General features: G+C 35.5%; 4 protein-coding genes and 1 long non-coding RNA gene across 13 annotated transcripts; 2 read left to right on the forward strand and 3 right to left on the reverse strand.

Annotated features, from left to right (window-relative positions):
• Positions 1 to 12,747: 12,747 nt before the first annotated feature.
• On the forward strand, positions 12,748 to 26,510 carry LOC120081372 (P-loop containing nucleoside triphosphate hydrolases superfamily protein). 5 transcript variants are annotated; one of them, XM_090311424.1, is made up of 5 exons: positions 12,752 to 12,935; positions 14,046 to 14,166; positions 17,372 to 17,689; positions 23,843 to 25,570; positions 25,883 to 26,510. In XM_090311424.1, the coding sequence occupies exon 4, from the start codon at positions 23,965 to 23,967 to the stop codon at positions 25,363 to 25,365; it is 1,401 nt and encodes a 466-aa protein (XP_090167550.1). In that variant the 5' UTR covers positions 12,752 to 12,935; positions 14,046 to 14,166; positions 17,372 to 17,689; positions 23,843 to 23,964; the 3' UTR covers positions 25,366 to 25,570; positions 25,883 to 26,510. The 5 variants fall into 5 exon arrangements, with proteins under 5 accessions (XP_038892120.1, XP_090167550.1, XP_038892129.1 ...); XM_039036192.2 differs by lacking the exon at positions 17,372 to 17,689 and having other exon boundaries at positions 12,748 to 12,935; XM_039036201.2 differs by lacking the exon at positions 17,372 to 17,689 and having other exon boundaries at positions 23,852 to 25,570.
• On the reverse strand, positions 16,613 to 17,428 carry LOC150038463 (uncharacterized). The gene is made up of 2 exons (XR_016528112.1): positions 17,296 to 17,428; positions 16,613 to 16,879 (listed from the first exon to the last, which is right to left on the reverse strand). It is a non-coding gene; the product is annotated as an uncharacterized LOC150038463 (long non-coding RNA).
• A 14,894-nt stretch (positions 26,511 to 41,404) lies between the features above and the next one.
• Positions 41,405 to 48,450, forward strand: LOC120081793 (Cysteine proteinases superfamily protein). Of its 4 annotated transcripts, none has more exons than XM_039036965.2 (10): positions 41,405 to 41,674; positions 42,207 to 42,372; positions 42,810 to 42,883; positions 43,917 to 43,971; positions 44,050 to 44,124; positions 44,527 to 44,600; positions 44,757 to 44,805; positions 45,188 to 45,272; positions 47,473 to 47,529; positions 47,650 to 48,450. In XM_039036965.2, the coding sequence occupies exons 2-10, from the start codon at positions 42,208 to 42,210 to the stop codon at positions 47,694 to 47,696; spliced, it is 681 nt and encodes a 226-aa protein (XP_038892893.1). In that variant the 5' UTR covers positions 41,405 to 41,674; position 42,207; the 3' UTR covers positions 47,697 to 48,450. The 4 variants fall into 4 exon arrangements, with proteins under 4 accessions (XP_038892893.1, XP_038892915.1, XP_038892908.1 ...); XM_039036987.2 differs by having other exon boundaries at positions 41,446 to 41,717; positions 42,201 to 42,372; XM_039036980.2 differs by having other exon boundaries at positions 41,446 to 41,717.
• Positions 47,981 to 50,585, reverse strand: LOC120081786 (glyceraldehyde-3-phosphate dehydrogenase A, chloroplastic). The gene is made up of 5 exons (XM_039036952.2): positions 50,227 to 50,585; positions 50,021 to 50,137; positions 49,159 to 49,463; positions 48,835 to 49,079; positions 47,981 to 48,729 (listed from the first exon to the last, which is right to left on the reverse strand). Exons 1-5 carry the CDS (start codon positions 50,266 to 50,268, stop codon positions 48,227 to 48,229), a joined length of 1,212 nt encoding a protein of 403 aa, XP_038892880.1. The 5' UTR covers positions 50,269 to 50,585; the 3' UTR covers positions 47,981 to 48,226.
• A 22,891-nt stretch (positions 50,586 to 73,476) lies between these two features.
• ATAN11 (Transducin/WD40 repeat-like superfamily protein) lies at positions 73,477 to 75,202 on the reverse strand. Of its 2 annotated transcripts, none has more exons than XM_039045394.2 (2): positions 73,958 to 75,202; positions 73,477 to 73,729 (listed from the first exon to the last, which is right to left on the reverse strand). In XM_039045394.2, exons 1-2 carry the CDS (start codon positions 74,990 to 74,992, stop codon positions 73,694 to 73,696), a joined length of 1,071 nt encoding a protein of 356 aa, XP_038901322.1. In that variant the 5' UTR covers positions 74,993 to 75,202; the 3' UTR covers positions 73,477 to 73,693. The 2 variants fall into 2 exon arrangements, with proteins under 2 accessions (XP_038901322.1, XP_038901329.1); XM_039045401.2 differs by having other exon boundaries at positions 73,947 to 75,193.
• Between the last annotated feature and the right edge of the window lie 68,977 nt (positions 75,203 to 144,179).

A 144,179-nucleotide genomic window follows, 5' to 3' on the forward strand; every position in this document is an offset into this window, starting at 1 on the left:
AGGTAGACATGACGTATAATGAATTCCTGACCGAAGTTTATAGGATAAGTGGTATAATGTCAGATGAATATAATCTTGTTATAAGATGTATACTTCAATTAAGATCCAAAGCCCCTGCATTTGTAATTCAAAATGATGAAGATCTATACACATTCCTCACAGGGGAAGAGGTCTCAGTAATACCTCTTCATGTATCCACACTTCCAAAGTGTTCAAGGATTTCATTCAAACAATTCATATATCTGACGAACAGAAGAAATCCCTTCAACATTTAGGTTAGTACATTACAAGATGATAACTTACTTCGTCTGATATTTTAACCCATCACTTACTTCGTCGCCTAGTAATTTGGCGACTCATAACTTAGGAGATGATGTAGACCAAGGTCAATATTTCAATGATTAGTCTTGGAGGGAGAAGGATGATGGAGAGGAACCCAATATTAATACTCACCATACACTTCATGTAGAAGAACGAACAATCAAAGACTATGGAGGCTCATCACATGCAACGAGTCATGGTTTGTCACATCCATCTAGTAGCACAATCGTCATGTCAGGTCAGTCTTATTCTTCTGAAGATGTGCAAGTTGGTGACATATTTATATCTAAGAAGGATTTAAAGATGTGGTTATCTATGTTAGCAATTAAAGGTAACTTTCAGTTTAGGGTGAAGAAGTCGACCACAACATTATACAAAGTTATATGCTTAGTTGAAGAATGCAAATGGAGACTTTGAGCCGTTAAATTGAAAATTTGTGAAATACTTAAGATCTCTAAGTATAAAAATGTCCACACATGTAGAAATGAAATATTGACTAAAGATTATAGACAAGCTTCTAGTTGGGTTCTCGGACATTTAATAAAGTTGAAGTTTGAAGACGTTAGTCGTTCATATAGATCAAAGGACATTGTGAAGGATATAAAATAAGAGTATGGTGTGAGTTTAAGTTACAATAAGGCATGGAGGACAAGGGAAGAAACGTTAGTGCTTGTTTGGGGGTCACCAGAAGAATCCTACAAGAAGTTACCTAAATTTGGCGAAGCCTTACAAATTGAAAATTCTGGTTCAACATTTGAATATGATCTGCAGGAAGATAAATATTTCAAGCACGTCTTCATGGCTTTTGGTACTTCCATTAGGGGGTCTCTGAACTGCATTTGCCCTGTTTTAATTATAGATGAGACAAATTTAAGGGATAAGTATAGTGGTAAACTCCAGCTTACGACTAGAGTCGATGGAAAATAATCAAATATACCCAGTCGCGTTCAGTATATCTGATGGAGAAACTGATGAATCTTGGGTGTGGTTTTTTTAACCAACATAATTAATAAAGTCTTGTGAACTTATGGATGATAGCTACATTTCTATGTCAGTTATAGTATTATTCGATCAAAGAAATAATAAAATTTCAATTATTATTCAAAATTACAACAATAAATTTACCTACATACTAAATAGGAAGACAACGACGATAAGAACAGACAACAAGGATCATGACGATATATTCTAACTTCTCAACAAAAATATTACATCAATAGTTTTTATCGTTAACTTCTCAACGAGGTCATACCTCGTCCTTCCGTCCATCAATGTTTGACCCTTCATCTATAAAATCGTCACCTGGAATCACACGTACCATATCACCACCTACAACACCTAGAGCTCCATGAGAATGACCATCCCTATCACCATCGTTTGTCACAGCATGATCACTCCATGGTCCCCACCTCTAGTGCAATCAACGTCTTTTCCCTGTATGCATAGGTATCATGTATAGGTATTAGATAGGATAAATTAAGTATGAAGAGAACAAACAACAAGGATCACAATGATATATCCTTACCTTCGATAATCTTCTTAAGTACTTCTTAATGCTCTTTAGGTCACATTCCAAACTTTCCATGTGACGATCAAGACCTTTGATTAACTTAATCAATTTGCAATACTTCTTTCGCATCTTTTTAGTCTTCCCATGATGCCTTTGTTCACTATCACTGTGATCAACCTCCTTAGTGTTCGAAGGTCCAGCAACATCGCCATCATTTGTGTGTAGAGGTAGTTCTAGTTATGCAGGTAGTGCAGATGGTGTAAGTGGAAGGATGGGTGGCTCCATAACACGATTTATAAACTGAATCTCTTCCTCAGATGAAACGAGCTGCAATGTGATCCTTACCTACAAAAAATTGTAATCATGAATAAATAAACTAAGAAACTATAATCATGAAAAAAAATTCTAACTCAAAAAACTTAAAAAGGAACATATTGCATCTGACCCAAAGACTTCATCTCTCATCACTCCATATGGAGGAGAATGTGAGCACAACCATCTTAAAATGTGTGGTATTGCCTTGTCATTCAACCTGTTTGCGACGCAACCGGATAATGTTGAAATCGTTTTGTATGCCCATACTTATATGAAATGTAAGTGTGTATTAGTGGTGTACTTCAATGAATATTCATTAAATCGAATTAACTAAATTACCTGAAAAGCATGGTAAACCCCGTAAAGACTGTACATCTGTTGTTTTTCATCTGCATTGCCCTTATACGCCGGTGCTTTATCTTTCAATCCTTGTTTGAATCGTTCAATTGTATTTGCAAAAATTTTCTTGCTCCAGTCCTCATTACAGAATCTATTCCAATCATCTATGATCGCTAAATTTTCAAAATCCATTTATTTTTTCCTCTCTCTACCCATCATAGCAAACTCAATAAAATAAAATTTAAAAAAAATGCAATTTTCACTGCATGAACATCGTTTTCGAACTCAAGTTTTGGAAAAATGGAGTCCAACTCATATGCCTTCATACCCTCATTGTCATTTAGATACTTAGCTTTGAGTCTAACAAAATAATTTTCTCCCCTCACAGTTCTAGTTTGATATTTTAGTCCGGTAATAAGGCTAAACTCTATTTGGCTAAATGATACCTTATTCCCCATAAGATTAAAATTAATAATATCTCTCCTAGGTTCCTCTACCTCTCGAAAAAAAAATATAATGAATCAGTGGTCCATTGAAGATGATGTTTGTGTTAAGGAGAGGATCAGAACATATTTTTCTAAACATGGCTAATTGTGTCAGAGTTAATTTTTTCTTAATTTTAGGGATAACCTTTCCTATATGGGAACAACAAGAAAGGGTTGCAGGAAAATGATCATTAAGATGAACCTTCATTTCTAGTTCCATTATAATCTACATTTTTCATCAAATATATAAGTTAAAAGTCAACACAACACAACAATGCATCAGAATATTTAAAATAAATAAATAAATAAATATAAGCTACTAGTTTTTTACTCGACCCCATACCTGACCAGGCTCAGGACTGGGCCAAAAACCAATAGTTAGCTTCAAAGATTGCCTAGTCTGGCCCCTTTCCAGTCTCAAGTCACCCAATCCCACCTTTATAGCTACTGGTTTTGGCTTGACCCCATACCTGACCAGGCTCGAGACTGGACCCAAAACTAGTAGCTAGCTTTGAAGATGACTCGGTTCTATCTGCCCCTTCCCAGTCCCAAGTCCTCGGTCCACCCGCTCCTGTTTTTTGGCCCGACCTCACAACCAGTCGGGCCTGGGATCATACCAAAAAATAGTAATAACCTCTCCTCTTCTCGCTCGATCTTGCCCTGTTTCCCAAGTTGCCTGATCCACCCGTTCCTATTTTTTTGGCCCGACCCTATACCCGACTTGAGACCGGGCCAAAAAAAGTAACATCCCTTCCCCTTCTCGCCCAGTCCCCTCCCCTTCTCGCTCGAGCCCGCCACATCTCACCCGCTTCAGGCCATCTTCTCGGGTTTCGCCTCATTTCCCCCTTCTCCCCCCTTTCCCAATCCCAATTCCCCACAAGTCCCGCCTAATCAAGATATAAAGAAGCCCGACCAGATTTCATTGAATTGAGGACATCTCAAAATTAGAAAATCAAAGTTTAAAGAAAAAAATAGTTTCTAATGTACAAATCAACTCATATACTATCTATAGGCCTCAAAATCATTCTAAAATGCAACGTTTTTCACAAAAAATCTAAAAAATTTTGAAACCCCATGAAAATCCATAAACTTGTACAAAAAAAAAATCAATTTATTTTTTAATCAAATGAGCTCACACAAGATAAAAACTCACTGTTATAACATAATAAAGGATAAAGATACACAAAAGCATGAAATCAATAATAATGCCAAAAATCCAAAACCAAAACCTTCCTAGAATGTGCATAGATGAACTTAAAGATGATGAACCGAAATGTTGAAAAAAAAAAACTGAAAGAATGTGAGGAGTTTTGAAAGGAATTTGAAGGGTTGAACAAGAAAACGGTCATGGAGGGAGGGATTGTTAGGTTTCTAAAGTTTTGAATCTTTTTCCTAAAAAAGGGTATAATGGTCTTTTCCTACCTATGATAAATTTTGAGGGGTCAAAAATACATTCTTTTTAAAAGGGGTCCTTTTTTCCAAAGAAAAACTTTCAGTGGGTCATTTTTATCAATAGCCCTTATAATTGATCCAATCGTAATGAATTTCCATTCATGTGTCAATTGTAACATACCTCAATTGCAAAAGAAATTGGATTGTTTTTTAGCCTAATCCACATAAGCAGTTTGTAATGGTAATTTGATTTCCATTGAGGTCGTTTACATTCATACTAGTAGTGGAATGGAACATACATGATTACTTTAATGCCCTCGAGATTTAGAGAAAAAATATTAAACTAATCGAACAATTGTCTTTCATTATTTTGATTACCTCTACCGTTTTTTTTTTCACTAATTCGTCTTCCTCCTACTATTCTGATCAAACTTTCGTTCCTTTACTAGCTGTTCAATATTCAGTAAGTCTAACGTAATATTTCAATTTCTGAATTCCATTTCAATCGTTCATTTTTTATTTAAAAAAAAAAATCAAAGCATCTCTGATACCAAATGATAAATGAAATTATAAGAATTGGATCTAACAACCTTGTTGAGGAACAAGACCTTTAGATCTAATACTAAAAAAAACTCAAATCAAGATGATCTCAATCCCTAAGATAGGTTAGATTACATATTACTTAGACGATCAACAAAAAGAAAAAAGATCTAACAAAGCTTGTGACTACTATTAACCCTTAATCTTCGAATCACTCCACAAGCAAGATTGATCGAATCAAGCTTGAATGATTTCGAATAGGAATCTAAATTTCATAGAATTGTGATGAAACATAGCTTTAGACTAAAAGAAAACTCAAAGGTTCTTTTACTATGTATTTTCAAATTCTCTCCCTTCTCGATACAAATTGCATAACTCTATATAGCCTCAAACTAGAACTTAGACATTCTATAAGACATTTCAAGAGTTGTAACATTTCATCTTTATTACCATAACCAACCATTGTGTAAATGTAACTTAAAAAATACATAAAAGAACTTAAAATTGAAAATATGTACATTTACTAGACACCATAAATAAAAATTTATTTGTTTTTCATCCACATTCCAAGCATTTGCAACCATCCAAGAGGAAATAAACTCCATTTGAACTAGCTTGAAGTCTTTGTTAATTAAATGTAGTCTGATTTCACTTCATTACACTTAATGGTTCTTTCTTAGTTTGTAAATTTGGACAACATGCATGATTCTTTCTTGTCATCTTTCTTCAAGTTCATATGGTGTGATTGAGATTCATCAATTCATATCATTTTCTCCTTCTTCAAGAAGATTCATCCTCGAATCTACAATATTGCATACAAGAAACATACAAGGGCTAGTGCACAAATTGACAGTTCAAAGAGAATGAGAATAACTATATATGTTTAACTCAAACATGAAGAAGCTCAAGAATCCTCATTGATGAGATGAAGAAATAATATAAGAATACGAAAGGTAACTCTTAAGAATTAATCGATTGGATGGAATTTGAAACATTGGAGCTTTAACACAATCAAATGACAAGACGCATTCAAAAACTAAATTGAATAAATATGCAAAAGGAGTATATATATTTGATCTTGAGCCTAAGCTCAGATACCAAAATGATAAGTAAATACCTAAGCTCAGATACCAAAATGATAAGTAAATAAAAGCACCTCTATACCAAAATGATAAGTAAATTAAAGCATCTCTGATACCAAATGATAAGTAAACTCACAAGAATTAGATCTAACAACCTTGTTGAGGAACACAACTTTGAGATTGAATACTAACAAAATCTAAAATCAAGATAATCTCAACCCCTTAGATAGGCTAGATTATAGATTACTTAAAAGATCAACACAACCAAAGATTGGACATGAAGCTTGTAGCTCCTATCAACCTTTGACCTTCAAATCCCTCTATAAGCAAGATTGATCAAGTCAAGCTTGAATGATTCTAAATATGCAATCTAAACTTCATATAATTACAAAGAAACTTAGCTCTAGACTACGAAGGGATCGAATCCCGGGCGGAAGCATGTGAACACCTTAGATTTTGATTTCTCGATTTATATAAAACAAAATCAGAACTAGAGATATCCAATGTCCCCATGGGCCCCGTCCCCAATTAGACGAGGAATAGGGGAGAAAAATTCTCCATGAACTAAACGGGGACGGGGATGAGGAATGCATTCTCCGTCCCCGGCCCCGTCCCCGCTCCGATTAGCTTTTACATATTTATTTAGTATAGTTATTTAATGTTATGTTATTATTATTATATAAATATTACATTTAAATTTTAAATTTAATTATTTATTGAGAAAAATAATGAATATGTTTAAATTGAATGTTTAAATTTAGATTATATATGTGAATAATTTGATTTATATTTATTTCTTTTTACTAAAAAAATTAATTGGTTTTTAGGTCAAAATTTGAGTAATTTATCTTTAAATTCAAATTGTCATATAAAACTAACAATAATAAACAATTTAGTGATAAAGTTAATTATTTAATTAAAATTTCCTCACATTAATGATTTAAATTAATTGGATTTTTACAAAAAAAAAAAAAGGTAACGGGGATCATGTCTTGAGTGATAACCAAAATGGCCCGTAGTATAAGGATATAGGAGGGAAACCTTATCCTGGTAACGCTACAGATGCGGCCCGCTTTGTAGAATAGTCACAAGTGTTGTGACTTGTTACAGATGGTCTGGTCTTGATCATTCGTGTTGGGGATATGTGGGCGGGGGCGTCTTATACAAAGAGTTTGTATAAGACCTGACCACGAAGTGTTAATGTCTCGTTATATAACACCGTTCATGACAGAGACTTCACTTCACTAGGATGACCATACGTAACATGACCTTAATTCTGAGTGAATTAGGAACTCCTGCCATTGAGGGCGGTTCTTTGATTTGTATGGGTGCGAATGGCCAAGTCGCCGATTCAAACCTATCATTTTGGGGATTCGTCTAATTTGGGAGCTGGGAACTCAGCTACACAAGATGAAATTCACTTCTTCCTCGAGGTAGGGGTAAGTAGATAGATAGCTCCCTTAAGGGCTGATTCCAGGTCTTGAACGATGTGGCGCCACACACCTTTTGGCCCAAGAGGTGTTCACACATAGTAGGACTATGTTGTATTGTTCATTAGAGGAATCATTGGTACTTAAGGAGTGAGATGTAACTACAGGGGCAAAACGGTACTTTGGTCCAACTGTACTTACGAGCATCTGTGAAGGGTCATCGTATTTATGATTGGTTATATCTGATGAACACAAAAATATATCTGTGGTAAGAAGAGTTCAGCTATTGGTCTTTAGTGGAATGCCTGACAATTAACGGATGGTGGATCTCGTAGCTAAAGAGTTTAGTCATCTATTCATGTACCGTTAGAGCTTCAAGCCACATGTCCATTAGGTTCCCTGAGTAGCTTGGATAAAGTCGAGAATCAGTGTTTGGGTTAATTTGAAATGTTCAAATTGACCAAAGGAAGTTCGCTTATATATAATGTAATTGGACTGGTTAATTATATATGATATAATTGGCTAAATGTATGAGATACATTATTTTAGAGAAAATTAGATATAAATATGATTTATATCAAGTAGAGAAGAAATTACTATAGTAGATATATGATATCAAACTATAGGGTAAAAATATAATATGATTATATTTATTAATTATTTAATTGGTTAATTATATGATAATTAACCTAAAATCTCTCTTGGACGTGTGTTAGTGGGAAACAGCGTTGCTTATTATAACCGATAAATAAAAGTGAAATTTGTTTCATTTTGAATGGTTCGAAAAAAGATCAGAAAGTTTGCATTGGTGTGAAAACGTAATCAATCACTTAAACTCGAGAGCCTATACGATAGTTGCTCAGCGCCTAAACGATCACATACCTCGCACCTAAACGATCGCCTACCTAGCACCTAAACAATCGGTTATCTTTCCTAAACGATCATATAGTGTGTCTTGTTTGCTAAACGATCACCTACTGTTTTCTAAACGATCGTTCAGTAAAATCTACACGATTGTGTAGTTTCTTCTAAGCGATAAGCATTTTGCTATGCGATAGCTTCATATTCTCTCCCACTTATTTATTGCCTACACGATCAGTTCTTCCTTCTATCTCTACCAAATTCACCAAAGACCACGCTTTGGGTTCTTACTCTGAGAATACCTAAGGCTCCTTTCTGGTGGTGTCATCCCTGCTGCGTTTATTGGTTTGTGTTTATTCGTGCTGCTGTAGTCGATGCATCTGCTGAGCGTTGGTTGATCGGGTAGAGGTCTTCCGCAGAGTTGAGTTCTATAGTTAAAAGAGCATCTTCAACTGGTATGAGAACTCTCTCCCTTGTTATTTTTTTTATTCAAAGCATGCTGCTAATTACTATTTGTTTGCATAATTGTGCATTTGAATGTATATGGTGTATTTCGGTCACTGTGAAATTGGAGCGATCCAAACATGCTCATGGAACTCTTCGTTAAGAGATCTTTCACTATCATGACGACCATCTTAGTTTCCCCAAGTTTCCCTTTCAATTTCATCATGCCTGGTCCCGAAAACCTCAAAACCAAGTGCAAAGCTAGCTCTACTTTCTCGGTATCTTCCTTTTTTATGATTTCTTTCGGATCTTCCTCAATTTCTTTGATATCTTTTCCTTCTCCAATGATGAGTAGTCGTAATTCCTGGGATTCTCTTGCCTTGTGACAGTGATCGGGAGAATATTTATCATCGCATTTGAAACATAAACCCTAATTTTGTTTTCCCTTGATTTCAGCATTCGAAAAGTGACGGGTCGAATCCTCCCTTCGTTGGGCCCTCGATTTCTTGGGTACCTAAACTCGCATCATATTGGGCTTGTTACACTACCCTTGGCCCATTTTTCCCAGCCCACTAGACTTCACCTCTTTTCCCAATTGAATACTATCGGCATTACCCTCGATCTCTTTTAGTGCCTAGACCTTCTCTCATCTTGAGTTTGAGCCATCTTTATTACCTCTTCTAATCCCTGTGGCTGGGCACTCTCAACTTCAGCTTTTAATTTTGGTTCCAAACCATTGATGAATGTTCCAATCAACACCTTTTCTGATAATGACGACAATGGAGCAAAATATTTCTCAAATTTTTTCCGATATTCACCATATGATCCTTCTTGTTTGATTGCAAGAAATCGTTGGGTCAGGCTTCCTTCTCGGGTCATTCTATACTGTTCAAACATTCTCTTCTTCAACTCCCCCCATGTTTGAATAGGGTTCCGAATATGTGTCCATCGATAATGACCTTAAGACTAAAGCTCGCCACCACTACCACCACGATCTTTTTTTTTTCCTTTGTTAGCTCGTGGATCTCAAAGTAATGTTCTGCTCGGTATAACCACGAACCCAGATGATCACCCTTGAAAATGGACATCTCCAACCGCTTCTACTTGCTTTTATCTCCTTTGTATCTCCTTTGCAAAGATTCCTCATCCTCTGCTTCTGTCAATTTTCCCTTCCTCTAAAATCCTTCTACCATCAGTGACCCTTCATTATCCCTACTTAGATTTATCTCCCTCATTTCCTCCATTAGTCGATCAACATTTTGACACATTGCGAAGACCATCTCCTTCAATCCTGTAATGTCCTTGTTATGGGATTCCAGCTTGTCTTTGGTCTCCTTTACCACCATACTTTTAGTTTTTCCTAGGATGGTAGAGGGCTCTAATACCAATTTGTTAGGTATGTGGTCAGACCTGCACTTAGAAATATACCTAACAAGTGGTAAAACAGGGATAAACCTCCCTGGTTATATTATTTTCTAAAATGCACCAATAAGTATAAGAAATAAAAAATTAAATCTAAAAAGAAAGTTAGTTGGGATGAACACAGAGATTCTATATAATTTTTCCTAAATCTTTCCACATTTTAAAAAGTACATTATATGAAGGAACTCTAAAACTAGAGGACCTTTGAGCGGAAGCATATCGTTCCAAATTCCATTGTGAAAGAACTCAAACATTTACAATCATACTAAAACAAATTATGCATTAAAGATAAATTACAGCATGTTACTTAAGTAAATACAAGGGATCGAGTGACAATATCTTTGAAGAACTCTTTCTTCACGTATTTCCCTCAATCGTTCAATAATGCAACAAACAAGAACTCAAACTCGATCTCCATCAAGCACCAACGAGTATGACTTGATCCTCGATCAATCGAACACAACCACAAGATTACCTTGGTATTCTCGGTGTGAGAATCCAAGAGTTGTGGACTCTAGATGATTTTGGATAGAGGGAAATATTGGAGTAAACGATCGAGTATGCGATCACACAATCATGTAGTAGATGAAGTCTATCGTATAGACTCGATGCTCGATCATTTAGTAAACGAGTACTATCGTATAGTACACTCGACGCTTGATCGTTTAGGCTCTGTAAAATTATCGTGTAGTAAAACTCCTTTTACTCGATAGTGAATTATGTGAGATGTTCGATTGAATGATTTGAAAACTACTTTCCCTTTTATCTCACAGTTACCATAAAACCGTGTATAATCACCCACTAAGGTCGGTTATTTAGAAAAAGAAATATTAGTTATCATATAATCAATAAATTATAAATAAATATAATAACTAACTTATCATATTATATTTATAACCTATAGTTTTAATATTGCAACATATGCAACATATAAACCATAGTTATTTTTCTATTTTATGTCATTTAATATAAATCATATTTATATTAACTCCTCCAATCAAATAATAATGTATCAAATACATCATATCAATTATATCACATATAATTTAATTATATCATATATAATCAAATTTCCTCTTGTTAATTTGAACATTTCAAGCTAACCCACAAACTGATTCTCAACTTGAATCCATTGAGCTACCAAGGGGACCTTATGAAACTATAGCTTGAAACTCCAACGATACGTGAATGACTGACTATACTCTTTAATCACGATATCCACCATTCGTTAACTGTCGGACACTCCACTAAAGACCACAGTTGCACTCTTCACAAATTGCTCGTAAGTACAACGGAATCAAATTACCGTTTTGCCCTTATAGTTACATCTAACTCCTTAAGTACCATTGATTCCTCTAATGAACAATAAGTCATAGTCTCACTATGACCGGGTCCTCTCTTCCCAATGGAGGGTGTGACCACTATGTTCAAGACCCGGAATCAACCCTTAAGGAAGCAATTTCTACTTACCCCTGCATCGGGGAAGGAGTGAATTCCGTCTTGTGAAGTTGAGTTCCCAGCTCCTCAATCAGAAAAATCCCCAAAATGATAGGTTTGTTAAGTTGGCAATCTGGCCACTCTCACCCATACAAATCAAATGACCGCCTTCATGAGCAAAAGTTCACAACTCACATAGGATTCAGGTCATGTCATCTATGGTCATCCTAGTGAAATGTAAATCTCTATTATTAACGGTATTATATAAAGAAACAAATCATTTCGTGGTCCGGTCTTATACAAACTCTTTGTATAGGATACCCTGCTTGCATGTCTCTACATGAATGATCAGGATCAGATCATTTGTAGCACTTTACAATATTTGTAACATCTACAAAGCGGGTCGTATCCATAGTGTTACCAGGATAAGGTACCAAACCCTATCCATCTACACCACTTAGGTTATTATTTAAACAAGATCCACCTGTATGTCTTTACGTACTTGTTTAAATTTACATAAAATAACCTCGGATCTTAGTTTATTGGATTGAGTAAATGCTTATAAAATAACACTTATTTTATTAATAACAATATGTTTACACAGAGTTTACAAACTACGAGATTACAAGGAGATTTAGGACACCATTCCCAACACTATAATCACCACGATTCATTTGGATAATTGGTAAATCTATTTGTAAATTCAAATAATTTTACAAACAAAATTGGACATAAGATTTTAAATACTTATAGGATTTTGGAAAGATTACAGAATTTGAAGAAAATTTAAAAAGATGTAAGATTTAGTATGAGATTTGTAAAGATTACATACTATTTTGGAAAATTATGTAGAATCTCGGTTGTGCGATATTTCAAAAGCATAAAAGAACCGATAGGTTGAATATAAGATGAAAATATTAGTTTTTTTTTATTCAAATTTAGATGAGAATCACAAGAAAAAACTATTTGAATGCTTTTTCATAAAAGTTACTAGTTGTGAAAGATAAAATATTTTATGTTATTTCTAACAATTTTTTCTATTTTGTTCCTTCCGTTTTAATACAAATTGGAGATAGAAGATCTATTTTATTCGTTCTTTTTTAATACAAATTGGAGGTGATAGATTTCAACCACGAACCTATAGATACTAGTTGAGGTTAGTCCTTATTGGCCAACTTTGTTCCTTCTTCATGAGAACTTAACCATAGTTGAGCTTAAGCGCTAGCAAACGCAACACCCTAACGCTAAGTTTCGGGCCGGGTTACAACGGAAAAAAAAGGAGCGAAATTTTCCGGTGGGAAATTGAGCGAATTCGTTCATTCTCCTGCTAGAAAAAGGCGATCGGCATATATTTCAGGTGATCTTCCTCAACTTCTTCTGTTCTATTCTGTCCTGTTTGTTGCAGATCATTCCACCGAAATCTTCCATTCTCATATTATTACTAAGCACTCGAGATTTCATATATATTTATACGCAACTTGAAAAAATCTGTTGGGGATATATATTATATCCAAATTGATACAATTTCTTGCTCAAAAAATCATGTCGTAGTATATAATAATTAGGATAGAGGAAGATGCACTTTGGCCATTCCAATTTTCTTGTGGCGGTTCCCACTGAAAATGTGAAAATTTGTTAGTTTCTGTTTAAACAATTCCGCAAGTGATTCAAGTGAGCCTAGGCTTAGACGCGAGGATGTTATTTACTGACCCCTGATGTATTTGGTGATCCCAAACTAGCAGCTTGACTCTTTAAATTGTTGGGAGTAATGATATATATAAACTGAATACTCTAGGAAGCTGATCAAACCTCAACTAGATATAATACATACTGTATATAATAATAATGTTCAAACCAAAAGTAAGTCAAATAATACAACAAGGCTTATGAATTGAAATAACTAAGAATCTCAATATGGTTGCAAGCAGACTATAGCAATCGTCTTAGTAGGATACAATGACTAACTTCGGTAAAAATGCAATCTCGAACTACTTGAATCTGATAGAACTTTTGGATACTTGCTCTCAACTTAACTCAAGATCAAAATAAAAAAAGAAAGGAGAGAACACTTCAATTTGGAATGAGATGCTACAAATGAAGAAACAAGTTGCTATTTATAAGCTAGCGACTTAGTAACTCTCCAAAATATAAAATAAAATCAAATAAATACAAAAATTGAAACATTTGTCAAATTTAACTTATTTGAGTTGTTACTTGACCACAATCAAATAAAACTCATTCAAATTGAAGGAAATACAAATCTAATTTTCATATATGTTAAATTTGTAAATGAAACATTATCTAATTTGAAGTTTCAATCCAATTTAAAAGTTTCTAACCATGAATTTAATCTATATAATTAAATTAATTTGTTTATGTTTCAATATTCAATTGTTTCACTTTCTTTCACAATAAAAATATTCAACATAAATTTGTAGTGGAGGTTGTTTATTTATTTATTTTGCAGGAATTAATGTGAATGCTTGACTCCGAGCATAACAATTCTGAATTCTTAATCATGGAAAATGGAAACAAGGACGGTGTGCCTGAAGCATTGACAAAATTGACAGATACCGATGATTCTAGAGGTAAGAGGGCCTTTTTTCTTTGAGACACATGAACATGTATGTCCATACTTCTTCGTTACTTCCATACGTACTATTTGATGGTTTTTATGCTTGTTTGGTTGGTTTTGGCTAGGTTCCTTGTGTTTGTATTCCTTTCTTCAAGCCCCCGAAATATTTCGATTTCGTTATTCGTGTTTTTGAATACTCATCAATATTGTTGCTGACCTGATGCTTGCGTGGTTAATTATTGATATTCTCTTCAAATTTGGATTTAGTCTTCTCAATGCATTGATGTTGGCGGAACTTAGAATGGCACCTGTTTAACTGTCATGGTAGTCAGGCTAATTGACTATGATGCTAACTGAAATAACTGGGATAGGAGTAGGGAAGTGACAATGTACTGGGAATTGCACTGCATAGTTTACCGCTCTAGTATTACATTTTCTTTGATTTTAGGCTGAAAGGAAAATGGTCGAAGTATATAATTATTGTACAGTTCATAATTAAATGGTTCATTTGTCTGTAAATTTGAAGTAAAATATTCTTTGGCATCTGATGGGGGGAATTTGCTTCTGCTTTAGTTTTTAATATAAGTCCCAATTAGGATTTTGATGTGTCCACCACAACTAAATTACCTGCCTTGAATTCATAGACTTCGGAGTTCCTGTCAGCAATTGTTTCATAATCTGAATCTGCAGATTATTATTTCTCTTGGAACTTAATTATTCTTCTGCAATATCTTCAGCTTCTATGTTCCAGGTAGTGGAGTTGGTTTTAGAAACTGGTTCAACAGCTTGTCTATGAAGTATTGTATGGTAGCTTCCCTATAGTTTAGTTTTTTTAAAATGATTGAAAGGAAGCTCTTGAGATGAGCATAAGTCCACTGCATCGTCTTTGTCCACTTAGAACAAAATAGATTTCCAAATGTATGATTGAGCGCATCTATGCTAGCTTACCATGGCCTTGAAGAACTCGAAGGATTTTGAACCATCATCACAAAGAATTTTGAAATGAATCCTTTCTTACCAAAAGAAGAAAAAAACATGAATACTCTCCAGTATACAGCAATATAATTTTCCCAGGGAAGTTTCTTATATTGGTTGGATCCTATTTCAAAATCAGCTTTGGCTTAGGACGGTGGGGAGTGGCTTTTCAAAGCTCTTTCAGGTTGGTGTTTGAAGGGAAAGGCAAAAATTACTTTGGAGTTGTGCGGCTTGAACCCCCTTTTGGCTTCTTTGGAAGTGGTGCTCTAGTCATTTTCTTCAATTGGTCATTTAATTGTTATTCATGGTTATTACAGATTTGAAATCAGCAAAGTTTCAACGTGTAATAATGTGCTTATTCCTGTTGAATATGAAGTTATAGATGTGCCTACCCTGCCTCCCAACTGCAGAATAAGTTCGCGTGGATTCAAGAGAAGAGTTACTTCTGGTTGGTCTGAGATGATTGACTTGACTAAGTCTCCTACCTTTATCCAATTGTAGAACGATGGATGGATTTGGATTCTGCATATAATATAGGCATAGGTTGGTTTTGATACTTTTCAAGTGTGAAAGAAACGTGCATTTTGCCAATGAGGAAGTAGTTTCTGTGTACTGCTACAGATAGCATTTTCAATCCTTTCAGAGGCAACGTGGGTCAAGTTTGGCTGACCAAATAGAGAGGGAAACAGCATGTTGTCAAGTGTACAGATCGGAAGGGCATTCTTTTTGTAGCTGTATCGGGAGGGGATTCTCTCTACTCCTAGGTAGCCTTTTAGTCTTTCGTTTTGAATCTATATCAGTTTCTTATTTTAAAACGATTAATTTTCCCAGTAATGGTCATCAATATTCAAGACAAAGAGGGGTGTAAGGCTGGATCATAGAGGAGCACTTTCAATTTTTTTAACATCAGCAAGGGAAGCCTTAACTTTAATGCCGGTACCCTTTTTTCCCGTCTTTAAGGCCTGCCACGTACTTCTCTTTAGAAGAAAGGGGGATTTTTGTATGTAGAAGAGCCTATAAAGGGGTAGTCCTCTATCGACAAGAGAAAAGAAGACCGTCCTTTCCTATTTTCTCCAGGGGGAACCAGAATTTTGTTTTCTCTTACCATTTGAGTCCAGCTTTGCTATTTCAGAAATACATTCTTTCTTTGTTTGAGCTTTTTTTCCATCTAATAGACATAATCAACATTTTTTCTTTAATTTTTTAATTCATTTTTACAAAGTGTCAAAGACATAATCAACACCTCTTGGAACTCCTTCAAAATTTATGGGCGAGAGGGAAGTCAGTTTGGTTGCTAAAGTGACTAGCTAACCAAGAAAGGGAGCCTGGAGAGATGGAGTGTGGTTAATATTTTCCATGTTTGAAAATCGTAGCTCTGCTACCTCTAAATTTTCTGTTGACTTCAATTGAGAAAGATGAGAAAGATTTCTTTTCCACTACCTTTGGACTCCATTTGTTTGGATAAGAAACTAAACGAATCATTATTGACAAGAAACTAACTTTTTATTGATAATATGAAAAGTACAAGAAGAAACTAGAGGGGAAAGGCTCTCTGACTTATGTTATTGTTAATAACAGGAGTTTTAATTACATAGTGGAAAGAATTGGGTACACGTCTTGAGGTGTTAAAAGTGAGCTATCTCCCACGTTTCCTCCCATTTTTCTTCCACGGGTCAAATCTGGAATTCCACTTTTTGTATTGTCTAAAGCAAGTTTTTTCTCCCGTCACTCCTAGAGCACAATTTGAGAGGCTGTCAAAATGATGAAGTAATTAATCTTTGATTTTTGGATTTGTACTTTTGAGCTCTGTCTCTTTAGAAAAAGTTTAAATATTTTATTTTATTGAAATTTGCTGTCTTATTTTCAGATTGGAAGAATGAGAACATGTGTAAGGCAGCTACTATCCTATTGAAGCATATTGATAAATTCTCTCTTTTGCAGCAATGAATAAATTTTAATTTTCTTGGAAGATGAGATATTTGTGTTCAATAAAAAAGTAATTGTTTCATTGTGGAGGCCAAGTAATGTTAAGTTCGTTTGAAAAACAGATTAAACACTTTTGGCTGTACCTGCAGTCCAAAAAGATTTTTCACAAAGATTGCATATGATAGGTTTGGAAGTAGACATAGGGAGTTTCTTTTCTTGACAACTTAAGCTATAATGATACCTCCAAGATCCCCTTCGATTTTCCACAAAGATTGTTTTGGATATTCTGATCATGAAAGCTCCTTGGATTGTTTCAGCTCCTGGTCGGTGTGTCAATTGCCACAACGACAGCAAATCCCTCATACACATTTTGATCTATTGCAACCATGCTCAATCCTTCTGAACAAAGATTTTGGCTGCTTTCAACTACTTCATGGTCTTCCCAAATGATCCACATACTCTTCTCCAATTGCTCTTCATTAGCCACCCCTGCAAGAAGGAAAAGGAAGTAATATGGTCCTTCATCAATCATCACTAAACTCTTCCTATACCACATATGGCTCGCGTGCAACCACTACACTTTTGAGGACAAAGTGACCGAGTTCTCTATTTTCTTTGAACATCTCTCTCTTGGTGTAAATTCACCCAAATTCTTTTGTGATCACAACCTTACTACTTTTACTGCACAGTGGAATTGCTTTTTGTGATCTTCATGGCTATCTTAACCTTTTTGTAATTTCATACCATTAATGAAATTTAGTTTGATCGTTTCTCATAAAATAATAATAATAATAATAACAATGCCTCCAAGAGCCGAACTCTAGTCAAACATTGACCTTCTTTAGGAATTTAAAACTTCTGAATAGTAATCTGATAGAGTCTCAATTATATATTTACTATTTTGGCTCAAATAGCCTAGGAAGCTGAGACCCCCTCCCTGTTACAAGCTCAACAAGCTCAGTTTCTAAATAAAAAGATTCATACCCCCCTGTGCTTCTACCCTCCTATCTTTATAACAAACAGTCACTCCCTCTACTAACAGAATTCCCCCTTTACTACCGAATTTGTTACAGATTTGGTGGCCCCCATTCTAACTAATTTTATTCTCTCCCATATTTACATTTGTGCCCTTTTCCCCAATCTTCTTATTGGCCTTTCTTTCATACTTCCTAAATATGGGGGGTCTATCATTACCCTCCCCCCAAAGCACCACCTTGTCCTCAAGGTGAAAGTCAGGGAATTGCTCAACTATTTGTGCTCCTCCTTCCCATGTTGCATCTTCTACTGGTAAATCTTCCCACCGTATGAGTACTTCAAAGTCATTAGGTGATGATATCGTCGAACCAATCTTTCTAACTCCTAAAACTGACAATGGTTTTAGCTGCTTTCCGAATGGCCCCACCGTTGGTGAAGAGAATCGTGGTAGTATGGTCCCCTCGGCTTTCCTTAATTGTGAAACGTGTAATACTGGATGTATGGTGACATTGGGAGGTAGATCAAGCTTATATGCCACTGGTCCGACCTTTTGGGTTATCTGAAAAGGTCAAATGTAGCGTGGTGCCAGTTTTGGGTGCTTGTGCATCAATAGTGATCCTTGACGGTATGGCTTGAGCTTGATGTACCCGCAGTCCGAGACTTCAAAGTTCACTTCTCTTCGTTTTGAATCTGCTAGAGCCTTCATTCTTTGTTGTGTTGCTTCCAATGTTTTCTTCAACTGCTTGAGCATCTCATCTCTGTTTTTGAGTAGCACGTCTACGTCTCCTACTATGGCATTCCCTTATGTGTAATGGATGAGTGTAGGTGCTGGTCTGCCGTACAATACCTCGTAAGGTGTACATTTGATGGCTGTGTGGTAAGATGTGTTATAATTATATTCAGCCCATGCTAGCCACTTGTGCCATTGCGAAGGAGTTTCCATGGTAAAGTAGTGGAGGTATGCCTCTAAGCCTCGGTTGACCACTTACGTTTGTCCATCCGTTTGTGGATGGTAGGATGAGCTCCTCTTGAGTTACGTTCCCATCAGCTTAAACAGTTCTTCCCAAAATAGGCTAGTAAACACCTTATCTCTGTCAGATATGATGCTTCTTGGTACTCCATGCAGTTGTAAAACTTCCTTCATGAACCAAGTAGCCACGGTTGCTGCGGTATAGGGGTGGCGAAGAGCGATGAAGTGTGCATATTTGGATAACCTATCAACCATCACCAAGATTGAGTTGTATCCCTCGGATTTTGACAGTCCCTCTACAAAATCCATGCTGATGTCTTGCCAAGTGAGCTCAGGTATTGGCAGAGGTTGGAGTAGTCCAGCAGGGGCTAAGGCCAAGTACTTGGCTTGTTGACAGATAGAGCAATCCCCTACAAATGCCTTTACCCTTGCTTTCATCCCTGTCCAGAAGAACTCCTTCTTTAACCGTTGATACATTTTCACTATCCCATTGTGCCTTCCAATTGGATTGTTGTGGAATTCTTGTAGGAGTAATGGGATGGTAGGTGACTGTGATGGAAGCACAATATGCTGCTTATATAGTAGGAGCTCTCCCTGAAGTTCATATCCTCGAGGGTGTGGTTGCTCCGCTCGGATGTTATCCCTGATTGCTCTTAGTTCCGGATCTTGCTCAATTTGACTAGTGAACACTTCCTGGTTGAGGGCACGCATTACACTGATCATGGTCATTTCCATCGTGGTAGGCAGCCTAGACAATGCATCTGCGGCCGAGTTTTCCATTCCTTTCTTATATTCTATCTCGAACTCATATCCTATTAATTTAGCCACCCATTTCTGGTATTCCCCTGCTATAATACGTTGTTCTAATAAGAATTTGAGACTTTTCTGGTCTGTTCGCACAATGAACCTTCTTCCCAATAGATAGGGGCGCCATTTCTGTATAGCCATGACTATAGCAATCAGTTCTCGTTCGTAAGCAGCCTTGAGTCGGTGCGTGGGTGGGAGGGCCTTACTGAAGTATGCCACCGGTCTTCCTTCTTGCATTAATACTACTCCAACTCCTACCCCGGAGGCATCTGTTTCGATTATGAATGTTTGATTGAAATCAGGGAGCTTGAGGGTAGGTAGTTGGGCCATCCGTTGCTTCAAGACCTTGAAGGCCTCCTGAGTATCCTTGTTCCACTGTAGTTTATCCTTCTTGAGTTGCTGTGTTAGAGGGAAAGCCAGCGACCCATAATGAGATACAAACATGCGGTAGTAACCTGTTAACCCAAGGAATCCTCTGAGTTGTTTAACCGTTGTTGGTGTTGGCCATTAGAGCATAGCTTCCACTTTTGAAGGGTCTGCTGCCACTCCCTGTTCTGATATGATATGCCCCAAATAATCTATTTGCTTTGCCCCAAACGTACACTTCTTAAGATTGGCCATAAATTGGTTATCCTCCAATGCTTGCAACACCACGGATAGATGACGCATATGATCACATAAAGAAGAACTGTAGATTAGGATATCATCGAAAAATACTAACACAAATTTTCTTAAGTATGGGTGCAAGAGATCATTCATTACCGATTGGAATGTAGATGAGGGGTTTCTCAATCTGAATGGCATGACTAGAAACTCATAATGGCCTTCATGAGTGCAGAATGCAATCTTGTGTATGTCTGAAGGCTACCCGAATTTGATGGTATCCTGACTTCAAGTTAATCTTGGAGAAGACTCGTGCACCGGCCAATTAATCAAGGAGTTCTTCAACCATTGGGACAGGGAAATTGTCTGGCACTGTGACTTGGTTTAATGCCCTATAGTCAACACAAAATCGCCAGCTTCTGTCCTTCTTCTTTACTAATAACACAGGGCTTGAGAAAGGACTTACACTGGGCTAAATGATCCCGACAGTGAGCATCTCTTCAACCAGCTTCTCAATCTCGTCCTTCTGGAATTGTGGGTATCTATATGGCCTGACATTCACTGGTCCTGCCCCTGGCTTGAGTTCAATGTGATGTTCATGATGCCGCACTAGAGGTAGCCCCTCCACTGATCTGAAAACGGATTGGTATTTTCTTAGAATCTCTTGTATTTCCGGTTGTGGTTCTACTATTGATCACGCCTCTCCATCCTTTTCAGAGGTCATGAGTGAGTTCAGCTCAAGAAGGATGCCCTGGCCCCCTCCTTTTACCAATTTCATCATCGACTTTAATGAGATTTGAGCTTTCATCAGGTTGCGGTTTCCTTGCAAGTGTATCCACCAATCACCTACCTGAAATTCCATCTCTGACGTTCCCTAATCGCATTTGACCTGTCCCAAAGTCATCAGCCATTGCACTCCCAATACCACATCAGCACTGCCCAGGGGCAAGGGAAAGAAGTCATTGATAATAGTTAAGTTAGGGAGATTAAGAATTACCCCTTTGCCCGTTGTCCTCACTGATGTCCCTGTTCCCAGCATTATCCCATAACTTTTCGTTGGCGTCTGTGGCAGTTTTAGGGTCGATACTAGTTCGTTGTCGATGAAGTTGTGTGATGCACCACTGTCGATGAGAACAATCACGTCCTTGTCTCCTATAGCCCCCCGACTTTAATCGTTCGGGGTGAATCGATCCCTGCCAGAGAATTTAGGGACAGCTCCGTTGCCTTTTGCTCGCTAGCCTCCACCACCATTGATTCCAATGTAGTCGTCATCGGCATCTCGGCCTCCCCTGGTTCGTCCTCTGTTTCCTTAATCTCAGCTCCTTCCTCCTCATCGTGGTATAACAAGATACTCAACTCCCTCTTTTTACAATGGTGCCCCGGTGTATACTTCTCTTCACATCGGTAACAAAGTCCCTTATCCCTCCGGTTTTGCATCTCACTGTCGGACAGCCGCTTGAAAGCTCCGGCCATGAACGATTTTCCATTGATGTCTTTTAAAGTAACAGAGTTTGAAGATGTACCTGACGTGCGGGTCGGGTTGAGAGAGATTGTTCGGGCAGCTGATTGCGTGTTCTGACTTGAGTTGGAGGTGGGTTGACCTGTGGTCGAGTTGAGCCCTGAGTTTGAAGATGCGCTTGTCGACTTTGTTGGGTTCGGGTTGCCCCATTTTTTTCTTCGAGCCTCCTCCGTATCTTCTATTATTTGGGCCATCCTCATTTTTTCCTTCAGCCCAATTAATTTGAACATTCTCATTTCGATTTGAATATCTTCTTTCAGCCCACTAACAAACTTACTTTCTAATGTCTCATCTGAGAGGTCTTTCAACGGCCCTGAGAGTTGCTCGAATCGCCGCCGGTATGCTCGCACACTGCCGTCCTGCTTCAAGGTCAGAAATTGTGCTCTCCGATCTTCCTCTTTGACTGGTAGGAAACGCAGTAGGAGTTGTTCTTTAAATTTGGCCCAGGTGTCCATCGGCGTTCTCTCTTCCTCCCATTGACGCCACTTTAGTGCCTCCCCTTCCAAACACAAAATCGCAGCCTCGATTTTGTCCTTCTCCGATAACCGGTTCACAACAAAATACCTTTCAACTCTGTGAAACCATCCCATCGGGTCTTCACCTGGCTCTCCTTTGAATATTGGTATTTCCAGCTTTCTCAGTTGCTTATCGAACAACAACAGTTCCTTTCTTTCGCCGCCTTCCTCTCTCGTTGGTTGTTTTCCTCTGTCAGTCACTGTCCTCTATGATGACCCCGATTCCCTTTCCTTGGCTGTTTCTGATTTCCTCGACCAGACCTCCAATGCCCGCATCATCTTCTGCTCCATAGTCTCCCCTAATGCTTCGATTTTTGCAGTCATCATGTTCTCAGTAATCTGCTGCATCTCTCCAAACCTCTGATCCATTCTGTTTTCCATCCCAACTTGAAGTAAGGTGAGTTGTTCCTCCATAGCTGATAGTCTTGCCTCCATCTTCTTCACCATACCCTTTCCCACGAATCGAATGGCTCTGATACCAGATTGATAGAGTCTCAATTATATATTTACTATTTTGGCTCAAATAGCCTAGGAAGCCGAGACCCCCTCCCTGTTACAAGCTCAGCAAGCTCATGTTTCTAAATAAAAAGATTCATACCCCCCGTGCTTCTATCCTCCTATCTTTATAACAAACAGTCACTCCCTTCTACTAACAGAATTTCCCCTCTACTAACCGAATTTGTTATAGATTTGGTGGCCCCCATTCTAACTAATTTTATTCTCTCCCACATTTACATTTGTGCCCTTCTCCCCAACCTTCTTATGGGCCCTTCTTTCATACTTCCTAAATATGGGAGGTCTATCATAATCCAGCTCATTTGTATGATGGGTTATTGATCTTTTATCTCTAATAAATATGAAAGAAACGATTGTGCTGAAAAGATTCCAAAGATTTCCTTTCCAATCGATAGGGTGACAATCTTACAGGATGGATATGGAAAATCATTTACTTAGACAAGTTCTCCATAAAGGTCACATATTCTGATAACATTCCGAATGAAGCCACCTACCTGGGGATTATACTCAGCAGCAGAGCACTTCTTTTGAGCATGATCTGTGCATTTGCTGTGATGAACCTCTCGATTTCCAGTCATTTGCACACAAGTACCTTCTTTGCTAATATTGCAATGATTCTAATTGAGGTCTGCTCAATCCATTAAGGTTGGCAGCATTTATTACAGCCTCCATAACTGTCATGTTTTGCCTGTAACATTAACTAATTGAAATAAGAGATCATATAAAATGAAAGGACATAAAAAAACTATTAAATATCTTTTGGGATTTTACTACATCGGTTGTACCAGTGATTTATTTGTTCTTTCTGAAAACTGTCAAATGCTTGATAAAGGATCTGGATTTTTTTTAATAATCGTCCGTTAAACTTTTGTTTCTAATGTAGAATCTGCAGTTAAAGTGAAATGTAAGGATCAGCGAGACGCTTTGCCTGGAGAACCTAAATGTGTTGTATGTGGTCGCTATGGGGAATACATATGTGATGAGACAGATGATGATATTTGCAGCATGGAATGTAAACAATCACTTCTACGCAAAGTGGCAAATAGATTGTCTCCAGATATGCCACCTCTTAAAAGACTTCCTGCAGCCGATGAATGTGTATATGTTAAGTCGGGTTCTTCTTCTTTGACTTGTGACCAAACTGAGTTGCTTAGGAGAAAACTTGGAATCAGTATAAAGGGAGACCTAGATTGTGCTCCTATATTGTCATTTTCTTACGGCAACCTTCCTCAGAAGCTCCTCCAGAATCTTGAGACTGCAGGCTATGAGATGCCTACACCTGTCCAGATGCAAGCTATACCAGCTGCTTGTTTGGGTAAAAATCTGCTGGTTTCAGCTGAGACCGGCTCTGGAAAGACCGTGTCCTATCTAGTCCCAATAGTTTCCTACTGTGCGCGTGTTCGTCTTGAGTGTTTCCATTGCGAAAAGAAGCCACTAGCTATGGTTCTTACACCTACTAGAGAGCTTTGCATTCAAGTTGAAGAACAAGCGAAGTTGCTTGGAAAAGGCTTGCCATTTAAAACTGCCCTTGTTGTTGGTGGTGATGCTCTAGCTGGACAGCTCCATCGTATCCAGCAAGGAGTTGAGCTGATTGTTGCTACTCCTGGCAGGTTGGTTGATCTTTTGACAAAGCACGACATTGAACTTGATGAAGTGAGGACTTTTGTTCTGGATGAAGTGGATTGCTTGCTCCAGAAAGGCTTTCGTGATCAGGTATTACAAATTTTCAGGGCTCTTTCAAGACCACAAATCTTGATGTATACTGCAACTACCTCTCCCGAAGTAGAGAAGATGGCAAGATCTATGGGAGATGGCACTGTTACTATATCTGCGGGCATGTCAAATAAACCAACCAAGGCTTTGAAGCAGCTTGTTATCTGGGTAGAATCAAAGAATAAGAAACAAAAGCTCTTTGACATATTAACTAGTAAACAACATTTTATGCCACCTCTCGTAGTATATGTTGGCTCAAGGCTTGGAGCCGATCTCCTTTCCAATGCAATTACTGTTACCACTGGGATAAAGGCATTGTCAATTCACGGGCACAAGTCAATGAAGGAGAGACGAGAAGCCATGAAGTCATTTCTGGTGGGAGAAGTTCAAGTGATGGTGGCTACTGGGATTTTGGGTCGAGGGATGGATCTTCTGTGTGTGAGGCAAGTGATTATATTTGATATGCCAAATTCCATTAAGGAGTATGTTCACCAGATTGGCCGGGCATCTAGACTTGGAGAGGAGGGCAAAGCCATAGTGTTTGTGAATGGGGAAAATAAGAATTTATTTCAAGATTTAGTGGAGACTTTAAAGTCTTCTGGAGCACCTATTCCTCGAGAACTTTTGAATTCACATTATACAGCAAAATCTTCGTACACTGCCAAACACCAGAAGAAACGAAAGCATTCTTAGATGTAAATCTGTGGAAGATTTTCTATCCCAGTATTGGCATTAAGTAGGTCTCTATCTACTTTGACGAATTTACTCAGGCTTATTAAACCTGTGAAGGCACTGGAGTTTTGTAATTACACGTGGCAGAGTAAATTCCTTGCAGTCTGCTGGCAGAATGACTGAGGGGCATGGTATTTGAAGCTTCCCAAGGGTCTAGCTTTGGAAGGTAAGCAATGCACTAGTAGTATGTTTAGGAGTGATTCTGAAATTGTTGGAATTATTTTTGTCATTTTTAAAATAACTATGAAAATCTTTGATCACTCAAAATTAATTTAATATTTAATTTACGCTTTGAAATGCAATGTTCGAATCATATTTGATTTTGAATGATTGAAACTTAAATGCATATTTCAAAGTAATTTTTAAAATGACAAATTTTAAAATCACTTTCAAACCTACCTTAAGTTTGGAACTTCGGCTAGAAGAAATGCATACCCGAGTATTATTCAAAAAATAATTAACAATTTTTTTCTTCCAGAACAAAGAAGGCCTGCACCAACGCTACTATGCTTCAAGAATGTCATGATGAGACGGACGTGCATTTCAACTTGGAGAGGTAATTAAAGTGGGTGGCTATGAATATATCTAAATTTTGGAGTGATGAAACCCATAACACTAGAGAATTTCTAGGATGGCAGTAGTACTACCTTCATTCTTTGTCATAAGAGAGGCATTCTGAAGTCCATGAAAATGACGTGTCAAGTGTTGAATGGAAGGAGTATATAAAGTAATTTTCGGACCACCTGAGCTTACCATCTCATCAACATTTACAATGGAAGTTCATGGAATTCGAAATTTGGAGGATCGGTCAAATCTCTTTTATTATTGTTGGAAGTTGAAAGGAGGGAATTCTCCAAATGATAGATACAGAGGCAATGGATGAAAAAACGACGACTTGAATCAAAATTATGATCCACAAGTTTGCATGTGGTGGATTGTGGAAGAGATGCCTCTATGTATAAATAAATGTAGTTAAATTTTTCCGTTGGATGTAAACGGGTAGTGCTCATCTTCAATTGTTTGCCCAAAAAGAGGGACGTTCTCAATTAAATTTATAAATATTGTATTTTTTTCCTAAAATAAAAGAAAAAAAGATTATATGGGCATTGTGATAGTGGGTTCATTTTGCTGTAATGCTGCGGAGACTTGAATCACATTTTTTTTTTGGAGCTAGAGTAGAGATGTCGAAAAAAAAATCCGTTAGAGGTTCATGAGAACGGAGTGGGGAATCCCTAAATACACGAGAAATGAGGGAGGGAGTGGAAAATCTTTTTCCCCATTTACAATTCGGGGTTGGGGATAGGGATTATATTCCCCGTCCTTGGCTTCGTCCCATGCCCCACCTCGACTTTTGTAATATTTAAGATAAGATGTTCTAATAATTGTTAAATTTTAATTTTTACAAGTTATGAGAATTTAATCTTTTAATTATTTTTTTTCAAATTGTATTTGATTATTGTTTTTATTAGTAAAATTGATAATATTTTATTTAATTGAAAATTATATTAGAAATATTTAAGGAATTGTTAAAAAAAAAAAATACACATTTAATTGAAATTTTAAAAAAATTGTTAAAAAATAAAGGCGGGAAACTTGATCTGTCGAAATCTTTGTGAAGAATCTCTATCCATTTCCAGTAGGGAAATTCATTGGGACAAGGACGAAATGCTCTATCCCTGTCCTGTGAACATCTCTAGATAAGAGATCTAAAAAAGTTATAGAAAGAGATTTAGTTACATTTCTTAAGATTAACGGCTACTAGTTTTAATAGGGAAGAAAAACACAACAAAAATTTATCCTAATTTTGTAATTCGTTATATATCATTTTTTTTTTTGTCTCTTTCAAAATGATGCTCCATAGTTGGCTGTTCATTACAAATTTTCTCCTTTTTTTTTTCTTCTTTTCTTTTTAAACTATTCTATAGGTTCTATCTTGCTTGATTGGTCCTTTTATTATTTCACTCTTTCAATGAAATGGGTCAGTTTATTAAAAAAAAAAAAAAAATGAAACTTGAGATAGTGACATGAAATTGTGTAATGAAGAGAATATGTCATTAAATGGGGTGTAATATGACCAGCATTATTGGTAATTAGAAAAGAAAATTCCACAAGTAAATTATGAGTTAAGTTGGCGAAGGAGACCGGTTGTTTACTAATTTTAAGTTTACTCGCTCTAAAACACGTGTGATGCAAATGAAATTTGTTGATAAAATTTTAATAATAGATTAATATAAATTTTATTAAATTTAAATAAATAAATATATGACACGAGAATTGAAATTAATAAAATAGTCAATAGCCAAAATTATATATATCTTATTTTGTGTTAATTCACAACAAATATAAAATGAGTTATACTTGTTTGATAATCTTTGGAAGACTAGGAACATATATTTTGATGGTGAGATACAAATTTTGAATCAATATAGTTTTCATGGGAATTAAAATGTAAATTTTGTATATGAAATTAAAAAGTGATGAAATAACAATATAAATTATCAACAAACTCATGAATAATATATTTGATGATTACTGGTTTTGCTGACATGTTTGTGTAATTCAAAAAGATTTATTTTCAAATAAAAATTTAGAGATATATATGATACTAATACCTTTATTTTAGATCTTTTGAATCTATCAAATTTGATTTTGTTGCTCATTACTATAGTTATCATGGGTAGTTCTACTATCACAATAAATAAAAAATGTTAAATTTAAACATATGAAAAAGAAAAACAAACAAAAATTTTGGTTCAAACAAAGATTTTGATAAAGTTGAAACTATAGGAATCTAATCAAATATCTAACTGAAAATAATAAAATAATAATAAAAAAAAATTTCACAAACTAACAAAACTTGCATGCTCAACATTTAAATTTTAAAATATATAAATTGATAAATCTTTGTTATGATTGAAAAGTAATATGCTCCATATAATTATGTTGCTACCAAAAGGAACAAAACTAAAATATACTAAATAATTTTTCAATTGGGGGAAGATCCATTTGACAAATTGAAAATTAAAAAGTTTCTTATAATTTCCTATAAAGAATCATGAAGTGGAAGCATTGATTAAAAACATATAATAATGAATTAAATTGTGGCACCATTTACATTCCAAGTCTTCTAGGGGGTCTTTGGTGCGCAGGTTTGAAATCTTAAGCTTGAGAATGTTAAACCTAGGGGCTAGGCTGCGAGGTTTAGGTAGCCTGGGTTTTAGAAAATTGTGTTTCGAGTGCAGATTTTAGAAGTCTGGGTTTAAGAAATCTATGCTTGAAGTGCAAGCTTAGGAAGTCTGGAAATGAAGTGCATATTTATAAATCTTGAGTTTGTGAAATATTTTCTTATATTTAATCAATTCCTTTGATTTGCATGGGTGAGAGTGTCCAGTTTCGCCGATTCAATATGCCTACCATTTTGGGGATTCGTTTGATTGAGAAGCTGGGAACACGGCTTCACAAGAGGGAATTCACTCATTCCCTATTGGTAGGGTAAGTAGATAAATTGTTTCCTTAAGGGCTGATTCCGGGGCTTGAACAATGAGGCACCTCATCCTCTCCTGATCAAAGAGGGATTCGATTATAGCTGGACTACAACTAGTTGTTCATTAAAGGGATCAATGGTACTTAAGAAGTTAGATGTAACTATAGTGGCAAAATGGTAATTTTGAACCAGCTGTACTTACGAGCAATTTGTGAAGGGTCAACGCATTGTTGATTGGATATATCCAATGGACAGAGAAATATATCTATAGTGCGAAGAGTGCAACTATCGATCTTTAGTGGAGTGATCAAAAGTTAATGTAGGTTGATTAATTTAATTAAAAGAATTTAGTTAATTAATCAAGTATCATTGGAGCTTCAATCTATAGGTCCATAAGGTCCCCTCGTTAGCTCAATTAGGTTTGAGATTAATTTGAATTGTCCAAATTAATTAAAGAGATTTAATTATATAAAAAATTAATATAATGTATATGATACATTATAATATAAAGTTTTTGTGAGAGAAACAAATATTTGAATATGATTCAAATATTAATTATATGAATATAATTCATATAAAAATTATAGGTTAAAATTAATGTGAATTAAATTCATATTAATTCTATAGGTTATATGAGAGATTAAATAAACTTTAGGTTATATTATATGTGATATAACATATGGTTTGAATATGTATGTATACACCACCACTTTCCTACTAGGCTTAGGCCATGCTCGTCGCCTCTGTACCCGAAACCGCTACCCAAGCGAGTCACTGTTCAAGGTTTGGCTTCTGATTATGCCATTACTCGCACCTCTGACCTCAAATCAAACAAAATAGATAGAATGATTCTTTTTGTGTTTCTAATAATAATACAATTGAGACTTAGGGGACTTGTTTGACAAATATTGATTCTCTTCTTTTGACTGCTAATTGAGTCGGGGTATTCAACACATTCAACACATGGAACAGGTTCATCATAGCTAACCGTCCTGATCAGTAGAATAAGGACTCTTATGTATATATATATAATAAAGTTAGTAATTATATATTTATATATTTATTTAAAAATTTAAAATATTATTTTATTTAAAATTTGATTTTAAATAAAAGGGACGTAGTTTTTTATTCAACCAACCTCCCCTTCAATCTCTCATAACTCTTCATTCTACGTGGGGAGATGGGGTTCACGTTTCAAAGCATTTTTTTGGTTTTCTTCTTCCTTGCGTTTTCTCTGTAAAAAAAAAAAAAAAAAAAGAAGAAAAAAAGAAAAAAAGAAGAAGGAGAATAAAAACGTTATCTATGAAAAAACTCATCAAGCAAATCTCTCTCAAAATCCCTCATCCCTTCCCTAAATTAATCGATTGCGAGCCCACAACTCTGCATTGATTCTCAACCTTGAGGTTAATGGGGAAGCCCTCGTGGTCGTGCCGATAGAAGATCCAAATCACTTGGGATCCGTTGTTGCATTGGTGAAGGTGAGACCGAGATTGCATTTGTTTGGTAGATCGAAGAGGAAAAACGTGAAGAATTTGGTTCTTCAAGGGTAAGTCCATTTTTTCCTTTCTTTTCTTCTCTTTAAAGCATGCTGTGATTTTTTTTATTATTTATTTTGTGAATTAAATTTCATACGTTTATCTGAGTTTTCTATTTATAATCGAATTGAAAATTAAAACGTATGTCGTTCACACTCTTCCGCCTGGGATTCAATCCCTTCAAAACTAACAATTACACTCTTCACACTACAATTTTTTCTGTGTCCATGACTCCATTAGGTATAACCAATCAACGGTGTGTTGACCCTTCATAAACTGCTCGTAAGTATAGTTAGGGCAAAATTACCGTTTTGCCCCTATAGTTACATCTAGCTCCTTAAGTACCACTAATTTCTCTAATGAATAACAAGTTATAGTCTTACTATAACCGAACCCTTCTTGGTCCAGGAGAGGGTGTGGTGCCACATTGTTCAAGCTCCGGAATCAGCCCTTAAGGGAGCAATTTCTCTACTTACTCTAACTATAGAGGAGGAGTGGATTTCTTCTTGTGTAGATGCATTTTCAACTCCCCCAATCAGACGAATCCCAAAAATGGTAGGCATATTGAGTCGGCGAATCTGGCCACTCTCACCCATGCAGATCAAAGGACTACCTTCATAGGCAAGAGTTCACAACTCATTCAGGATTCAGGTCAAGTCACCTATGGTCATCCTAGTAAAATCTAAGTCTCTACTAGCAACGGTGTTATATAGAGAGACTATTCATTTCATGGTCTGATCTTATACAAACTCTTTGTATAGAATACTCCCGCTCACATGTCTCCACATGAATGATTATGATTAGATCATTTATAGCAGTTTACAACAATTGTAACAACTACAAAGTGGGTCGTATTCGTAGTATCACCAGGATAAGGTACCTAGTCTTATCCATCTATTATAGACCATTTAGGTTATCGCTTAAACATGATCCACCTGTATGTCTCCACATACATGTTTAAGTTACAGTAGAAAACCTTAGATCTTAGTTTATTAGTTTTGTGGGTTAATGTAACTAAATATTGAATAAAATACCTCTTATTTTATTAGATAAATAAATTATTTATACAATACAATTACAAACTACAAGACCACAAAACCACAAGATCACAAGACCACAAGACCACAAGACCACAAGATTTAGGGCATCAAACCCAACAGTGGGCCTATTGGCTGATGTAAAATAGTGGTTAGCGGTGCAATTTCAAATGAAAGACTTGAGAGAGGTGCAGTTTGTTCTTAGGATCCAGATCTTCAGGGATCGAAAGAACAAATCGTGGGCCTTACCTTATGCATCGTACATTAACAAGATGCTTGTCAAATATTTAATGTAGAATTCCAAGAGAGATGTATTACCTTTTAGGTATGGAATTATCTTGTCTAAGGAATAGTGTCCTTAAGACACCTCAAGAAGATAAGAAAATGAGATGAATTCCCTATGCATCAGTTATTAGCAGCCTGAACCATGCAATGTTATGTATTAGACTTGAAAATTGCTATGGAGTAGGGATAGTTAGTAGATGTCAGTCTAATACAGGATTAGATCATGGGACAATAGTCAAAACCATCATTAAGTATCTTAGGAGAACGAGGGAATACATGCTTGTGTATAGGTCTAAAGATTTGATCCTTACAGGAGACTCTGATTTTTAAATTGATAGGAATTCTAAAAAGTCCACTTCAGGATCATTTTTCACTCTGAACGGAGGAGTTGTAGTCTAAAGGAGCACTAAGCAAGGTTGTATAGCTAACTCTACCATGGAGGCAGAATATGTAGCAACTTGTGAAGCTACCAAGGAGGCTGTATGGCTTAGGAAATTTTTTACCAATCTGGAAGTTGTTCCAGACATGTTAAAGTCCATCACCATTTTCTGTGATAATAGTAATGTTGTGGCGAATTCCAGGGAGCCTAAAAACCACAAATGTGGAAAACACATAGCGTAAGTATCATCTTATATGAAAAATTGTGCATTGAGAAGATATGATTGTCACGAAGATCGCTTCGGAGATCAATGTTGCTCATTCATTTATAAAGGCTCTCAGGGCTAAAGTGTTATAGGGTCACCTGGAGGGTCTAGGTCTACGAGACATGCTTCATCTAGTCTAGGACAAGTGAGGGATTTTTACTAGGCGCATAATGTATGCCCTAGTTTCTTATTTTTATGTACTGTACCTTCTAACTTTATTTTGTATTTGTATACCCCACTATCTTTAAGACAAATGAAAGATTATTGGAGTTGATGCCTTAAATCTTGTGATCTTGTAGTTTGTAATTGTATTTGTACAAACATATTATTTATCTAATAAAATAAGTTGTATTTTATTTGACATTTAGTTGCATTAATCCAAATCCAATAAACTAAGATCCAAGGTTATTAAATGTAACTTAAACATGTACGTGGAGACATACAAGTGGATCATGTTTAAGTAATAACCTGAACGGTCTGTAGTAGATGGATAAGACTAGGTACCTGATCCTGGTGACACTATGGATACGACTTGCTTTGTAGTTGTTACAAGTGTTGTACAGTGCTATAAATTATCTTATCCTAATCATTCATGTGGAGACATGTGAGCAGAGATATCCTATACAAAAAGTTTGTATAAGACCAGACCACAAAATGAATAGTCTCTCTTTATAACACCGTTGCTAGAAGAGACTTACATTTTACCAGAATGACCATAGGTGACTTAACCTGAATCTTGATTGAGTTGTGAACTCCTGCCTATGAGAGCAGTCCTTTGATTTGTATGGGTGAGAGTGACCAAATTTGCTGACTCAATAAGCCTACCATTTTTATGATTCATATTAATGTTATCAAATACAAAGTTTTAATGAGTGACCAAATTTGCCGACTCAATAAGCCTACCATTAGAATTAATATAAATATGATTCATATTAATGTTATAGATTATATGAGAGATTATAAACTATAGATTATATTATGTGTGATATAATATAAACTATACGTTGTATGTTAAATGTGATATAACATATAGTTTAATATATATATATATATATATATATATATATATATATATATCATAGTAGTGAATATATATATTAGATTCAAATTAATAACTCCCAAGGGAGTTATTGAGGGAGTTATGGAGAATCGTGGTTGGTTTTAGAAACCAACGTGATATCTCATTTGAAAAATACAGAAGTGTTCTGTGAAAAAAAAAAAGATCATCTTCATCCTTTCTCAACTCTCTGTGTAATCTCTGTTGAAATTCTTCTCTAAAAAACAAAATCCTCCTTTTACCAAAATTGATACATATAGAAGCCCATATACTATCTATTGATTCTCATTCTTGAGAATGATAAGGAAGAAATTGTGGTGGTGTCATTTTGGTTCACTATACGTTGTCTTCAAGTTGCTGTGAATGAGAATTCAAGAGGAGATCGGCTTGTGATGGTGTTGTTGAGAGGATACACGAAGAAAGATTCTTCAAGGGTGAGCTTCTCTCTTTTCCCTTTTTTCTTCTCTGTTTTCACTGTAGAAAATGCATGCTTAATTAAATTTATTTTATCTTGGTTTCCATCATTCTAAATATTGTGTTCGGTTAAACGAAATCAAGACACAACAACAGTCAATTGCCTCTGCTTCGGGGTATTCCAAACTCTTCATAAGGGAGTTGGGTTAGAGAGTTATCATATAATAGCATTGCATTAGTAGGTAGCACATAATAGCATTGCATTGGTAGGAATGAGCATCTGTTAGGATTGCATGAGTAAGATAAAGTTGTCTTTTACTAAGCGAGTGTGTCATATAATTATATTATAGGAACCGTGCCTCATCGTAGCAGGTAGAAAAGATAGCCAGTAGAAGGATCTGAAAACTCTACCGGTGGTGTGGAACATGGGGAAACTGGAAGAGACAATAGAACCAGACGTCTTTAGGTAGAGAAAGATCTTGATGGACAGAAGATGTGCCAATTAGCCATGGTTAATAAGAGACCTTTATGTTGATTATGTAACAAATATCATGTGTATTAGTGCCTTAAGAGAACCAATATTTGTTATAATTTTGGTCAGCCCAGTCATTTGAGAAAAAAGTGTTCTCATATAACCCAAGGGAATGATACTATGAAAGGAACCTCCCAACAACCAAAACCTATGGTGGCCAGTGACGAGAACAAAAGATTTATACCTATGTACTAGCCGAAAGAATTTTAAGTTCATTAAGGGAGCTCGGAGATTGAGTAGTGTCAGTCACCCTGTTGATTTCACAAGGGCTTCATAGATGGAATCATTGGATAAGATTTAAAATTCTTATATGATGGGACGAAGTTAAAGATGTTTGGTTTTATGTCCTAAAACTCGTAGATAGTAAATGTTATTAATTGAATGTCATCAATAAAGAGTTATAGATGTTAATTCAATAAATGTCATTGTTTGTGTTGTCTATCTATTTTGTCTTAATAATCCTAGATTCAATAAACTAATATCCAAAGTTACCCTATGAGTCTTGAACTGTATGTGGAGACATACAGGGATCAATGTTCAAGATACAACCTGAAGGGTCTATAGTATAGGGATAAGGTTGGGTACTTTATCTTGGTAACACTATGGATACGATCCACTTTGTATTTGATACAAACGCAATGATCCAACGCATTCGTGTAGTTGACATGTGAGTGGGGGTATCCTATGCAATGAGTTTTCATGAGACTGGATCGTAAAATAATAACCACTAGATGTAACATTGTTAACTAGTAAGGTTTCTATTTCAATAGGATGGCCTAGACAACCTAGTCTTAATCATGAATATATTATAAACTCCTGTTCACGAGGGTTTGTCCTTTGATTTTTATGGGTGAGGGTTTCCAGTTTGTCGACCCAATATGCCTACCATTTTAGGGACAAGACTGAGTAGGGAGCTAGGAACATAATAATACAAGATGGAATTCACTCCTTCCCGCCTTAGAGGTAAGTAGATGAGTGTTCCCTTATGTGGTGTCTCCGAGAATTGAACAAAGGGTCCTACCCTCTCATTGGTCCAAGATGGGTTTTTGTTTATTGGTTGAACCATAAACAGGTTATTCATTAGAGGAGCATTGGTACTTAAGGAATCAGAGGTAACCTAAGGGTAAAACTATAATTTGATCTAGTTGGAGTTACGAACACTCGTGAAGGACTAACTTGCTATTATTGGTCTATATCCGTAGACACAGAAATATATTTGTAATGAGAAGAGTGCAACTGTGGATTTTTAGTGGAGTGTACCTACAATTAACGAATATTGATTAACTTGGTTAATGAGTTTAGCCAATTAATCTCATATCGTTGGAGCTTCTAATCTACAGGTCTACCAAGTCTCCTTGTTAGCTCATTAGTGAATATTTAAGAGGGATGATTTGAATTATTCAAATTAATTTGAGGAAGCCATATATTAATGTGATTAATATATAATTGATTACGGATATGACCTATAATTCAAATTGAATTGGAAATTAATATTTGAATAAAGATTCAATTAATTAGCTCAAGTGAATTAGATTAACAAAGAATTAATTAATAGAGAGGTATTGCACATATACATACGATGTTTATGATAATTAAATATATATACATTAAATTAAATTTATTGTATAAATAGCTATTTAATTAATGTGCAAATTAAATAAAATAAATGTTATTTAATTGTGCTAATTAATTAAATAAGTGGATACCCACTGGAAACGCAATTGCTCCAAGTACCTTGCTGAGAAGAAGAAAGAGAAATAAAGTAAATATGATTTACTTGTTCTAGAAACTTGTTTAGTGGAAAATAACCATGATGCCTGGATACTTGATTTAGGAGCCACTAATCACACTTGAAATGGGAGATGCCATTTCAGCTTATGCAATGAGAGTTGCTAAGTTATTCTTTGGAAGTAGATTTTTGTTTTTATAAAACTTATACATTGTTACCAAAATGAGGAGGAACCTTGTTTCAATTTTGTGTTTAATTGAACAATCACACTCTGTTTCTTTTAATTCAAATGAGGCGTTCATTATGAAAATGGTGTGACTATTTGTTCAGCTAAACTAGAAGACAACTTATATTTGTTAAGGCCAACTGAATCAAAAGCACTTTTAAATCATGAGATGTTTATAACTGCTAATACTCAAACAAAAAGTGAAGAATTTCTCCAAGTACCATACGTATCTTTGGCATTTAATATTAGGCCACATAAATCTCGATAGGATCAGGAGATTGATAAAGAATGGACTTCTAAGAAAGTTAGAAGATGATTCATTGCTTCCATATGAATCCAGTTTCGAAGGAAAAATGACTAAAATACCTTTCAATGGAAAAGGTTATAAAGCCAAAAAACCCTTAGAGTTCATACATTCAGTTCATTGTGGCCCAATAAATGTAAAGGCAAGAGGAGGGTACGAATACTTCATCTCTTTCATAGATGATTATTCAAGGTATGGTTACTTATATCTAGTGGAACATAAGTTTGAAGCCTTTGAAAAGTTCAAAGAGTATAAGACTGAAGTTGAAAACTTATTAGGTAAAACAATTAAAACACTTCGATCTGATCGAGGTGGAGAGTACATGGATTTAGAATTCCAAGATTATATGATAGAACATGAAATTCAATCCCAACTTTCAGCACCTGGTACACCTCAATAGAACAGTATATCAGAAAGGAGAAATAGAACCTTGTTAGATATGGTTCGTTCTATGATGAGCTATGCTCAATTGCTTAACTTGTTTAGGGGGTATGCAGTAGAGACTGCAATTCACATCTTGAACGATGCTCCCTCGAAGAGTGTTTCTGAAACATCTTTCGAGTTATGGGGGGGTGTAAATCGAGTTTACGTTACTTCAGAATTTGGGGTTGTCCTGGACATTTGTTAGTGACAAATCCTAAGAAGTTGGAATCTCGTTCAAGATTATGCCAATCTTTTGTTTCCCTAAGGAAACAAGAGGTGGTCTGTTCTATGACCCTCAAGAAAATAAAATATTTGTATCGACAAATACTACATTTTTAGAGGAAGACCACATGAGAGATCATAAACCACGAAGCAAAATAGTATTAGATGAAGCTACTGAAGAATCAACAAGGGTTATTGATGCAAATGGCCCTTCATCAAGAATGAAGAAGCCAACACTTTAGGTCAGCCTCGTCCTTCTCAATCATTGAGAGCGTCTTGATGCAGTGGGAGGGTTGTGATACAACCTGACCGCTACTTGGGTTTAACCGAAACTTAGGTTGTCATGCTATAAACAGGCAATGAATGACATAGACAATGACCAATGGGTCAAAGCCATGGACCTTGAAATGGAGTCTATGTACTCCAATTCACTATGGGATCTTGTAGATCCACCTGAAAGTGTAAAACCCATAGGGTGTAAATGGATCTATAAAAGAGAGAGAGACGTAGATAGAAAGGTACATATCTTTAAAGCTAGACTTATAGCAAAAGGTTATACCCGAAGGAAAATGATTGACTATGAGAAAACTTTTTCGTGTGTTGCTATGCTTAAGTCTACAAGAATTCTCTTGTTCATAGCCATATATTAATACTATGAGATATGGCAAATGGATGTCAAGACTGCTTTTCTGAATGACAATCTTGAAGAGAACATCTTTATGTCTCAGCTCGAGGGATTCAAACCCCAGGTCAGGAGAAAAACGTTTGCAAGTTGAATCGATCCATTTATGAGTTGAAACAGCATCCAAATCTTAGAACATTAGATTTGATACAACGATCAAATCTTTTGGTTTTGATCAAAACGTTGATGAACCTTGTATCTACAAGAAAATCATCAACGATAAAATAGTTTTTCTAGTACTTTATGTGGACGATATCCTACCTATTGGGAATGATGTAGGGTACCTCACTGACATTAAGAAATGGCTGACAGCCCAATTTCAAATGAAAAATTTGGGAGAAGCGTGGTATATATTTTAGATCCAAATCATTACGAATCGCAAGAACAGAATGTTGACTTTGTCTAAAGAAACTTATATCAAAAAAATGTTGACTCGATATTCGATGCAGAACTCTAAGAAGGGTTTATTTCCTTTCAGGCACAGGGTTCACTTAAGCTATGACTAAGATTCTTCTATCTTCTATGTACTCTTTTTAAACAAGCACCAAAGAATGAATTTCAACTCTTATATTTTTAATTCCTTAGGTCTCGTTTGGTAACCATTTTATTTTTTGTATTTGGTTTTTGAAAATTAAGTTTATTTCCTTCGGATAACGGGCAGAAATTCACGTTATTACAATGCGAAGATATAAAACAATGTGGGAATGCGACAATAAAAACATGCAAAATTGTGTCTAAAAGCATTAAGCTAAGAATATTGCGATCGCATGCGTCCATCGCATTAAAGTAGCTAATTTACTTCTTTTGTGTAGGAAAATATGTTGGCACAAAGCAAGTTGCGATCAAAGAAATCCGACACCCAAGCGCATTAGAAGATTGCGACCGCAAAGCTATGCGATCGTATACGCTCGCGAAGATCTGCTCAAGAAGGTGGCCGCATAAAGATGGCGCATTAAGGTGAAAGCTTAATAAATCATGATGGGCCAGAAAGCTGATGATGGTCGAATCCGAATTTAGTTGACAAGCCGTTAACGACACACTGTAGTAAGTACATTCAACTTTTTGGTGACCATTAATCGGCGCATCAGACAGAGATTTAATGACTTGCCATCATTGCAATCATTTGAAAGAAAAGCTCTTCACCCTGAAGCTCTATAAATACCGAAGGCCACCTTCATTAAGGGAGTTTAGAATTTTAGGATTTCCCATTCGCCATATACTTAGAAGATAGATCATATATAGCCATTAGTTTGTAATTCATATACTTAAAAGGCGAAGGCGAGCGAATAGAGAAGACGCCGGAAGACCGTTCCTGATTAGCTCGAGAGACTGCCGAGAAGCGCTTCAAACGGAGAGAGAGCCGACTCTTGCAGAAGCAAGAACATTCTTTTGGGCAGAGTAAAGTAAAACACAGTGTAAAAGCCTCGGGAAGGAAGACATTGCTACCAGGCTCCCTATCCTTACTTCCATTGTCATTCTGTATTTTGATTTTATCTATAAAATGGAAGTTGCATCTCTACATCTGTTCAATCTCTTTACAATGCACATGAGTAACTAGACTTTTGAATGGGTTGAGAAGCACTTAGCTAGCATGACCTAAGATCTTTCATTTTATGCGATCATCTTGTCTTATGTATGCATCCATCACCCTTTAGAGATACTTGAGAGAGTAGTCTAAAGAAAGAACCTAGACTTGAGAGAGTTAGGTTAGAATCTAGGCTTGAGAAAGTCAGATTAGAACCGTATAAGCAAGAGATAAAAACTTAGAGATAAGTTCTGTTTGCTATCATGCATCACATGCACCCTAGAAATAGGATATGATAGTATGCAGTCGCCTTGTGTATGTGTGTGTTATTCATCACCGCATAGACAAGAATAAAGGCTTAGACATAAGTCCTATAGACATTATCGTATACATCGCATGCGTCCTAAAAGTTAAGAACTATAGCATTTGCATTGAGAGACGACATGCTGTTGTATGTGTGTAGCATGATCACATAATTTGAACGCTAGGACGTGTTAGCTAAATCCCTTCTCAACTTGTTCCCCACATACTCATTGTAACTTTCGCTGTTATTAACTTTTTTCTCAATTCCGCCGCATAGGATTTATATTTAAAATAAACATACCAACCAACTTATTGTTTTGTTTTTGTCACAGAAAAGGAATCGAAATTTACCAACGCATAATATCTCAATAGTCCCTGTGTTCGACCTTGGACTTACCAGGTAACCTGGTAGGATTTATACTTGGATTTTACTAGGAAAACTTGCATGTGCAATGCATACACCACCATCGCAATATACCCCATTATTTCATCATATTCACAACCCATCACCTTCTCATATCTTACAATGATTTGCATCTTTTTAAATATAATGGTTGAATTCTTAGCCAAATTCCAAAAATAAAAACAAATTTTTAAAAGCTACTTGTTTTAGTTTTCAAAATTTGGCTTGATTTTTTTAAAGTATTGGTAAAATAGATAACAAAGGAAGAAATTAAGAGGTGGAATTAGTGTCTATAGACTTAATTTTCAAAAACAAAAAACAAAAAACAAAATGGTTATCAAACGAGGTCTTAATAATCTTATTTTACATTATTAATAGTTGAATTCAAGTAACAATGCAATTGAGTTAAATCAAACAAATGTTTCAATGAGCTATGTTTGATTTAATATTTATCTGATTTGATTTTTAATTTTTTTTTTTTTTTTTTTTTTTTTTTTTTTTTTGTTGGAGAGTTACTAAGTTGCTAGCCTATAAATAGTAACTTATATATTGATTTGAGTATCTCATTCCAATTTGAGGAAATCTTCTCTCCTCTTTTTCTTTTTGATCTCAAGTCGAGTTGAGAGTAAACATCCAAGAGCCTATAAGAGTAGTTTAAGGTTCCAATTTTATTGAAATTATTCGGTTATTTCCTACTGAGACGATTGTTGTAGCCTGTTTACAACCCGTGCAAAAGTAAATAATTGTTTTCCGGACAAAGTTTATTAGAAGCTTTCCTCGACATTCCACAAATTCTTGAGATTTTTGTTATTATTTAATTCATAAACCTTATTATATCTTCTAATTTACTCGTGAAATTCAACATTATTACAATTGAGGTGTAATTAGTTGGTCAGTTTTATTCAATTCTTTGATAATAAATGCTTTTGAAATATAGTATACTAAAATTGAGAAAAAAAAAAATAGAAAAGTAAAAAAAAAAAAAAAACACATATTCCTCAAATTTGGGACTAAAAATATAATTTTTCTATTAATAAAATTGCACTTCCCCCAAATTAGAAAAAAATAATAAAAGTAGAATAAAATTGGAACGCTTGATATCGAAAACGTACGGTCCAGATGGCGCCAAATGGTAAAGATTTGATTAGCTACTGAAAGCTTAAGCCGTAGAAGTGTGGGACCCACACCCATCTCCGCTGCGGGTATTGACTGTTACTTCCTCACAAGGACAAACCCGCGAAAGCAACAGCCTGAATCTGGTAGCCGTTCCATTGAAGCTTCTTCCATTTTTTTCCTTTTGCTTCCAATTTCTCAACCCTTTTCCCCAAATATCCTAATCCCGTCCCACCTCAAGCAATCCCCACACCACCGCTGAAGTCAAACCGGAACGTTTTTTTCAACCCCCACATTTCCCTTTTTCCTAATTTCATTCATCTTCATCACCCCCTTCTAATTGCAATTGCAGGTATTAATTGATCTAATCCTTACTTTTTACCTGCAAATTTCAGGTATCAATCCATCATCGGTTTCTTTTAGTTTACTTGTTGTTGCAATCTGTCCAACGTTTGAATGATTGAACATTGACCAAACCCTTTTCCGTTTTACCTTATTACCGATTGGTTTAGTTGGGTAGTTTTAGTTAGATCAATGTCTGTCTGTTTATGCGTGTTTGATGGTGTTTTCGTGTGATTAGTATCCCTTCTTTTGATTTTGAACTCTGTTCTTGTTGCGTTCCTTCTTTATCAATTTGATATATTATCCAGTTATGATGGTTGCACGCACATTTTCAGGATTTCCCATATTATGCTTTTGTCTTCTCCTATCAATATAGAACTTTCATTGTTAAGTAATGTTTGCTCTCTATTTACTATGTTTCTTTCTCGCTCTTTGAATAGATTGAGCTCCAACTTCACATTTGTTTAAGTATCTGCATCATGAAAGCATGAATTTTTCTTACATTCTTTTATAAATGATGGTGAGTCATTACTAAGTGGCAGCATGAGGCCGGGAGCTCAGAGCATGGGAGAATGTTCAAGTTCTACTTCATTGAGCTCTCACCTGGACACTGACGATGATCGCATGATTGCTGTTGCATTATCGGAAGAGTATGCTAAGTTAGATGGTGCCGTTGCCAGACGCCTCTCCAACCTTGCCCCTATTGCTGTATGATTTTTTGCTCTTTTCTTTTTGTTATAGCTTAGGCTTTTTTTTCCTTGGAATAATTTCCAAGCCACCGCTTTTCCATTCAGCATGGAGATAAAACTACCAATCACTTTATATCTGGTTCGGATTTTAAGGAACTAACTGTGAAATTCTCAATTTATAGTTGGGGAATTTGATAAGACAAGCTTATTAGTTATCACTTCTCATATGAAATTCCAAAAGTTTTTTTCTCTTCTTAGATCGTTGTCCTGAAATTAACCATCGTTGGTCTGAAATTGTGTTCTAATAGAATGTTCTGAAGTGTTTGATTTATTGGTCTTCTGATTATTCTCCTCATCTCTTGGCTTATGAACAATTTTGCTCCGTCTTTTGAGAAAAAGATATTACCTAAACTCATACGTTAAACTTGAGTTTAACTTCACTCTTTGGTATTCCAGCATACTCCAAGGATAAATTTGTATATCCCCAACCAAAGTGATGCCAGTTTGGAATATCAAAGGCTTCTTCAGAGGTATGTAACCCACACTTTCTGAAAGTAAAAGATAGATTGCCCGCTTGGTCAACAGATGGCGCTCTCTCTCTCTCTCTCTAGTCTCTCTCGATATATATATATATATATGATACCACCTTTTCTCTCTGTAGAATAACGATGAAATCTAACATAAATAACAACTGCGAAAGAATTTTGACAAGCAACACATGCATATTCCCTACCAAAAAAACAAAACAAAAACAAAAGACACGTGCACATTCATGAACAAGCATCAGTAGAATGAAAATTACTTCCAGGGAGTTGAGACGGTGCATTAAGCTCTTAAATTTACTTGGTGGGCGATTTTGTAATCATGATCCTGTTTAAGGTCACACAACCACTGTCCAATTGCTCAAATTATTGTTATTACTATTTTGGTATTCTCTTGGTAGTGATTTAGGCTTAATCTTAAATGGAAGTCATCTTCTGTGCCATAGCTAGTTCCCTGATTGAGGAATAGTTCAAACAAGTCTAAAAAATTGCATTAAAAAACTAACAAGCATAATGAAGAATATCAGGGCATCATGATCACCGACTTTGCCTACACAACGCCATTTGAGATAGCTTATTAGCCTACATTCCAGTTTAAGCCATTCAAATTCTAGTCTACATTTTTTTTCTTTCAAGGTGCAGTTCAATTCTGTATCTCCGTAACGACATGAACCAAGTTAATAATGGGCTTTCTTTCTTTCTTAATTTCAGCCTTTCTTATTATGTTGCTTCTGCATCTTCAATTTAATCCTTGCTCCTAATTTATTTTAAAACTATACATTGGATAAGAGCTTAGCTTTACAAGATGAATATAGCATCATAGAACTAATCCAATGAGGATCGCCTGGTAATTGCATCCATGTGTTGTCAAGAGGGAATTGCTGAAAGTTACTCAGATAAAAACTGATGGTCGTATAATTCAAGTGTATGTTTAATGCCATTAAAATTTACCATCTCCCTAGGCTTCTCTTCTTGCCCCTACCACTTTTGATGAAGTAGTTTTCATCTCATTGTGTTTCAGGCTAAATGTCTATGGTTTGCATGAAGTGAAGGTCTCTGGTGACGGAAATTGTCAGGTATACGGATTTTTAAAGTAAGAGGTAGAAGCTTCTGGTTTATCTACAATCTACCTATAGTTTCTTCTTATATGGCAGTTTCGAGCACTTTCAGATCAGATGTACAAATCACCTGAATATCACAAGCACGTGCGGAAAGACATTGTAAAGCAGGTAGATTGTCATATCTCAAGGTGCTTGAACTAGGGAAAGTAGTGGCTCCTTTTCTTTTGGGATGAAAAGCTCAGAATTGGTTAAGACAATTGAAAGAGAAAGTAGGGAAGGTTTATGTATAATGTGGTCTGAATAGTTGTGAATGGGAGAAAAAGTGGCAAATTTTCACTTTTACTTGATTTTAGAATCTGAAACTTTGATTTGTATTTTGTCATATCAGAGGTGCTCTTATACGAATTTTAATCAATATGTATAAGTTAAATCTGATCTGTTAGACTTGTCAGTTGTGACTGGTAATGTCTTACCCATGTTTTGGTGCCAAATTGAAGTGAACATAGTTTTCAAGTAAGGGTGAATATCCTACGTGTGTATTACTCACCTGGGTTTATTATTATGTTCCAGCTAAAGGACCACCGTTCTCTGTACGAAGGTTATGTTCCAATGAAGTTCAGTCGTTATTACAAGAAAATGGCAAAGTATGTGAAATTGTTCAGGATCGTATCCTCTCTTTCTCTCTTATTGAATCGATGGTCATGTGTTTATTGAGTCGATGGTCATCTGTGGATTAACTGATATTAAACATTTTCTTGAGGAAAAAGGTTTCCTTTTTGATTTCTTAGTATATGATGCAGATCTGGCGAATGGGGGGACCATGTAACCCTACAAGCAGCAGCTGATAAGGTATAATATATAGCTAAAATTAGAAGGCGATTTTTATTTGTTATCTTGATAATTAAGATTTTGTATAATATATGCAAGTTCTCATATCCTTGGAAATGTAGACAATGGATGAAAATTACTGAGACACTGGATTACTGTATTTGCTACCTCACTGAAGTCAGACTCTTGGATTGGGTGTTCTAGACGAGAGAGGGAGAGAGAGAGAGAGAGAATGGAGGAGATGGGTGATAATACGTCAATGAATGGCCAACTACTTCAAAGAATTTGTTTATCCAGTTCCATGAGTGAATTATATTCCAAAAATTCTGGAAGATTTTCCATTAGAACATTCAGTCCCACCTTCTCTGTTAGTTTCTTGATCCAGCTACTTGATTGTGTGCAGTTTGCAGCAAAGATTTGCCTCCTGACGTCATTCAGAGATACTTGTTTCATTGAAATTGTTCCACAATGTCAAACTCCAAAGCGTGGTAAGTTAAGAAATATGGATATGGATACGAGGCATAAATATGATATGGATGTAGGTTTGTTATTTTAAGGCTGAATTATACAAAATACCTCTAAAATTTGTACTTTGTGTCAAAAATACATTTGAACTTTCAAAAGTTTCAAAAATACCCTTAAATTTTCAAAATGAGTTCAAATATATCCTTACCGTTAGTTTTGGATGGAAATTATTAATGTTTTGTATCAAAAGTACCCATGAACATTCAAAAGTTATTTTAAAAAAAAGTTTAAAAGTACTCTTACAGTTACGTCTTACATATCTATTTCCCATCCTTTTTCTCCCCTCTCTTCTTCAATAGCCTCTCACTCCCCTTTTTTGTTAACTGTTTGACATTTGTTTTTCTAAAAAAATAATAATAAAAAATAAAACTATCACTTTAGTTAAGGTACATGGACTATAACAAGAAGAAAAAGAATAATGAAAGTGCCCAGGAATTTTAAGACTTAAATAATTTAACAAAGTTATACATTAGTACTTGAGTGGGTATTAATAGCCAAATACATTTTCTTGATTTGACTATTTTCGGCTTGGTATTTTTAAGGGGAGATGTTGATTTTGGATTTTTTTGAGATTTTGTGGGATTTTATGTTTTAACTTAAAGTTTTAGTTTTTATTTTGGTTGTTGAGAAAATTGGTGTAAGAATTGAAAAAATTAAAGAAAAATGAGAGTATCTATATTGAAAAAAAAAATGAGAATATCTATATAATTTATTTTAGAATTAATTCTTTTGAACTCAAGAAAACTTCAAATAAATTGATCATAATCCTAATGGTAGAAACATTTTAAATTTTTTTAAAAAAAAATTTATAGTTATTTCTACGACGAGATATTAACACTTTCTGTTTATACATGAACATTCCGGGTGGTTTTGAATTTTTTTCAAGTTTCTTTTTTTTTTTTTTTCAAATGAAACAAAACTTTTCATTGATATAATGAAAAGAGACTAATGCTCAAAGTACAAAAAGACATAATAGTCTATACAAACTAGAAGACGAGGGGATCAGTAGGTGTATCCAGATATCTCAACTAGGTTGACACATCTTTAGCATCCTCATCATATCCCAATATTGAAGTAATTTAACGAGACAATTCTTAACTCAAGAAGATACATAGTGAAGTACAAACTGAATTCATGATTCAAAACATTAACAGTTTCCATTTAAAACTAACGGTAAGGGCATTTTTGAACTCTTTTTGAAAGTTTGAGGGAATTTTTGAAACTTGTAAAATTTCAGGGGTATTTTTGATACAGTACGAAGTTCAAGAGCATTTTTTATAATTTAGCCAAAATGCAGTACGTTTATTAAAGTGTTACCTTTTTCAACAATATATATCATTTTTATATTTGAAGAAATTTAAAGTCAATAAGTTTTTGCATCTATCTACTTAAAAAATGAGTTTGATGTGTTAAGACACAAGTGTTTAGTACATGTCTAATAAGTACAAGGCTTGTTTTAACTTTATACAACTATGTCTCACACGTGTGCTAACAAGTTTTGGAGTGTCTCGCATGTGTCAAATATGGAAACATGGACATGCTTTCCAAACTAAAGTTGTGCTTTTAGGTGGTAAGATGATGTATATTTCTTGAAATTCTCATTCATTGATTTCTGATATGGAAATAAATTTTTTTATTGGCCATATGAAATGGTACGAAAAGAGATGGAAGCCAAATCCCTAGTATTGAAAAATAATTACAAGAAACTGAATTGGCAGTTGAGTATAGTTTTATATTTTAAAATACACTAAGTTGTCTTTCCAAAAACCTTCATAAATCCAACTTTTATTACATATCTTTCCTTTAGTCTTTTTCCTCCAAGAGTCTCGGCTATGAATATGGAAGAATTGATACTTTTTGCTGCTTAGGTTAAAATCTATTTGACCGCAAGGTTAAGTTGGAACCTGTAATTATAAAACATTTTGCAAGATATTTGATGTTGATGAAATTCAATATATAATAACTACACAGGACGGGACTTGGTATCATTCCTGTCTCCAAACTAACATGCAATTGTGATGTATATTTCCTCGGTACCTCAGTTTCTTAATGTGTAGGGCTGAGACGTTTGAATATCAACACTGTTGCATTTATACACAATGCTTTGCTGTAGTTTTGGAACACTAGGGTTCTTACAGCTCCTTTACCTTTGCAATAATGCAGAGCTCTGGTTAAGTTTCTGGTCTGAGGTTCACTACAATTCACTTTATGAAATCCAAGGTTTGGTTATACTGGAAAATCCATTTTCTGGTTCTCAGAGTAGCAAGATTTTTTTAGAGTGAATGCGCTTACTTGGGAATTGTGTTTTTTATTTTAATAATGTGTTTGTCTTTCTTGCAGACGCTCCAGTTCAACAAAAGCCAAGAAGAAAACATTGGTTGTTCTAGGAAAACGGATTGTTGTGAGTATAGATAGCATCCTAGATATTTGAGTATACTACATTGCAAAATTCTTATTTTTTTAAAAGAAAAGAAAAAGAAATTATATGATTGTTATATATATATTTCTTTTAAGTGTATGTAAATAGTTCATTATACATATATTGGCTTGTATTACTGCACTTATGGATCCAGTGAACTCTATAATAGAATTATAGTCTCATGATGAACTCAAAGAGTAGACTCTGGTGCAACTGTTCAAGTAGCATAACTGAATTCAGTTTAGCATATCCTACAGAGCAAGAAATATTTTATTTGTATTCATGAAATCTCAAACTTGACTCAATTTTTGGTACTTTATCACTCTCATAGTTTTGTGGCATATATATTTATTGGGTGATGGGTAATGGGTAATGGGTAATGGGTAAAGGAAAATGGTTTTGGTGTTCTCATTACAAATTAATAAGGGAAAAATTAAGCAGAAATGCAGAAAACAACCTAGAAATGAGGTAAGCTCAGAGAGAGCAAACCAATCCTGCTCATTTCCAGTTGTTGGCAACAATGTCAGCCAAATCAACAACCCGTTGAGAGTAACCCCATTCGTTGTCATACCAAGCAATGACCTTCACCAAGTCATCCCCCATAACCATAGTCAAGGAAGAGTCGACAGTTGAGGAGACATCAGAGCACCTAAAGTCGACTGAAACAAGGGGCTCGTCACAAACAGAGAGGATACCGTTGAGCTCCTTCTCAGCACTTTCCCGGAATGCAGCATTCACCTCTTCAGCAAATGTCTTCTTAGAAACCTGGACAACGAGATCGACAACAGAAACATTTGGAGTGGGCACACGAAGTGCGATCCCATTGAGCTTTCCTTTAAGGGAAGGAAGGACCAAGGCAACAGCTTTGGCTGCTCCTGTGGATGTAGGAACAATGTTAAGTGCAGCAGCTCTTGCTCTCCTGAGGTCACGGTGGCTGGCATCGAGTAGCCTCTGGTCACCAGTGTAGGAGTGAGTTGTAGTCATCGTTCCCTTGATGATACCTGCCATATATTTTATATCAACTCTATCAAAAACCTGAACTTTACTAACTTTTCCGCAATAGCCTATCTAATGAAGAATTTGTGATAGGATTCAGTATGCATTACCAAACTTCTGGTCGAGGACCTTGACAAAAGGAGCTAGGCAGTTGGTAGTGCAAGAAGCATTGCTGATGATAGGCTCATCAGGGCTGTACGCATCAGCATTAACCCCAACGACGTAGGTCGGAATGTCACCCTTCCCAGGTGCTGTAATTAGGACCTTCTTTGCTCCAGCCTCAATGTGCTTCCCTGCACCCTCTCTATCAACAAACACCCCAGTTCCTTCAATCACCAAGTCTATTTCCAATTCCCTGCATTGATCTAGTCATTTATTTCTGGTCTCATCAAGATGATGAACAAAAATTTGAAGCATAGAATTAGAACACCCACTTCCAGGGAAGGTTGAGAGGATTGCGGCTGGAAACCACCTTGATGATCTTTCCATCGACTGAAATCGCTTCATCTCCAGCAGGTTTCACATCGGCTTCAAAGATGCCGAGGGTGGAGTCGTATTTGAGGAGGTGAGAAGCTTGTTTGACGCCTCCGGTATCGTTGATGGCAATGACATCAAGTGGGGAATCCTTGCGACCATGCCAGCACCTCAAGAAATTCCTGCCAATCCTTCCAAACCCATTGATAGCTACCTTAAGCTTTGCTTCCACAATCCCTTTCTTGTATCCTCCGCTGCTTCCCACCTTCAAGAATTCAATGGATGTAGGTAAGGCACATGAACAATCATTAGTGTAGTATGAATATTCACTTCAAAATAACCCCATATGATGTTTCTTGGATAGGTAGGCCAATCTCAAGAGTTTATAGATATGAAACAGGAACCCATAGTATGTGCTTGATGAAGATTGGAGGAGAAATAAAATGAAGTGGTATACGTTCTCGGGTATATAAGCTTTCAGAAATCTAAATACATACCCTTTTTATGATAATCAAATTAAAGCAAGAAATAAACTTCGTTGTTGATCAATCAAATGCCTTCGAAACTTAATGACCATGTAACTGCTTTCATTGTACGCCATGGATGTTTATATGTTCACTCATATAATCATAGTACACTTTTGGTTGTATGTCATGACTCAATGTAGATTACTGAAAGCTTTAGATAAATGGTTGAACATTATTAACACATTAATGTCACGATCCAATGGAATACCTCCTCATGCACATTTGACTTTTTACCGAAGTAATGAAAAGAGATCAATGCTCAAACATGAGATACTCTTAAGAAAAGAGAACTCACGGCAGAGGTTTGAAAGGCAATGACGGAAAGGAAGTCCTCAGAGGTTCTCCTTGCAAAGGGAAGGCAGGTCGACGAGTTGCGGAGGCCAGAGAATTCTCCAAATCCCTTTCCATTAACCTGCTATGCAAGAGGATGCAGTAATGTTACTAGACATAAAAGAGAGAGATTACAGAAGGGTGGATGGGAAAAGAGAATGCTGTATTAACCTGAATAGATGGTTTGGCTACTGACAGAGTAGCCGTAGCCATGGCAGAGGGCGTCGAGAAAGAAGCAGCAGCAAAAGAAGAAAGAAGAAGAAGAATCAAGCAGTAGAGAGATGGGAAATTGAGAAGGATGTATATATATTTTGTTGGTAAGTAAGAGTGGGATGTTGAGTTGAATGGCTTTGAATGAAGGATGAAGGGTAAGGGGATGAGATTATGGATAGCCTCTCACTCAATGAATGGCTGTGGTTACTTCTGCTCTGTGTATCTTCTACTGTGTGATTTGTGATAGTCTTTCAGCCTTCTTCCTTCACCCTCCACTCCCTATGCTCATTTTCTTCCAATTATAATTTACACATCCTACTGTGGGGCCAATGCCAAACTCATTATGGGCCTCTAAGTCCTCACCTTTTCTTTTTTCTTTTTCTTTTCATTTTTATTTTTCTGAATCCAAGCACCAGAAGATTGTCGTCCCAACAATTGCCAACTCAAAGATTACAATATATATTTCTAGTCCTTGTTAATTGCTAATACAATTTTTGTTCTTTTCAAAAAATTAAATAAATACGATTTTGATTAAATTAAGTAAAAAGAAAAAGTATGAACTATTTTAGGATTGGTTTCGGTTAAGAGTTGTCTAAGGCAAGGCTCAAAACTCATGGGTAGGCCCAACCCAAAGGGTATCGGGAAAGGGCATAGGGAAGTGCCCGTCCCAATAGGAAAATGTTAGCGTCTTGGGATTTGGAGAAAATTTCTTGTATGAAAAATTCTTCATACTACCTCCATTCACTGATTGCCACAATAATAGCATTTAAGAATGATGTGAGGTTCACGAAATAAATAAATGATGAATTAATTAAATCATGTAATCACGTGTCAAATAATGAATGGAAGGAGTTGTTACTATAGTACTAGATTTTTTTCCTAGGGTTTGAACTGGCTAAGCCAGTAAATATATAACAATTGAGAAATAATCAAGCCAGGTCCAGCTAACATTCTGTAACATCGAGCGCTATAAACATCCCTAACTTCACTTCTAATCACAGGTCATCGTAGATGTGTATCAAAGGACTGACTTATAAATGGTCGCATTCAACCACCCCAAAGGAGAATGTAAGTGATCTCAAAGGGAGAGACCTGGACCTTACTTTTTTTTATGCTTAGTTGAATTAGTTACTCCTCGTACTGACTTAAGCATTGGAGTGCAATAAGCTCAGCACTACACTGATGCAAAGATCTCTTACACAAGTCAGCTTGGAGGATATTGAGACCAGACCAGAGGGTAGCAGATTGAAGGTCAAGGACATTGGGTACCTGTAGCTATGCCTAATGCGAACGAGATCCGAATGCCAACAGTTTCAATTGTACCGCTAGACTTTGAAAAGTTTTGTTTTTTATCCATAAACTTAAAAAAAAAATTTAAGAAAAAAATATCGGTTAAAGAGTTTTTTTTCCATTAAAATAAGATGGATATTGATGTAACGGCTAATATGTAAAATTTGGAAAGCTTGCATGACAATGTTTGTAACCTTTTCCATCTAAATTGGTGTGACACTTGATAAGTAAAGAATGATTATATTGAAGATTTTAACGATAACTTTTGAGATTAAATTTATAGTAATAATGATCTTAATCTTTTGTATAGTTTGTAAAAAATATGGCGCATTTCTTCTAAATTTACCCATCAACTGCTTTATCAAATTCCAAGGTAATTTTTTGGAACAAATTATAAAATTTAAAAGGTAAAAAAGAAACTTTTCAAAGGATATATTGTATGATTTAAAATACAATTTAAAACCCATTTTTACATTTAAAATGTGGGTCTGCCAAAATCCACATAATTATGGATTTTCATGGGCGTGGCGAGGATCAGGTTTCCCTAAGAGTTAATCCTCATCTTGTTTATATATATATATAAATGAATTAAATATATTCATCAATATATTGATATGTCAAAAGTTTTATAGAGATATCTTTGATATCTCGTATAATACTCATAAAATATGAAAAAACAATATTAGTACTTAGTCATAAATATAAATATATATTAGTTTAAATCCTATTTTAGTTCTTGAACTTTGAATTTTGTTTTACTTTGGTCCCTAAACTTTGAAAAACATTCGTTTTAGTCCTTAAACTTTTAAAAGTGTTTATTTTAGTCCCTATTATTAAAATTATATTAACTCTTCAATACCAACAACTAACATGCCAAAATATTATTAACTATAAAAAAAAAGAATTAAATAGTTTAAATAGATAATTTCACATAGAGAATTAAAGAGAACCCTTAAACCTCCTCATATAAACTAGGCTAAATTATACAAAATACCCCAAAACTTTGTATTTTGTATCAAAAATATCTTTGAACTTTCAATTGTTTTAAAAATACTCTTAAATTTAGAAGGAAAAAACTATTATACTCTCGCCCTTAGTTTTGGATGGAAACTATTAGTATTTTATTTGAAAAATACCCTTAAACTTAAAAAAAAAACACTTATTGTTAGTATATAAACACAAATCATTAATACTCATTTAAAAAATATCCTTGAACTTTTAAAAGTTACTTTAATACTCTTTCTAAAAAAAAAAAAAAAGTTGAAATGTTTTTACCAAATACAAAATCAACGTATATGGCTATTAACACACTCAACTACTAATATATAACTTTGTTAAACCATTTAGTCCTAAGGTCTCCTCAGTGCTTCCATTATTTTTTTTTTCTTTTTGTTATAATTTATATATCTTCACAGTTTGTTTTTAATAAGATGAACAAAGGTCAAATAGTTAGCAAGAAAGGAGAATAAGAGAAAAAAAAATAAGAAAAATAGAGAAGTGTTTGGTCATATACTGAAGTAGGGGAGAGAGAGGAAATGGAAGAGGGAGGTAGTACATCTTCCTTTTCTTAAAAAACACATCTAAACTTCTAAAAGTCGCATTAGTAGACTTACTTTGAAAAAAAGGGTGAAAAATGGAAGAGGGTATTTTTTAAACTTTTGAAAGTTGAAGAATAATTTAGAAACAAAACACTAATAGTTTTCATCCAAAACTAATGGTAAGGATATTTTTTAACCCATTTTTTTAAGTTTGAAGATATTTTTTGAAACTTTTGAAAGTTTAGGGATATTTTTTATACAAATTACAATGGTCGAGAAGATTTTTCATAATTTAGCATATAAACAAAATAATTAACCTATCAATTTATCTTAATGTATGTAGTCCAAATGTTCAATTTTATGGTTGAGAGATATATAATTATCTAAGTCATTAAACAATAAAATTTCAAATTTAAATATTATGCATATATAATCATAATAGGGACAGTTGCAAGTATAAAAACTAGTCACAAAGTATTAACAAATATAACACAATGTCAAAAAATTGTAAATATAACAAAATTTAGATTCAGCTTTTAAAGTCTATCAGTGATAGACCATATTGCTAATAGAAGTCTATTAGTAATAGACCATATCGCTTATAAGAGTCCATCACTGATAGATTTTACTATTTTTGTAATTCTATAAAATATTGCATACACTTGATTATTAAATGTACTACACATTGCAATTATCCGAATAATAATACATCGAGAAAGTAAAAGGGGTAGGAATTAGGAACAGGGTAAATGCAGAGACGAGGATTCTCATTTAGTTCAGGAAAAGAAAATTCCTCCCCATTTCCTCCATTTTCAACCTAAACAAGGATGGGGATTTTGGTGCCTTATATTTCTCGATTACAGCATGAATAATGGAAATGGAAAGGTTATTCCAATCTAGTGTTGAACAAAGACGTCCAAAACCTTAGTTACTCACCCGCTGCAACTTAAGAGTGATTTTGAAATAGTTTGAAATAGTTAAAAATATTTTTACCATGCTAAAACATTTTTACCATGCTGAAAAGCACTCCTTATCATTAAAAAACAATTTTAGTGGTGTATAAATAGAATTAAAAAATATAAAATCAAGCATAAACGTGATTTTGAATTATTAAAGACTTTGAATGATTTTAACTATTTTAAAATCACTCCTAAACATGCCTAAATCGAGTATTGGACAATTTAGGATATTTCCCATGAGATGCATACTATGTTGATACCTTTAGATATAGAGAAGATAATTTCCCCTATTCAAATGATCGATCCGATCCACATTCTAGAAACCTAAGTTTTGTAACTTTTTATTTGCATCATCACAAAGTGAAATTACATAATCAACCTTGTTGTGTACACATATTGATGCCTAGTGTCACGATCGTACTTCTTCAAATGTTCAACACCATGATTCACATGCAATCTTGGTCAGCTTTAAGAGAAACCCAAGTCCCAATAAATTTTTTGCTGACTCTTTAAAGCTTCTTTAGACCTTAGGCAAGGTTCCTTCATCCTCAACCAAATTGAATTCATGCGAAACTGAACTTCATCCGACCATACACGTCGTCCGTATGTGTATTTTCCCTCACCAGCTTGCCTCTACTCTAGGCCAAGTTCTGAGGCTCATCCTTGCCCAAATATGAGGTTAATCATCACCACAATGCAACGTCGCTTCTCTTTTTGTCATCTTGGTTCTCAATAACACGTCTCGATAATTCTACATCGCTTCAGAACTTCACAGGATGAGTTCGGATCCTTCCTTGGGTTAAAAAAGATTTAAAACACTCTACTCAGGCTTACCAGGTGGTTCAGACATTTATCATGGCTTTCTGGAACATAATAATGCTTATCAGACTCTACCGACCTACTTCGGCACCTATTAGGCTTCTACCGATCTTATGGTCGCCTATGGGGCTTCACTAGGCCATTATAATGCTTATTGGGACAACTCGGGCAAGTATCGAGCCAATCGAGAACTATCGAGTCTCATTGATGCTTCAAGATGCCATCTCCAGTGTCAGGATGTCATCAGCTTTCTCTCTTCTATTCGGACACGCTTATCAAGAACCATATCAACCAATCCATGGGAAACTTTCCAACTCGGGAGTTTTCAAACATCCATCTATCTGGACATATCAAGACTTGAACCCTTTGAAGTCCTTATCGAATCAAAATAATATACCAGGTGCTAAATCGAACCTCTGGCCGATGGGTAGGGACACAATGCCGACACACTTGTGTCGTCCAACATTGTTCATGAGATCCCATTCTCAATGGAAGACGTCCAAGACACTTGTCTTGTAACGTTCGCCCACACCATGACAAACGCATGTTTCATGGGGTAGCACACTTAGGCCACAAGGCTCACGAGAAGTGGAGAGTTGACACCATGTCTCCCCCTATAGTACATTCTGAATATTTTCCTCTTTGTCTCTCATGCATATGAAATGTGACGAACGATCACTCGCCAAGGTAGAGCGCCCGCCTGAACTCCGATTGACATGAAATTCAACATGCTTGCATATTTTAGCAATATGCATCTAACTCCAGAGTCGCTCGTCCAAACTCACGATGGAACCCTGACTTCCGAGGTCATGGCCCAGTGCCCTTTGGCCCCCACTGAGTTTATCACTGACACCACTGATCACACGATTGTTTGTCGTTTTGCTTAATGTTCAATATGGCATACTTGCCCACTTATGTTGGTGTGTTGGATGATACACTATCCTCCTTGATCGCATCAAAATACTTCTCGTGGCCCTTTGTCTTTGTCAGATATGTAAATACTTGTGTGTCGTCACTACATTATCTGCACTAATGGGGTCATAATCTACGTACTTCAAGTATGATTATGACACCTTCCGCACTTAAACTGTCAACATCCTCAATGATACACTTAGGGGATGCAATCCACTTTGATTCTTATGGGATTGCAACACTCTCCCCCACTTATGAAGGAAATCTGACATGAGGATTTCCATGAGCAGCGGAATGATTATTCCAAATTCTATTCGAAATTGACTATAAATAATTATAGTCACAAAACGGAAACTAACAGATCATGCATAATACGAAATTACAGCATGCTTTAGATAATCAAGGGATAACAAATAAATACCTTTAAAGACTCATTCTTCATCTCCCTCGATCATGAACGCTCATTCAGTCTCCGAGACAGCAATACACGAACATTCGAACACAACGACCACAACACAGCACGATCAACAACAAACACGAACCAATGATCTCCAAGATCACGAACCCAACGAACAACCTCCAAAACCTCGAACTCTATTGAGTTGAGTGAGGACACCACCACAATGGCTACCTTGGTATTCTCAGTATGAGAATCCAGAAGTGTGGGCTCTGTGTGGACTTGGTTAGATAAAAAGACCGGAGGAATAACAATCATGTAGACGATTGAGCAAGCGGGAGATGAGAAAAAGTCTATCGTATAGACGAATGCTCAATCATTTAGACGAATGCAACCTATCGTATATCAAATTCCCTGAGATCATTTAACTACGGCCAGCTGAGTGAACTATCGTATAGTAACACTCCATGATTGTTTAGTCTATCTTTCAGCTATCGTTTAGTGAATCCAATTCATTTGACAGCAAACTGTGAGTTCTTATCCGAATTAAGCAACTCTAATAAATTTAGGAAAACATTTTTCCTTTTATCTCACGGTTACCATAAAACCACAAATAACCTCCCACTTAATTGGTTATTAGAGAAAAAGATATAATTATCTAATAATTAATATTATTATAAGTAGATATGATAACCAACTTACAATATTATATTTATAACCTATAGTTTTAATATTTCATCTAATGAAACATATAAACCATATTTCTTTTTCTATTTTATGGTACTTAATGTATCTTATAAATCAGACCGATCATATCATATATAATCGAATTTCCTCTTGTCAATTTGAACATTTCAAATCAACAACAAGAACTGATTCTCAACTTGAATCCATTGAGCTACCAAAGGGACCTTATAAACCTGTAGCTCGAAGCTCCAACGGTACGTGAATAACTGACTAAACTCTTTAGTCACGAGATCCACCATCCGTTAACTGTCAGGCACTCCACTAAAGACCAACAACTGCACTCTCCTTACTACAGATATATTTTATGTCCATATCAACCAATTAATAGTGCGATAACCCTTCACAAATCGCTCATAAGTACAACTGGGCCAATAGCCGTTATGCTCATGTAGTTACATCTAACTCCTTAAGTACCACTGATCCCTCTAATGAACATAAGTCATAGTCTTACTATGACTGAGTCCTCTCTTCCAAAGAGAAGTTGTGGCCACTATGTTCAAGACCCGAAATTAGTCCTTAAAGAAGCCATCTGTCTGCTTACCCCTGCTTCGGGGAAGGAGCGAATTTCATCTTGTGTAACTGAGTTCCCAACTCTCAAATCAGAACAATCCCAAAAAATATAGGAATGTTAAGTTGGCAATCTGGCCACTCTCACCCATACTAATCAAAGGACCGCTCTCAAAGACAGGATTTTCCAAAATACTCAAGATTAAGGTCATGTCACCTATGGTCGTTTAGGTGAGATGTAAGTCTCAAGTATCAACGGCGTTATATAAAGAGACTAGTCATCTCGTGGTCCGATCTTATACAAACTCTTTGTATAGGACACTCCCGGTCGCATGTCTCCACATGAATGGTCAGGATCTACCATATGTAGTAGTTCACAACACTTACAAACCTCTACAAAGCGGGCCATATCCATAGTTCACAAGGATCAGGTATCCCTCTTTAATCCTTATACTACAGATCTTTTTAGGTTATCACTTAAGGCATGATCCACTTGTATATCTCATATACATGCTTAAGTTTACATACAATAACCATAGAGCTTTGTTTATTGGATATGAGTAAATGCCAAATAAATTAACTCTTATTTTATTTATAACAATGTGTACAGTTTACAAACTACAAGACTTTGGGAGAATTAGGACACCAATCCCAACAATCTCCCATTTATCCTAATGCCTCGGAAGACTTATGTACAATACATGAAAAATTACAAGTATAATATACAATAAACTACGGCATACACTATACCCCAGTATCATCTCCCACTTACCCTAGACAAGATGTCGCATGTCTCGTAGACCCAGACTCTCCAGATGACCCTCAAACACTTTAGTCGTGAGAGCTTTTTTAAACGGATTAGCAACGTTGTGCTCCAACGCGATCTTCGTGACTATCACATCACCGCAATGCACAATCTCCCTGATCAAGTGGTATTTCTGTTCGATATGCTTGCCTCTACGATGACTGTGAGGTTCCTTCGAATTTGCCACAGCCCCGCTGTTATCACAATAGAGAGTGATCAAAAAATCCATATTTGGAACAACTTCCAAATCTGTAAGAAATTTCCTCAGCCAAACAACTTCCTTAGTTGCTTCACAAGCATCTATGTATTCGACTTCCATAGTGGAGTCCGCGATGCATCCCTACTTGATGCTTTACCACACTACAGCTCCTCCATTCAGAGTGAACACTGACCTTGGTGTCGATTTACGAGAATCTTTATCAGTTTGAAAGTCAGAGTCTATGTATCCTGTAAGGATCAAATCCTTATCTCCATACACGAGCATGTAGTCCCTTGTTCTCCGAAGATACTTGAGGATCGTCTTGACTTCCGTCTAATGATCTAATCCTGGATTGGATTGATAAAGATTGACAATCCCTACTACATAGCAAATGTCGGGTCTGGTACACAACATTGCATACATTAAGCTTCCAACAGCTGAAGCATAGAGAATCTGTCTCATCTTCTCAACCTCTTGAGGTGTCTTAAGACACTGATCCTTAGACAATACGATTCCGTGCCTGAAGGGTAACAAATCCCTCTTAGAATCCTGCATCATATACCTAATCAACATTTGATCAATGTACGATGCCTGAGACAAGGCTAGCCTCTTGCACTTACGATCCCGAATGATCTAGATCCCTAGAACATACTGTCTCACCTAAATATTTCATTTGGAACTAGGCAGCTAGCCACTTCTTAATGTCAGTCAGAAACCCTACATCATTCCCAATGAGTAGGATATCATCCACATACAGTACCAGGAAAGCTACTGAGTTGTTGATGATCTTCTTGTAAACACAAGTCTCATCAACGTTTTGATCAAAGCCAAACGATTTTGACCGCACTGTCAAATCTAATGTTCCACGGTCTAGACGCTTGTTTCAACACATAAATGGACCTATTAAACTTACAAACTCTTTGCTCTTGATCTGGAACTATGAACCCCTCTGGTTGAGCCATGTAGATGGTCTCTTCAAGATTACCACTAAGAAAGGAAGTCTTGACGTCCATTTGTCATATCTCATAATCATAAAATGTGGCTATGGACAGGAGTATCCTGATAGACTTTAACATGACAACAGGTGAGAAAGTTTCCTCGTAATCCACTCCCTCAATCTGAGTATAACCATTTGCCACAAGTCGAGCCTTAAAGGTTTGCACCTTTCCATCTACACCTCGTTTTCGCTTGTAGATCCACTTACACCCTATAGGTTTTACCCCGTCAGACTGATCCACAAGCTCCCAGACTTGATTGAAGTACATAGACTTCATTTCCTTGTTCATGGCTTTAATCCACTTATCCTTGTCAACATCCTCCATTGCTTGATTAAAAGACAATGGATCCCCGATCCCATCATTAGAAATGACGTTTTGGGCTTCAGTCAAACCCATGTAGCAATCCGGTGGGTTCATAACCCTCCCATTACATCGAGACGGTCTCAACTCTTGAGCTGGTTGATTAGATGTACCAACCTCAACAACTCTTGTTGATTTGTCAGTCTATTCAACAACTCTTGTTGAACTCTCAGTAGTCTCAGTCTCACTAGAAATCTCACGTAAAATAATTTAATTCGTGGTTTATAATCCCTAATGTAGTCTTATTCCAAGAAGATAGCATTTGTGGAGACAAACACTTTGTTCTCACTCGAATCATAGAAGTATCCACCCCTTGTTTCCCTGGGGTAGCCTACAAAGAGGCAAACTTTCAAATGCGGTTCTAACTTCTTTGGGTTAGTCACAAGCACGTGGGCTGGATACCCCTAAATCGTGAAGTGGTGTAAACTACCTTTACAACCTCTCTACAACTCAAAAGGTGTTTCAAAAACACTTTTTGAAGGAACATTGTTCGGAATATATAACAGGTAGTCTCCACTGCAAAACCCCAAAACGAGTCTAGAAGATGAGCATAACTCATCATAGACCGAACTATGTCCAACAAGGTTCTCTTTCTCATTTCTGATACACTATTTTGCTGAGGTGTACCTGGGGCCGAGAGTTGGGATGTAATTCCATGTTCTATCATATAGTTTTGAAATTGGAGGTCCATATACTCTTTACCACGATCAGACCGTAGTGTTTTTATCTTCTTACTTAACAAGTTTTCAACTTCAGCCTTATACTCCTTGAACTTGTCAAGGGCTTTAAACTTACATTGTATTAGGTAGAGATACTCATACCTTAAATAATCATCTATAAAATAGATGAAATATTCATACCCACCTCGAGTTCTAAAACTCATCGGACCACAGAGGTCTAAATGTACAAGCTCCAAGGCTTCCTTGGCTCTATAACCCTTTCCAGTAAAAGGTCACTTGATCATCTTGCCTTTAAGACATGATTCACACACCGACAAGGAGTTTTCTTCTAAACTCTTTAGAAGTCCACATTTCACCAACTGCTCAATCCTATTGAGGTTGATATGACCTAACCTTAGATGCCAAAGATGGGCGTTTTCCTTAGGAGAAATCTTTGGTCTTTTAGATGTTGTCGTTGTACTGAACATTTCAGTATTAAACAAGGCTTTTATGACTAACGGCCTTAGTACATACAAGTTACTTTCCATTGAACCAAAACCAATCTCCATCCCATTCTTGAAAATAAATATTTACTCTCAGAAAAGGAGACGGTATAACCTTGTTCAATGAGACAAGAAACCGAGATTAAGTTCCTCTTGATATGAGAAACTACAAAAACATTATCCAGTAACAGATAATATTTCTTGTCAAAAAATAACTTCAACCTGCCTATAGCAACAACTAAAACAACCTCACCAGTACTGACTCGAAGAGTCATCTCTCCTTGTGGCAATATTTGCCAAGAACTGAATCCTTGGTAAGAGGAACTGTCGTGATTAGTAGCACCCAAATCAAGGATCCAGGCAGAATCATCATTCTCTACCAAACACGTCTTCAAGACCAATAAATCATATTTACTGTCTTTAGACATCCTTTTCTTTTGAAGAGTAATGGGATTAATATCAGAACCTAAATAAGTTCAAAGTTCCATGTCAGATAACACTTATCGTCGATGAACTTTAAAAGAGTTAACAACACTTGCTTTCTCTTCCTGGAGTTTAAGTTAGGAACTAACACTACTGGTATTTTCATCCATCCCTTTGTGCTCAAAAAGTAAGAACTGACATTCAAAAAATTCTTGCAACGAGTCCATGATCTCACGTGTATTGACCATGTTCTCAACCCTTTTGGTCAAAGCATCAGGTATGCTAGCCAATATGTGAATTTGGGCCAATGAATTAGCCTTCATCCACACCTCGTATGCATTACGAACACTTCCCGGTGCATCAAAGGTCGGGAATTGAGGACACTCCTCAACCATCACAAACTCAAGGTCGTTCGATGAAATGCGTTTTACAAGACTCTTTCCATGTAATCGGTCAAACTAGAAGCATTTAATGGAAAATCAAACATGTTGCTAAAAATAAAAACACATTGACCTATGTTAGGTTTTAAGCAAATACTCGTTGAAAAAACATACAACATCCAATATAGTTTAGCAGAACTAACATGAATCCCATGTGACATCTAGTTTCGCAATGACGCTTCAAAGGTTAGGAAAAAAGCCACCGAAGGGTGGTCAATTCATCCCTCCTCTAAATTTAGACATTCTCAATCAGCCATCAATACCATAACAACTCTTGCTCCTATAACGACTAGCCATCATTGATTTGGTCAAGAAATCATTAACTTACTTAACAATTTCTTGTAAGTATGACTCGTCATTTTAGGCCTTAGAGTTCCACCCTAAGCAGCCAATCCAAAGGGAAAAATATATGATTGGGGTAAAAACTAAAGTGACCCTATCAAATTCTGGAATTCACATTGATATTGACCAATTGCACAAAACTCATCCGAAGGGGGACGCTGCCAGGGCGCCACAAGGGAGTGCAAGAATGATCTCACAATGCGAACCAATGAAGAAGACCGTAGGACGTGTTGACACACACCCTTCACCCACTTACTATAAACACTCTCTTCGTCCACCTTGATATTGACTCATGCAAACACCATCCGAAGGGGATGCTCTCAGGGCACCACGAGACCAAGTATGAATCTCACGACATGAACATTCAGGGAGAAACGTGAGTGGAATCATTGACATATCATATATATCTCTTCCTCCCACTGAGTATTTTATAACCTATGGTTTAGTTTACTTAGAAAAAACACGACTAAGAATTTTAACTAGATGACTTTTTAGGTTTGCCCAAGAGTAACATTTACCTTGTATAGTTGAACAACTTTTGATCATCATCCATTAAACTCTTTAACGGAATCTTTGACCAACTGTCACATGCTTGCAGAAAATCTATCTAATTCACCTTTCCAGGTAGGTTCCCAAGTAAGGGTGTTCCGTTTCTGTCAGTTTAAATACCCCAACCCAGACAGAACCCGCCTTAGACAAAAGGTCCCTTATAGATAGATTTAATACAATTTTAATCTTTTATGTCAATCAATTTAATCCTATTAAATCGATTTAAAAAGATTAAACTTAGGTTGCTAATCCCATTAGAACCTTGAACTTAGGTCTATCTCAATCCAATTTTAAAACCCTTTTAAAACATTGAGTTCGCCTAAGTCCGCATGCAACTCTTTCTTATTGATTTTAGTTCTAATTTCTATTATAACTCTTATAACATAAACAACCAAAACTATCCACAATGCGAAGCAAACACATAAAAGGCATTCATAACGCTTATAAATTAGCCTAAGTGTCATGCTCCATGCATTGTTCATTCATTGTTACGTTTATATAACACTTATACAAATAAGCAACAAACCAAGCAAACATGCTTCCATTCACCCTTATACTATAACGCTTATAATATAAAGATGATGCATGAATATGCTTACTGCATGCATAAATATAACTCTTATATTTCATGATGCTTGTGCATGCTCTATTGTAATTTCATCATGCCACTTATAATACATGATGCATGAATAATTGCACAACCTAAGATGGGTTTCAAATCTGTATGTCATACACTATGTCATATAAACCACATACATCTCATGTATATTAAACAAAAATAGCCTCAAATCCTCAAGAAACAAAAGCTAACTATTACAAAAGCAAAGAGTCACTGGTTCAAACAGGCGAACCGGGTCTTGAACCATCCGGTCGAAGTCCGCGTCTCCACTGATCGTGTACCAAACTCGAGTGATCGCCTACACAAAAGAGTAAATACTTTACTCTATCGTTTACCAACGCTTCCAGAGCTAAACGATCGTGTACCTTTTACTATGCGATGAAGCATGAGGTACACGATCGTGCAGCATGCAATGCATAAAGCAAACCTTAAACGATCGTCTAAACGACAATGATGCGATGAAGCACAATCGTCTAAATGATCACTGAGCGAGCGCCAAAGTATTGTATACCGCGTGATCGTGTAGTCAGTGACTATGCGATGAGGCATGCTAACTACATGATCGTTTAGTGTGCGCATCTTTTATTAAATGATGAGCATCATATGCTCCCACTCGATCGTTTACTTCTAGCGTCTACACGATAGAGCAAACACATTACCCCATCGTTTAGTGATCGTTTAGTAAATAGTACACGATCGCGTAGAAAAATCTACACAATCGTTTAGCCAAATCCCAACAATCATTTACCTGAGGCTACACAACACAACCAACTCTTGGTCTTCTTCTTCAATGAGAATCACATCTCCATGCTTGGAAACTTCATCATGAACGACTCGATAAACTCAAACACTTTGAATTACAGACTCGATTGTTTGTTAATTATGCCTAAAAACACATGGGCCCTTACAAATTAACACTTTGTAATTTTAAAGAAAGCTTTAAACAGAGGCAATTAAACCCGTAAACATTCATCAACGCCATCCACCAACGCATTTAACATTTAAACACAAATGTAGAAAACCCACCACGACTGTAAAAGAAGTTCAAATCAGAAATGAAATTTGGAATATCAGAATAACCTGGCTTTGATACCAATTGAAAGAAATCTGATATGATGATTTTCATGAGCAGCGGAATAATCATTCCAAATTCCATTCGAAATTGAACATAAACAATTACAGTCACAAAACGGAAACTAACAGGTCATGCATAAAACGAAATTACAGCATGCTTTAGAAAATTAAAGGATAACAAATACATACCTTTGAAGACTCATTCTTCAATCTCCCTCGATCACGAATGCTCGTTCAGTCTCCGAGACAGCAATACATGAATGCTCGAACACAACGACTGCAACACAACATGATCAACAACAAACACGAACCCAACGAACGACCTCCGAAACCTCAAACTCAATTGAGTTGAGTGAGGACACCACCACAATGGTTACCTTGGTATTCTCGGTGTGAAAATCCAGAAGTGTGGCTTTGTGTGAACTTGGTTAGAGGAAGAGACCGGAGGAATAAAAATCGTGTAGACGATTAAGCAAATGGGAGATGAGAAGAAGTTTGTCGTATAAACGAATGCTCAATAGTTTAGACGAAGGCAACCCATCGTATAAAAAATACCTCGCGATCGTTTAGCTACGACCAGCTGAGTGAACTATCGTATAGTAACACTCCATGATCGTTTAGTCTCTCTTTTAGCTATCATTTAGTGAATCCAATTCACTTGACAGCAAACCGTGAGTTCTTTTACGAATTAAGCAACTCTAGTAAATTTAGGAAAATATTTTTCCTTTTATCTCACTGTTACCATAAAACCACCAATAACCCCCCACTCAATTGGTTATTAGAGAAAAATATACATTTTTCTAATAATTAATATTATTATAAATATATATGATAACCAACTTACCATATTATATTTATAACCTACAGTTTTAATATTTCATCTCATGAAACATATAAACCATAGTTCTTTTTCTATTTTATGATACTTAATATAAATCTCATTTATATTAATCCTCCACTTGATGTATCTCATACATCACACTGATCATATCATATATAATTGAATTTTCTATTGTCAATTTAAACATTTCAAATCAACACCAATAACTAATTCTCAACTTGAATCCATTGAGTTACCAAGGGGACCTTATGGACCTGTAGCTCGAAGCTCCAACGGTACGCGAATAACTGACTAAACTATTTAGTCATGGGATCCACCATCCGTTAACTGTCAAACACTCCACTAAAGACCGACAGGTGCACTCTCCTTACTACATATATATTTTGTGTCCATATCAACCAATCAACAGTGCGATAACCCTTCACAGATTGCTCATAAGTACAGTTGGGCCAATAACTGTTATGCCCCTGTAGTTACATCTAACTCCTCAAGTACAACCGATCCCTCTAATGAACATAAGTCATAGTCCTATTATGATTGAGTCATCTCTTCTAAAGAGAAGTTGTGGCCACTATGTTCAAGACCCGGAATCAGCCCTTAAAGGAGCAATCTATCTACTTACCTCTACTTCGGGGAAGGAGTGAATTCCATTTTATGTAACTGAGTTCCCAGCTCCCAAATCAGACAAATCCCCAAAAAGCTAGGCACGTTGAGTTGACAATCTGGCTACTCTCACCCATACTAATCAAAGAACCGCCCTCAAAGGCAGAAGTTCCCAAAACACTCAAAATTAAGGTCATGTCATCTATGCTCGTAAGTCTCAAGTATCAATGACGTTATATAAAGAGACTAGTCATCTCGTGGTCCAGTCTTATACAAACTCTTTGTATAGGACAACTCCACTCGCATGTCTCTACATGAATGGTTAGGATCTACAATCTATAGTAGTTTACAACACTTGCAAACCTCTACAAAGCGGGTTGTATCCGTAGTGTCACCAGGATCAGGTATCCCTCCTTAATCCTTATCTACAGACCTTTTTAGGTTATCACTTAAGACATGATCCACTTATATATCTCATATACATGCTTAAGTTTACATGCAATAACCATGAAGCTTTGTTTATTGGATATGAGTAAATGCCAAATAAAATAACTCTTATTTTATTTATAACAATTTGTACAGTTTACAAACTACGAAACTCCGGGAGAATTAGGACACCAATCCCAACAACTTAAACCCAACATCATCTCAATGATTATCCGAACTTGAGTTGGCTTGCTAATGGACTCGCTATAATGACGTACGTCAGAACAAATATGGAAACTACACACTACTTATTAGCTTTCCCACCAACGGACCTACCTCGCCCAACTTAAGGACTTTGCCTCGAGACTCACAACATACACACGACAAGAAGGCCAATGGTTATGGGCTCGCCCCCTCAGGGACCTTCTCGTGCCCAACATTAGGACTTAGCCTAGGACTCACCAAAAAAATCATGGCAATGCTTTGTCACACTCCTGCCTCCGCAACAGGGTTTAATCCCACCCCATAGGACTTCAGCCTATTCAACTGCCACAACACACATTCTATAAGCAACACATAATGATGCACCCCTCGAGGTGAGGCTCATAAGCCTACCACAAAATAGTCTCATTGTGGCACCTGCTCACACGGTGCAAAGTTGGAAAAAAAAAAAACACAACCCTTCTTTCGCCGACACTACCCTTCACTCGGCTATCTGGCCACCTCGTATGGCAACGTTGCGAAGATGCTTCTCTTGCTCTTGATGTAGCTTCTTTTCTCTTTCTTTGAACTGCCAGATTGTTTGTCACCTTCAACGCACTTAGGTATGTGGAATGACTTAAGGGACACACTGGCTCCACACAAAGGGAGCATTCCCACGGGACAACAACCTATTTTTGCGAGTTACTTCCCCAATCACTTGGCTCTTAACAGCCATGATGTCCACCCATACAGACTCTTGATGCACCAATGCACTTGACCGACAGATGTCTCCCTGACCCCCAATTCTTCTGCTTGTAACCAATAGCATTATCCCTCTGGTGGTAATAGTTCTTTTGAAGGCACCCTACCTGAAACACTTTTATTCATCTCTTGTCAACGAAACACCTAAACTCTTGGTAAATGAGTTTGGTTCTTGCTTACTAACGGGTAAGGCTCCCCTTAACGACATGTCGACATAGGACACTCTTAAGTACTAAGAAGTCTAGCTTCAACCTATTCATTGCCTCCGATACTGACTCACATTTGCCCTACCAAACTGGCACTTTTGACGCAACTGTGAAGTCTTCAATTCAATCTTTGGGTTTCTTTCTGTCCGACTTTATTAAAAAAATTGTGGCTCTAATTCTAAATATCATGGTTGTACTTCTTCAACCGTGCGACACCATGTTTCACACGCAATCATGGTCAGCCTTAAAGGAAGCCTAAGTCCCAATCAACTTTTGGCTCGACTCTTTGAAGTTTTGTCAAACCTTACGCGACATTACTTCATCCTCAACCGAACTGAACTCGTGCAAAACTGAACTTCATTTGACCATACACATTGCCAATAAGCGTATTTTCTCTCATGTGCAACTCTAGCCAACTTGCCTATACTCTAGGCCAAGTCCCGAGGCTCAACCTTGCTCAAATATGAGGCTAAGGTCATTGCAACACAATGTCGCATCTCTCTTCGTCATCTTGGTTCCCAATAACGCGTCCCCCATACTTCTACATCTCTTCAGAACTTTACCGGGATGTGTTCAGACCATTCGTTGGGTCAAAACAAATTTAAAACACTCCACGGAGCTTATCGAGGCTTTTCGGGACATAATAATGCTTACTGGGTTCTACCAGCCTACTTCGACACCTATCGGGCTTCTACTGGCCTAATAGTTGCCTACCGAACTTCACCAGGCCATTCAATACTTATTACGACAACTCGGCCAACTATCGAGCCAACTGGGAACTATTGGGTCCCACTGATGCTTCAAGATGCCATCACGAGTGTTAGAATGTTATCAACTTTCTCTCTCCTATTCAAGCACGCTTATCGAGAATCATTGTCAAGAACCTATGGACAACTTTCCAACTCGGAACTTCCCGGACATCCATCCATCTGAACATATCAAGACTTGAACCCTTCGAAGTCCATGTCGAGTCAAAATGACATACCAGGTACTACATCGAACCTCTAGCCCATGGGAAGGGGCGCAATGCCGACACACCCGTGTCGTCCGACATTGTCCATGAGATTTCATTCTCGATGGAACACACCTAATACACTTGTCTTGCAACGCTCGTCCACACCATGACACACGCATGTGCCATGGATTAACTCACTTAGGCCACAGGGTCCAAGGGTGGTGGAGAGCTGACATCATGCCTCCCCCTATAGTACTTCTGAACATTTTCCTCATTGCTTCCCATGCATATGGAATGTGTCACTCACCAACGTAGAGCGCTTGTCTGAACTCCAATTGATATGAAATTTAACGTGCTTGCATATCTTAGCAACATACATCTAACTCTAGAGCCGCTCGTTTCCCAACTTCCGAGGTTACGGCCTGAGGCCCCATCTGGTGACACCATCGATGACACGATTGTTTGTCTTTTTGCTAAATGTTCAACATGGCATACTTGCCCACTTTTGTTCATGATGCATCATCCTCTTTGGTGGCATCACAACACTTCTCTTGACCCTCTGTCTATGTCAACACGTGCATGCCGCCACTGCACTATCTACACTAGTGGGGTCACAATCTACTTACTTCAAGTATGATTGTGACACCTAACTTTTGCTCTCAATTCTTAATACTCGCTATTTTTTTAGTTTTTTTCTCTTTTCGTGATTCATCAACGTAATTCCCATTCCTCCTTTCTTTTTCTTTTTAGTTTTCCTAATCACTACTCGATACATTCAAAAGGGCAACATAAAAATAAAATAAAACAATTAACGTGTAGCAGGAGCGATCATCAAGAATCAAGGGTTGATTCCATAATTTCATTTTGACCTTGTCAAATAGACCATCGGTACAATTTTCTCAAGATCTGGCTAAAACCAATCTCACGATGAAATAAGAACACCTGAGAATCACATGCTTCCATGGAACTACTTTCCAGTAAAATAGAATTCAAGAAATGCCAGAACAAAGTGGTTGTTTCCTTTGCAAAAATCTAGTTGGTCTTCAACATTCCAATCCAAGCTAAACAAAATTGATCGAGCAATCTTGTCTTTGTTATGAAAGCATTATTCAACATTCAACTTTTAATTTCTGATAGAGTCGGAGGTATCTATCAGAAATCTGGCATATACATAATATCAAGTTAGTGATCCACCACTAAGGAACTGAAAGTCACAGATAACTAATGTGATTTCAACTGCAAACTGAGAAACCAAATTAGAAAATCATTACACACAAATAGCTTTTCCTCGGCCTTTTGGCTAAGATCAAGTACAGTATTTTCTCTTATCAGTTTCAAAACATTAGACATGAAAATTAAACAAAGTCTAAACGAACAGTCAATAGAATTCTTGCAGAATTTACACAATTGAGGAATTCTTCCTCCACCAACTTGCTTTTGCCTTTCCACATTCATGGTTGAATGTTATACCCGAGGGAAGAAAAAGCCATCTATTGATTCTTATTTCTTCAACTCAAGTTAGCACAACATATTTTACAGAAACACAGTTCCAACCCCTTCCCATGTGTTGTAGCAAATTACGCATCAATGGAACCAACTTTCAAAGGGAAACTCTACTTAAAGTTTCAATCTGCTAAGCCTACATTTTTATCACCAAGAGGAAAATGTAAAGGATGTGCAACAATGATTGAACTACAGAACATGGGAAGGGGTTGGAACTGTGTTTGGGTTGTACTGTGATTCTTATTTCTTGAACATGAGGACGTGGTTTGGGTTGGCACCATCAATGGATTGAACTACAGAACAAAGTTCATGATGACAATGTCACAAATGGCATGGTATCGCCACTTGCTGTTGCAGAGATATGTTATAAGACTGGATTGATTGATTGAAGTACTGAAACTAATGCTAAAATTAGCAACTGTAGAGATCAGGTTTAGTAAAATCGACCTAAAAACCATCAATTTGTGCATAAAGGGGTAATACGAACAACAGGCTCAGTAGTTTTAGCTATAAATGTACATGGCACAGGCCAACAACTGTTTAAGTCGATTCAGGTTCTAACTTATCATGCTGCTACAGGGTTGTATTCGTATTAATCCCTCTTCTTACAACTATGAGCTTAGATATCAGGAACTACGACAGTTTAATTCACAGGTATGTTACACGTCCTGCAATTGCATTAATGTAATTCCAAGAAAACTTGAAAAGCATCTGTTATTTCTTTTGGCATGACCCAAGGCTAAACAAGCAAGACTGATGAATTTGGCTGGCGCATTATGTAGAAGACACTTATCACGCAAGATGTCTCATTAGATCTCATAGCTTCTAGAGAAACTCATCCAAGGTTGTTCTTCTCCAAGGGTGGGGGACGGAAGAAGAATGAGATTGGAAAGATGTCCAGTTGGATGACAATCAGATTAAGCTTTATAGTTTCCTTCATAGACTTTGGGCCTTCCAGGATTTCACTTCTAAAACCACCATCCAAGAAGTTCAGAATAAGAAGAGCAGTTGTTGGGAGCTTTGCTTCATAGACAACTTTGAGAAGTGGGATCTTTTATTTAATTGGTGTATGCTTCAGACTAAATCATGAGCTTCGGCTTATAGCTTGGAACCTAAACAATCCAAGTTTCTAGCTTCTAAACCCGTTTTTGCCATGTCCTTGATGGTCATTTGATTCAATGAATCATGGTCACTCCTGTATGGTGAGGGAAACTAGAACCCCCACAAAGATAAAAAGTTCAGCAAACTCAACCCTTGATCCAACCCAAATAATTTGTAGACAACTACATCAACGTATCCGAAGGCATCCTTTGGATAGGAAAGCCAGAGGCCCAGACCTGATAAGGTATCAGGATGAAAGGTATATGTTCAGAAGTCTCATGCCAGTGGGCCTGAAAATCTCTGTGAATATCCATTTAGAAGCTGGCAAACCGTTCCCCTCCCCCGTAGTCACTTTAATTGGAGTGGTATAATTTTCCACAGGTTTAAAAAACCAATGGCAATGTCATCACAAGATTTAAGGAAAGATTTGTCAATCTGTGTGAACCATCAACCAGCAGCCCCATTGTGAATCCTAAGAAAGATGATGGAAATCTGCTTGAGTGAGCCTCCTTCAACACAGAATTCAGAGGAATGAGAGGTAGAGATGTAAATGAATGTTGGACTTTTGTTTTTCCTTCACTCTTGACATTAGGTTATGAACAGATCCGCTCGACTCCATTAGGTGCACAAACTGACCCAGACCTCCACACCAATATGACGAAAAGAAAATTCAAAATGACCAACATACTGAACCCAGCCAACTAAAAATAGAACAAAAGAAAGGATGAAGGAAAAACCAAAGATATCAACTTCCAACAAATTTATCCAGTTGTTCACACCATAATTGAGATGTGAATGAAATGCTAGAATCTTTTATCTTGACTCTAGATGGTACGGCTATGAACAGGTCAGCTTGACTCCATTTGGAGCAAAAATTAATCCTGGACCATCCACACCAGTATGACAAAGAAAAGTCAAATTAACTAATATAATGAAGCCAATCAACAGAAAATAGAAAGGAAAAATCAAGCATACCAACTTCAATCAAAATGTATTCAGTTTTTTTTCCATTCCACAAAAAAATCCTTTGATTGATTTTATTCCTAAACCAACCTACCCCTCCCAGCTTATCTATGGAACAATTATATGCAATTTTCTTAAAGGTGCAACATGTACTAAGGTGCAGAAGATCTAAAGACAAGGCTAAACCTAGGTTAGGAATGACGTGATGTTGCAAAATACCAAATACCTTATAAAATAATATCAGCAAACATGACAATTTAAATATAAAGTTAAAATATTCAATATCAAACAAAATTCACGTGTTTTGACTTCAAAGATAGAGAAAAGTCATAAGCAATAAAGAATCATTGTTATTTCATCATAATAAAATATTAATTTTACAAAGCTAAGTAATTAAAGTGAAGGAAAGGGCTAACCTACTGGGATTCTAATTCCTGATTCAATTTTCAGAGTAGGATCTGGGAACTATGAGCAAGAGAACACAAAGAGCACACACGACCCTTTTTCTTAAGGAATATTAAGTAGGAAAGAAAAATGTGAGATGCAGACACTACCAACGGGGAGTTGAAGAGAATGTTTAGGCTAGATACTGCTAAAAGATTCTGGGTGGGGTGGTGGAAGAATGGGAAAGTGAATTAGACTAGTACAGACGTTGTGATAACTGATAGGTTGGTGCACAAAAGACTCAAGAGTGATGATGCCCACAGAACCAATCCTTCCTTTTCATTTTCGTTTTTCAATTATAAGTCCTTCTATATTAAATCATATCAAGTAAGTTCTGTTGAAGTAAATGCTTGGGAACACCTGATGCAGAGGCAAGAGACAAGCTTCATGTCTGGGTGGTCATCTCGCTTGAGGCAAACAAAGTGAACAATGCCATATCTCACGCCTGCATGCTTTTTTTCCTCAACATTCTTGATAAACTTACATGGCATATTACTCAATGAATTTGTTGCTAGCATTTAGATGAGAAAAAAATATTACCAAACAGAATGATAACTTGAAATTTCAACCGTTTTCTTAGAATTTTGAGGAAAAATTAGAAACTTTACTCTTTTAGATAACTTTTTTCCTCTAACTTTCTGCCAATTTACTAAGTACTGAGTCATGTAAGTTAATTATCAGCCAATTTTAACATGCACCAAAGATGAGGCCATGTGGCACAATCATGGACTTAATTCTCATCAAATTCCTCTCCATTCCAGAAAAGAAAGTTAGCACACTTCAAATCCAGCAGAAAACCCTTTTAGTTTCCATCATTGAGAAATGAGAATAAAGGATTCTCCAAGTTGAGAGGAATGCACACAATTTTCATACTCCATAATTGTTGGATAATATTTATAATTTATCAGAACAACATCAATTGAGAGCTGTACACTACCAACTGTTATCTCACTCAATTCAACCAAAAGTTGAGTGAGTGCCGAACGCACTACCAAGGATAAATCGAACTTTGAGTCTTAAATCAACTTTCGTGAAGTTTCGATTAAAAGAAAACAAAACAAAATTTAGAAAACTGTACGTTGAATCCTCATGGCATTAAAGGAATAAATCATTCTATATCTGTAACTTGCTACATACAGAGAGGTCTATCTACAAAGCCCTGTAAATATCAGATAGAGAAAACTAAGTATGCATCTTTTGTAGGTTCTGTAGTTCTTAAAGGATGGATTGGACACATTAACTAGCACAACAAAGTTACACATGATGGTTCTCAGACATGACTATCTGTGTAGGTGAAGAACCAAAGCTAGGTGTTGCTGCATATACAAAAAGGAAAAATGGTTAAAAGAATAGAGTACAAACAGCTCTAGGTAAAATATGGCTACATCAACCATTTGACATTCTAAGAGCAGGGATGAAAAACAATTAATAGCATGACCAAAGTGTTGTTGCGAAAAGAAAATGAAGGAACATGCCAGAACAAGTAAGATCCCAGATGTGCTACTATTTGAAAAGTTACATAGAATCACTCACATGCATCATACCCTAAGAATCTGAAGCTTAGTCGAAAAGGCAATCGCAACCCAGTCCGGCTGGGAAGAAGACCATTGCAGCTGCTCGATTTCTGCTCCAGCTGTATATGCAAGAATGGGATCGAGGCCACCTTCGACAGGTTGCCCCATGGATGACAAATCCCAAATTAAGGCCTGAGAATCATCCCCTGCTGTGCAGATGTGGCAAGAACTATGCGGAGCCCAAGCAATGGCGTTGACACTAGCTTGATGTCTTTGTAACTCAACGACGGGGAGCGTCGGGAAGCGAATGTCAAGCACAACGACCTTGGCACTATCCATGATAATTGTGGCCATATATCTCGGGTCCTGCTTGTTCCAGCCTAGTCGAACCAATGGAGTGTCAGGCTCGGAGCTCTCGTAGATGATAGTAGAGTGTTCCTTATCGCGCAAATCGAAGACCCGGACAGAACCATCGGCGGAAACGGAAGCAAAAACACCAACACCGCCCCAGGCGATGTCGTAGACTTCCTTATCATGGGCGATGAGTTGTGTATCAACGGTCTCCCGCTCAATATCCCAAATGGTACAGGTAGTATCGATACTGGAGGTCCCAATACGCTTAGGTTCAGCATCATTCCAGTCAAAGGAGGTGAGAGGGCCACAGAATTCGCTGTTCTTGTTGCCATTAAGAAGGCTCTTGAGTTCTACAGAAGAAGGATCATCTGAGATGCGCCAAACGCGGAGAAAATCGCTGGAAGTGGCGAGAAGATCAGGGCGCTGGCACTCCTTGTCGGGGATGAAGATGGTCTTAGTAGGAGGGTAAGGATGCTCGAAGGAGAGATTAGGGTCGGAGCGGATCTCGCCGCTGGAGTCATCGAGCTGGACAATCTCGACACGGTTGGGATACTGCTCGAGGAGGCTAGCAATGGCGAGACGGTATTTCTTGTCACGGCGGACACTCCAATTCATGGCGTAGATGTGCCATGGCGCTTCATAGGTGTAGATCTCAGAGCGTTTCTGCTGCTCGTCGGAAGCATCCTGATTGGGATCGCTACTTGCACCCATCGGCTTTCTGTGTGGAAATGTCGTCTTCTTCTTCTTCAATGGATGCAAGGGGGAAGGCCAAGGAGTTGTGTATTTGAATGGATGATGAGGAACGAACGAATGAAGGAAGAAGTCAATCCAGTTGAATTGCCTGCTATGAATTGGAGCAACCAGGAACTTAACCCTCCTTGTCCCAATCAATCATATAAAATTATTGTTTCTGAAATATCCAATTTCCACCTAAATTATTTATGCAATATCCAATATCCAATATCCATTAATTTCTTTTTTTGTTATTATTATTATTTTTTAAGTACAACATAAGGGTGGTGTTGGGATGTATGCCCTATACTTGATAAGTTATTTAAAACAATAGTTATTATTTTATATATGCAATTATCTATTAAAAAAATATTATTTTATGTAATTTGAACCGTATTGGTAAACATACATATGAATCAAATGACCTAAATGATCTATAGTATGGATAAGGTCCTAAATGATCGATAGTTTAGGGATAAGGTTGGATGTCTTATGTTGGTGACATTATGGATGACTGACTTTGTAAATGTTACAAAAGTTATAAGTGTTACAAACGATTTGATCTAAACCATTCATGTGGAGACATGTGAGTGGAGATATCCTATATAAAGAGTTTGTATAAGACAGGATCACGAAATGATTAATCTTTCTTATGGCACCATTGACTGAAGAGACTAATATTTCATAAAATGACCATAGATAACTCAACCTCAATCATGAGTGATTTATAAGGGTAGTCCTTTGATTTGTATGGGTGAGAGTAGCCCAAGTCGTCGACTCAAGAAGCTTAACATTTTGTGGATTTGTCCAAACAGAGAGCTGGAAACATAGCAATATAAGATGAAATTCACTCCTTCTCGTCTTTAGGATAAATAAATAAATTGCTCTTGACTTCGGGTCTTGAACAATGGGGCCCTTCTCTCATTGGCTCAAGAGGATTTTTTTATGGTATGACCATAAACATATTGTTCATTAGAGGATTAGTGAGATTTAAGAAGTAAGAGGTAACTACAGGAGTAAAATGGTGTTTTGACTTAGTTGTAGCTACGAGCAATTCGTGAAGGGTTGACTTACTGATAATTGGTTATACCCATGTGAAGGTTTTAGAATACCCCCAAACAGAACCAAACAAAAGCGTAGTGTCCCGCTTTTAGTTTACAAAACATGAAATTACAAAGGACAGAAACAATGATGAACATTTTACATTAAACCTGCTTTTCTACTGTGAAGTTCAAAGAAGAAAAGGGATCGAGAGGCTTATCCTTGAAGAACCTTTCTTCTTTGCTTTTCCTCCCCACAGCCAAGTATCACGAACTGAACTTCTTCTCTCGAACATGAACGGAACTTCAAAGCAAGTCCTCGAACACAACAAGATCTTCTTTGAGCACCACCACAAGTTCTTCCTCGTTATTCTCAAGGTGAGAATCACGTAGAGTTATGTGGGATTTCTTTCCAATTTTGTGAAAGGGAAGGAAATTTTAATTGAGAGAAAAATTCACACAAAGAGAATTTTGGCAGACAGATAGAGGATGAAGATGAACAGTTGAAGTTGATTTCTTCACAATCTGTGTTTCACGTTTTTATGAGAGAGAGGCGTTGAGGGAGTTATTAAAAATAACTCCTTACCCTTTTTATTTTAATTTAAAATAAATTCAAATTTTTGAATTTTTAATAGTAATATAATATAACATAATATATATATATATATTCAACTATATGTTATATCACATATAACATATAACCTATAGTATTAATATCAATCATATTCATTAATTTTAATCTATAGTTTTTATATGAATCATATTCATATAATTTGAATCATATTCAAATATTTATTTCTCTCATTAAAACTTTATATTATAATATATCATATACATTATATTAATTGTATCTTATATAATTAATTTTTTTTAATTAATTTAAACAATTCGAATTATTCCAAAATTAATTTGATTCTCATTAATCCTTATTGAATTAATAAAAGGACCTTATGAACCTATAGATTGAAGTTCTAATGATACTTGATTAATTAATTAAACTCTTTAATTAAATTAATCAACATTCATTAACTGCTGGTCACTCCACTAAAGATCGACAGCGACACTCTTCGTACTATAGATATATTTATGTGTCCATTGAATATAACCAATCAATAGTGCGTTGACCTTTCACAAATTGCTCGTAAGTACAATTGGGGTCAAAATTACTATTTTACCCCTATAGTTACATCTAACTCCTTAAGTACCACTGATCTCTCTAATAAACAATTAGTTATGGTCCAAATGTCATCGAACCCCTCTCGAGCCAGGAGAGGGCTTGACACCACATTATTCAAGCCCCAAAATCAACCTGTAAGGGAGCAATTTCTACTTATCCTAATAATAGGGAAAGAGTGGATTTCTTGTGTAGCTATGTTCCCAACTCTCTAAGCAGACAAATCCCCAAAATGGTAGGCTTATTGAGTCGACGAATTTGGTCATTCTCACCCATATAAATTAAAGGACCGGCCTCATAGGTAGGAGTTCACAACTCACTTAGGATTCAAATTAAGTCACCTATGTCTTCCTAGTGAAATGTAAGTCTCTTCTAGCAACGGTGTTATAAAGAGAGACTATTCATTTCGTGGTCCGGTCTTATACAAACTCTTTGTATAGGACACAATCCCCACATGTCTCCACATGAGTGATCAGGATCAGATCATTTGTAGCACTTTACAACAATTGTAACAACTACAAAGTGGATGTGTCCGTAAAGTCACAAAGATAAGGTACCAAGTCTTATCCATCTACTACAGACCATTCAGGTTATTACTTAAATATGATTCACTTGTATATCTCCATGTTTAAGCTTCATGTAATAACCTTGGATCTTAATTTATTGGTTTTTATATTACTGCAACTAAATGTCAAATAAAATATAATTTATTTTATTAGATAAATAATAAGTTTGTACATATACAATTACAAACTATAAGACCACGAGATTTAGAGCATCAATCCTAATACCATGGATATAGAAATATTCTACAATGCCAAAAATGCAGTTGTGAATTTTTAGTGAAGTGATCCACGATAAATGAATATTGATTAATTTAATTAAAGAGTTTAATTAATTTATCTCGAATCATTAGAGCTTCTAATCTTAAGATTTATTAGGTCCCCATGCTAGCTCACTAAGGATAAATCAAGGAATATTTAGTTTTGAAAGAATTTGAATTTTATAAGAAAATTTATGTTAATTATATGCGATACTATTAATATAATGTGTATAGATACATTATATTATCAAGTAAAATTTGAATGAAATTCAAAATTAAACTATGAGAGTATAATATATTTGAATAAGATTCAAATATTAAATAATATGAGTGAGATTATGTAACAATCCAAATTTTCAGAAAATTGTATTTAATTATCTTGAATTATTCGAGATAGTATTTTGGATTTTAGAGATTTGAAATTTGTTTATTTGGAAGGGTGTTGGGATTGGTGTTCTAATTCTCCCGGAGTCTCATTTTTTGTAATTTATATACAATTTTATGAATAAAATAAGTGTTATTTCATTTTGACATTTACTCATATCCAATAAACAAAGCTCCATGGTTATCGTTTGTAAACTTAAGCATGCATATGAGATATACAAGTGAATCATGCCTTAAGTGATAATCTAAATAGGTCTGTAGTATAAGGATTAAGGTGGGATACCTGATCCTTGTGACATTACAGATAGACCCACTTTGTAGAGGTTTGCAAGTGTTGTGAACTACTACAGATGGTAGATCCTGACCATTCATGTGGAGACATGCGAGCGGGGTGTTCTATACAAAGAGTTTGTAAAAGACCAGACCACGAGATGATTCGTCTCTGTATATAACACCATTGATACTAGAGACTTACATCTCACCTAAATGACCATAGGTGACATGACTTCAATCCTGAGTGTTTCGGAAACTCCTGCCTTTGAGGGCGGTCCTTTGATTAGTATGGATGAGAGTGGCCAGATTCTCAACTCAACATGCATACCTTTTTGGAGACTTGTCTGATTTGGGAGCTGGAAACTCAGTTACACAAGATGAAATTCACTCCTTCCCCAAAGTAGGGGTAAGTAGATAAATTGCTCCCTTAAAGGCTGATTCCGAGGCTTGAACATAGTGGCCACAGCTTCTCTTTGGAAAAGAGGACTCAGTCATAGCAGGACTAAGACTTATGTTCATTAAAGAAATCAGTGGTACTTAAGGAGTTAGATGTAACTACAGGGGCATAACGGTTATTGGCCCAGCTGTACTTACGGGCGATCTGTGAAGGATTATCGCACTGTTGGTTGGTTAAAATGGACACATAATATATTTGTAGTAAGGAGAGTTCAGTGTCGATCTTTAGTGGAGTGCCTGGCAGTAACGGATGGTGGATCTCGTGACTAAAGAGTTTAGTCAGTTATTCACATACCATTGGAGCTTCGAGCTACAGGTGCATAAGGTCCCCTTGGTGGCTCAATGGATTCAAGTTGAGAATTAGTTCTTGGTGTTGATTTGAAATGTTCTAATTAACAAGAGGTAATTCGATTATATATGATATGATCGGTGTGATGTATGAGATACATCTAGTAGAGGATTAATATAAATGAGATTTACATTAAGTGCCATGAAATAGAAAAAGAATTATGATTTATATGTTTCATGAGATGAAATATTAAAACTATAGGTTATATGTAAACTATGGTAAGTTTGTTATCATGTATATTTATAATAATATTAATTTTTTGATAATTATCTCTTTTTCCTAATAACCAATTGAGTAGGAGGTTATTGATGGTTTCATGGTAACCTTGAGATAAAATGAAATTTTTTCCCTAAATTTAGAAGTTATTGAAAGAGTTTCCATTCTCGGAAATTACTCATGGAAAGGTTGTCAAGTAAATACGATTTACTAAATGACAACTTGGAGAGACTAGACGATCATGGAGTGTTTCTATATGTTAAACACTTAGCTGGCTGATTAGCTAAACGATCATGCAACTTTAGCTAAATGATCGCATAGCTTTTGTTAAACGATTGGGCATCGTCTATACGATAGACTTTGACATCTCCCACTTGCTCAATCGTTTACACGATTGTCCTTCTCTGGTCTCTGCTTCGAACCAAGTCCACAAAGAGCCCACACTTCTGGATTCTCACACCGAGAATACCAAGGTAGCAATTGTGGTGGTTTCATACTCAACTCGACACAGTCGAGGTTATTTGGAGGCCATTCGTGGTGTTCGTATGGAATCCGTTGTATTCGTGATCTTGGAGATCGCGGTGTTCAAGTTTTTTGTTGGTCGTGCTGTGTTGCAATCGTGGTGGATGAGCGTCCTTGTGTTGCAGTCTTGGAGTCTGTTGGAGCATTCGTGATCAAGGGTGTTGAAGATGAGTCTTCAAAGGTATGTGTAATTCTTCCCTTGATCGTTTAGAAAAGCATGTTGTAATTTTATTTTGTGCATGATCGTATGTTTCCGTTTGTGTATTGTAATTGTTAATGTTCATATACGATTGAAATTTGGAACGATCCTTCCGCTGCTCATGGCAATCCTCATGTCCAATTTCCTTCAATTGGTATCAGAGCCAGGTTGTTCTGATATTCCAAATTTCACTTCTGTTTTGAACTTCTTTTACAGTCATGGTGGGTTTTCTGCATTGCGTTTGAGGATGGCGTTGATGAATGTTTAAGGGTTTAATTGCCTCTGTTTAAAGCTTTCTTTAAATTAGAAAGTGTTAATTTGTAAGGGCCCCTGTGTTTATGGGCATAATTAACATGCTATCAAGTCTGTATTGAAAGTGTTTGAGTTAGTCGCGTGATGAAGTTTCGAAGCATAGAGATGCGGTTCTCAGCAAAGAAGAAGACCAAGAATTGGTCATATCGTGTAACCTCAAGTAAACGATCGTTTAGTAAACACTACACGATCGTATAGAAAAATCTACATGATCGTAGCCTCAGGTAAACAATCGTAGTGTTTACTAAACGATGGGGTAAATTATTTACTCTATCGCATAGTGTTGGTTGCCCGATCGCATAGACGCTAGAGGTAGATGATCGTAGTGGGAGCATATGATGCTCATCGTTTAGAAGAAGGCACGTGCTAAACGATCGTGTAGAGCATGCTCATCGCATAGGCACTGACTATACGATCACGTGGTATAATATGAAGGTGCTCGCTCAGTGATCATTTAGATGATAGTGCTTCATCGCATCGTATTCGTTTACACGATCGTATAAGGCTTGCGCTGCGAAGCGCGCTGCACGATCGCGTACCTCATGCTTCATCGCATAGTAAAAGGTACACGATCGTTGCTAAACGATCTTAGCTCTGGAAGCGTAGGTAAACGATAGAGTAAAGCGTTTGCTCTTTCGTGTAGACGATCGTGGGGATTCCTTGTTTTTGCACGATCAGTGGAGACGCCTATTTAAACTGGAGACTCCTCGTTTTTGTAATAGTTAGCTTTAGTTTTTGAAGATTTGAGGCAATTTTACCCAGTTCATCAACACTTGTTTTATATACATGAGATGTATGTTGTTTATATGGCAAAGTGTTTGACATATAGATTTGAAACCCACCTTAGGTTGTGCAATTACTCATGCATCTTGTATTATAAGAGTTATTATATGGCATGAAGAAATTACTTAAAAGCATACACATGCATCATGAAAATATAAGAGTTATATTTGTGCATGCAGTGAGCATATTCATGCATCATCTTTATACTATAAGCGTTATAGTATAAGGGTGAATGGAAGCATGTTTTGCTTGGCTCATTGCTTATTTGTATAAGAGTTATATAAAAAGTAGCAATGAAAATATAAAAAGTAGCAATGAATGGACAATGCATGGAGCATAATACTTAGGCTGTTTGTAATCGTTATGAATGCCTTGTATGTGTTAGCTTTACGTTATGGTTGATTTTGGTTGTTTCTTTTATAAGTGTTATAACAGAAATTAGAACTAAAATCGATAAGAAAAAGTTGCTTGTGGACTTAGGCAAACTCATGTTTTAAAAGGGTTTTAAAATTGGATTGAGATAGACCTAAGTTCAAAGGTTCTAATGGGATTAGCAACCTAGCTTAATCTTTTTAAATCGGTTTAATAGGATTAAATTGATTGGCATAAAAGATTAAAATTGTATTAAATCTATCTATAAGGGACATTTTGTTTAAGGTGGGTTCTATCTAGGCTAGGGTACTTAAGCTGACGGAAGACAAACACCCCTACCTGGAAACCTACCTGAAAGGTGAATTAGATAGATTTTCTGCAAGTATGTGACAATGGGTCAAAGACTCCGTTAAAGAGTTTAATGGATGATGATCAAAAAGTTGTTAAACTATCCAAGGTAAATGTTACTCTTAAGAAAACCTAAAAAGTGACAGTTAAAATTCTTAGTCATGTTTTTCCTAAGTAAACTAAACCTTAGGTTATAAAATACTTAGTGGGAGGAAGAGATGTATCTGATATGTCAATGATTCCACTCACGTTTCTCCCTGAATGTTCACATCGTGAGATTCATGCTTGACCTCGTGGTTCCCTGGTAATATCCCCCTTTGGATGGTGTTTGCATGAGTCAATATCAAGGTGGACAGAGAGAGTGTTTATAGTAAGTGGGTGAAGGGTGTGTGTCAATACGTCCTATGGTCTTTGTCACTAGTTCACACTGTGAGATCATTATGTACTCCCTCGTGGTGCCCTGGGAGCGTCCCCCTTCGGATGGGTTTTATGCAGTTGGTCAAGATTAAGGTGAACTCCGGAAATGGATAGGATTGCTTTTGGTTTTTCCCCAATTGGATATTTACCCTTCGAATTGGCTGCTTGGGGCGGATCGCTCAGGCCTAAAATGGTAGGTCGCACTTATGGGTAATTATTAAGTAAGTTAATGATCTCTTGACTAAATCAATGATGGCTAGTCGTTATAGGAGCAAGAGTTATTCTGGTATTAATGACTGGTTGAGAATTTTTCAATTCAGAGTAGGGATGTTGTCCTAACCCTTTGAAGTGTCATTGCGAAACTAAATGTCACATGGGGTTCATATTAGTTTTGCTAAACCTTATTGGATGTTGTTTGTTTTTCAACGGGTATTTGCTTAAAACCTAACGTTGGTCAATGTTTTTTTTTTTTTTGTTTTCAGCAACTTGTTTGTATTTTCGTTGAATGCCTTTAATTTGACCAATTACGTACAGTGGAAAGAGTCTTGTAAAATGTATTTCGTGGTAATCGAACTCGAATTTGTCATGGTTGAGGAATGTCCTCAAGTTCCGAGCCTTGATGCACCGCGAAGTGTTCGCAACGCATATGAGTTTTGGATAAAGGCTAATTCATTGGCCCGACTTCATTTTGGCTATCATACCTGATGTTTTGGCCAAAAGGGTTGAGAACATGGTCATTGCACGCGAGATCATGGACTCGTTACAAGTTTTGTTTGAATGTCAATTCTTACTTTTCGAGCACAAAGGAATGGATGACAAAACCAGTAGTGTCAGTTCTCAAGTTAAACTCCGAGAAGTGTTCTCTAAAATGCAACTTGGAGCTTATTTAGGTTCTGATACTGATCCCATTACTGTCCAAAAGAGGAGGATGTCTAAAGACAGTAAATCTAATTTATTGGTCTTGGAGACATGTTTGGTAGAGAATGATGATTCTGCCTAGATTCTATATTCAGATGCTACTAATCATATCAGTTTCTCTTACTAAGGATTTAGTTCCTGGAAAACGTTGCCACAGGGAGAGATGACTCTACGAGTCGGTACTGGTGAGGTTGTTTCAGCTGTTATTGTATACAGACTGAGGTTATTTTTGGACAAGAAGCGTTATCTGTTACTGGATAATGTTTTCGTAGTTCCTCATATTAAGAAGAACTTAATCTCGATTTCTTGTCTCATTGAATAAGGGTATACTATCTCCTTTTCTGAGAATAAAGTGTCCATTTTCAAGAATGGAATGAAGATTGGTTTTGGTTCGATGGAAAGTAACTTTATGTACTAAGGTCGTTAGTCATAAAAGCCTTGCTTAACACTGAAATATTCAGTATAGCAACGATAGCTAAAAGACCAAAGGTTTCTCCTAGGAAAATGCACATCTTTGGCATCTAAGGTTAGGTCACATCAACCTCAATAGGATTGAGTAATTGGTGAAATGTGGACTTCTAAAGAGTTTATAAGAAAACTCTTTGTCGGTATGTGAATCATGCCTCGAAGGTAAGATGACCAAACGATCTTTTACTGGAAAAAGTTATAGAGCCAAGGAAGCCTTGAAGCTGTACATTCTGACCTCTATGGTCCAATGAGTGTTAGGGCTCGAGGTGGGCATGAATATGTCATCTCTTTCAGAGATGATTATTCAAGGTACGGGTATCTTTACCTAATGCAACGTAAGTCTGAAGCCTTTGACAAGTTTAAGGAGTATAAGGCTGAAGTTGAAAACTTGTTAGGTAGGAAGATAAAAACACTATGATCTGATCGTGTTGGAGAGTATATGGACCTCCAATTCCATAACTATATGATAGAACATGGGATTGCGTCTCAACTCTCGGCCACAGGTACACCTTAGCAGAATGGTATATCAGAAAGGAGAAACAGAACCTTGTTGGACATGGTTCGGTTTGTGATTAGTTATGCTCATCTTCCAGACTTATTTTGGGGTTTTCCAGTAGATACTGCATGCTATATTCTAAACAACGTTCCCTCGAAAAGTGTTTCTAAAATGCCTTTTGAGTTGTGGAGAGGCAGTAAAGGTAGTTTATGCCACTTCAGAATTTGGGGATATCTGGCACATGTGCTAATGACTAACCCGAAGAAGTTGGAACCGCATTCGAAAGTTTGCCTCTTTGTAGGCTATCTGAGGGAAATGAGGGTGGATACTTCTATGATCCGAGTGAGAACAAAGTGTTTGTTTCTACAAATGCTATCTTCTTGAAAGAATACCACACGAGGGATCATAAGCCACGAAGTAAGCTTGTTTTACGTGAGATTTCGTTTTGGTCAGATCAAGAGAAAAGAGTTTGCAAGCTTAATAGGTCCATTTATGGGCTAAAACAAACATCTAGATCATGGAACATTAGATTTGACACTACGGTCAAGTTGTTTGGCTTTGGTCAGAACGTTGATGAGGCTTATGTTTACAAGAAGATCATCAACAGCTTAGTAGCTTTCCTAGTACTGTGTGTGGATGATAACCTACTCATTGGGAATGATGTAGGGTATCTAACTGACATTAAGAAATGACTAGCTACCCAGTTCCAAATGAAAGATTTGGATGAGGCACAATATATTCTAGGGATCCAGATCATTCGGGATCGTAAGAACAAGAGGTTAGCCTTGTCTCAGGCATCGTACATCAATCAAATGTTGATCAGGTACAGGATGTAGGATTCCAAGAGGGGTTTGTTACCCTTCAGGCATGGAATCGTTTTGTCTAAGGATCAATTTCCTAAGACACCTCAAGAGGTTGAGGAGATGAGACGGATTTCCTATGCTTCAGCTGTAGGAAGCTTAATGTATGCAATTTTGTGTACCAGACACGACATTTGTTATGCAGTAGGGATTGTCAGTCAATATCAGTCTAATCAAGGATTTCATCACTAGATGACGGTTAAGATGATCCTCAAGTATCTTCGGAGAATGAGGGACTACATGCACGTGTATGAAGATAAGGATCTGATCCTTACAGGATACACAAACTCTAACTTTCAAACCGATAGAGATTCTCGCAAATCGACATTGGGTCAGTTTTCACTCTAAAGGAAGGGGCTATAGTGTAACGAAGCATCAAGCAAGGATGCATCGCGGACTCCACTATGGAAGCTAAATACGTAGCTGCTTATGAAGTAGCCAAGGAGGTTTTTTGGCTGAGGAAATTCCTTACAGATTTGGAAGTTGTTCCAAATATGGATTTGCCGATCACTCTCTATTGTGATAACAGTGGGGATGTGGCAAATTCGAAGGAGCCTCAGAGTCATCGTCGGGGCAAGTATATAGAGTGAAAATACCACTTGATCAGGGAGATTGTGATCGTGGTGATGTGATTGTCACGAAGATTGCGTCGGAGCACAACGTTGTTGATCCTTTTACAAAGGCTCTCACAGCTAAAGTGTTCGAGGGTCACCTAGAGAGTCTAGGTCTGCGAGACATGTGATATCTTGTCTAGGGAAAGTAGGAGATGATATTGGGGTATGCCCTAGTTTATTGTATATTGTACATGTATTTATCTTATATTATACATTAGTCTCCTTAGGCATTAAGACAAGTGGAAGATTATTGGGATTGGTGTCCTAATTCTCCCAGAGTCTCATTTTTCGTAATTTATACACATTGTTATGAATAATGTAAGTGTTATTCCATTCTGGCATTTATTCATATCCAATAAACAAAGCTCCAAGGTTATCGTATGCAAACTTAAGCATGTATATGAGATATACAAGTGGATCATGCATTAAGTGATAACTTAAATAGGTTTGTAGTATAAGGATTAAGGTGGGATACCTGATCCTGTTGACACTATGGATACGACTCTCTTTGTAGAGGTCTGCAAGTGTTGTGAACTACTACAGATGGTAGATCCTAACCATTCATGTGGAAACATGCGAGTGGAGGTGTCCTATACAAAGAGTTTGTATAAGACCGGACCATGAGATGATTCGTCTCTGTATATAACACCATTGATACTGGAGACTTATATCTCATCTAAACAACCATAGGTGACATTACCTCAATCCTGAGTGTTTTGAAAACTTCTGCCTTTGAGGCTGGTCCTTTGATTAGTATGGGTGAGAGTGGCCAGATTGCCAACTTAACATGTCTTTCTTTCTGGGGACTTGTCTGACTTAGTAGCTGGGAACTCAGTTACACAAGATAGAATTCACTCCTTCCTCGAAGCAAGGGTAAGTAGATAGATTGCTTCCTTAAGGGCTGATTTCGTGGCTTGAACATAGTGGCCACAACTTCTCTTTGGAAGAGAGGACTCAGCCATAGTAGGACTATGACTTATGTTCATTAGAGGGATCAGTGGTACTTAAGGAATTAGATGTAACTATAGGGTAAAAATGGTTATTGGCCTAGCAGTACTTACGGGCGATCTGTGAAGAGTTATCGGACTGTTGATTGATTAAGATAGACACATAATATATCTGTAGTAAGAAGAGTTCAGTTGTCGATCTTTAGTTGAGTGCCTGGAAGTTAACGGATTGTGGATCCCGTGACTAAAGAGCTTAGTCAGTTATTCGTGTACCGTTGGAACTTCGAGCTACAAGTGCATAAGGTCCCCTTGGTAGCTCAATGGATTCAAGTTGAGAATCAATTCTTGGTGTTGATTTGAAATGTTCCAATTGACAAGAGGTAATTCGATTATATATGATATGATCGGTGTGATGTATGAGATACATCTAGTGGAGGATTAATATAAATGAGATTTACATTAAGTGCCATGAAATAGAAAAAAAAAGCTATGGTTTATATGTTTCATGAGATGAAATATTAAAACTGTAGGTTATAAATATACTATGGTAAGTTCGTTATCATGTATATTTATAATAATATTAATTATTGGATAATTATCTATTTTCCCTAATAACCAATTGAGTGGGAGGTTATTGGTGGTTTCATGGTACCCGTGAGATATAAGAAAAAATGTTTTCCTAAATTTAGAAGTTATTGAAAGAGTTTCCATTCTCGAAAATTACTCACGAAAAGGTTGTCAAGTAAATACGATTTACTAAACGATAGCTTGGAGAGACTAGACGATCGTGGAGTGTTTCTATACAATAGACACTCAGCTGGCTGATTAGCAAAACAAACGTCCAACTTTAGCTAAACGATTACATAGCTTTTGTTAAACGATTGTACATCATCTATACAATAGACTTTGACATCTCCCACTTGCTCAATCATTTACACGATTGTCCTCCTCCGATCTCTGCCTCTAACCAAGTCTACACAGAGCCCACACTTCTAGATTCTCACACCGAGAATACCAAGGTAGCCATTGTGGTGGTGTCATACTTAACTCGATACAATCGAGGTTATTTGGAGGTCGTTCGTGGTGTTTGTATGGATTATACTGTGTTCTTGATCTTGGAGATCACATTGTTCGAGTTCTTTGTTGATCGTGGTTTTTTGAGGGCGTGGTGGACGAGCGTTCCTGTGTTGCAGTCTTGGAGTCTGTTCGATCGTTCGTGATCAAGGGTGTTGACAATGAGTCTTCAAAGGTATGTGTAATTCTTCCTTTGATCGTTTAGAAAAGAATGATGTAATTTCATTTTGTGCATGATCGTGTGTTTCCGTTTGTGAACTATAATTGTTAATGTTCATATACGATTGAAATTTGGAATGATCCTTCCGCTGCTCATGGAAATCCTCATGTCCGATTTCTTTCAAAGGGATATATCAATTTAAATTAATCTTGGTAAAAGATATGGATTTAATTCAATTATTGGGAATTGAAGTTAATTTTTGTTTTGGAATGGGTGGATTTTATTTTGTTTTAATTGGATTAATGATTGAGATATAATTTATTTTGGAATTTTATTTATTGGGGTTGAAGTGATGGAAAGGAAAGGGTTAACAAAAACTAAATATGCGTATTTATTGAGGGAAAATAATTATTATATGTATATATTGGTAGTGCAAAAAAGAGGGAAATTAGGGTTTTTTAAAAGGAAATTATTTATATAGATATTAGGGCACCTTGGGATCCATGCAAGAGGGAAAGAAAAAAAACTATCATCTTATTCTTCTTCGTTTCACCGGACCCCCTCTAGTTTTCCATCTGACTCGCGCCATCCTCATTAGCCGAACGTGGAGATGTTGCCGTCGAGCCACGCCAATTGCACGCGAAATCTGCAACCCAGCCCAATCGTCCAACCGAGTGGTTCCTTCAACCACACCCGATTCTGTTTTGTATCAGCCATCATCACACGATTATTGTTGGTGTTGTAGCCACTGGTCTACCCTCGTTGTCGCCAGTGCGCACGCGCTGCCGGCTTCGCCGACACTAGTTCTCACCGGATCTTGGTCTAGGGTGAGTTATTCGATGTTTTTAAAGATGTTTCGAGGTGTTTATTGATTACCCATTAAATCTTGGGGCTATTGACGTCATCTAGATTTAAATGTTTAGATTTGGTGATTTGAAGGGGAATTTTTGCGTTGTCTAGTGGCTGTTGGAGTTTTTTCTTGATGGTGTTTTGGTAAGTTTCAAGGCTTGGTAACCCCTTTGTGGTTTGGTTTGGTTGCCATAAATTTGGTCTTGAATCTTTGGGTCTTGATGGGGTTGTTGTTGTTGGGATTGGTGTCCTAATTTTTCCAGAGTCCCCTTGTTTTGTAAAGATACACATTGTTTAATGAATAAAATAATTGTTATTTAATTCTGGCATTTACTCATATCCAATACCTTGGTTATCTTATGTGAACTTAAGCATATATATGTGATATATAAGTGGATCATGCCTTAAGTAATAACCTAAATAGGTTTGTAGTATAAGAATTAAGGTAGGATACCTGATCTTGGTGACACTACGGATACGACCCACTTAATAGAGGTTTGCAAGTGTTGTAAACTACTACAGATGGTAGATCCTAACCATTCATGTGGAGATGTGCAAGGAGGGGTGTCCTATACAAAGAGTTTGTATAAGACCTGGACCACGAGATGATTAGACTTTGTATGTAATGTCGTTGATACTAAAGACTTGCATCTCACCCAAACGACCATAGGTGACACGACCTCAATCCTGAGTGTTTTGGGAACTCTTGCCTTTAAGGTCGGTCCTTTGATTAGTAAGGGTGAGAGTGGCCAGATTGTCAACTCAACGTGCCTACCTTTTTTGAGACTTGTCAAATCTGAGAGCTGGGAACTCAACCCACAAGATGGAATTCATTTCTTTCCCGAAGTAGGGATAAATAGAGAGATTTCTCCTAAGGGCTGATTCCAGGGCTTGAACATAGTGGCCACAACTTCTTTTTGGAAGAGATGACTCAATCATAGTAGGACTATGACTTATGTACATTAGAGGGATCAGTTCTTGGTGTTGATTTGAAATGTTCAAATTGACAAGAGGTTCAAGATCTGATTCGCCTGTTTGAACCAGAGACTCCTTGTCTTTGTAATAGTTAGTTTTAATTTTGTGTTTTTAAGGCAATTTTACCCGATTCATCAACATTGGTTTTTTATACATGTGATGTATGATGCTTATATGCCAAATTTTTTGACATTTAGTTCAAAACCCACCTTAAGTTGTGCAATTATTCATGCATCATGTATTATAAATGTTATAATCTAGCATGAAGAAATTTCTTGAAAGCATGCACATGCATCATGAAATATAAGAGTTATATTTTGCATGAAGTGATCATTATCATGCATCATCCTTTTATTATAAATGTTATAGTCTAAGGGTGAATCGAAGCATGTTTTGCTTGTTTCATTGCTATTTTGTATAAGCCTTATATAAAAGAAGTAACAATGAATGGACAATGCATTGAGTATGACACATAGACTGTTTATAAGCGTTATGAATGTCTTACATGTGTTAGCTTCACATTGCGGTGGTTGGTTTCCGTTTATAAGTGTTATAAAGGAGATTAGACCTAAAATCAATAAGCAAGAGTTGCATGTGGACTTAGAGTGAACTCAAGTTTTTTAAAAGTGTTTTAAAATTGGATTGAGATAGACCTAAGTTCAAGTGGTTCTAAAGAGTTTAGCAACCTAGATTAATCTTTTAAAATCGGTTTAATAGGATTAAATTGGTTGATATAAAAAAATTAAATTTGTTATAAACTTATCTATAAGGGATCTTTTGTCTAAGGCAGGTTCTGGCTAAGCTGGGGTTGTTAAGTTGATGGAAACGTAACACCCCTACCTAGGAGCCTACCTAGAAAGGTGAATTAGATAGATTTTCAACAACCATGTGACGTTTTGGTCAAAGACTCTGTTAAAGAGTTTAATGGATGATGATCAAAAGTTGTTTCACTATCCAAGGTAAAAGTTACTCTTGGCAAACCTAAAAGTCACTTAGTTAAAATCCTTACTCGTGTTTTTTCTAAGTAAGCTAAACCCTAGGTTATAAAATACTTAGTGGGAGGATGAGATGTATCTAATATGTTTATGATTCCACTCACGTTCCTCCCTGAATGTTCACATTGTGAGATTCATACTTGGCCTCATGGTGCCCTACGAGCATCCCCCTTTGGATGGTGTTTGCATGAGTCAATATCAAGGTGAACGGAGAGAGGTTATAGTAAGTGGGTGAAGGGTGTGTGTCAACATGTCCTATGGTCTCTGTCATTGGTTCACACCGTGAGATCATTCTATACTCCCTCGTGTCGCCTTTGAGCATCCCCCTTCGGATGGGTTTTGTGCAGTTGGTCAAGATCAAAGTGAACACTAGAAATGGATAGGGTTGCTTTAGGTTTTGCTCTAATCGGATTTTTCCCCTTCGAATTGGCTTTTTGGGGTGGACCTCTAGGGCCTAAAATGGCGGGTCACAGTTACGGGAGATTTTTAAGTAAGTTAATGATCTATTGGCCAAATCAATGATGGCTAGTTGTTATAGGAGCAAAAGTTGTTCTGGTATTAATGACTGGTTGAGAACCTCTTAATTCAAAGGAGGGATAATAGACCTCCCTTCGATGGCTTTTGTCTTAAACCTTTTGAAGTGTCATTGCGAAACTAGATGTCATACGGGGTTCATGTTAGTTTTGCTAAAACTTTATTGGATGTTGTTTTATTTTACAACGGGTATTTGCCTAAAACCTAACGTAGGTCAATGTGTTTTTCTTTTCAGCAGCTCGTTAGTATTTCTGTTTAAAACTTTTAAAATGACTGACTACTTACAGTGGAAAGAATCGTATGAAACGAATTTCGTGGCAAATGACCTCAATCCCACTACTCTCCATAAGAGGAGACAAGACAATAAATATGATTTATTAGTCATAGAGACGTGTTTGGTAGAGAATGATGATTCTGCTTGGATCCTTGATTCAGGTGCTACCAATCATGTCAGTTCCTCTTACCAAGGATTCAGTTCCTGGCAAACGTTGCCACAGGGAGAGATGACTCTTCGAGTCGGTACTGGTGAAGTTGTTTCAGTTGTTGCTGTAGGCAGGCTGAAGTTATTTGTTGACAAGAAACGTTATTTGTTACTGGATAATGTTTTTGTAGTTCCTCATATTAAGAGGAACTTAATCTCGATTTCTTGTCTCATTGAACAAGGCTATACCATCTCATTTTCTGAGAATAAGGTGTTTATTTTCAAGAATGGAATGGAGATTGGTTATGGTTCAATGGAAAATAACTTATATGTACTAAGGCCGTTAGTCATAAAAGCCTTATTTAACACTGAAATGTTCAGTACGGCAACAACAGCTAAAAGACCAAAGGTTTCTCCTAAGGAAAACGCCCATCTTTGGCATCTGAGGTTAGATCACATCAACCTCAATAGGATTGAGAAGTTGGTGTAAAGTGGACTTCTAAAGAGTTTAGAAGAAAACTCATTGTCGGAATGTGAATCATGCCTTGAAGGCAAGATGACCAAACGACTTTTACTGGAAAAGGTTACAGAGTCAAGGAAGTCTTGGAGCTTGTACATTCAAACCTCTGTGGTTTGATGAATGTTAAAGCTCGAGGTGGGTATGAATATTTCACCTCTTTCATAAATGATTATTCAAGGTTGGGGTATTTCTACTTAATGCAACGTAAGTCTAAAGCTCTTGACAAGTTCAAGGAGTATAAGGTTGAAGTTGAAAACTTGTTAGGTAAGAAGATAAAAACACTACGATCTAATCATGATGAAGAATATATGGACCTCCAATTCCAGAATTATATTATAGAACATGGGATTGTGTCCCAACTCTCGACCCCTGGTACACCTCAGCAAAATGATGTATTTGAATGGGGAAACAGAACCTTGTTGGACATGGTTCGGTCTATGATGAGTTATGCTCATCTTCCAGACTCGTTTTAGGGTTCTATAGTGGAGACTGCATGTAATATCCTGAACAACATTCCCTCGAAGAGTGTTTCTGAAATACCTTTTAAGTTATGAAGAGGCCGTAAAGGTAATTTACGCCACTTCAGAATTTGGGGCTATCCGACACATGTGCTTGTGACTAACCTAAATAAGTTGGAACTGCATTCGAAGGTTTGCCTCTTTATAGGCTACCCCAAGGAAACGAGAGGTGGATACTTCTATAATCCAAGTGGGAACAAATTGTTTGTTTATACAAATGCTATCTTCTTGGAAGAACACCACATGAGGGATCATAAGCCACGAAGTAAGCTCGTTTTACGTGAGATATCTAGTGAGACTGAGACTGCTGAGGGTTCAACAAGAGTTGTTGAACAGGCCGACAGATCAACAAGAGTTGTTGAGGTCGGTACTTCTAGTAAACCAGCTCAAGAGTTGGGACTGTTTCAACGTAGTGGAAGAGTTATGAACCCACCGGATTGCTACATGGGTTTGACTGCAACCCAAAACGTCATTTCGAATGATGGGGTTGAGGATCCATTGTCTTTTAAGAAAGCAACGGAGGATGTTGACAAAGATGAATGGGTTAAAGCCATGAACCAGGAAATGAAATCTATGTACTTTAATACCGTATGGGAGCTTGTTGATCCACCTTATGGGGTAAGACCTATTAGGTGTATGTGGATCTATAAGCGAAAGAGTGGTGTAGATATAAAGGTGTAAACCTTTAAGGCTAGACTCGTGGCAAAGGGTTATACCCAGGTTGAAGGAGTTGACTATGAGGAAACTTTCTCACATGTTGTCATGCTTAAGTCTATCTGGATTCTCCTATCCACAGCCACATTTTATGATTATGAAATATGGCAAATGGATGTCAAGATTGCCTTTCTTAATGGTAATCTTGAGGAAACCATCTATATGACTCGACTAGAGGGGTTCATAGTTCCAGATCAAGAGCAAAGGGTTTGCAAGCTTAATAGGTCCATTTATGGGCTGAAACAAGCATTTAGATCTTGGAACATCAGATTTAACACTGCTTCAAGTCATTTGGCTTTGACTAGAACGTTGATGAGTCTCGTGTTTACAAAAAGATCATCAACATCTCAGTAGCTTTCCTGGTATTGTATGTGGATGATATCCTACTCATTGGGAATGATGTACGGTATCTGACTAACATTAAGAATTGGCTAGCTGCCCAGTTCCAAATTAAAGATTTGGGTGAGGCACAACATGTTCTAGGGATCCAGATCATTCGGGATCATATGAACAAACGGTTAGCCCTTTTTCAGGCATCGTACATTGATCAAATGTTGATCAGGTACAGGATGCCGGATTCTAAGAGGGGTTTGTTACCCTTCAAGCATGGAATCGTTTTTTCTAAGGATCAATGTCCTAAGACATCTCAAAAGGTTGAGGAGATGAGAAGGATTCCCTATGCTTCTGCTGTAGGAAGCTTGATGTATGCAATGTTGTGTACCAGACCCGAAATTTACTATGGAGTAGGGATTGTCAGTTGATAACTTGTGGAAATACAAGTTATTTATGCCACCTTATCTAGATATTGCGGCCAAAAGAAAGTAAATATGCGCCGATTGTATGAAAATTAGCCTAGTATTGCAATAATTATAAATGTTTGCGATTACACCCACTAACACCAAAAAGATGGAAGACAAGCCGAACTTTACTCTGTTTTGCAGGAGACCAAGTCATCACTTGCGCTCAAGGCTCATGAGAGACTAATCAACGCATCTCTGTCACATTGCGTCCGTCAATCAACAATGAAGAGACAATTACAGCAATGACGGCGCAATGCGATAGTCGGATCAGAGCTGTGTTTCAACTACATGCGGTAATAAAAACAAACACCGCATGCGAACCCATGATCGAAAGATGCAGCTGAGCAACGCAAGAGCAGAGGATTGAGACACGTGTACAACTAAAGATTGTGCAGAATTGACGGTCTGATTGCATAATAGAAGAAATAATATCCCTCCATCTTCGAAATTACCATAACCATAAGTGGGGACCACAAGGTCGGAGTCAAAGATCTGCACCTATAAATACCCCATTGATTTCAGAGAAAAGGTATGCTACTTGATACTGGGCTAAGTGCTGCTAGATTGTAGAGAAAAGGCTGAGCTGAGTGCTTAAGAGAAGAAATCCGGGAAGAAGACGAGATAAGGCCGAGAGGTGAATCTCAGATCCAACCTGCCAAACTCTCAATCGGAAGCTCTGTGCAAAGATCCCTGCTATCGGTAGAGCAAGCCTAAGAGGGAAACTCTTCTTACCATCAAATCCATCCTATCCGACAAGCAGATCTTCATTAAATCTGTGCCAAGACATTGGCACTTATTTGTATCTGTTCTATCTCTCTTTCATTGGGTATTTCATGTTTTCTATATCTCTTCATTCACACACCATGTATCAAACGCTTAGTAGAAATATTAAATGTTTCGATAAATTCTATTTACCATTCTCTGTCTATTTCTGTTCACCCACCAATCACTTTCTCCATGATGTCTCTTAACCCCCTGATGAGCAATATGAATCACTAAGAACTTAATTTGTATTAAAGATATAAAATGCGTTTAGCTAAAGCATGCTAGACGACATCTTCACCTGTGAGAGCAGAAGTGAAGGTGTCATTCTGTTCTATTGAGAGAAGGTCAGGAGAATGCGTTAACTAAAGTGAGTAGTACTTCTAGACAAGGAAGAAACCTTGCATTCATTATGTTAGTCTTTGTTTCACCACAGACATGTGGGATCGCGGCCGATCACTAAGAGGTGTACGCTAAAAGATGTGCGGAACAATATTTGTATCTTCAATCCAATTAAGAACATGCGTTGTTTGTATTATTTGTCTTTTTCTTTCTATTCTGTTCATAAAACTTGTCGCCGCATCCCATGTCTTTGCATAACTTTCACAGCCAGCCTTAATCCTAGCATCTTGTACATGAAGTCTGTATCTTGTATCATCTCGCTCAGGGTTACTGTATTTTTATGTTTTTATCGCATCTTTACTGCTTTCCTTTATTTTATTGCAATTTATATACCTATACAAACTCATTTTTAAAGATTGAAAACTTGGTCGCATATATCATGAACGTACCACAATAACCTAAACCAGTCCCCGTGTTCAACCTCGGATCACACCGAGAAACTTGCGATGGAATTACACTTAGTTCCATCGTAAGGAAACTTATGACAACGCATGGCATACTACATGAACATCCATAATTAATGCATAACTAGAAGTAGTATCGCATCATTGTGAGTAATTTATATCAACAATCCAAACACGTTACATCAGTCCGTATCAGTCCAATCCGGGATTTGATCATTGGGCGGCGGTCAAGACGATACTCAAGTATCTCCGGAGAATGAGGGACTACATGCTTGTGTATGGAGATAAGGATATGATCCTTACAGGATACACGGTCTCTGATTTTTAGACCGATAGAGACTCTTGCAAATTGACATCGGGGTCAGTGTTTACTCTGAATGAAGGGTCTGTAGTCTGACAAAGCATCAAGCAAATATGCATCACAGACTCCATTATGGAAGATGAATATGTAGCCACTTATGAAGTTGCTAAGAAGGATATTTGGCTAAGGAAATTCCTTTCAGATTTGGAAGTTGTGTCCAAATATGGATTTGCCTATCACTTAGTATTGTGATAACAGCGGGGCTGTGGCAAATTCGAAGGAGCCTCGGAGTAATTGTCGGGGTAAGCACATCGAACGAAAATATCACCTGATCAGGGAGATTGTGCATCACGGTGATGTGATAGTTACGAAGATCGTCTCGGAGCACAACTTTGTTGATCCTTTATAAAGGCCCTCATGACTAAAGTGTTCGAGGGTCACCTAGAGAGTCTGGGTCTGCGGGACATGCGGCATCTTGTCTAGGGCAAGTGGGAGATGATACTGAGGTATGCCTAATTTATTGTATATTGTATATTTTTATTTTGTACTGTATATTAGTCTCTCGAGTCATTAGGACAAGTGGGAGATTGTTGGGATTGATGTCCTAATTCTTCTGGAGTTTCGTTGTTTTGTAAAGATACACATTGTTTAATGAATAAAATAATTGTTATTTAATTCTAGCATTTACTCATAAACAATAAACAAAGCTCCTTGGCTATCTTATGTGAACTTAAGCATGTATATGTGATATACAAGTGGATCATGCCTTAAGTGATAACCTAAATAGGTTTGTAGTATAAGGATTAAGGTGGGATACCTGATCCTGGTGACACTACGGATACGACCTGCTTTGTAGAGGTTTGCAAGTGTTATAAACTACTACAGATGGTAGATCCTGACCATTCATGTGGAGACATGCGAGCGGGGGTGTCCTATACAAAGAGTTTGTATAAGACCTGGACCACGAGATGATTAGACTCTGTATATAACGTCATTGATACTAGAGACTTACATCTCACCTAAACGATCATAGGTGACATGACCTCAATCTTGAGTGTTTTGAGAACTCCCGCCTTTGAGGGCGGTCCTTTGATTAGTATAGGTGAGAGTGGCCAGATTGCCAACTCAACATGTGTACCTTTTTGGGGACTTGTCTGATCTGGGAGCTAGGAACTCAATCCACAAGATGGAATTCACTTCTTTCCCGAAGCAGGGATAAGTAGAGAGATTGCTCCCTGAAGGGATGATTCCAGGGCTTGAACATAGTGGCCAAAACTTCTCTTTGAAAGAGGGGACTCAGTCATAGTACGACTATGACTTATGTTCATTAGAGGAATCAGTGGTACTTAAAGAGTTAGATGTAACTACAAGGGTATAACAGTTATTGGCCCAGCTGTACTTAAGAGCGATCTGTGAAAGGTTGTCGCACTTCTAATTGGTTAAGATGGACACATAATATATCTATAGTAAGGAGAGTTCAGCTGTCGGTCTTTAATGGAGTGCCTGACAGTTAACGGATGGTGGATCCCATGACTAAAGAGTTTAGTCAGTTATTCACGTACCGTTGGAGCTTCAAGCTATAGGTCCAAAAGGTTCCCTTGGTAGCTCAATGGATTCAGTTGAGGATTAGTTCTTGGTGTTTATTTGAAATGTTTAAATTGACAAGAGATATTTGGATTATATATGATATAATCGGTATGATGTATGAGATACATCTAGTGGAGGATTGATGTAAATGAGATTTACATTAAGTACCATGGAATAGAAAAAGAACTATGGTTTATATGTTTCAATATTAAAACTATAGGTTATAAATATAGTATGATAAGTTGGTTATCAATTACATTTATAATAATATTAATTATTGGATAATTAAATCTTTTTCTATAATAACCAATTGAGTAGGAGGTTATTGGTGATTCATGGTAACTGTGAGATAAAAGAAAATTTGTGATTTTGAGATTTCTCTCGGAAAAAAAGAATCTCACGGAGCTTGTCAAGTAAATATCAATTTACTAAATGACAGCTTGAGCGAAGTAAACGATCGTGTAGTGTTTGTAGGTGATAGAGACGGTACTAGGCGATGAGCTAAATGATCACTTAGCTTTTGCTAGACGATCGCTTAGCTTTTGCTAAACGATTGGGCATCAACCTATATGATAGGTTCCAGTATTCTCCCACTTGCCCAATCGTGTACATGATTGTTCATTGCTTCTTCTTCTGTCTGCCTTGTACTGAGTCCAAACAGAGTCCACCATCTAGATTCTCACACTGAGAATACCAAGGTACCTTTCTTGGTGGTGTCATACTCAACTCGACACCGTCGAGGTTCTGTGTAGGCCGTTTGTGTTGCTGGGGAGTTTGTGACCAAGGCGATCGCTAAGGACGAGAGCGAAGTGTTCATCCAGTGTTGCGGTCATGTTGCTGGAGCGTTCGAGGTTGCTGTGTTCAAGCGTTTGTGAGCAAAGAGCATGGAGACGAGTCGACAAACATCCGTAGCATTCTCCTTGTTTATTTGATTGTTCATGCTGTAATTTTTGTATTGATTGCATAACTATATGTTTTGTTTACGACTGTAATTTGTAATGTTCATTCATGATTGTATTTTGGAATAATCTATTTTTTGCTGCTCATGGAAATCTCGAGTTCGATTTCCTTCAGTTGTTGGATTCAAAGAACCACATTTTTGGCTAAGGTTTTTTTATGTATTTAAGATTGTTTGGATAATTTGGTGATTGGAATTTGGCCTTTATTGTTCATTTATTTGTTTTATATTGTAGGTTTGATCCAATATTTTGAAGGTTAAAAGGGGGTTTGATTTGCCAGTTGCTTGGGGCCTAATATGAAAACGTACCTTCGGGTCCGTCTCTTATGCCTATGCCTATGCATGCGATGCATAATGTACACTTGAGTTACGATAGACGAGCTAACAGTTCATCTAATGGGCCCAGTAGTGGGTCACTTACTGAGTATATTTATATGACATCGCTTCTATGCTTAGGTTTTCTTTTAATTGGACATGATTTGGTTAGGAGTCTAGCATTTAAAACTCAGGGTTATTTCATTTATCCATTTTTTAATTTGTTTGTTTGCTTAGTTTGTTCTAGATTAGAGTTAAGGGTACCCTAAATGTGTTTTTAGAAATTTATCATTTTACAGCTTTGTTAGATGAGATAAAAGTTTTATTTCTCTTTATTTAATCTTTCCTCAAGTAATATATTGTCAAATCTATGCATGCATGTAATAGCGTCCTAGAAAGATATTAGAAAATCGAGTCGTTACATATTCATATTATAACTATAAATTTAACGAGTACAAGGCTGAAGTTGTAAATGCACTAAGTAAAACAATAAAGATACTTCGATCTGATTAAGGTGGAGTGTATATGGATTTAAAATTCTAGGACTATTTCATAGAAAATGAAATTCTATCCTAACGCTCGACACCTGGTACAGCTCAGCAGAACGGTGTATAAGAAAGAAGAAATCAAACCTTGTTGGACATGGTTTGATCTAAGATGAGTTACCCTCATTTGCCTTATTTGTTTCGAGGTTATACAGTACAGACTGTAACATATATTTTGAATTGTGTTCCATTCAATAGTGTTTCTGACATACCTTTGGGTTTATGGAATGGTCGTAAAGGCAATTTATGCTATTTCAGGATTTGGGGTTGCCTAGCACACATGCTTAAGGCTAATCCTAAGAAATTAGATCGTTGTTCAAAATTGTGCCTATTTGTAGGCTACCCCAAAGAAATGAGAGGTGGTTACATCTACAATCCTAAAGATAGTAAAGTGTTTATGTTGACAAATGCTACATTTTTAGAAGAGAACCACATTATGAAGCACAAACTACATAGAAAGATAGTATTGAATGAACTTTTGAGCAAAACTACTAAATCTTCAACAAAAGTTGTTGAAGAACCTAGTACCTCAACATGAGTTGTTGATGTCAGTTCATCTAGTAAATCCCATCTACCTCAACTGTTGAGGGAAACTCTATTGGGTTTAATACCCTAAAACTCGTAGATAGTAAATGTAAATAATTGACTGTAATCAACAAAGAGTTATTGATGTTATTTCAGTAAGTGTTATTGATTGTGTTGTATGCATTTTGTCTTAATAACCCTAAATCCAATAAACTAACATCCTAGCTTGTCTTATGAGTCTTGAAATGCATGTGGAGACATATAGGGATCAATGTTCAAGATACAGCCTGATATAGGGATAAGGTTAGGTACCTTATCTTAGTGACACTATGGATATGACCCACTTTGTATTTGATACAAACGCAATGATACAACGCGTTCATATAGACTGAAGGAACTCATATTGAAGAGATCATTGAGCAAAAGCGGATCGTGCAAATTCCATTAATTATTGAAAACATAATTTACAATAAACATACAAGATATATTCATTCAAAAGAAATTACATCATATTTTTTACAAAAAAAGGATTCAAGATACATTACCTTTGAAGAATCTTTTTCTTATCCCTCAAGTAATCATGAACTCAGTAATTTCTTGAACACCTTCTTCAAGAATCCTCGAACAGAACCTAGACACTACCACAAAGAGTCCTTGGTATTCTTGGGGTGAGAACCTAGGAGTTTATGGCTCTGACTATTTTTGTTAGGAGGGATAGTTTGGGTGGAGGAAGAAGAAGATTGAGAAAGCTCTCAATAACACAAGTTCTCATAACTATTCTGTAAATTCTCAATCATTTAGCAATTACAACGTACAAGGAAGAAGAAAAACAAAATTTTCTTTTAATCCTTTTACCATAAAATAATAACCACTCACTAAGGTGGTTGGAGAGAAAATATGGGAAGTTATTATTCAAATAATAATAAATAATATAAATAGATATGATAACTAACTTATCATATTATATTTATATTAAATTATATGTTATATCAAATATAACATATAACTTATAGTTTTAATATTGTATCACATACAATATAAATGTTTCTTTTCTTTATTTTATGGTATTTAATATAAATCATATTTATATTAAATTTAACAACTATGAATCACATTCATAAAAAATATATTTGAATTTCATTCAAATATTTATTTCCTCCTTTTCAACTATAATGTATCAAATACATTATGACAATTATATCATATATAATTGAAACAATTTAATTATATCATATATAATTAAATCCCTCTATTAATTTGAACAATTCAAATTAACCCAAAAACTGATTCTAAACTATATCCTTTTGAGCTACTAAGGGGACCTTATGGACCTGTAACTTGAAGCTCCAACGGCACATGAATAATTAATTAAACTCTTTAATTACATTATCCACCATCTATTAACTGCGAACACTCCACTAAAGATTGACAGTTGCATTCTTAGCATTACATATATATTTTTGTGTCCATTGGATACAACCAATCAACAGTATGATGACCCTTCACAAATTGCTCGTAAGTACAAATAGGCCAAATTACCGTTTTATCGCTATAGTTACATCTATCTCCTTAAGTACCAATGATTCCTCTAATGAACAATAGATCATAGTTCTACTATGGCTAAATCCCTTTCGGGTCAGGAGAGGGTGTGACACCACATTGTTCAAGACCTGGAATCAACCCTTAAGGGAGCAATTTATCTACTCACCTGCTTTAGGGAAATAGTGAATTCCATCTTGTGTAGCTGTGTTCCCAGCTCACAATCAGACGAATCCCCAAAATGGTAGGCTTGTTAAATCGACAATCTAGCCACTCTCACCCATACAAATCAAACAACCACCCTCATAGGCAAAAGCTCACAACTCATTTAGGATTCAGGTCATGTTACCTATGGTCATCCTGGTCAAATGTAAGTATCTATTATGAACGGTGTTATATAATGAGACTAAACATTTCGTGGTCTGGTTTATACAAACTCCTTTGTATAAATAACCCCGCTCGCATGTCTAATACATGAATAATCAAGATCAGATCATTTGTAGCACTTTACAAAAATTGTAACACCTACAAAGCGAGCCATAATCATAGTGTCACCTAGATAAGGTACCTAAACTTATTTACGTACTATATACCATTTAGTTTATCACTTGAACGTGATTCACCTGTATGTCTCCACATACATGTTTAAGTTATAATGATAACCTTAGATGTTAGTTTATTGGTTTGTGGTTAATGCAACTAAAATATTACCTATTTTATAGACAAAGTGAATAAAAAAATATCATATATTATTAATCACATAAGAGTTTGTCCATACAATGTTTACAAACTATAAGACTTACGAGATTTAGGGTATCAACCTCAACAAGCTCTCACTTGACTTAAGACTAGTGGGGTGTACAATATAAACAAAATATAAAGTACACAAAACAATAAACTAGGACATAAGACTGCCAGTACAAAATCTCCCACTTGCCCTAGTCCAGCCATGGTCTGTCCCATAGACCCATACTCTACAGGTGACCCTCAAACACTGCAGTCGTAAAGGCCTTCGTAAATGGATTAATAATGTAGTGCTTCGAAGCTATCTTTGTGACAATCATGTCCCTTCGATGCACAATCTCTCGTATGAGATGATACTTCCACTCTATGTGTTTGTCGCATTTATGACTCCTAGGATCTTGGGATAACACCACTATTATCACAATAAAGTATGATAGGCTTTGACATGTCTGGAAAAACTTCTAGACAAGTCAAGAATTTCCTAAGCCAAGCGGCCTCCTTAGTAGCTTCACAAGCTGCTATATACTCAGCCTCCATGGTAGAGTTAGCGATGCACCCCTGCTTGGTGCTTTTCCATACTATTGCCCCTTCGTTAAGAGTGAACATTGATCCTAATGTGGATTTCCTAGAATCCCTATCAATCTGAAAATCAGTGTGTATCCTGTAAGGATCAAATCCTTAGAACCATACACAAGCATGTAGTTCTCGTTCTCCATAGATACTTGAGGATGTTCTTAATGGTTGCCCAGTGATCTAATCCTGGATTAGATTGATATCTACTGACTATCCCTACTGCGTACCAAATTTCAGGTCTAGTACATAACATTGCATACATCAAACTGCCTACGACTGATGCATAGGGGACTCGTCTCATATCCTCAACCTGTTGAGGTTTCTTAGGACACTGTTTCTTAGACAAAGTAACTCTGTGCTTGAAAGGAAATAAGCCTCTCTTGGAGTTCTGCATCGAATACTTGACAAACATCTTGTCAATATACGACTCCTGAGATAGTGCTAGCATTTTGTTATTTCAATCTCGAAAGATCTAAATACCCAGAACAATCTGAGAGCTCCTAAATCTTTCATTTGGAATTGGGTCGCTAGCCAGTTCTTAACTACATACAACACGAGAAAAACTACTGAACTCTTGATGATCTTCTTGTAAACATAAGGCTCATTAACATTTTGATCAAAGTCTCATTAACATTTTGATATCATCTACATACAACACGAGAAATATTTTGATCAAAGTCATAAGATTTAACCTATATCTACATACATCAAAGTCTTAGTAAACCTACATCATTCCTAATGAGTAGGATATCATCTATATACAACACGAGAAAAACTATTGAACTCTTGATGATCTTATAAACATAAGGCTCATTAACATTTTGGTCAAAGTCATAAGATTTGACCGCAGTATCAAACCTTATACTCCAAGATCGAGATGCCTGTTCCAGTCCATAAATGGACCGATTAAGCTTGCAAACCTTTTGCTCTTTATCTTGGATTATGAATCCCTCGGGCTGCACCATATAAATGGTCTCCTCATGATTGTCATTCAGAGAAGCAGTTTTGACATCCATTTGCCATATCTCATAGTCATAATATGAGGTAATAGATAGGAGGATCCGGATAGACTTTAGCATGGTAACAGGCGAGAATGTCTCCTCATAGTTGACTCCCTCTACTTGGGTATAACTCTTTGCCACAAGTCTAGCCTTGAAGGTTTGCACCTTCCCATCAGCACCTCGTTTCCTCTTGTAGATCCATTTATAACCTATAGATTTAACCCCATCAGGTCGATCTACAAGATCCCATACTGAATTGAAGTGCATAGACCCCATTTCGAGATCCATGGCTTTGATCCATTCATCTCTATCAACATCCTCCATTGCCTTCTTATAAGACAATGGATCCTCAACCTCGCCATCAGATAGCATAGCTAGGATTTTAGTTAAACCCATATAGTGAATAGGTTGATGCGTTCTGTACATGCAATGAAATAATGAAGCTTATGAGATTTAATGCTTAGTTTTCTTTAGTCAAACCCAAATGCAAATTTCACCAAAGTTCTTGGTGAGTCTAGGATCGAACACAGGGATTGCTTGTAAGTATTTGATGAAACTAAAAATATGATCTTAGTGCGAGTTTAACATGTTCAAAGAAGTGATCAAATAAGCAAATTTAAACCTAAATATGTGATGAGGATTATGTATAAAGTGAAGCAGTGCGAGTTGGATAAAAGTTATACGATAGGGGGGTTAAGAAGAATTTTTACTAACATTTTCTAAACAACTAGATGACATATGCGATCAAGCTATACACTCAATGTTGCGACAAACACTTCTTAATGTTCTTTGTCACATCTTATCTCTAAGATGCATGCAATAGGTGTAATATGCAGAAATGTACTTATTTCTAAGGAACATTTTCTCTCGTTTTATGAGGTCTTAATCTAAATTCTCTCAAACTTATATTAGTTTTACTTAAAACAATTTCTCAATTGATTCAAGCTACAAATATAAGCATACATAAAACAAGTTGATTACATGATTCCTCCAATTATTTAGTCGTGTTAGCTACAATCTTCTCAACCCATGAAGTGATTTGGCTATGCATGATATTGGTGAAAAAGATAGACAAGATGTATAATAAACATGTATTCATACTACAATTCAGAATTTGTCAATAAAAGAAATACAATACAAATAAACAATCAAAGAGAAAGGGTCAGAGAGTCAAGCCATGGTTCGCAATGTCTTTCTTCCTTTGGCTTGTTTTACAGCTACTTCCTTAGATAACCGAACAGAATTATCTTCTCCTTTCGCTAGAATCCTAAGCTCTTACTAAGGTGTTTCTATGGAAGAATCATAGGGTTTCAAGAAAAATCTCTTCTCAAGGTGTTCTTCTTGTCTCCCATAATGTATCCCTTAATATATGTCATGATGTCTATTGAAAAACTCTCAAAGACACAGAACTAAGGACTAAAAACTCCTTCTGCATGGCATTTGCATGGGTATTTATAGGTGTTTATGAGCACTTATTTTCTTAAGCTCATGATTTCGTTGATGGGGCGCATTAAATTCCATATCCTGCCGCGTCGACTGCAACATGTCAATGGTTCATTGAATCTTCAACATAGCTTTCTTGTCGGCCACCAACGCAACTTGTGATGTGACACCCACCGTCCATGTCATGTCATGCCTCATCACTTGAAGCTTATGCGATTGTCTTCATTTTATTCTCAAACCGCTTCTTGCTTTGATCACATTAATGGGCATGCGATCACGCGATCATCAGACTGCTGAAGGGTATACTGCACAGAAGTAGCGAAATTAGTCTAGAATTTAAATATGTTATGCGTTAGAAGTATGTAATCACATGTTTTGCTCTTTGCCTTATTATTATAGATAAAAGAAATATAATAACTTGTATTTTTACAAGTTATCAATTCGCAACCCTCCCACTACATCGAGATTCCCCCAATACTTAAGGTGGATTTGACCTACTAGATGAACCTACTTCAACAACTCTTGTTGAGGTACTAGGTTCTTTAACAACTTTTGTTGAAGATTCAATAGTTTCTTTGGAAATCTCATTCAACACGATTTTACTTATGGGCTTGTGCTCCCTTATGTGGTATTCCTCAAGAAAAGTAGCATTTGTCAACATAAATACTTTGTTTTCTTTAGGATCAAAGAAATAACCACCTTTTTTCCCTTGAGGTAGCCTACAAATAGGCATAACCTCAAACGTGGTTCCAATTTCTTAGTATTAGCCTTTAACACATGTGCTGGGCAACCCCAAATTCTGAAATGACGTGAGTTAGCTGTACGCCTATTCCATAACTCCAAAGATGTTCTGACAACACTCTTGGAGGGAACGCAGTTCAGGATATACGTTGCAGTCTCTACTGCATAACCCCAAAACGAGTCAGGTAAGGAAGCGTAACTCATCATAGATCGAACCATGTCCAACAGGGTTTGATTTATCCTTTTTGATACACCATTTTGCTGAGGTGTACCAGTGCTAAAAGTTGGGATACAATTCAATGTTTTATCATATAGTTCTGGAATGTTAAATCCATAAACTCTCCACCTCGATCAGATCGAAATGTTTTAATTTTTCTATTTAATGCATTTTCAACTTCAGCCTTGAATTCTTTGAACTTTTCAAAAGATTCAGACTTATGTTGCATTAAATAAACGTGACCATATCTTGAATAATCATCAATAAAAGTGATGAAATATTCATAACCACCCCTAGCTTTTACATTCATCGGACCACAAAGGTCTAAATGCACTAGCTCTAAAGGTTCTTTGACCCTATCTCCTTTTCTAGTAAAAGGCCTTTTAGTCATTTTGCCTTCAAGGCATGACTCACACACAGGTACAAATTTTTCTTCTAACTCGTTTAGAAGTCTATTCTTCACCAAGCTCTCAATCCTATTGAGATTAATGTGTTCTAGTCTTAGGTGTCAAAGTTGGGCATTTTCTTTAGGAGAAATTCTAAGTCGTTTATGTTAAGTTACAGCAGTTTTAAACATCTCTATGTTATGGAGGGCACTTTTTGCTAACGGTCTTAGCACGTACAAATTATTTTCCAGTTTAGTAGAACATATATCAACACCATTCTTTGTAATAAACACTTTATTAAAAGAAAAGTTTAATTGATAATGATGTTCTAAAAGACACCTTACAGTAACTAAGTTCCTTTTTAAATCAGGACAATAAATACATCATTCAAAATGAGAAATAAGTTAACCGGAGACCTCCCACTTTCATAGCTAAAATGATGTGCTGGGCTCTGACTTGCATCGTCATCTCACCAGCATCAAGTTTTCGTCAGGAACTAATTCCTTGAAATGAAGAACAAACATGGTTAGTGGCCCCAGAGTCAATAATCCAGGTAGAATCATAATGGTTCACTAAACAAGTTTCCAAGACAAGCAAATCTACCTTGTTTGGTCTTCTTCTTTTTTGCCAAATATCTGGGGCAGTTCCTCTTCTAGTGTCCATCTTGGTTTCAATGGAATCATTTCCCTTTGTCAACCCTCACTGGTTGTCTACCCCTTGGAGCAACAACTCCTGAGTTAGCAACAGCCTTCCTCTTTCCACCCTTCTTCTTCTTCCACTTTTTGGTGCCAGAGGAAGAAGGTACAGACTTAGTTCCAGAGGTCGAACCTTTGTGAAAAATTTTAGAAGATGAAGCAACATTTGTTTCACCCTTCTTCTTCTTGCTTTTCAACAAGGATTGGAAAGTCTGTAACTCGTTGAGCAGGGTAGTCAGATTGTAGTTAATCCTGTCCAGAACAGCATTACTACGAAAGTGTAGGAAACTTTCTGGTAAAGATTCTAGAATGATGCTAACCTGGCTAGCCTCATTGATGCTTGACCCATTCATCTCTACCATGTTGAAGTGGATCATCATGTTGAGAATATGTTCTCGAACAGATGCCCCCTCTTACATACAGGCATTGAAGATGTACTTAAGAGTGTCATGCTTGAGCTGTGTGGTTGTCCGAACATTCCCCGCAGGGACTCCATGATCTCACGGGCGGTAAGCATGGGCTTATGCTTCTTGGCCAAGACTTTGTTAAGTCTAGCCAAAATATATGCTCAGGCCTTCTCGTTTTCCCTTGTCCAACGCTCATATGCTTCACGAACATTTCGAGGAGCAGTAGGAGGTGGAATGGGAGGACACTCTTTTCTCAGAATGAAACGTAGATCATTGATGATCAAAATCGTGTTGATCATGTTTTTCCAACTAGCGTAATTCTCGCCAGTTAATTTTTCAGTGACAAGTAAACTAAGAATCGCAGTAGCCATTTTAAAATTGTTGAAAAAAGAAAAAACTTAATTTAGTCTACTTTCATTAAACCACTTTTAGAAAACCAATCAAGTTTTAGAAAAATAGTCTAGTGTACCCTAAGTGAAATCTATTTTGCAATGATGCTTCAGTGAGGCAGGAAAAAAGTCATCGTAGGGTGATTAAGTGTCCTTTCACTAAAATGAGATATTCTCAACCATTAGATAGAAATAACTCCTTGTAACTATAACTAATAGTCACCATTTCTCAGTCCAGAATTGCATGTTTGTAAACAGTTTGAACGAATGCTTGTGTTGTATAATATATGATATTTACTTCACATCTTATATTTTGCTCAGTTGCATGTTTTATTTGCTTTACCCCAAACCAATAAACATAAAATTCCTGGTTATCTTTATGTAACTCAAGCATGTATGTGGTGACATACAAGTGGATCATATCTTGAATGATAACCAAAATGATCTGTAGTATATGGATAAAGGAGGGAAACCTTATCCTGGTAACGTTACGGATGCGGCCCCCTTTGTGGAATGGTCACAAGTGTTGTGACTTGTCACAGATGGTCTGATCCTGGTCATTCGTGTTGGGGACATGAAGCGGGGGCGTCCTATACAAAGAGTTTGTATAAGACCTGACCACAAACTGTCAACATCTCGTTATATAACATCGTTCATGACAGAGACTTCACTTCACTAGGATGACCATAGGTAACATGACCTCAATCCTGAGTGAGTTGGGAACTCCTGCCATTGAGGGTGGTCCTTTGATTTGTATGGGTATGAGTGGCTAGGTCACCGATTCAAACCTACCATTTTGAGAATTCGTCTGATTTGGGAGTTAATAACTCAGCTACACAAGATGGAATTCACTCCTTCCCCGAGGCAGGGGTAAGTAGATAGATAGCTCTTTTAAGGGCTGATTCCAAGGCTTAAACGATGTGGTGCCACACACCTTCTCTTGGCCCGAGAGGTGTTCATACATAGTTGGACTATGTTGTATTGTTCATTAGAGGAATCGGTGGTACTTAAGGAGTGAGATGTCATTACATGGGCAAAACGGTAAATTGGCCAGCTACACTTACGAGCATCTGTGAAGGGTCATAATACACATGATTCGTTCTATCTCAGAGTATCCATTAACTCGAAGTTGATCCGCTTCCATTTTGAATTTTCGGGTTATATTCGATGGACACAGAAATATATCTGTGGTAAGAAGAGTTCAGTTGTTGGTCTTTAGTAGAATGCCTGACAGTTAACGGATGGTAGATCTCGTGGCTAAAGAGTTTAGTCAGCTATTCACGGATCGTTGAAGCTTTGAGCCATAGGTCCATTAGGTCGCCTATGTAGCCTGGATAAAGTCGAGAATCGGTGTTTGGGTTAATTTGAAATGTTCAAATTGACGAGAGAAAGTTCGATTATATATGATATAATTAGACTAGTTCATTATATATGATATAATTAGCTAAATGTATGAAATACATTATTTTGGAGGACATTAGATATACACATGTTTTATATCAAATAGAGGAGAAATTACTATAGTAGATATGTGATATCAAACTATAGGGTAAAAATATAATGTGATTATATTTATTAATAATTTAATTGGTTAATTATATGATAATTAACCTAAAAACTCTCTCGGGCATGCGTTAGTGGGAAAACCGCGTCGGTTATTGTAACCGAAGAATAAAAATAAAATTTTGTTTCGTTTTGAGAAGTTCGAATAAAGATCGAAAAGGTTTTGTGTTGGTGTGGAAATATAAACGATCGCATAAGTCGAGAGCCTATACAATAGTTGCTCAGCACCTAAACGATCACACACTAGTTCCTAAACGATCGAATAGCTTTCTTAAACGATCGTATAGTGTGTCGTATTTGTTAAAAAATCGTATACCTTTTCCTAAACGATCGTTCAGTAAAACCTACACGATCGTGTAGTTTCTTCTAAACGATAAGCATCTAGCTATGCGATAGCTTCATATTCTTTCCCACTTACTTATCGTCTACACGATTAGTTCTTCCTCCTACCTCTACCAAACTCACCAAAGACCACACTTTGGGTTTTCACTCCGAGAATACCAAGGGCTCTTTTCTGGTGGTGTCATCCCTGCTGCGTTCATTTGTTTGCGGTTGTTCGTGTTGCTGTAGCCGACGCATCTGCTGGGCGTTTGTTGATCGGGTAGAGGTCTTCTACTGCGTTGAGTTCCAAAGCTTGAAGAGTGTCTTCAACTGGTATGAGAACCCTCTCCCTTGTTATTTATTGTTTAAAAGCATGCCTTTAATTATTGTATATTTGCATAACTGTATGTTCGAATGTATATGATGTATTTCGGTCACGGTGAAATTGGAGAGATCTGATGGCGCTCATGGATGCTCTTCGTTAAGAGATCCTTCATTAGAGTCCCACCCTAATGAGCCAACCTTAGGGAAAAGCCGATTGGAACAAGAGACTAAAACAACCTTATCCATTTCTAAAGATCAAATAAAGCATCAAGCAATACTGCCATCCTTTAGGGGGACACCCATGATGCCACGAGGCGATGCATGAAACTTTATCTAACGTAATGAGAGAGACCGAAGAATATGTTGTCACACTTCCCGTTCTTACTTGCTATAAACACTCTCTCCATTCACCTTGGTATTGACCTACTTAAATGCCACCCGTAGGGGGACATCCATGGTGCCTCGAGGCCGAGAGTACATCTCATGGTGTGAACTTTTAGGGAGAAACGTGTAGAGGTTAAACTAAAGTATCATATACCCCATTTTCCTCCCACTAAGTATGCTACCTATGGTTAATTTAACTTGAAAATCTGGCTACTTATTTTATCTAAACGTTTGTTTAATTTGCTAAAAACCAACTCTTATCTTTGATGATTAAACAACTTTGATTCAAATCCCATTAAACTCTTTAATAAACTTTCATCAAACTTGCATGCATGTAACAAATCTGTAACGACTCGACCCCCTAGGACTTAAGTTAATCTGTTACTAAATACATGCATGCATGGAACTCAAAATGACACTCTGTTATGGCGAAATAAATGTTAATTAAATATGGTAAGTTCAAAAGACTTTCATTAAATTCAAATATTAAAACAATAGTAGGGTACCTAGAAATAATAAAGGATAGTAAATAAGTCTGAAAAAAACGATTCTTAAAAGTAAGTTGTAAACATCAAAACTAAAAGTTAAGAGAAACGTGAAAAGAACTCTAAATTTCATGATGCGGAAGCGTAAAAACTAGTCCCAGTGGCTCGATCACGAATTTTGCTTGTCCATCGCCAGTGCATCTCTACCCTTACCTGAAACAACAACAAAAGAAAAAATGAGTATAAAATACTCAGTAAGTAACCCCACTATTGGGGTCAGGCGGGGCATCTATGTCCTCTAGATACCCACCTCTAGTGAAATATATAAACTTCTCTAATCCTCATGGGACACATATGCACATGAAACAAGAACGAGACTGGGTCCTATCCAACTGTAGTTAAGTATACCCACTACCTCTGGTGAATCCCGAAGGAGAAACAAACTGGTAAATCCCGAAGGAGACACAAACTGGTGAATCCCAAATGAAACACAAACCGGTGAATCCCGAAGGAGACACAAACTGGTGAATCCCAAAGGAGACACGAACTGGTGAATCCTGAAGAAAACACAAACTAGTGAATCCCGAAGGAAATACAAACTGGTGAATCCTAAAGGAAACACAAAATCTAATGGGCATCTAACTAATCAGTAAGGACATTTACACAGTCTCAACATCATAATCATCACTGTACGAATCTATGACATACATATAAACCTCAACATCATGGCTCTACAACATACACATATACCTCAACATCATGGTTCTACAACATACATGTGTACCTCAACATCATCAGATCAAATACAACCATATGGAAGCACATACCATCTCATACTAGCATTCAAGTATCTATGTGCATAAATAAATAATTCAGATCTCGTACTAGAACATACTTTGATCATATTATACTATCAGTATATCATGCTAACATTCTACCATAACGTACATTTATCATGCTAGCATACATCTAATGTCTGGCCCATGGGCAGTAACAGTAGTAAGATTACTTACCTTGATATTAGGTCAACCCAAAAAGCAGTTGAATCTTTGTGAAATTCTTGAATCCTTAATCAAGCCTAAACATAAACTAAGCTTTAAAATTAATAGTTAAGGCCAAATTCCAAACACCCAAATATTACAAAATATTTCCAGATAACCTTACCTAAGGTGTGGTCCAATTCGAATTCACCTTTCAAACCTCTAATTTTAAGCCCAAATAATTAGCAAACTAAACTCTTCTTCATCTTGAATGAAATTCTTGAATCAACCCCCTAATCATAATTTGAAATTAGGCTTACATGATTAAAGCTTAAATCAAATACATACTTCACTACCAATGTCTCAAATAAATTATCCATATATAGCTTCGTCAAAAAAATCACTTCCAAATGACTTTACCAAAATTTCTTAACAACCAAAATTAATCCACAATAGGGTAATCAAAGAATAAAACTTACCAAAACTCACTAAAACAAACTCCAACTTCACTGAACAACACCTCAATCCTTCACAAACTTGAATCCAAAGTTGAAACACAATGGGTATCAACTAATTAATGCCAAAAGTAAATGAGTATTCAAGAATCAACCGAAAAAAAACCCAAACGGCAGAAAACTTACCCAAATTGATAGATCCAGTGACGACAAAAGTGAACGACGCTTGAGTAATGGTGGACGGAGGTCATGAAGAAGAAACTGACGTGGCGACTTTGAGCGGCGTCGGACGGGCTCACGAATGTGAGGAAGAAAATGGGGGTGGGGTTTGACTTTTTATAAAAACAACAACAACAACAATAATAATGATAAAACAAAAAACGAAATAGATATAATTACATTTAATTCCTTTCCGTTTTATACTATTAAATTCCTTTCCGTTTCAAAAGAAAATTAATTCCTGCCATTAATTTCCAATTTGAATTTCAAATTGAATAATTTCACAACAACAATTAAATTTCCGCACTTATACTTGAAGTCCAAAATTCCAAAAATGCCCTCTAACTAATAACAATTACTGAAATTCCAAATAATAAAGTTACTGAAATTACATTATCACTAAAAAAATGTGCGAGGTGTTACATTAACGATTACAAATTAGGGCCAATCAAAGTAGCCAATTAAATGTGCATAGTTAATTTGTCAGATCCCATACATGAAAACTGAAAATATACTTAAGAAAAATTCCATAAAGTCAAAATAATACTCACAGAATTACAAAACGAGTCTCAAGAATTATATTGGAATGAAATTAAACTAACTAACCCAAGTTAAGTTCTTACCCTTTAGCCACAAAACATGTCGAAAATAAACATGATTGGCATAGGGGGAGAACTTATTACAAAACTAAAACCAAAAGAAATAAAAACAGAGTTAGAAAAGAGACTAAAAAGCCCAAAATCGATAGAAGAAGGTAGAAGATGGGATGATTTCGCCTGAACCCTAAGGGTTCCTTTTATAGGCCAATCACAGTGTCGTAATGCTCGACTGCGCCGTGCACGCTGAGGGGTTCGCATCAAACTTCGCAGCATTGCAACGCTCTGAAGGAGCGTTGCAACATTGATGCTTCTGTCCTACAGCTTCAGGCTTCAACATTGGAGTGCGTTGCAATGCTGGCAACCTTGGGTTTTCGAAGAGTTGCAATGGTTGGGGGGTAGTGTTGCCTGCATCCAGAAATTTTTCCTTTTTTAGTCATTTGATCAATTTAGTTTCTAATTTTTTCATTTTAACGTCTTTAAGTCCTGAATGCTTGATCCATCTGTTTGTACACTCAAGTCCTACAAAATAAGAACTTAAACCAAAAATTAATCAAGTACCATTGGAGCTTCATACTATAGATCCATATGGTCCCCTTATTAGCTCAATTGGGATTAATGAGAATCGAATTAATTTGGATTAATTTGAATTGTTCAAATTAACAAAGGGAATTAATTATATGAGATATAATTAATATGATGTATATGATACATTATAATATAAAGTTTTATTTGAGAGAAAATAAAGAATATGGTTCAAATATCAATTATATGAATGTGATTCATATAAAAACTACATGTTAAAATTTATATGAATTTGATTCATATTAAATGCTATTAAGTGAGAGAATATTAAACTATAGGTTATATTATATATGATATAATATAAACTATAGGTTATATGTTATAAGATATAACATATGATTTTACACTACTACAAAATCTACATTACTTGACACTTGTAGTTTTTAATTACTTGACGTTTCTTTGGAAAAAAACATCAAGTAATGTAATTTTGGACAAGAAAATTTCAAGTAAAAGGGTTAAAAAAGCGAGATTGACGAAATATTTTGGATATTTTCATGCAAACCTTTACTTGACACGTTTTTCGTGTCAAGTAATATAAGGTCTTACTTGACACGTTTCACATGTCAAGTATAAAAAGTTCTTACTTGACATTTTTTTCATGTCAAGTAAAATATTAAAAAAAAAATTGCTTAATAATATTTTTTCAAATAAAATATCTGATTTTTCAAGCCTTAGTCGTTTGTGTGAAGTCGATTGCACCGCTTGTCTTCTCCCCACTCTTTGCTTTGATCGCTCTCGCCACTCTGTCTTCTCCCATTGCGTGGTCGACCGTATGTAGCACTGTTCTTCTCCCTCTCTTCTCGTCCCCTAGCCAAATCGTTCCTTCTCGTCTCCTTCTGTAGCACCGTGACTTCTTCGATCGCGCCATGCTATTCGAAGCGTCCTTAGTTTTCCAGTCTTCGATCATTTCTTCATGCTCTATTCGTCGTGCTATTTTCAGGAGCGTCCTTGGTTTTCCTCGTGCTCTGTTTAAAGTGTTCTTGGTTTTTCAGTCTTCGAAGCGTCTTCCTTTTGCGTCATGTTGTTCTGTTCGAAGCGTTTCTTCATCCTCTGTTCGATCGCATCGTGCTGTTTTCAAGAACTCATTTTGAAGCGTGCTCTAGCTCGTTTGCAACGTCGGCTTCCTCCTTTTCACCACCATGCTCTGGCTCGTTTGCGACAGTCCCAACATTTTCCTTTTTCTCTTAAAATCAAATGTCTAAATCTTCACTCCGCTGCTCATCTTCCATCCTTCTAACCTCCAATTTTCTCCTCCGTCTGGTAAGCCTTATTTCATTTTGATTGCATCTGCAATTTATTTTTATGTGCACTGTTTCAAATTTATCTGTTCATTTTTGTAATTATTATTTTCCTTTGATTACAAATTAGACATTATGAATGAGAGTCCTCATTCCGAAAAACTTAAATAAAAAAACAAACTGAAAATTTTTCTTATCAACAAGAATAGAAGAATTCAAACACACGCATCCAAGAAGTATCATATTGTCTTCTCACATGTTTGGTCGTTATATTGAAAACAATGAATAAAGAAAAGTGTCCTTCAACCATAAATTAGCACATCATTTAGAATTGGAAGCATTTAATTCCATTTGAAATCATCGATCTCTACTTTAGTATAATACAAAAGTAGTTGTGGTTGCTCTTTACACCATTTAATTTTTAAGATTTTGAATTTAGTAAACCATCTATTCATTACAACATTAACACACATTTGAAGTTTTTTAGAGTTCAAGTTCTTAAGTTCTCTATAAATATCAATTCCATAAAAATTTTATAAGTTGTATGAATTATCTAATTTGAATTATTGTAATATTTTTTTTTTTGTAGTTCAAAGATTAGCTTATTATAAGTATGGATAAATCATGGATGACAAAGAGTAGATTATCTAAAGAGTTTGAGTTGGGTGTGAAAAACTTCATCAAATTTGGATTTTTCAATACAAATAATAGTACTATACGTTGTCCTTGTTTGAAATGTGGAAATTGTCAAAGAAATAGCAATAATATTAGAGATCATTTATATTTTAATGGCATTGATGAAAGTTATAAGATTTGATTTTAGCATGGTGAGGAATTTTCTAGTTCATCCTTGCATGGAAAATCCCCTGAGTGTAGGTACGAAGAGAATGATGTTGGAAATATAAAAGAAATGGTTGAAATTGCTCATGAGCAATATTCAAAAGATCCCAATGGATTCGAAAAGTTGCTTAATGATGCTGAGAAGCCATTGTATGAAGGATGCAAAAAGTTCACCAAGTTGTCTACATTAGTGAAGTTATATAACTTAAAAGTTAGACATGGATGGAGTGACATTAGTTTCTCACAACTACTAAAAGCATTAAAAGATATCTTACCTTCTACTAATGACCTCCCTACATCAATGTATGAAGCAAAGAAAAACATTAGGTGCACTAGGAATGGAATATGAAAAGATTCATGCATGCCCTAATGATTGTTGCTTGTATCGAAAGGAATATGCCAATGCAATTGTGTGTCCTGAATGCGGTGAGTCAAGGTGGAAATATGGTAAAGACACAAATAAGAAAAAGAAAAACTCTACCAAAATAATGTAGTATTTTCCTCCTATACCACATTTTCAAAGGATGTTTAGAAGTGTTGAATGTGCTAAAAACCTGACTTGGCATGCTAATGAGAGAGAAATGGATGATAAATTACGTCACCCTACAGACTCCCCAGCTAAAGTTGACACCATGTGGCCGGACTTTAGTTCTGAACCTAGGAATCTTCGTTTAACATTGTCAGCAGATGGAATAAATCCACATAGTGATATGAGCTCTAAGTATAGTTGTTGGCTAGTTGTGATGGTCATTTATAATCTTCCTCCATGGTTGTGTATAAAAAGAAAGTTTATGATGTTATCAATATTTATTCCAAGTCCAAAACAACCAAGGGATGACATTGGGATGTACTTAGAGCCATTGATTGATGATTTAAAACTTCTGTGAGAAAGTGGTGTGCAATATTATGATGCTTATCAAGAGGAACTATTCAACTTAAGAATAGTTCTATTGTGGACGATCAATGATTTTCAAGCATATAAAAACCTTAGTGGATGTAGTGCCAAAGGTTATAAGGCATGTCCAATTTGTGGAGATAACACAGCTTCATTAAGAATGAAACATGGGAAAAAATGGCATACCTTGGCCATCAAAAATTTCTAGTACAAAATCATCCTTTTCGACGTCAAAAGAAATCATTTGATGGTCAGAAAGAACTTGGAAGTATTTCAGAATCTTTGTCTGGGGAGGTTGTATTTGAAAAAACTAAAGATCTTGATTTTCAAAGAGGAAAAAAAAAAAGAACAAAAGAAATATAACAAAAGGAAGTACCAAAGGTTGTTGAAATAGGATGTCTTCTTTTTTTGAACTCCCATTGGAAACATCTCCATGTTAGGCATTGCTTAAATATGATGCATATAGAGAAAAATATTTGCATGAATATCATAGGTGCACTTCTTGATATTTCAGGAAAAACAAAAGACGGATTGAATGCTATACGTGATTTAGCTGATTTAAAAATTCGACAGAGCTTACACCTATTAATGGGGATAAAAAAATCTTCCTCCCCCCTGCTTGTTATACTTTTATTAGAGAAGAAAAATGTTGTGTTTTAAAGACGATATTAGAAATGAAGGTTCCCAAGGGTTACTCCTCCAATGTTAGAAATCTTGAGTCAATGGAAGATTTAAAACTCAATGGTCTAAAATCTCATGATTGTCATGTGCTCTTACAAAAATTGCTCCCCATTGCCATCAGATCTGTGCTACCAAAACATGTTCGATATGCTATAACTCCTCTGTATATTTTTTTCAATTCTATATGTAATAAAGCCCTAGGTGTAATACAATTAGAGAAGCTGCAAGAAGACATTGTGATTACATTATATTTATTAGAGAAGTATTTTCCTCCCTCATTTTTCACAATAATGGTGCATCCACAACATACATTGTTAGAGAAGTCAAACTTTGTGGGCCTATATATTTGCGATTGATGTATCCCTTTGAATGGTTCATGAAAGTGATTAAAAAATCTATGTGGAATAGGCATCTTTCAGAAGGTTGTATTACTGAAAGTTATATATTAAAAGAAGTTGTTGAATTTTGTTCAAATTTTTTATGTGGGGTAGATCCTATTGGACTTGGGTGTCAAAAATTAAGAGACAATTCAGACAATTCAGAAATGGTAGACCATTGTCAAGTGGAGTTCCTTGACTTAAGCCTTGGGTACTTTGGAATATGGTGGACGCATACGTGGGGTGGGTGGTTTCATTACACATACCGTTTACTTCCATACAGCAAAAAGAGAGGATACAAACAAAAAAAATTGTTGATGAAAATGAAGCACTTCGTAAGTGCATTAAAGAATTGAAGATCAAATTCAAAACATATCAAGATCTGAGCATGGTAGTTGCTCCAAGAATAAAATCCGAAAGAAGCAAAATTCAAATTTTGGGGTCACAATTAGTCTCATGTTCTATCTTATTTAATTTATGTATTAAGGTACAACTATTAGTCATGATAATGGTTGATGGGACTAGTATTTCCTTCCAACTACCTCTTGAACTTTTTGGTTTTGGCCGAAAGAGTTATGTTCTGTGAGAAGATGTGATCGAATTTTGTAGCATGGAAAAAGTGAAGACTTTATCAATGGTGGCTTATATCGCGTAAGTATATGTTATTTGTTTATGATATATTAACACTTTATTAATTAGTAGTAAGTTAATGTATTCGATCTATCATTGTAGGTACCTACACTCGTTCATTGTTGATTCAAATAAAGGGTCAAAGTATATTTTTATAGATCCATCTCTTATATCCGCAGGCCAAAATACTCGAGAAGTTAGAGCTCGGAACCTTTGTAGTAGATTAATGGCTTCTGAATACAGTTAATTAGTTATTGCTCCTTATAATCTCGGGTAAGTATAATTAGTTATACTCATGTTCGGAACCTTATACTCATGTTTTACCTTTTCCTGTTTTGTTCAAATGTAGAATTGTGTTGGGATCATTATACTTGAAAGCTTCTTATACTCGTGTTCTATCTTTTTCTGCTTTTTTCCAATGTAGAATTATGTTGGGATCAGTATACTTGAAAGCTCTTTATACTTATGTTCTACCTTAATGTAATGAGCTACCTTCACGTTCCATACTAATTAGTTGTGTATTTTATTTAGTGATCATTAGTTGTTAATTGTTATTAATGTGCATGATGGCGTGGTGTACTATCTTGACTCATTGAGAACAAGTTCACGAGAAGATATCAAATACACAAATATGTAAGCTAACTTTGCTTGAGTTTTTTTTTTTTTGGTATAATGTTTATTTCATTTTGAATATTATACTATACTCTTTGGCGAATGTAGGATAATGATCATTTTCCAGTCTAAAAAAATTTGCAAAAGACTCGAAAAACCACATTTTGGAAACAGTAAAGGCAAGTATAAGAGCATCGAAAAAATTAATAGAATGATGTTTATTTAATGCATTTGTATGATATGTTTTAATTATTGGCTTTGTATTGTAGTATTCTTTACAAGTGGGAACTGTCGAATGTGGGTTATGTTATGAGATATATGCAAGAAATCGTGATTAAAGAGAAGAATATTATCACATATGTGGTATGTCTTTAAACTATTTATATATATATTGTAACGTTATAAATAGTGTAAACAGTAAATAAATATATATATTTGACTTTCTATATTTTATAAATTGATATGAGGAGCTCGTACACCAACTTGAATTGGATGAAGTACGCGTAGAATGGGCTGAATATTTAGGTCGCTAATGGACTTCTTATAAATTTTGTGTATGTGGCTACATGGGAATGCCCAAAACTTTTTTTTGTGTAAATGTTTTATTCAGCCATTATAGGTTATATACTTCAAAGAAATGTGTGGTGGAGGATAGAATTTTAGTCCTGTGATTTTTGGAATACATAGCACATATAGATTGGTCTTATAATTTTGGAATTATCATATATTGAGGTGGGTTGATAGAGTATATTCTGTTGTATGATTCGTCTTGTAAATTTTGGAAGTTCATATACATGGAAGGTAATAGAAGAATGAATTTTTTATTTTAGTATTCTTAATTGTTACATTAGATATATTGGGCTGATATGTAGACTTGAAATATGTGCAACTATTTTTTTTAGTTGATGAAATTGTCTTATTGGAACAAATGTAATGCAGGAAATTAAATTCGAATGTTTAGTTTGGAAAAAAAAAGTACAGATGACAATGAAAATGTGTCAAGAATTAGATTACTTGACCATTATTTCGTGTCAAGATAAAAATATATTTAACAAATAAAAAATGTCAAGAGTAATCACAATAATAAGTGTTAAGAATTAATACACTTGACATCTCATCAGTGTCAAGTGTATTATATTTCTTGACACGAAAATTGTATCAAGAAATATTTCTCTTGACGTTTTTACAGTATCAAGTTATGACATTATACTTGATAGTCGAATACTCGACGCCTTTATTAGCATCAAGTATACCTTCTACTTGAGGTTGAAAAAACGTCAAGTAATCTAATTTCTGTAGGAGTGTTAATATATGATATGTATATATATATTAAATTAGTTTATATATATATATATAAACTTAATTAATTAGAAAGTCAATTTTTTTAATTAAATAATTTGGTTTTTAGGGAAGGAGTTATTTGATAACTCTCCTCTCCATGTATTATTCTCTCATTGATTAACGTAGGGAAATGGGAAGGGTAGAAATTTTTCATCTTTTCCTTGCACTCTAATATAACACTAAATAGAATTTTTTATGTGATGGTATTGCTCTCTCAAAAGAATTGATATCTTCATCCCTTTCAAATTAATCTTGAAACCCATATAACTCTTAAGATTCTTTACCCCTCGAGAATAACGAGGTTTCCATGTGGCAGTGTCCAAAATTTAGATATTCATTGCTATGTTTTTTCTAGCTGTTTGTGAGACCATTCAAAGAGTTCGTTGTATTCGTGAACTGGTGGGAACATGAAGAGTTTCGATCTTCAAGGGTAAACGATCTATTGATCCCTTCTCCCTTTTCAGTCTTCGTGTAATTGTATGCATAATTAAAACAAATATTTATGTTTTCGTCCCCTGTATGTTCATATTTTCTGTGAAATAAAATTGGAACATGGATACTTCTGCTGTGGGTCGTCACCTACCTCTTTTCAGGTACATCCAGGGTATAACTGGTTACGTACTTCATTCATCTACTCCTTAAAAATGTTGTATCTATTTCTTTGACATATGTTGGAATTTCATCATCAAAATCGTCTTCGTCATCAAATTTTTCTTTCCTTGTTATCATTTGCCTTTGCAAATCAATTAGAAGGCCAAAAATGTCATAGTCCTCATTGCCAGCATTAGACTCTCTACTTAATCCATCACCTTCCGAAGAAGTAACGTCCTTTTAAAATCGAGCTAAGTTTGTTGCTTCTCCATGATAAACCCATTTATTGTATAAAGGAGATACTCCATGTGTAAATAGATGACACTCTACTCCATTTAATGTTTGTGGAATGAATTTAGACAATTCTTACATAGGCAGTTTTTCCACATCATTTACATAGCAGTTAACCACTTCCATAAATTGAGCAACTCCTTCCATATAATCTTTTGAAAATCTATTTTTTAGTTTAATCCAATCCCTAGTCATCTTCAAATAGAATGGACAAAAATTTAATCTGGTAGAAATTAGGGCAATAGGTCACATAAACCAACTACCCAGTACCTAAAATGTGTCTAAGTGCCAATTTAATTCTCATATAAACTTAACTAAAAAATGACCTAGATACTTTAACTCTCAAAAGAACACAAAAATGTAGTGTCACTCTCAATTTCAAAGCCAACTATTACCTAAAAAGTGTCTAAGTGACACATTAACTCTCAAAACAACTTTAAAATGCCTAAATGTGATTTTCGAACTCAAATCTAACCTAAAAACTATTTAAAAAGTGTCTAAGTGACATTTTAATTCTCTATACAACTTACAAATGCTTAAGTGTAACTTTCAAACTCAAAACCAACCTAAAAGGTTTTGAAAAAGTACAAAAGTGACTTTAATTCTTGAAACAACTTTAAAATGTGTAGTGCAACATTTCACTCTCAAACCCATCCTAAAAAACACCTAAAAAGTGTCTATGTCACAATTTAACTTTCAAAACAACTTAAAAGTGGCTAAGTATGACTTTCAATCTCAAAACCCACTAACAATTACCTAAAATTGTCTAAGTGATATTTTAACTCTCAAAGCAACTTAAAAATACCTAAGTACGACTTTCAATTTCAAAACCAACTAAGAATTATCTAAAAAAATGTCTAAGTGACACTTTAACTCTCAAAACAACTTAAAAACGCCTAAGTGTGACTTTCGACCTCAAAATCAACGTAAAAAAAAACCTAAAAAGTGTCTAAGTGGCATTTTCACCCTCAAACAACTTAAAAAATTCCAAAAAAGTGTCCAAGAGACTTGTTAACTCCCAAAACAATCTAAATAATTCTTAAATGTCATTTTGATTTTCAAAACTAACTAAAAAGTACCTAAAAATGTCAAACAGAATACAATAACAATAAATCATGAAAACCCCACCATAGGAACAAGAAAATAAAAGGCAAATGAACAGACTTACATATTTCAAAGCATAAGAAAATAAGGAAAGCAAGCAAAACAATAAAGTCTAGGAGACGTGAAAGACAAAAGTGCACCCTTAAAGCTTTTGACAAGAGACAACTTCAAGATTGTATAAAAAGTTCATTAAGAGACGATCCATATTTTTTATAAAGAATTAAAAGAAAAATGTAGTCTACTTGAACCCTCAGAATTTTGATGTCAGTATGCTTTTTAAGATTCAATCTTTAATTAAGTCAACTCCATTACTTGCAATAAGACAATTCTACTTTTTAACCTAAACACAAAGCCCACACTCGAACTCAATTTATCCTTCAAGCCCAAAGTATGAATATCTCAATCAGACTAAAAACATCACAAACCTTACAAGTAAGTAATCTATAAGGCTGACCAAATAAATAACAAATTTAGAGGTTTATTTGGAAAAATAGCAAAAAAAAATTCAAAATTGTGAAAATGACAAAATCAAATTAAATAAAAAAATAATAATGATAAATTGTCAAAATTGCCCTCACTTACAAATAAATACTTAAAATTCATAAGTTGAAGCAAAAAACTTCAAATACACTATAACGGAACAATTATCATGTTAACCAATATAGCCTACTAAAAAGTCCAATCAACACCTACATGATATGATTACTACAATTCTCTTAAGCATGCATAGAAAATAAAAAATAATTAAAACTAAAACCACTAACAACTAAAAAAAATAAAACTAGGGATTTGAAATACTTATCTTCTTCCTTCGGTTTTCCTTTTCGTCAAGCGATCACAATACACACTGTCACAAAGAATAAAAAACAATTGAAGGAAAGAAAAATCATATATTGGAGTTGTATGGCTGCCGATTACATGCTCATGAATAAACAAAAAAAGTGAGAAAAGGAAAAAAACACACCTTAACCTGTGAGAAAAGAGAAAAAAGTTGTAGCCCGGTTATATTTTTTTTATTTTTTTCCTTTCTTTTATTCATTTTTCTTTTTATTGATTTGAATTATATTAGAATTGAATTCTAAAACAAAATCAAGACATTTCAAACTCTACTAAAATTTAAAACGTGAAATATATATATAATTCCAAGTAAGGTTGACTCTTATACTTTTCCTTTTTAAATCTAAAATTTATAAATTTAAAATCTTTAATCGACTTAAATACAAAATTTTCAAATCTCGTATCAAATAAATTTATATGGATTATCTTCTCAATTATATTAGTTTTGACACTAAAATACAAAATTAAAAGGAAACAAAATCCAATAATTTGAGATAATTAATTTAAATTCACAAGATCTCGGAATATTAACGTCTATATAGCAATGATATATTATTATATTAGATTTTAAAAAAATAAATTATATAAATAGTAATAATATAAAAGAAAAAAATGTATCAAATAAAAAAATAGTTAAACCATGATAAGAATATAAATCCCTAAATATATAAAAAAAAAATGAAAAAGAATTAGATAAAACTTAATCAATTTGAAAAAAAGAAGGTAACAAAAAACTGAATTTGTTAACCAAATGTATAAATGAATTTAAAATGAATAAGATCAAACCAAATTTGATAAGAAAATGTATAGATAAAGTCAAATCTGATGACAAAAGATAGATTTGGATAGATAATCATGGAGAAAAATCAAGAAGATACAAAATTTTGTTATAATAATGGATCACAAAAAAAAAAAATTATGGTTAAAATCTCATAAGTTTACCTTACAATGTGTAGAGTATGTGTAACTATATGTTAGCTAATTGGTGAAATCTTATATAAACATAATTATAATAATATGATAAGTACTAAAATTGATAAAAAAAAAAAAAAAAAAAAAATTGAAGAATATTTTAACTATTTGGAAAAAGGAAATATCACTTCATAAACAAATGGTTATTTAAGGATATGAGAAATATACAGCTAATTTATTAAGAATATAGGTATAAAATTATGAAAATCGTTAAAATAATAATAAAAATAGTGTATAAAACAATTTAATCCTACAAGGATATGAGAAATATACAACTAATTTATTAAGAATATATGTATAAAATTATGAAAAATAATTCAAAGATTTGAATAAAATTGAATATGCAAAAAGTAATGAAAAATCATTCAAAGATTTAAATAAATTTGAAATTTAATTAGATAAAATAAATTTAATAATATATGGATATTTAAAATATTAATTTGGTAGAAAAATCTGGATATTTAATAATTCGAAAAGTGGTTAAACAGAAAAATTAATAATAAAATATGGAGATTACATTAACTACATGACTAAAATAAGGAGGACAGTTGTTCTTGAGAAAAATCAGCAATTACACCGTATACATCGACCTTGTGTCAAATAAGGGTTTTAGAAATTTGTGACCATGTGCATGTCACGTGCGTTGCCATAAATCTTATTCCTGGGCAGTTTTGTCAGAATGAAACCTAAAGTTTTGTCATACGCTCCAATTCTCCTAATTTATACAAGTAGCCCATTAGAGTGTTGGGAATGACTTTGGGCTTTTGGGTCATAACAAAAGGAAAATGTAGTTTTGAGAGAAAAAAAAGGTAGAGGTTGTCTCACAATGAAAGATTGAGGCTTGGCAAGTGAGTATATATATAAATGCTTGCAAGGCAGGTTCCAAAATGTGGTGTCGGTGGAAGTATATAGGGGGAGAATTTAGATACTTTGTATTTGTTCATATTTTTAGGGGAGCACTTATTGTTTATTATTCTCTTTTTATGATTCCAAAGGGCAAGAAGTATAAAAAAAATAAAATTATTAATGTGTGTCTTTGAATGTATTTCTTAGAGGGGGGAATTAATTAAAGGGGAATTAATTAAAGGGGAATTAATTGAAATTACACGAGAGAGATTGTCGATTCTCAGGCCTCTTGAATCTCCCAAATCGGAGTTTAAACGAAGAAGATATAGCAAAAAGAGGTGTAATGAAAAAATATCGAGATGATGATGTGACCGCCAAATCATCAAATTAGACTTATTGAAGAGTACCAATTGGAGCTATAGAGTGAGTGACATATGGTGCTAAAATTTGCCAATGGTGAATTTTGATTTTCCTTTAAAAAGAAAAAGAAAAGACAATGATTCCCTTTAAAAAGAAAAAGAAAAGAAAATGATTTTATAATGATTTAAATTAAGAATAAATAAATAAATAAATTTTACAAAGTGACCAAAGATATATATATTTATTTTTCATTACTAACTGTTATGTATGTAAGGTTACGAACGGTCACTTTGTGAATTAATTAAAAAAAAAAAAAGAAAAAAAAAGAAGAAAAAACATGCAGTAGCAGGTTTTCGTCCGAAATTATATATATATATATATATATATATATACACACGCGTGGATTAATACGTGTGGATTGCAAAGCAGCTACAGATGTTGCATTATAAAAGGAAGTGCAAACTCCCTTCTTGATTACCTCACTCGAGAATTTCTTCAATGCAAGACTAAAGAAGAGAGTGAAAGAGAGAAAGAAAAGAACGAATGAGTTCCACTTGTAAGAAAGAAGAAAAGCATGATCGTGATCAAGAAGAACAACGATCAACACCTCCACAAACCAAAGCATTGTATTCTATCAAAAGAGAATCATCACCGATAATGGAGGATCGAAAAAGGAAAACTCCTCAAGCATTGATCAATAAATTTTAAATTTTGGATCTATCATCCCTTCAAAGTCTTCTGCCTTAACCATCAACTCTTCCCCTATCAAATTTTAGGAGTCATCCACTCCTTGAACCATCTACATTCAAGCCATTACAAACTCAAACTCTCAAAATTCAGAAATTATACCTTCAAACAAAACTTTTAATTATCGATCATCTTCATCTACTTCTTACCATAATAAAACCCAGACCTCATATATTACAACTCTTGAACCAGAATTCATAGGTAAATTTATGCTTGAAACAATTCAAAAAATATTTTCGAATAAAGATGACCCCAATAGAATTGTCTTTTCAAAAGTTAGAATTCTAACCCTAACAAAATAGAATTAATCAGCGAACTTGATTATTACCACAAAGGATAATTAAAATGTTATTAAAACAAAGACTTAATGACAATTTAATGCTAATGCAATTGGACTAACACACTCTTTCTTTTTTACTTTTCTACTTTTAATCTCCACCTTTCATTTCATTTTTTGATCAATCTAATGGTTCCCAAAATTGTTTCAACTTTTTACAATCCTACAATCCTAAATAATTGTAAAAGACCACCATTGTTGATCTCTCTTTAAGCTCTCAGTTTTCTTTCTTTTCATCTTATCATTGTAACGGTTGGATCCTAACCCGTGGAAATCGAGTTAAAATGAGTAAGGTAGCGGTTCGACTCTCATATGTGGAAAGAGTCAAATGAGATTTTTTAATCAAAATCTTAAGGCGTTTGGGAAAGTAAATGTAGTTCCTATAAAAATCATTGTGTCTTCTTTAAATTTTGTTATTTTTGCATTTACTTTTAATTGTTTGTTTTTATTGGTTGAGATTGATTGAATATATTCTTACATAATTTTTATCAATCTTGTTATTTAAGATAAATTAGAATTTTTATTAATTTAATTTAAAAATATCTAATTAGATTAAATAAACATATTTTTCAAAAAGTTTAATTAAATCTTATTCACCTTGTCATACCCATTCAACAATAGCACAATACGTTATAGTGGATTAATTAGGCCTTAGAGAGTTCTAATGTCCATCAACATTTAAAAAACTCTATCGTAATCAATGTGACACACAAACCAATCTAACAAGCAATCAAATCATAACCTAACACTAAATCTACCTCTATGCACGTTTTCTCATCTAATCACTCCCCAATACTAACTTTATGCTCACTCTCCCCAAACTCATTCATTTTATACATTAAAATCTACACCAAGGCTTGTTTTCCCATCCAATCACACTCCCCAACTCTTTTCTCACTCTTCCTAACTCATACGCTTCTCGTCATGACTCTCCCAACCTATTCCCATTCGCCCACTTTAGCTAACACACGTACATCCTCATTCCCCCTCTCTGACTCTTCGACCCCTCAACACATCTCCTTCATACCACATATTGAAGAAAGCAAAGTAAAAGAGGAGAAAAAGAGATGAAGAAGAATGGAGGAAGCGACCGTAGTAGCAATGCACACTGGTTGGTCTGCTCAAATTCGATCATTTGCCGCTCAGATTCGGCTGCACGTTGCTCAGGTCCGACTGTGCCCGTGATTGCACGGTTTGCCTGAGTTCATCATATTCCGTTAAAGATGAATTGGAGGAAAAAAAACCGTTTACATTTGTTTAAATAATTAAAATATAAGATCTAGAAATCTTAAAGATCTTAAAGATCTAATTTAAAACCACCAAAAAGACTGGCCTTCAAATATGGGATACATGGAAGTTATAGGGCAATTTTAGCATAACACCCAGCTGCTTACAACAACGGCTACACCCTATTTTTTAAATTTTAGACATTTTTAAGAAAAATTTGAAAATCGACATTTTTCAAAACACCAACCGATATAGACATTTGATATAATTTTTAAAAAAAAATAAAAATAAAAACATCTGACATCAAACTCAAAACAAAGCCAAAACATCAAACACAGAACATCCGAGATGTTAAGGAAGCTCTTGAAGCCCAAAGCCCAATTGCCGAATTATTAAGCCCAGTTGCTGAATTACTAAGCCCAATAGCTTAGTCATACTTTAGAGAGATTGTATGGAAGCACCAAAGTAGGACGTGGATTTTAATAAGGTGCTAATTAGATATATAGCAAATTTTAAAGTTTTATTTGAAAAAATGCCAAAAAATTTTCAAAATCGTAAATATGGTAAAACTAATTTTTTTAAATAGAAAACACGAGTTAGCAAATATCCATACTATCCATGCACACTAAAATATAAAAATGAACGTCACACTTTAAAACAAATCTTAAAAGAGCTAAACCAATACAAATATGGTGTATTAATATTTTAGAGATCCGTAATTACAACAGATTCGCCAAAAGGAACAGAAAAAAATAGATTGCTGGAAAAAGATATTACACAGAAAAATAAGCGATTGAAGGAAAACAAAAAAGAAAAAAAAAATAGAGATGGTATGGCAGTTGTATGGAGAGTCATCGAAGAAGAAAAGAAAAAAGAAAGATTTTTTTTTTTGACTTTTTATTGATTTGAATTCTATTAAGGTTTCTTTTTTTAGAAATCTAAATTTTTTAATTATATATATATATATATGTAGGGTCCATCGTCTTTTATCAACTTAAATCCATAAATTTAAAATTTCTTATCAAATAAATTTAAATTTATTATATTCTCAATTATATAGGGAAACAAAATTCATTAATTTTACATAATTAATTTAAATTCATCTAGAACTCAAAATGTCATAGTCTAATATAGATACGAGATATGGATACCATAGGATACGATGATACGCCAATTTCTAAAAAACTAGGATATTGATACTTTGAAGATACATTTTCTTTTTCTTAAAAGAAATTAGGATATAGATAAATTTAGCATACAAGTTCACAATAATACAAAATATAAATACTGAAAGACAATACAAAAAGCAACATCTAAAATGTTGAAGTAAAATAGTCAATAAAATGCAATAGGAAAGTGAATCATATTGATCAGAGAAAAGAAGAAGATTAGAGGGAGAAGTATGAAGATAAACGAATAACTTCTTCGTTGAATTGTTGAAGATATTCAAGTGAGTTATATTTTGGTGGACTTTGTGAGAACTCAAATGTGAAGATGAAGATTAGATAATTTTAGGGTTTGGTTTTTTGTCTTTTTTTTTTCTTTAGTTTTGATCTCGAATAGTGAATTTTTTAAATAGGCTGCCTAGTTTTAGATTAGGACATATTGGATGAGTTACGTCAAATCATGTGCAACTATGTATATGGGATGTACATGAAAGTATCGATATTCCTTGATATGGAATCTTTGCCTCACATGAAATATTTGTGTTTCATAGATTATAGTTTATGTATGATGATATATTGTTATATTATTAGATTACCTTTTTAAAAAGTGTAAACTATATAAATAGTAATAATATAAACAAAAAAAAATGTATGAAATAAAAAAAGAAAATTAGATAACCTGTGATAAGAATACAAAATCTCCAAAATGTATTAAAAAAATTGAAAAAAGAATTTGGTAAAACTGAAACAAATTGAAAAAAGAAGGTTACAAAACTGAATATGATAAAATCGAATTTGATAATAAAAGATAGATTTGAATAGATATTAATGGAGAAAAATCAAGAAGTATGTTATAATCAGGAATCATGAGAAATGATGGTTCATAACTTCACATCACAATTTTACTATAACGTAGATTAGTTAAATCTCGTAGTTTCATATTGCTATTACATGTGTAATTGATTTTAAGTTGACAAACTAAAATTTTAATTTTTCAAATTCCATAAACTAAATAAAAAGAACATTATCCAATTTAAAAAAACATGAAAGGAAGATATTCGTAGTGTTGTCGTGGGAGTAGAGTATAAAGTTCTACCGTTGTAACTCTAACTCCTTCATTAAATGTACACTCCTTTCTCTCTCCTCTTTCTTTCACTTTTTTGCTATACAGTGATACCTCATAGTCATATGCCCACGACCTCACTCTCTCAAATCTTACCTAGAGCTTAATTGTTCCATCGCTTCAGCCAACTACTCCTTTCAGGCGAACAACAAGAAAATCATACAAGTAAATAACAAAAAATACCAACATAAAATAATCATCCAAGTAAATAACGAAAAGTACTAGCATCAAGAAAAACAATTCAAGTAAATAAAAAAAAAAGTATCAACATCACAGTCACAGCCTATCATGCCACCAACAATTGAGATGCCCATATTGCAGTCGCATGTCTCTAATGTGACCGCATCAAGTCACATCAGGCTGCTTGAGCAATACACCTTCTGTTCATGCTACAACTGTGATATCGAATCATCTTAAGTGCTTCACAGAGTGGTGGTTTAGTGATAAATAAGAAAATGGAGAGAAACTTAAGAGAAACGATAGGAAAGTATATTGAAGTTGAAGATTATAGTTACAGAAAACTACAAGTAATCCGCAAGTAACAATAGTAGGTTCTTGTAGCTCAACCTTCATTAAATGTCTCTGTCCTTCGCTATTTGCACTATATAACCATACCTCATACTCACAACCACAACCTCACTCTCTCAACTCCTTCACCCCATAGCTTAATTGTTCCGTTGCTTCGGCCAACAACCATATCCTCTAGCATGGATTGTGTAGCAAAGTTTATATCCACTATTTTTGCAGAAGCTAAAATCAAAGAAACGATGGAGCAAGCAAAAACACACACATATATATGACATTTATTAGTGGCTATCCAAAATACAAAAATTAAATTGTTACAAATTTGGATCTACAAGTTTTTACCGTACTTCTATACCTTTTAACTAAACATCTCAATTCTTAGCCATTTTTTTTTTAAAAAAAGACATTTATTATCCTAAGTTGAATGATGAACAACTACCAAGATAGCCATCATAGACTTAAAGAAATATATTTATACATGTATATGTATATATATATATGTGTGTATATATACACATACATGTAAAACAAAAATCATGCAAAATAACGACACGGGAAAAAGAAGGGGGAGGGAGAGTGTTTGCTCTAATCCAACATTGTCTCAAAAAACCAATTTTTAACGTTAAAAGAATGTTTGGATGAAAAATGACACACATACTAGTTATAGTTAAGTATAAATAAACAACTATTAATGTAATTAAGAGAGATAAAAATTCATTTTGAAATATTTTCTAATGCCTATTCTATAATGGATTAGGGACCGTACTTATAAAAGAAATATATATATATATATATATATAAATAAAATAAATTATTAGACCATTTCTTGGGACCTTTTATTATATTTTTGTTGGTTTGAAAACTTATTAGGAAAATATGGTAGTTTTGAAACTAATTAGAGAAATATTGTTGTTTTATGGGATCAAGACTAGAAGTCGAGGGTTGAGGATTTGATGAATATGGAGGTCGAAGGTTGAGAACTCGATAAGCAAAGAAAGAGTGGGAGTCTAAGTATATATAGAGGGTTGTCGAAGGTTGAAGTTTCGACATACATAAGTCGAAACTTCAACCCTCGACAAGGAAGATAAGTCGAAAGTTGAAGTTTCGACTTATGTATGTCGAAACTTCAACCCTCGACAAGCTTGTCAAGTCACATCCCTGTTGCCTTGCTGCCAAGTCTGCCCCTGCTGTGTTGACCGGATTCCCTGCATGCATGCTGCCCTCCACAGCTTTAACATGCATGTACAATGCCGCTCAACCACCCCTTTAAATTTCCAACACGTGGGTCGAGTGTTAAACACTCGACCTACGTCTTTTTAAACCCTCTTCTCCCCTCCATTTTTGCTCAATGCTTCCTTCATTTTTGCAGCCTCATTTCCCTTGCTCACTGCCCCCTCACTGCCTTAAAAAATCAGCCTTCAAAATCATCTTCCTCTCCTCCCATTTGCTTTCCGTTTTCATTTCTCTTTTTCTTAATATCCCCCTCCTCTCACTGCTTTCCATTTCCATTTCTCTTCTTGTATTTCATTTAATACAAATTATTCTTACACAACCTTTGACCATAAACTATACTGGTTCGTTACTCTACTAAATTTGTATTTTTAAGAATAATTATAATTATACATTTTATTTTTGTTCTAATATTATTTTTTTTATAGATTCTAATTTTTTTTTCTTTTGTAGTTGTTGTCAGATAACAAATAACAAGAAAAAATGGTGAACGTTGTCACTTTGAAGGAAAAAAGAGAACTACCGTCGAATCTGTGAGTTGAACTTATGATATTTGAAAAGTTTAGTTTATTCTTATGATATTTGATTTCATTAGTATTAACGTTGATGTTTATAGTGTTAAAATATTTAGTTTATTGTTATGTTTAAGAAGTTGATATTTATAGTTTAATACAAAATTATTGTGATAGTTAACAAGTTTAGTATAGTTTCAAAAGTTTAATATAGTTTGAAAAGTTTAGTTTATTCATACGATATTTGATTTCTTTAGTATTACTTTGATGTTTATAGTATTAAAATGTTTAGTTTATTATTATGTTTAAAAAGTTGATATTATAGTTTAATACAAAATTATTGTGATAGTTAACAAGTTTAGTATAGTTTGAAAAGTTTAGTTTATTCATACAATATTTGATTTCTTTAGTATTAACTTTGATGTTTATAGTGTTAAAATGTTTAATTTATTGTTATGTTTAAAAAGTTGATATTTATAGTTTAATACAAAATTATTGTGATAGTTATTGTGATTTTTTTTAATATATTTCTTATGATATTTGATTTTCTAATATTAACTTTGAAAATATAGTTTAAAATAGTTTGAAAAAGTTTAATTTAATTTAATTTTTTATTTTGTATTAAATTTGAAAAAATAGTTTTAAAAAGTTTACCTCATTTTAATTTGAAAATTTTAATTTGTTGTTATGTTTAAAAATAGTTATAAAAATTTTAATTTATTGTTATGTTTAAAAATAGTTATAAAAAGTTTAATTTATTGTTATGTTTAAAAAGTTGATGTTTATAAAACTTAAAAAGTTTATGTTTATAAACTAAAAACTTTAATATTTTTAGTTTAATACAAAATTATTGTTATTTTTTAATATACTTCTTATAAAAAGTAAAATTATTGTGATTTTTTTAAAAAGTTTAATATTTTTTAATATACTTCTTATAAAAAGTATAATACAAAAAATTGATGTTTGTCTTTTTTTTTTTTTTTTTTTCAGAAAATGGCAGGCAAATGCTTGGGATTTTTGTTGTTTACAAATGGTAATATGATTGATGGTATTAATGGAGTTGACTATGACCAACCACAAAGTGGGAGTTTTAACATAAATGTGAATAGTGGAATTGTATTTGAACAATTCATTGAAATGGTTGGGATGTTACTTAGTGTAGATATGGGAGCAAATCAGATAGAAATAATATATAGACATCCTAATCTAGAACCATCAGAATCAATAAGATGTCATTCCCTATTTCGAATGCACAAGCTATGAACTTGATGTTCTCAATGGCAATGTCACTACCAAATTTAGTGCATTTGTATGTATATATAAATAGGATAGGAGTAGATCCTGATACATCATTTAACCAGTTTGAAGATCCAACTCAATGTATCGATCCTGATCCGGAGTCAGTTGCATCGCCATGTGATAATGAAGATATGGCGGCTAATAACCTGTACAGAGACTTCAGAACTGAAACGGACGATGAATTTGAAGAGTTGGATTTTGATAGTCGTAAATATGAGATGCTTTCAAATACATTCAATGATTTGGATATAAATGTACTGGATAGCATTCGAGAACATGACTCAATTGTAGCTCTCGTGGACGTTGACAATACTCAATTGTATAAAGGGATGATTTGCCAAGACAAGAAAATACTACAACATGCGGTCAAATGTTTTGCAATAAAATGTCACGCACCATATGAGGTTGTTGAATCTACACCGACGATTTGGACAATTCAGTGTAAGAAGTGGGAGGAAGGTTGCAAGTGGAGACTTCGTGCAATAAAGAAAAAATCGCATGGCTTGTTCGAGATCACTAAGTATGATAAGCAACATACATGTTTTTATTCAGAACTAAGTCAAAGTCACGTGCAATTGGATTCATCAATGATTGCACTGGAGTTCTGTGACGCCGTAATAGAAAAACCATCTATCAGTGTGGCACAACTACAGTCCGATATCAAATCAAAGTTTGGATATCATGTTCCTTATCATAGGGTATGGGAGAGCAAAAGAAAAGCGTTGGCTAAAGTGTTCAGTGATTGGGATGAGTCTTACAAATTGTTACCCAAGTAGTTATATATGGTTAAGTAGACTAATCCCGAAACACGTGTAGAGTGGAGAGTTAAAGAAATGCTTACTGAAGGCCATGTTATCCTAACTTCTGTATTTTGGGCATTTGGTCCTTGTATAGAAGCTTTTAATAAATGTCGGCCGATAATTCAGATAGATGGTATACACTTGTATGGCAAATATAGAGGAAAATTGTTTATTGCTACATCATTTGACTCGAACGGCCATCTTCTTTCACTTACGTTTGCTGTTGCTGATGAAGGGTCCGCAAACTCATGAGGATGGTTTCTGAAACACCTGAGAGAAATTGTAACACACGAAGAGGTGTGTTTAATTTCAGATCGACATGCTAGCATAATCGTAGCAGTGAACAACCCAGTAGATGGTTGGATGGGACCGAAATATCACCATCGTTTCTGCTTATGACATATCGTTAGCAACTTCAATAAAAAGTATAAATTTAATTCATTGAAAAATTATGTTTATTGTGTTGGGTGTCAGTTTCAAATTCGAAAGTTCAACAAAGCAATTGAAGATATCAAAGGAATAAATCGGAGCTGTCTGAGTTTTTTTGACAACATTAGTTTAGAGCAATGGACTCAAGCACATGATGGAGGATTTAGATATGGATGGATGACGAAAAATCTATCAGAGTGCATAAATGGAGTCCTCAAAGGAGCTCGAATGTTTCCTATAAATGCTCTTGCTCAGATAACATTCTTCAAATGCGTGAACTATTTCGAGAAAAGAAGAGAAGAAATAAGGGATGCATTGGAGCGTCAAGATAATTACACCCGGTAATATTATTTTTTTTATATATATATTATTAATAATTTATTTCAAACATATTTTATAATACTAAGTGGAGTAAAAATCCAGGTATGCACATGAGAAAATAAATAAATGGGCTGCAAGATCTAGTAAACGTGAAGTACAATCATACGATCGGTATGAAGGTGTGTTTCATGTGAAGACCGAACGTCATAGTCTCAATGCCAAAGGAGGAAACGTTCAAATATGGAGGCTAAACAGGTCCGAGCGGTACTGCTCATGTAAAAATGGCAAGCATTCGGCATTCCATGCTCGCATTTTATGGCCGTTTGCTCATATTTTAACATGAACTACGAAGATTTTATTGAGGACTACTATAAATTGTCAACATATGTTGAATGTTACTCTCCTCAATTTCAACCTGTACTGCATGAAGATTACTAGATCACGCACCCTAATATTCCCATCTTACATCCTCATCCATCATTGTTGAAAAAACCTGGTAGACCGAAAAGTTCACGTTATCACAACGAGATGGATTGGACAGAACCAGCCACTCGACAACGATATGGATTTTGTAATCAGTTAGGCCATAATCGAAGAAAGTGTCCAAGATAGGCTCTAGATAGTTAAGGATTGAAAAATAAATAATTTTTTTTATTATATATTCATTTATTGTATATTCAATTTTTTTTATTATAATTTATTGTATATTCAATTTTTTTATAATAATTTATTTTATATTCAATTTTTTTATTGTAATCAAGAAAGTTATACATTATTCTTTTAATTAAAAAATAAATACTTCTTTTATCATGTTTATTTAATTAAGTGTAGATACTTTTATTGTATATTCAAATTTTTTTATTATAAAGTTGTACATTATTCTTTTAATTAAGTTGTACATTATTCTTTTAATTAAGTTGTACATTATTCTTCTAATTGAGAAACAAATATTTTTTTAATTGAGAAATAATATATATATTTTTTTCAGATCATGGCTATAAACCCAGGACCTGTTGATCCCGATGTTTTGTACGACCAGTCTATTCATTGATCATCTGTTGTATGGCGAGATCGTACTACTGGAGAAATATCTTGCAGGCATCGAGAGACAGTTCTCCAGCGCAATATCCCGCTCCATCCTCGAATACTACCGTTACTGCGCACATCTGGATTCTATGGGGTTGCCAGATTGAGATTTATTCAGTTGGACTGGTATCTGATCACAGCCTTGGTCGAGAGATGGAGGCCCGAGACACATACATTTCATATGTCTGTTGGAAAGTGCACTATCACTCTACAAGACATAGAAGTGTTATTGGGGTTGCCTGTTGACGGTGAGTCGGTCACCGGAGTGATGTACGATGACTGGTCACAAGTTTGTCAACTGTATCTCGGTGCGACCCCACCTGCTGACAAGACTAAAGGATCGAGGTTAAGTTTGATATGGTTAGGAACACAATTCCGTGAGCTCATAGATGATGCAGACGAGGAAATCGTCATAAGATATGCGCGAGCATATATACTACAAATAATGGGTGGAAGTTTGTTTTTAGATAAATCAAGTCATTTTGTTCACTTGATGTTCCTGCCACTATTAGCTAACCTCCATGACGCGGGGCGGTATTCGTGGGGTGGAGCATGCTTGGCATGGTTGTATAGACAACTATGCAAAGCAACAAGACCTGAAGTTCGAGAGATAACTGGGCCTCTCATACTTTTACAACTATGGGCTTGGGAGCGATTTCCAACAATGGCTCCACAGCTACTACATGTTAATGACGCTCAGTTAGTTGGACAAGCCTACTGTTCTCGGTATGTTGTTTTAATTCGATTTAATTTTTATATCATTGATCTAGTTAATTTAGATTCTAAATTATCAATTTAAAAATTTAGGTGGAGAGACAAATTTTTTGTGACTAGGACAGCCACACATGTAGTCAGCCAGTATAGATACATGTTTGATTTGCTTTAACCTGATCAGGTACATTAAACTGAACCTAATTGATTATTTTATACACATTTTTATTGTATTTGTCTTTAATGTTCTCTAATATAATATTTTGTGTTTCAGGTTATTTGGGAGCCGTACAAAATTATTATGCATACTTTGCCTAATTTTTGTACGAATGGTCAAAACATATGGCGGACGATGAGTCCTCTCATATGTCTTCACATTGGTGAGTGGCATCTTCCTGACAGGGTGATGAGACAATTTGGTTTTCAGTAGGATGTCTCATTGCCTTGTAATACTAAACCTTACTGCATGATATTGACCTAAGGATTGGAGATTGGTCCGAAAAAGTTGCACATTTGGTAGTGCGATGGTACTATCGTGCAAGGTTTATTGCAGTGGGGGTTTCTCTTGAACAGTTTGACACGGATGTCACTTCAGAATATATTCATTAGTATAATAATATCACAAGGCGTTACGTCACTCGTCCGGGAGCAGTTGTGGGTCATCTGGTAAATGAAAGAATATTATCTAATTATTTTTAATTTAAATTTATTTTAAATATTATCTAATTGTTTTATAATTCACAGAGATCGAACAACATTAGACTTCGTGAGATTGCGAATGATTCGAACCAGGTTCTTGCTATATGTAGTGACAACCAAAGCTATATGGAGAAAATACATTATATGTACGATATACCTATTGTTCCTCCACCAGCTCCTAGACGTAGAGGACCTGTTCGGGAAGAGTATGAGTTTGATGAGGTTGCCCATAATGTGGAAGAGTTACCCCTATGATGCAGACGTATAGTCAAACTGATTATGTTAGTCTGGTGATGATGATGCCGACATTTGGTTCAGGACATTATGACTCAGAGGCTGGTCCTTTGTCTTCATACATGCATGAACATGGTCGGGGTCATGGAGAGCATAATGAATATTTATCTTATGAAGCACCTGCAGAGGTACCAGAGCAACATCAAGAAGAACCCAAGCAACCTCAAGTTCGAAGTCGACGACGACAACCAGCTCGAAATCGACGAAGTCTGCCTTGTGGGACACATTGATTTTTGTAATTATTTTTATATAAATGAGATATTTTAATTTACACTTTTTTATTTTTATGAGATATCATTTTTTTAATTTATTCTTTTTAGAGTTTAAATAAAATAATAAAATATTTTTAGAAATTGTGTTTATAAAATGGAAAATTTAAAATAAGAAAAAAGAAAGGAAGAAAAAAGAAGAAGGTCGAATGTGTAATAATTAAAAAGAAAAAAAAAGGCAAGGTTGAAGGTTCAAAATTCGACCAACCTTGGTCGAATTTTGAACCTTCGAGTTATTTAAAAAAAAAAAAACAACAACAACAATATTTTTCTAAATAGTTTGAAAACAACCATATTTTTTTAAATTGTTTCTAAAAGTACAATATCTTTTTAATTTTTCTCTATTTCTTGCATATTCGTCTCAAAATCATTGTTATGAAAATTCTTACCTCCTTTGGTTATTTTTGTTTTTCGATTGTTGCTCTTTATTTCATATTAGTTTCAAGTTTGTTGCCTCATCCATCGATGGGTTTTGATTTTAACCTGAAGAACTAAAATTTTAATTTTTAAAAGTCCGTAAACTTGAAACTAATATGGACTTTGAAAATTGTAAATTTTAGTTCTTTGAAAAATGAAAACAACATTATTGAATTTCGAAAAAATTGAAAGGAAAATTATAGTTGCACGATGGTTATGAGTAATGTTGACGTGCGAGTAGAACTAGAAAGTTCTATAATCGTAACTCCTTCATTAAATGTACACACTCCTCCCTCTCTCCCTTGTCTTTCACTTTTTTCCACTATATAGTTGCACCTCATAGTCATGGTTCTCACTCTCTCAAATCTTATACCTTGAGCTTAATTATTTCATTGCTCCAGCCAACTACTCCTTTCAGGCGAACAACAAGAAAATCATACAAGTAAATAATGAAAAGTACTAACATAAAAAAAAAAAAAAAAAATCATTCATAGCTCAACTCCATTAAATGTACTCTTTTCTCTCTTCTTCGTCCTTCACTATTTCTTCTATACAACCGTACCTCATAGTCACAACCACAACCTCACTCTCTCAATTCCTTCACCCCATAGCTTAATTGTTCCATTGCTTTGCCCAACAGCCATATCCTTTAACATGGACTGTGTACAAACTTTTTAGTATAGTTTTATACTTTCAACTAAACATTTCAATTCTTAGCCAAATTTGAATCTACTTCATCAAATATACCCTCCCCTCACTTGATCTCCCTTGTCTCACTTGATCTCCCTTGTCTTTCACTTTTTTTGCTATACAGCCATACCTCATAGTCATGACCATGACTTCACTTTCTTAAATCCTTCACCCCAATGCTTAATTTTTTTCATATTAAAGGAAAAAATGGCTATTATAACTTCGAAAAAAATACTATCGTAGGTTTATTATAGCATTTTGTCCAAAGTCGTGATAGTCCATTCTATTAAAAGTATTGAACTTTTTATAGCAATTTTAAACGCTATAAAAAGTTTCCTTCTACAGCAGTTGCTAAATGCTATGTAATGCTCAATTTTTTTTATAGAATTTTGTAAATGATATAGATACAAGTTACAAATAGCACATTTGATCTTTGAAACATGTAAGATAGCATTTAAAAAAAAGCTATAAAAGCATTTTAAAGCAAAAATAGATGGCTATCATTGTCTATTTATAACATTTATTACATTTATAATTACTTATTTAATTGAAGCTATAATAAGTCATTTTCTCAAAACTTTTTCTATTCATAACATTTATTAACTTTTTATAGCTTTAATAAATCCAATCGTAGCATGTTTTATAACTTTTCGAATATGTTCATAATCCTATTATTGTGTTTCATACATTGCTACATATTAGAAGTCAAATAAAATTATATTTATATAATCCCGAAAGTAAATATTATCAAAATGTTAGATCAAAATAAGTATTCAATACAAGATTCATGTAGTCCAACAAAAAAAAAAAAATAGATATAGTAATGATTACCACAAACTTGGAGATGAAACAAAACATAAACTTTATAAATTACAAAATATTTCGATTTCAAAAATCTCAAATAACTCCAACTTAGTTGCATTTGTGGTTGACCACAAAATGCTTGGAGATGCATGCATTGATAGTCTTTCATAAACCTACAAAAAAATATTAAGTAATAAAAAATTCAAGTAAAGTTATTAAAAATAAAGAAATAGCAAAACAAAAATGGTCAAGAAAGAAAGAGCAAAAACTAAAACAAAACAAACTTTCATAGGTATCTTAAAAAATTTGAGTTTCAAACTTTAAGAGTCCATAACACATTCAAAAATTCATTTAGTAGCTTCAAAGTGATACCTACCCTCATCCTCAACAACTTTGTTACAATCACAACCTTCCAAATCAAACTCACATATCACTTTGTATATGTTCTAGAAATAAATATCTAATCAATAGGGAAAAGGGCAATCAAACCAAACTCTTGATGAAGAGAGGACATATAAAATAGTCTCTATCATTGAAACAACGACCAACATATAATGTCGAAAAGAATGAAGAATGAACAAATATTTATCAAATAGTTCCAACTTCCCCAAATTGAAACCTAATCTTTAACTACAAATGTTGAATTAACAAATTCATGTTCCTCTAAGCTCAATCCCAACAAACTCCATTCAAATAATCTCCTATTCTCTTCCCCATAAGACTTTCACAACAAAATAAAACATAATGAAAAAAAAATATATAGAAGTAGAGATCAAATTCCCACTAAGGAAACAAAACAAGAAAAACAGAAAATTCTAATAAGGCTTTAAAGAAATGCCACCATAACCAACTAAGAAATTCAAATTACAAAACAATGCCACCATAAAAAAAAAAAAAAAAAAAAAAAAAAAAAAAAAAGACGTTTATGAAAAATCATCCTGAACTAAAGAAAGATGAAGAATATAGTGGTTAGGTTGGAATATGCAGAGGATGGAGCAAAAATTTGATTCTTGAGGAAGGAAAATCTGAAAATATGTTGTTCTTGACCATAAAGGTTGAGTTGATAAGAAAAAAATAGATGAAATGATAACAAATTATGAAACAGGCAAAATGAAAACTAAAATGTGCAAAAAAAAAAAATTAAAAATAAAAACTTGCCGATATTAAAGTTTGAAAGGCAACCATTGGTGAAAGTATCAACATCACAATCACAACCTGCCACGCCACCAGCGCAGTTGCATGTCTCTCATGACTGCATGTCACATCAGGCTGCTTGAGCCAGTGTTGGGCTTGAAATGCGGAAGCAGGCAGAACGCAAGATGGATTTGCAAAGTCTTTTCAGGTCGAAAGTGAACGAAGGCCCTTACATGACTATCGGATACCCCTCGATGCTTCACACAAACGCTAGGTCGTGTGTAGGATGTACAAACCGGGTGATATATGATCTCGGCCTTACACTTCAATAGCTGAGATTAGAATCACAAACTTCTGTTGGAAAAACCTTTCGACTGACTTATCTTTTCTTTTCCTTTTGCAAAGAAAGAATCGAGAGAAAAGAAAAGAGAGGAACGTCGGGAGGCTACCGGAATTCGCAGGGCGAGGAGTCTTCGATCGTCTAGGCGATGGAGGTAAAGCAGGGGTCGACTAGACGATAAAGCAGAAGTTGTCTAGACGATGAGGCTTTATTGAAGGTCGTCTAAACGATGGTCGTCTACACGATGAGGCTTGCAGAAGTAAACGATTGTTGGGTAAAAGCTAAACGATCGTTGGGTAAAAGTTAGACGATCGTTTGCTAAAGCTAAACATCTTTTGGGTCAGGGGGGTATACGAAAAGAGGAAGACGATAAGAAGAAAAAGATGAACACGATCGTTTACGTGGTTTGGCTAAGGGAGGCCTACGTCCACGGAGAAGCTGACGGAGTTTTCTTTATTCAAGATTGCTTCAAGATAGTGTAATCACTCAATTCTAATTGCTCTCTCTCATACTACAAAATTAGTTATGCAGAGTATTTAAAGGTAGCTAGAAATGTAACAAATTCTGTAACCGACTGAAGTTAATTTCACTTCTATTTAACAATCTCCACCTGGAAATGAACTTCAGCTTCTCTGATCTGACTGTCTCTTTGCTTTAACCCTTTGTCTCTCAGCTTAAACCCTATTATATCAAGGCCTTCTAGAGCTTGAGCTGAGTGACTGTTTTTGTCAACATGTCGGAGGCATTTTCTGAGATATGAACTTTCAAAACTTCAATCTATTTAGCTTCTATCTACTATCGTATGAAATGATATTTCACATTAATATGTTTTATTCTATTATGGTATTGTGGATGCTTTGATAAATGAATTGTACTCTGATTATCACAAAAGATCTTCACTGTGTCTTGTTTAATTCCGAAATCACTTAGGAGACCCTTTAGCCATAGGCCTTCCTTCACTGTTTCTGATAATGCTATGAACTCTGCTTCAGTAGTAGAAAGAGCTACTATTGATTGTAAGGTAGCCTTCTAGCTTAGGACACATCTTCCAAATAGGAAGATATACCCCGATAATGACCTCCTCTTATCGAGATCTCCTACATAATCTGAGTCTACATAACTAACCAGCTCCGTTTCACTGTTTGATAGCTGTTGGTACTTCAGTTTAGCATTAGTAGTACCCTTTAGGTACCTCATAATCCACTTTGTAGCCTCCCAATGCCTTTTACCTAGATTAGCCATGTATCTACTCACCAGGCTAGTAGCATAGGCTATGTCAGGTCTTATGGATACCATTAAATATATCAATCTTCCCACAACTTGGGAATAAGAAACTGTTGACATAATCTGCTGATGCTCAAAGTCTGAATCTTTAGGTGAATTTTCTGCTGAAAGATTGAAATGGTTGGCTATTGGAGTAGTCACTGCTTTTGCCTCTGTCATCTGATACCTTTTCAACAATTTACTGTAGTATTGTGACTAATCAATGCTTAGAATACTTGTTTTCTTGTTTCTAATAATGTCAATACCAAGTATTCTTGTTGCATTTCCCATGTTTTTCATTTCGAACTCTGATTTCAGTAGATCTTTTACTTTGTTCAGCTCTTTCATGGTTGCTCCTGCTAGAAGCATATCATCCACATATAAAAGCAAGCAGTTAGAATGATTATAGGACTCTGTATTTATATAAACACAGCTGTCATAGAAGCTTCTGTAGAAACCATTCTTCTGAACAAAGTCACTAAACCATCTGTTCCAGCATCTTGGGGACTGTTTGAGGCCATAGATAGATTTTTTTTTTCAGCAGGCAGACACAATCTTCCTTCCCTTTGACCTCATACCCCTTCGGTTGGCTCATGTATATAACTTCCTCTAAGAAGCCATGTGGAAAAGCTGTTTTGACATGTAGTTGCTCCAGCTCTAGGTTGTTTTGAGCCACAATCGACAATAGTAATATGATAGAAGTCTGTTCAACCACTGGAGAAAAAAATTCATTAAAATCAACACCTAG

This window comes from Benincasa hispida, chromosome 1, assembly GCF_027475165.1.
Source record: "Benincasa hispida cultivar pf3 chromosome 1, pf3_genome.v1.1, whole genome shotgun sequence".
Taxonomy (NCBI): Eukaryota; Viridiplantae; Streptophyta; class Magnoliopsida; order Cucurbitales; family Cucurbitaceae; genus Benincasa; species Benincasa hispida.

Bases quoted from the DNA above. Each gene is read 5' to 3' on its own strand.
- LOC120081372 (XM_039036192.2), top strand. From the start codon at position 14,058: ATGCTTGACTCCGAGCATAACAATTCTGAATTCTTAATCATGGAAAAT. The intron at 14,167-23,842 runs GTAAGAGGGCCT...TTTCTAATGTAG, and splicing joins AGATACCGATGATTCTAGAG to AATCTGCAGTTAAAGTGAAA.
- LOC120081793 (XM_039036965.2), top strand. From the start codon at position 42,208: ATGAGGCCGGGAGCTCAGAGCATGGGAGAATGTTCAAGTTCTACTTCA. The intron at 42,884-43,916 runs GTATGTAACCCA...ATTGTGTTTCAG, and splicing joins TATCAAAGGCTTCTTCAGAG to GCTAAATGTCTATGGTTTGC. The intron at 44,806-45,187 runs GTATAATATATA...GATTGTGTGCAG, and splicing joins TACAAGCAGCAGCTGATAAG to TTTGCAGCAAAGATTTGCCT.
- LOC120081786 (XM_039036952.2), bottom strand. From the start codon at position 50,268: ATGGCTACGGCTACTCTGTCAGTAGCCAAACCATCTATTCAG. The intron at 50,138-50,226 runs GTTAATACAGCA...CTTGCATAGCAG, and splicing joins TAGCCAAACCATCTATTCAG to GTTAATGGAAAGGGATTTGG. The intron at 49,464-50,020 runs GTGAGTTCTCTT...GAATTCTTGAAG, and splicing joins TTGCCTTTCAAACCTCTGCC to GTGGGAAGCAGCGGAGGATA.
- ATAN11 (XM_039045394.2), bottom strand. From the start codon at position 74,992: ATGGGTGCAAGTAGCGATCCCAATCAGGATGCTTCCGACGAGCAGCAG. The intron at 73,730-73,957 runs GTATGATGCATG...TTGTATATGCAG, and splicing joins CTAAGCTTCAGATTCTTAGG to CAACACCTAGCTTTGGTTCT.